General features: G+C 52.3%; 1 protein-coding gene across 3 annotated transcripts; it reads left to right on the top strand.

Moving 5' to 3' along the window:
* Positions 1 to 27086: 27086 nt before the first annotated feature.
* Positions 27087 to 103541, top strand: Chst15 (carbohydrate sulfotransferase 15). 3 transcript variants are annotated; one of them, XM_048338071.1, is made up of 8 exons: positions 27087 to 27108; positions 68230 to 69259; positions 70295 to 70634; positions 73334 to 73480; positions 77671 to 77827; positions 94290 to 94446; positions 101277 to 101424; positions 102844 to 103541. In XM_048338071.1, the coding sequence occupies exons 2-8, from the start codon at positions 68717 to 68719 to the stop codon at positions 103032 to 103034; spliced, it is 1683 nt and encodes a 560-aa protein (XP_048194028.1). In that variant the 5' UTR covers positions 27087 to 27108; positions 68230 to 68716; the 3' UTR covers positions 103035 to 103541. The 3 variants fall into 3 exon arrangements, with proteins under 3 accessions (XP_048194028.1, XP_048194026.1, XP_048194027.1); XM_048338069.1 differs by lacking the exon at positions 27087 to 27108 and adding an exon at positions 57400 to 58003; XM_048338070.1 differs by lacking the exon at positions 27087 to 27108 and adding an exon at positions 58057 to 58316.
* Positions 103542 to 141388: the final 37847 nt, after the last annotated feature.

A 141388-nucleotide genomic window follows, 5' to 3' on the forward strand; every position in this document is an offset into this window, starting at 1 on the left:
TTTTTCTTCTCACTTGTCTGTTGTGCGACTTGAACTCAGGGCCTGGGCGCTGTCCCTGAGCTCTTTTTGCTCAAGGCTAGTGCTTTACCACTTTAAGCCACAGCTTCACTTCTGGTTTTGGAGTGATTAATTGGCGATAAGAGTCTCTTGGACTTTTCTGCCCTGGCTGGCTTCAAACTGTAATCCTTAGATCTCAGTCTCCTGAGTAGCTAGGATTACAGGCGTGAGCCACTGGTGCCAGGCTCTTTGTAAGTTTCTAAGACCTAAGAACCTACTAGTTTCTTCCAGAAATGATCAGAAAGGAGGGACTGTGCAGTCAGGCGTTGTCACTTGATGGCAGGCGTACGTTCTGGTGAGTGCTTTGTCAGGTGACTGAGTCACTGTGGTGCCAACGTCATGCAGTGTGCTTACACATAGTGAGACAGCTACAGTGTCACCAGGCAGTCTTATCTCGCCGGGCTGCTCGTATCTGGGGTTTGCCCTTGAGAGAAGCATCGTTATGCTCCTGACTGTACTGAAAAAGAAATCTGCAGCGTCTACGCTGCTTGCCGCCGATGGCTGGACCGCCCCTCCTCCCCATGCTGGCCCCGGCACAGCGAATGGCAGGCAACCACTTCCTTCCTGCCCAGACTGCTTCTGTTGAGGCTTTTCAGACTGGGACAATGTTTTAGGGTTTTTTTTTTTTTGTTTTGTTGTCCGTGTTTCTCCTGAGATTACATTGACCCACGCTTTGGGAAGGTGTAGATCTATTGGAGCAGGTTGAAATGATGTTTGTTACCTTCCGATCCAAGCCAGGCACTCAGTGGCGGCCTGAAGTGAGCATCCATTAGCGCAGTGAATGAATGAAAACATCAGATCTTTTCTTCGGGGAGCAGGAGAAATGATCACACGGCAGTTGACTTAAAAGCCTCTCCGTTAGCTCCTTTCTCTTTAAGAAAAGTGCGTGTTCATGTTAATTTTTTTTTATATCTAGGAATCTCCAAGTTTCCGCCTGAGGCTAACTAGAAAGATGGGACACCGCTGGAGAGATTTGGCAAAGTGTCAGGAGAGAAGGTGCTGGAACAGCTTTTGCCCGCCTGAGGGTCTGCAGGGAAGTCCCCGGCTGCAGTTGCCAGTGAAAGCTGCTTCTCCCTGCTCTTCAGAAGGCGGGGATGGGTTTGTTCACAGTGATCCAGGGGCTCCTGGGGCCTGGCAAGGAACCCGAGCCCGAGGCCTTACATCCTGACTCGCTCTTCCTGTGGGAGCCGCTGGCACACCTGCTTCTCTCTGCAGCAGGGAGGTCCCGGCTGGGAGCTGCTGGATCCACAGAGCCCTCTGTGCTCGGGCTGGGATCCCTGATGCCAGACCCCCACCCCTGCTCCCAAGATGTCTCATTCCCCTTAGCATCCCCTCGGGAGACCAAGGATAACCTGCTATGGAAACAGTGGACACTGAGACTACACCACAGTCAAGCCCTGTGCCCTCTGCGCTCCACCACTTGGTGGCGGGGGGGGGGGGGGAGGCCTCCTCCTTCCCTTCTCCTCCTCCTCTTCTGCCTTCTTCTCTGCCCACTCTTCTTCTGCCTCCACATCTTTGATCTCCTCCTCCCACTCCTCCTCTTCCTCCTTCTCCTTCTTTTTGGTGGTACTGGAGCTTGAGCAAAGGGTATTGGCCTTGCTTGGCAGGTGCTCTACCACGTGAGTCATACCTCCCGTCCTGTTCAATTTGGATATTTTTCCACATGGGGGGGGGTGTCTCTCTGTTTACCCAGGCCAGCCTTAGACCAGGGTTCTTCTACCTATGGCCTCACACATTGGTGAGATGAGGTGTACCACCAAGCCCAGCTTATTGGTTGAGATGAGGCTCTTGCTAACCTTGAACGATCATCCTTCTGATGTCCACCTCTCGCACAGCTGAGATTATAGTGCTATAGCCCCTGGTCTTCTTTTCCTTCTTGCTCCTGGCCCTCTTTATACGGTGTCTTTTTTTTTTTTTAACTGATAAATAGAACGGATGCATGTAGAGAGGAAAGGTCCCACAGGCCTGTGTGTTTCTGAAAGCCTCCTGGGGTGGGGGTGGGGGGTGCAGGGGAATCTAAGCTGCAGCAGGAATCATAATTGGAAGCCCGTTATTACATTAATTGCCCGGCTTGGAGTGGAGTAACAGCTTCCCAGGAAGCTTTTAGCATCCTGCAGGACGGCCCTGCCATCTCAGGCTCCGTGGAGAGGAATGCGGCTCTTCAATTATACATGCCCTGTGCCTGGCCACAGAGGCAGCACCCAGGGAGAGGGGGAGGGGCGCTCATTGACAGGCTGGAGTCTGGGGTGCCCGATCCCCTGGGACTTCTGGGGCTGCCTCACCTGGCTCTGTCCCTCCTCTCCCCCCATCCCCCAGGTTGCGCCCCTCTTCTGGAGGAACTTGAAAAGTCACCCGAGGGATGAAGTCAAAAGGGTATATAGTTGCAAATCTGTGCACAGGAAGTACTTGTTTCTGAGGGTTTCCGGGGCAGGCCCCAGATCCAGAAAGGGGGGGGGGCTGTTTAGATGACAAGCCTTGCAGAGCAAGAATTCACACCTTCCGTGTGGGGGCTGTGACTGCCCCTCCCGCAGGGTCATTTTGAGGAAGCGCGGAGGGAGGGAGGGAGGATTCGGCTGGGCTGCCTGTAGCCTGTGTTTGACTCACATTTTTTTTTTTTTTGTTTCCACATCTCAAGGGACAGAAAGCAAAATTTGCTATGGAAGGCTCAAATTCTCTAACACGGAAATTTCTAGAAACAAGACCCCCAAATCAGCGGCATTCTGTTCTCTCCTGAATAGGGTACAAGTGAGGGAAGGACCTGAGCTGGGCGGCTTTGGCTTTCCTCCCAGGACCCCGGCGCCACGCACGGTGGTGGGACTGGGTCCCAGCCGTGCCATCTGCAGGCGGCGATGGACAGAATGCGTGCTCCTGGCTCCGCGTCACAGTCTGCAGCCCCAACCCCTTTAGGAGTGATCAGATTTAGCTGTGGGCATGGGGCTGGATCCTTGTAGGGGATTAGTGCCCTTGTAAGAAGGAACACCAGCACTAAGGGTGTAGCTCCATGGTAGAAGAGGCCTTCAACCACGTGGCCTCCTGATCTTGGACTTCTAGACCAAAGAAATGAATGCTCGCTCGGTCTATGGTGACACAACACACCAGCGGTCCTGTCCCCATTGATCTCTGAATTGCAGATGAGACAGTTTAGCAAGAAAAAGGCATTGTGCCTTTGGTTTTACTCAGAACAGTGTCTTGTCTCTTTCTCTTGGGAAATGTGTTCTGAACAGCAATTCCATTCCTAAGAGCATGGATGGTCCCTGTCGATCTCTGACACCCACTGGCTCCTGAGAAGTGCCTCGGAAAGCAAGTACCAACAAAGTTGTTCTCTCTTCCCTGCCCCCTCACTGTCCATCACCCCAAGGGTGCTGTCCCAAAGGCAGAGCACTAGACCATGAACCCAGTGAGCCCAGGAGCACACTTTTCCTGTACTCATCCAGGACCTCAGTGGATCCTCGCTGAGTGGAAAGCTGATGGAGAAGAGAGCTTTGGGGACTAGTCTCAGCTTTGGGTCCAATCTACCCTCACGGCTCTCCCCGAGCCTCCAGTTCCTTGTTCTTCTCCAGAGAGTTGAACAAGGCGATCTGGTCAATTCCTTTCATTTCAACATCCTGATCACAGTGGCATTCAGGCCTGCAAGGGCTAGTATCCCTGTAGATGCGCAGAGGGGGCGTCCTCGGGGGCCAGGTAAGGTTCTCATCCAAAGGCCTAATGAGCCGGGGAAGAGGCTGCGTGGGCCTCCCTCCAGGGCAGCTCCCAGCTCTGTGGACCTGTTCAGTTTCGTGGTGGACACAAGGCGCCAAGCTGCAGCTCAGATCATTCGGCTCAGCCCAGAGTGGGCTTGCTGTCTGACAAGAATGCCATAGGAAGGTGTAATTTTCCTCCTGTTATAAATCCATTAGGAAATTAAAATACTCAACCATGACTAAAATAGGGAATGGAATTTTCTTCAGAGCCCTCAGGTAAATTTTTTTTTTTTACCATGGTAAATGCAGAAATCTAATGAATCTAAACCTTCTTGTGGGTGGTTAAGCTCCCAGAGGTGACTTCCGTGCCCACTCTTTATGGACTTGAGGCTGGGACTGTGTGTCAGAAAAGGTGACATGGCACCTGATCGTGTTTCTGCCCCAGGCTGGAGCTCTGAGCTTTGGCTCACATGTAATACAATAAATACCCACAGGAGCCCTGTGGTGTGCAGGAGGTTGGGGGGGGGTACGGGAGGGGGGTACGGGGAAGAGTGGCCAGCCAACTTACAGATGTCCATCTCTATGACCTCAGCAGCTCACCGTTGCTTCTGGGCTATTCAGAGTGGGGTGGCACTGTGCAGAGATGATTTCAAGGTGTACATAATCTTGACCAGGGCTGGTTGGGGCAACACTAGGGAAAGTTAGAATCCAGCCAGATCATGGTAGTTTATACCCAGGACTATAACCACGGAATTGTGCACAACCAAGAGCATTAGTGTCTAACACATGGACATTCTCATAATTCTCTATCAGGCCAGAAATCAGACTTGGAGGAGGCCTAGCTCTAGTACAACTCAAGATCTGGGCCTGGGGATGCGGAAACAAGCCAAGGAGGGCTCTGGGAAGTCCTGCTGAGCAGCCCTGTGTTCCGCTTCGAAGCTGTGCTATGGGAAGGCAGGGGAGCAGAGCTGATCCATCCCTCGGCCTGCAGAGGCGGAGAGAGAGACCTGCAGAGGGGCCGCAGCCGGGGGCTGGGGGTGCGGGTGCTTATAGGAGATGCTCAGCCTCCGCACTAGAAAATAGGAACATGGGATGACCTCCAGGAGGAGACAAACATTCTCTGGGGACCCCTAAAGTCAGATAATAGTTTTCTCCAAATATTTTTGCATGCCTTGATTCCATCTAAGTCCTATTTACGACAGAGATGGTGACCCATCTGCCTACCACGATAAAGCTGATCCTGAACAAAGAGCTCTGTCTTATTATTAACAAGGTGCTAGGGACCCTGTGTCCTGATTCCACTTTTGACTATAATGAGATATGGGACCTGGTACAATGACCCCCTGGGGTCTCATTTTCTGTAACATCTATAAAAGATTGTGTAGACACAGGAGAGTCATTCATACCCAGAATCTATATAAAAATCACCAAAGATGATTTTTTTTAACATGTGTAAACCCAGACCACATGCTGAATCTACTGAATCAAGACATCCAGTTAGCTTGGGGAATGTAGATGTCCAATGATCTTTGTATATGATTGTAGCAATGACACAGAGTTGGGAAGTGGTTATCAGATAACACGTTTCTTTAGATGAACAGCAACCCAAATTTTACTGGTTCAGTGTAATCCAAGTCTCATCATCATCTTTCCTCTTCCTCCTCTCCTTCCTCCTCCTCTTCCTCCTTCTCCTCTCCTTTCTCCTCCTCTACCACTACCTCCTCCTCCTCCTCCTTCTTCTTCTTCTTCCTCTCCTCTTCTTTTCCCTTTGTCTTTGTCTTCTCTTTTCTTCTTTCTCCTCCTCCTCCTCTTCCTCCTCCCCCCTCCTGTCCCCCCTCTCTCTCTCTGTTAGGATTGAACTCAATGATTATGCTTACTGGGAAAATGCCTTACCAGGTGAACCACATCTCCATCCAGCCTTTGCTCTTACTCTTGTAACAATCCATGCAACTACCTCAGCAGCCATCCTCCAAGGAGCAACAGGGTCACTCTTGGTCCTTCTGTCTTGTGTCTCTGCCATCTTCACAAAGTGTCACCTTTGACACCTCTGTGGTCTCAAGGGGTCATCTCTGTTCTCAGAAGCTGGAAGGGAAGAATGAGAGGATGCCATGTGGGTGGTTCAGGTGAGCCAGGTGGGAAGCAGCTCGTTTCATTTCTGCTCTTCCTCTGAGGAGTCCATGACAGGGCCATGCCTCCTGCAAGGCAGGCTGGGAGATGTAGTCTATGAGAAAATGAGATGGGTTTGGGTGACAGCTGGCAATCTACTCCAGCACTGATATGCATACTGTCTAAGATTGATTTCAGCAGTGATGATCCTGAATGTTCATCTGTTTTGGAGCCATAGTGCTCAGTCAGGATGTCTAGTTCCTTCTGCCTTGCATTTGAGATTCTCTGTATTGCTTCCAGCCCAGATGGTATCTCTATAAGCAAGGACTATGTCTATTCATCGCTCTTCCTGTTCCCCAAAGCACCTGCACCGCACATTATGGACTCAAACGTGAACTGGGTGAATGGCTTAAATGTATGACTCACGTAAAGCCCCTCAGCCCAGTAAGAAGCCTGGTGCCTGCAGACTTGAGTTTCATCATACACCGAGGCCCTCCCTGAGCCTCAGTTTCAGTAATATTGGGCAACAACAGAACGGACCTCATGAGGCTGCTGGAAGGATTAATGAGCTAGTGGCAATGGTGTGCCGAATGCAGCGTCTGGGCGGGCGTTCAGCTCCCCCTGATCTTCGCGTGGGTCCGTGCTGTCTTGACAAAGTCTCAGCAGAGGTCATGTTTACAGCCAGCGGGAACAGGACAGAGCAGACTGTTCTGCATCTGTAACTGGCCCGGAAGTCTGACACCATGGAAAATAATTTCTAGACTGTTCAATCGTTTATCCAGGGGTCCAGCTAAACCCTGTGAAGTCCCAGCAGGATGTGGGGGCAACTTCAATGCCACCATAACTCCATTTCTTGAGTACTTGGTCGCACTGTGGGTCTTTCACATCTGTTGTCATGTGACCCGAGCTGATTAATTGGCTCGGGGTGACAGAATCCAAGACCTTTGGCCAGTCACCAATCTAATGCTTTTCCTAGGGAACTGGAAATACAAAGTAAGCCTGGGAGAATCAACCTGCCCTCCTGTCCGTCCCTCTGTCCCCTTGGCTTCTCTTTTTTTTTTTTTTTTTTTTTTTGGCCAGTCCTGGGCCTTGGACTCAGGGCCTGAGCACTGTCCCTGGCTTCTTCCCGCTCAAGGCTAGCACTCTGCCACTTGAGCCATAGCGCCGCTTCTGGCCGTTTTCTGTATATGTGGTGCTGGGGAATCGAACCTAGGGCCTCGTGTATCCGAGGCAGGCACTCTTGCCACTAGGCTATATCCCCAGCCCTCAATGCTGGGTTTTTGGCAGCACCTTGTAGAAGTTTGTTAAACAAGGGGCTGGAACAGGTGACCTAGAGACCGGGCAGCAGTGGACAGAGGATGTCAGCACTTCAGGACTGTCCTGCAGCAGACCAGAGACAGAGTTGTAGAGGAATGTGTGGTCTAGAGAAGAGAAAGACAGAGACAAAGAGATAGAAGGACAGGAGAGATGGAAGAACAGAAACAGGCTTCCTGTGATAGAGACAAAGGGATATGGGGTTCTAGTGACATCTTACTTCTGCCTGCGTTCTGCTGACCCTTAAAGCAAGACCTCTCCTTGCCTTCCTTTCGGGCAATCGCGCGGCCAGGCTGGGGTTCCGGCCTCTGGCACTCAGTCTCAAGATTGTTGAGTCACTTGGCGGCAGTCCCCAACCCTGACATCGTTTTACTCCATCAGAGCCAGTCCCGTCAGTGGTAAACTGAGCCAGCTTTCCTGGAGCGATCTCAAGCTGGGACATTCCAGGCCTTCAGGTGTTGTAATCCCCTCTCACCCCTGGCTCCTTGGATGCCGTCTTCCTGTGCAATTTCCTGTTGTCCTTTGCTGTCAAGGCGACCCTCTCAGTCTCCTCCTCTTCACGCCACCAGCATGCTAAGCGTGGGCTTCTGAACCATTCAGCAGTATTCAGGCTGTGTTCCCAGCTCCCCCTCATTTCCTCCTATTGTTCTAGGGAATGTGTTTGAAGCTTGTGTGTTTATAAGGAGGAAATGGCAGCAGGATGGCCTGTGTTGGTGGCATTTATAGTGGATGGGGAAGGTGGCTTTACATGCTAATGACTGGGGATGAAACAGGAGGCCAGAGATCCTGGTTCCTCTCCTCTGCCTCCTTTTCCATGGTTTTGGCACATTAGATGCTGACTGCCCAGCCACGTCACTGATAGGAGGACACAAGAGAGAACTAGGAAGTCCCGCCCCAAGTCCAGGAGACAGGCTGGTGAGGCAAGGGAGGGAGCCACTGGCCCACACTTGCTGGCTGCCCTGAGCTATGGGCCTCAGACAGCCATCGCTGAGCTCTTTCCTCTCTGCATCCCACAGGTGCATGCTCCATAAAATGCAGTCAGGCTCCATTCTATTCCACCTTAGATAGGAAGGAAGACAGACTCGGGAGGACTAGGGTGAAAACAAGCCTGATTTGAACCCAGGTCTCCTGGGACTTGGCCGTTAGGCTGGCTGGCTTGGGGCAGTCGGGAAGTAGCAAAAGAAACAGCTACTTCTGTGACCTTAGCTGGGCGCATAGAAGGATTTGGGGAGCAGGGTAGCCAGGGGGTGGGGAGAAGGTTCTTGTGGAGCCTTCCTGAGGAAAGTAGTTCCAGAAGGGAGCACAGGGGCCCAGGTGAGGAGGCCTGCTCCAACCAGGTGGCTCCCAGGGGTTCAGATGGAACAGGCGCAATCACAACACACATCTAGCTGTGGCTGAGAGCTTTGCTTCCCAGCGTGGAGGGGGCCTTGGCCCTTGCCCACCTTCTCTTCCCTTTCGTTTCTCCCCTTCCCTTCCTCCTCCTCCACTATCTCTTCCCCATCTTTGCCCTCCGCTGTGTACCCCTCTCCTTCAGGTAGAGCTCTTGGACAGGTGTGATGAGCATAGACGTGAGTCTGTTTCCTTACAAAATTGCTTATTTCAAGTACAAGAGGATTGCTGTTTTTCTCAAATTTATGGAGCCCAATCTTCCATACAGTCCCCTTGCTCCGTGTCCTCTTTCAGGGAATCAGCCTGACCGAGAAGTCACCACGGACTTCTCTGCTGATGGGAAATTAGAAGGACACATGTGATTGAAATCCCACCCTGGGCCATAGCCAGTTGTTGAGTGGGGTCAAGAGGTGGTTCCTACAATCCTCCCTTACCCCAGACATTGTTTTGCATGTGGTGTCCCATCCCGCCATGTCCCATGGATACCAGCCAGGCCCAGGTGTCTCTGGGAACCATGGCTTTGCAGTGGCTTTGCTGAAACGCTGCTAATTCTTTGATGGAACTCTGGAGAGTCTGACCTGGGCAGGGAGATGGGGTAGACCTTCTGGAACTGTGCTGCCCAGTGCACTAGCCACCTGCCCTGGGTACCTAATGTGAAGTGGCCAAAGATTAACTGGAGTGACAATTCAGTGTTTCTGGGGACAGCTGACACAGGCAGTACAAGTAGAAGTCTCCCCATCATCTCGGAGTGTTCTACTGAACAATGCTGATCTTGACTATGTGATAGTTCACCCATCTTGCTTTATAGGTGGAGAAGCTGAGGCCCAAAGATGCCAGGGGCCTTCTCGTGGTCTCTGAGCTGGGTGAGGCTGACAGTCCAGGCCACAATCATCCACATTGGGGGAATGGGAGGGTCCAGAACTTCCTGACCCACGCTCATCCTCCTTTGAGTCTGTCTCCCTCGCTCCTTGTCCACTCTGTGTCTGGTCACCTCTGTCAGCACTGGGCACATGGTACGTGCTCAGACATAACTGATTGACCTGGATGAGGACCAGGAAGGGGCGGTGCCTTACCAGTGGGCATGAGTGGAGGAGCAGAGCTGGGGCTGCAGGTGGAGGAGAAGGAATGGCTAGCGCCATGTTGTGAAGGAGGGCAGCCACTGGTGACTAGAATTCCTGAGAGGCCAGAGCAGAGACCGAAACTGCACGGGCGTCCTGGTGACAGTCGGCGGCATCCAGGCTGAAGGCTGAGGTGAGTTTGGGTGGCCTGAGTTTGCTTAGGTCCATGTGTGGATGCGTCCGTGTCCTCAGCCTCTCGTGTCAAGCGACTCCCAGGACCCAACCTGGGTCCTCCTTCACAGAGGACGCTGAGCGACACTCAGCCATGCTAGCTCTTAGAAGCACTCGCTTCCCCCTCCGTGCCTGCTGAGCTCAGGGCTTGGTGGAGGAGGGGGACGGAGGGGTCTTCCCTCCTCCCTGCCCTGGGCTGATGTCCTAGGGCTATTCATCAAGGTGTCACCACTGGCAGGGAAGAAAATGGAGCTTCATCTTGGCCCCTAGGTTCTCAGCTGCAGGCCTCTGAAGCCGCCTCACAAAAGGGCTGCTTTTTATCAAGTGTGCATCAGAGCCAAGTCTGTTATCTGCAGAGAGACCTCCATGGTGTGCTCAGTCACCTGGGAAGCAGCATTCCGCATTCTCTCTCCCTGGCTTCCTCCTCCTGCAGGCCCTGGGGCCTTGTCTCTAGACTGCAATAAAATCGCAAATGGAAGGTGTTTTTTTTTTTTTAGGGTGAGATTGAGAGATTTTTTTTTATATACATAAAAGTATGATTTCATTTTCTTTTCGAATTCTCAGTGGAAGAGGACTGTTAGCCTTTTTTTTTTTTTTTTAAAGTATTCAGGGGGCTGATCTAGGGGCAATTAGAGCAGTCACTTAAAAAAAATCCCCAAAGTGCTTTGGAAGTGGTGTGCTAATGGCAATCAAATTATAAATTCAAGCTGGGTTCCCTCTGGAAAGAGGAAAAGCTTGCTGAGCCGTGCTCCGGTCTGTGAATTGGGACCGACGGATCACGGTGGCAGGAAGATGCCTTGAGCCAGCGGCAGTGATGTTACACAGAGATACCCTAGAGGAGGTGGGAAGCAAGTCAGCGCCGCTCATCAGAGAAGCAAGCCCTCTCCATCCTTAGGAAAAGCCCTTGACTGCTGGATGGAGGGACTGAGGGTCGGACCCTCTAGCTCCCTGACAAGCCGTTGGTTTCAACGGCAACAGTGACAGGTCTCTCAGCCAAGAAGGCTGAGCCTGGAAGGGGGCTTGTCAATCGCAGGGAGCCTCCGTCCTTCAGCTGGGTGCAGGCATGGCCATTCAGAAGCCACTCCTTTCCTGTCCGTAAAATGGGTTTGTTCTACAAACGCATTGTTTGTTTACAGAGAACTTGGGGTGTTTTGCAATATGGATCACTGCTTAAAAGAGAGGTGTGGGGGGGGAGTGGTTAAAAGCCTGATCATCTCTTTCTCCCTGATTATAAGAGAGCTAATTCAAGCACAGCACTCCGAACACTGCCCAACAGATGGAAATAGACACAGTCCCAGTAGCAATGTCTCCGATGCTCTCAGAGCTGAGTGGATTTGAAAAGTGCCCAAGGTATCTTCTGAAGGGACTGAGGAAGCTTGGAGAAGGAGACCACCCACTCTGCTTGCTGAGTTATTGTGGAAGGGGGAGTACCTAAGGAATGGCAGCCTCCCAGGAAATCCCAGCAAATGCTTGACTGAAGCTATGCCTGGATCAAAGCACACGTGGCCGCTTCTGCCACAGTCAAAGCCTTTGAGAACTTTGTCAGTCCTGGCTGTCTGTGGTCTCTACTCCCAACCTTTTATTTCCGCCTTCCCTGATGGATTTAGCCTCCTGAACTTGGTATGAACAGGATACACAATTTGCTGGTGTCCCTTGGTATCCATGGAGATGGTTCTAGCAACTCTCTTGGATATGAAGATCCCCAAGTGCTCGAGTCCCTTCTATAACATGGCGTAGTATTCTCACAGAACTTAACACGCACTATCTTATGCACTTGAAATCATCGCTAGATGACACAGTGACCAAGACTGGTAGCTGAAGTATTGGATTGTTTAGGGACAAGAGGCAAGAAAAAAAGGTCTGTACACTTTCAATACAAATGCAATTTTATGTCTTATGGTTTATGTTTTTATTAAATTGTTGTTGTCTTACAGTGAAAGGGAATCAAGCCCAGGGCCTTGAGCTTGCGTAGGCAAGAGCACTACTGGAGAGTTTACCCCATCTCTTAAAAATCTTTTCAGTTCATGGCTGGTTGAGTGTCTGCCTGCAGGACCCGAGGACACAGAGCCCCCTTGTATTTCTGAGGCTTGGCCATCCCCGCTTTCCTCCCGGAGAGTAAGCTCTCTGGGGGCAGGGATTTCATCTGCTGTATTCAGGACTGTAACTTCAGTACCTAAAGTGCTGCTGGTTTGTTGGAAGGGGTTACTTTTCCCCCCAAATAAATAAGCAGGTAAATTTAGAAACTATGAAATGCTTTTGCGTCCATCAAAAACTCTTTTCTTTCATTGGATTTCCTGACTGAGATGGGTCCCATGTGATCCTCTCTGGAAGATAAGCTCCGGAGGCTGGTAAATGACCCCGAGGTGACTGACTCCTAACCCTGGGCTGCAGCCACAGCTCCCTTCAGCAAGCAGTTTGGTTCTATTTTCCTAGGTCACTGGTAGGAGTCGCTTCACATCCACCAACTCTGTTAGTGAGTCAAGAATGAGCAGGAACGGAACAGACAGTCAAGCTGGACGTGACCGGTACTGTGCTCCTCCTCGCTCGTGGGCTGACCTGCAGGGGCCTCCCTAACCGCCATCCTTGTGCAAAACATCGATTGCATGATGCATGGGTTAAGATACTACTACATTTGGGGGTGTAATTAATTCAAAGGCAATTAGGTATTCGATATTTCATATTCTGCCTGCCAGTAGGAATTAATAGAAAACCTTTCAATCACCCCCAGCTGCAAAACAATTTCTGGCCCCAAAGATAATCAATATTACCCAGCAGAGCTTCCTTCTATCTGCAGACAGAAGGCTCCTCATTTCCAGTCTTTTCCATACCAGAGAAACCTGCTTCATTTCCAGCTTCATAGAGGACCCTGCCCCTGTCCTTTACATGAAATCTTTATATGACACAGTAATCTAGGTGGCTTCTCCTGTTTATCTGCCTGTCATGATCTGTGATAGAAGTGCTCCTCAGAAGTCCTGCCCTATGGAAGGAAGGGGAGTGATGATCAAGCCATTAAGAACTTTAGTGTTTGCTTCCTGGAGCCGCCTTCCCAGAGTTGCTGGGGCCCATGATGGCATCTTGAGACTATGAGGACCCTTTGTCTCGCCTCTATAAGCTGAAATCCCCTAAAGCCAATGGACCTGGGATTCTCCCAAAGGTCATCGCTACACATCTTCCCTCCACTCTACCATGCAGGCCCAGTTCGGAGATGGCCTTTGCCTCAGTTTCCGGCTACCACAAGGGCGAGAGCCTTGCTTGCTTGGCAAGGTCCTTGATATCCTGTCTGGCTCTTGCCAGACCTCTCTCCTGGATGGGAGCTTGTGAGAAGGCAGGGATATGGAGCAAGGTTTATTAGTTTTGTTGTTATTGGATATTACTCTCTTTGTTGTCTTTTCTCATCTCCCCTCCTTTTTCTCATGTCTACACCATAGAAACTTGAGGGAGGCTTGAATAATGGAATAAGGGGCATGGGAAGATTTTCTGTGCTAATAGGGACAACTGACCTCAGAATTATTTTCATGCCACAGACAAGGGGACCATAGGTCAATCTAGTTATTGAGGAGACAGAGAGAATGTTCCAGAAGAAAGGCATCGCTTGTACTGGCTTCTTGGATATGAGCCCACTGGAAGCAATGCTAGGCCTTCCTTTCTGCTGTGGAAACTGCACAGGGTGTCTGCTGCTGCCTTGAGTTTATTGTAATGGCAAACAAGCTCCAGTGTTGGAGATGCCATGGGGGTCCTGAGTGCGGAGGGAAGAGGGGCCAGCTAAACACCGCTCAGAGAAGAGGGGGACATGGGGGCCTCCAAGGTCTGAAGTCAGACAGAAGCAGCAGGGGTGTCTGTGTGGCCAGCTGAGCAGGAGGGGACAAGTGGCAGCCGTCGCGTGATGAGTCTGATTCGAGAGGAGGCCGCTTGGCCGGGGCCAATGTGGGAAGTGTCCTATAGGGTTCTCACCACAGATCAATCACAGTGAGTCTTGGCTGAATTCTCAGCCCGAGACAGGAAAACAACCTATTTAAGCAGAACCCAAATTTGTAATAGTTAATCTACGAGAGAATAAATTTTAGGAGGCCAAGGGGGGAAAAAAAATCACAGTGAGAAAACACTCATTCCTAACTACCCACTCATCTAGTCTTCTTTTCCCTCCCTCCCCCATACCTAGATCTGGGCTTCATACCCCTTCCCAGAGCCAGCCCCTCCCAAAGCGAAGCCCCTCATGTCACACTTGGGACAGCTGAGGGGCAGAGATGAGGAGGGACCGCTGTGGTCATCCGCCCGGCGATGACCAGGCTGAGTCGGAAACTCGTCAGTAGGATCCCAAGTGTCCTCCTCAGCAGGACTCCCGGGAGATTTCTGGATGAACTCAGCGCAAGCGTTCCTCAAGTCCTGGCGCATCTGGTCATCCACTTAACAAACATCCGAAGAACACTCAGGGCGCGTTAGGGGGCTGCTTCAGGCAGGGCGACTTAGTGAAACCCCGACTCTGCCACTGGTTCTGGTTTTCCAGTCCCCACACCAACACTTCCTGAGCTTCAGGTCTGAGACGTCCCGCTTTGTTTATTAGTGAATGGAACAAGGATGCCGTGGCTGTGTTTTCAATTAAGCATGCTTTCTAATGAGCGTGTGTTGACACGGGCAGGCACGGTGGCACTGGTCTCTGTAGGCAGAGAGTCGAAGTGTGTGTTGCCTCTGGGGAGTTATTACTTGTGTCAGTGTGACAGCTCAGTGGAAGCCATATTACACCAAGGGTCTGATGTCTCTCTGTAGAGACACAATCTCAGTAGCCGTGTGATCTGTCCTATGAGTGACTTGCTATAGCTACTGATGGCAATTTGCAAAGGCAAGGGTGTTGTGGACTAGTGGATCCAGCTTGTACTTGCTTTCAATCCTGGCCTCCTGTTCCTGGCTTCCAGTGCCTCCCATCCATCCATCCATCCATCCATCCATCCATCCATCCATCCTTCTTCTACCAGTACTCGTGGTCTAACCTCCACACCCTTCAAGGCCCAGACTCCACATGTATCAGTGTAGGATGCTTTTTTTCCCTGAGCAATAGAAGGCCTCGACTCAAACTAACATAAACTATAGGATATTGATTGCCCCACAATCCAGAATCCCAGGCAGCATACCTTCTAGACAAGGTGCCAAGGCCATGACTCCTCTCAAATCCCCTTGGCTCTGCCCAGCCCTATTTGTTGACTTCATCCTTAGTCTGGAGCCATCATAGCCAGGGCTAGACTTGACACTGTTCTGGGGAGGAACACATGGTGAGGTGGGACAGGATGTGTGGGGCAGGGCAGGGTGGGCAGGAGATGAATTCCACTTACGTGTTTTCTAATCTGCCAGCGAGGCCAGGGGCTGATCATGAAGTATGAATTTAAACCCACCGGCTGTCTCAGTGGGTCTTAAATCAGGCCAGGCTAGGAAAAAGATAAACAAACAACCACCCCGTCAGGGAGTTTCTGGAACGGAATGGTCAGTCCACCCGACACCACCATCCCAGCAAGCCCCGGTCCTGCATTCAGCACTGAGTGTCCCTTCTCCCCAGAGCTTGGCAGCAGCGGTCAGTCAGTGAAGGACAAAGTGTAAGCTGTCTGCTCACCTCCCTGCCCTCCTCCCTACCCTCCTCCCACCGTCCCTGCCCGCCCGCTCTGGGATCTGACCTCTTCCTGCAGGCCTCTCAACAGTCTTCTTGCTTTCTACCTTGGGGTCCCTTTTCTTCTGGCCCAGGAAGGAAGACAGTCAGCATAATGGCTCCCTTGTGTTCCCTGTGACACCAGAGGGGAGCCTGCCAGGGCTGTCTGCCGCTTCCTTCTCCTCCCTCACACCAGTGCCTGCGGCCTGGAGCCTCTGTGCCAGCCCAGCAGACCCTCTCCACCCCTGCAGACGTGTGTCCAGGTAGGAGCCGGTGACTGAGACTGTGTCTGTCCATCCTTCCCCAGATGACCTCGCAGCGGGTTAAGGAGGGAGCCCCACCTGGTCGTCGTGTCTGGACCTGGTGGCTCTGGTGGGTGAGGTGTGAGGCCATCTTGCTGGGCGCACCTTGCCCCTGCCCCCCGGCAGCCTGCTCGCCTCTCCCCTGAGGCTCCACTGTGTGAGAGGAAAGGGAGAAATCAGAGCGTCACCTCAGTGTTCACTTAGCAAAGTTGGCCAAGCACTTTCTGGGTGCTTCATCTGTGCTAAGTGTTGGGGATTTGGAAGTGAGCAAGGAAGGATCTAGAGTTAGTTAGAGAGTCCATAGGCCCCGGGCTCGAATGGTGCCCCCTCAGTAGTTGGGTGACAGATGAAGCCACCTGAGCTGTCTGATCCTCACTTTCTGATCTGTAAAATGGGATCCGTAATTAGTTCCCACCCCAGGATGCCGGGCGTGGGATGAGGGGAGGGGAGCGTGTGAGGCAGTCGGTGTTTGGGAATGATAGACAGCTTCCTCGCTGCCGTGGAATGGGGGCTGTGCTCCTGGGCCCCCCTCTCCGTGAAGGTGGCTGTGAGGGTCAGCAGAGCATGTGGGTCTCCATGGCCAGGAGATCTGCTCCATGCAGTGTGGGGGCAGGGGTGAGTGATGGCAGCCAGGATGACACGGGGGTGACACTGGGAGCCCGGTAGGCTACTGAGCTCTCTGATCACAGGGAAATGATGGATAGGACAGCTGAGACTGGGCCAAGAAAACCAGTAGGGAGGCTCTTCTAGGGATCTGGGCAAGGGGGAGGGGAGACCTGACCGGGGGTCATGGCAGGGGGGCAGGGGAGGAGGGTCCTCAAGCTAACAATGGTGCTCAAGCTGGGGACAAGAGCAATGCCTAGGTGGCTGTCATTCCTAAGCATGGGCTCAGGGAGGCTGGGCAGCTTTGGGGACAATGAGGAGCTAGCTTGGTGGCAGGTCTGTCCAGGAGCAAGATGTGGCCTTGGAGGGCTCAGGAGAGAAGCCTGGCTATAGAGCAGTCAGCCAGCTGAACACTCATACCTAGCACCTGCCAGAGCTTTCTTCCCTCCCTCCTGACTCCTTGCTGGACACTATTGGAGGAAGCAGGATCAGCTGTTTCCCACACCACAGAACAGAGGCAACAGATTGAAAGGTCCACACATCCCTGTGGCCAGCCATCAACTCTGAGGCCAGTGGATCAATTCCAGTGTGAACAAACCCAACTGTGGCGTGGCTGGGCCCAGACAGCCAAGTGCTCACTGTGGGCATGCTCAGAACAAGGGCCCATCACACAAACATTGTGCATTACAATCTCAGGACCCACGCACAAGTAGCCCTCTATAGTCTTTTGTCTTTGAGACTTGGGTCTAGTGCATTGAATCCTGCTTGGCCCTACACTTGCCTCTCTGAGTTTCTTCCAAGGGCAGGAAAATGTTCTCGCCATATTATGAAATTCCTAGTGCATTACCGCGTAGCGAAGGTAATTGCGAGCACCTTGCTGGCTCTCATCTTTTCTCTGCCATACTCTGGATGTCCCCAAGGCTTCTTTAAGTCACCTCAGACTCATTGCTGGGCCTCCATGGAGAAGCCCCAGGAGTCCTGACTGGGAGCCTTCGCCTTCACTTCCAGGGAAGAGTCAGGTTATCTGGGGGGCGAATTAGCCTTCTTTATAGATCAGTCAATACTAGCATTTCATTCCAGCCATTGGCAGATGGGTAAAGAGAGGTGCAGAAGGCTAAGTCATTCTCATTAGGGTGAGAAGAAGAGCCGGAAGTCTGTCTCTGCCAGATGTACATTCTGGCTGCATCCCATCCTTCGCAGAGCACAAGATGCTAGATGGATAGAGGGTGAAAGTACTCTGAGGAATCCCACAGGGAAGTGGCAGGCATGGGAATACAGCCATGCCTGTGGAGTGAGAGGCGGAAGGCCTGAGCACCTTTTTATTAAACAGAAGACGATTCAACAATAAATACTTCTCATGCCGGGCCAGAGGAGTTACCACAGTTGGCTCCTTCCCAGCCTGGCTGAGTCAGCAGGAAATAATCCAAGGTGCAGAAAAAAACCTTGTGTTCTGTGGTTCTGGTGTGTTGATGTCTTTTAAATGGCAGGGTTGGAAAGACCGAGGACTGACAAACAGGCACAGACAGGCCACCCTCGTGGGTCCCTGGTCCCTGGGAGCCGGGAGACTTCAGTGGAGAAGGGGAGAAGCTGGATAGAGGGGAAATAGGGTGAGGGGCTTTGAGAAGGAGTCAAAGTAAATCTCTCTGGTTTCTTTAATCATGAGATGGGTCAAAAATGCACTTCTCAGAGCTTCAGTGAGCTTGAGATTTTACATGTGTAAGGGATTTAGTAGGGAGCGTGTTGGATGTAGGTTATTTATTTGTTTCTTGGTGGTGCTGGGTGATAGAATCCAGATCTAGGCAAATGCCCAACCCACTGAGCCTCTCCCTAGTCCTACCTGGGCTTGGGTCAAATCCTCTGCGTGACAGTTATGACTTGCTGTGTGTCCCTGGATTTCCCCCTACTCAACATACTGTTCCCTTTGTGAAACAGGGCATCAGCATTTCCTATATGAATCTTGCCAGGGGTGGGGAACCTTTCTCCTGCAGAGGGACATTTGAATATTTATAACACTCAGGAGCGACACAACATTATCAATATGGGCAGATTCCTGCAACGGGAATCAGGCAAGCATTATCTGGCTCATCACGTACCAAACGATTTTGCAGGCTTTAGATTGCCTACAGGCTCCACGTTCCTCACCCCTGCTAGAGGAAAGTACCCAGCCCAAAGGAGCAGATGAATATGGAAGTGTTTAAACTCTGAAGCTCCGGAGAATGTCAAAGCATGACTGGTTTTGGTGAGGTTGTTACTTGGGCACTTTGCCTGGGGCAGGTCCTGAGCAGCTGGGGGACCTGTTTATTTGTGTTCTGATTTTAGCCAAGACCTGGAGCAGCTCCTTCATCAGAATGCCGCAGAAAAGAGTCTCTTCACCAAATTAATATTCCAAAAAAAAAAAAAAAGAATTACAGGGAGTCTCTATGACTGTTTTATTCATCGACTGTTCCGCTATCTGCTTAGTTCTTTAACGGAATTATAGCCACCTCTGCTGGGTTGGCAGCTCTGGACTCCGATCCCAGCCTGAGAAGTAATGGCTTTGGTTGGCCGAGGATAAGAAGGGTGAGGCATGTGTTGGCTTCTGTGGGATCTGAAGGGAGAAACATCACTCCAGTCATTTGGAGGCAAACAGGGAAGGAATCCACTTGTATGCCCCACCCCCCAAGGCGGGAGGGATGCCCTTGGGTGGAAGCTGGTTTCCGGCTTGCTCCCAACATCCAGCAGGCCCATAGGTCCAAGGTTAGGCCCAGGCCAAGGTCAGTCCTCTCTTAGATCTGGGGAAAGGGAGCACAGGAGAAGAACTTTTGCTGGACATTCAAACCAAATGAGATTGCACATCAAATTTCATATGGCTCCTGTGACAATCTTATGTATCACCTTGGATGAGCTATGAGATACCTATGTATGTGGTCAAACAGCTGACCTAGGAAAGCAGGTTGCCTTTCGAATGTGCTTTCATCCAGCGTGTTCAGAAGAGAGCAAAGAGTATAGTGAGAAAGAAGCCTCTGTGTGTGTGTGTGTGTGTGTGTGTGTGTGTGTGTGTGTGTGTGAAGGACAGGATGTCAGTATGTAGCCCAGAGTGGCCTCAAACACACAATCTCCCTGCCTCCAGCTTCTAAGGATTACCGGCATGGCCACTGTACCTGGTTCCAGCCTTACTGTGCAACAGGGAACAGGGAACCCTGCAGACTTCCGACCAATGAGCTGTGAGCTTAAAGCCAGTGGGTTTGGGGCACACCCTTCCCTAGCCATAGAAGACCAGTAGAGACAGTAAGAAAAATCCAGTTCTGTCCATGCCTCCTGAGGGATACCAGAGATTCTGATGACACACTGGAGAGTCCCAAGGGACTCCAGTCCCACCATTCCTGTCACAAGGAGGGATGGAATACAAGGAGGGATGGGGTCACAGCAAATGAGGTCAGAGCCCCAGCCTGAGGCCTTGTAGCATTTCCTGAGTGCTCAAGTGCATCTAGCAAGACTCTGATAGGCTCCTGGGTGTAGGGTTTGATCTGGCTGCTTCTCCCGCCCCTGTAGCCAGAGTCACACCCATGTTGGGTATTCATTTGGTGGAGGCAGACCACCAAGTCAGCTGTCCTAAGATACCTCAGGAAGTAGGGGGCTGGTGCTGACAGGAGAGATGGAGGGGCGGGTGGGCCCACAGAAGCCGCAGGACTGCAGCTGCGGGGCCTTGGGCTGGATTGTATCTGGGAGAAGATCCCACCTATGTCCTCAGAAAGAACCAGCTGGTAAAGGCTAAAGGCCAAGAGAGAGAGAGAGAGAGAGAGAGAGAGAGAGAGAGAGAGAGAGAGAGAGAGAGAGAGAGAGAGAGAGAGAGAGAGAGAGAGAACGCGCACATGAGTCCTAACTAGAAGTTCTCCAACATCAGAAGGCCATGAGGTTGTGAAATGCACAGATTTCAGGTCCTACCCTAGAGGTCTGAAATAGAATCCCTGGTACTGGGGCCCAAGAGTGCATTTTAACATTTACAAGTCAGGCTTGGGACCCAGATGCTGGCTAACAGGATGGTGGATAAAGGTGTGCCAGGAGCTGAGGAGTAGCACTCCTGTAGGTGCCTGGGTAGATGAGGGGGAGGGGGGGGTTAGGCCCCACAGTAAATCAGGGCTGAAGAGGAATGCACATCACCGTGAGCTACCCTCAGCATCTGCTGTGGGTATTCATTCCTAATACCCAGTTAAGCACCACTTTGCAGCATTCGACTGCCTTCAAGCCTCAGCCGGGAAAGTGGAATTCATTTGGAAGGCACAGGTATTTCACATCTAGGGCAGGCAATGTTGCTGTAAATGTACCACGTCAACAGCTCATTTTGTTGTTGGGTGGGTTGTAGATCTTATGACAGGAGCAAGTAAGTAGATCGCTCCTGGCTGTAAACTTTATCTTATTGGCAAAATGTCTATTATACAGCTAAAAACATCTAGTTAATAGGCTCTGCCCTTCCACAATAGGTAGCCACAGAGTCCTCGGTGGTGATAACAATGACATTGTGTCTCTTTCATCACCCATAGACTCTTTGTATTGCCAATTACCAGTCATGTGCTCCCTCCTGGCTCAGAGTCAGTGTATGAACAGGTGCACCAGCCTGTCATGCGTCATCACTAAAACTGGGAGGTCCTCATTTAATTGTCCTTCAGAGGGCTGTGCCTGTGACTTTAGCATCCTCCATCTTCATTGATGGGGCTCTTGGGGAATAGAGACAATAGTAGAGAGCTTGATGAAAAAGTCCTCAATCCAGACAGGCCATTCCAACCAGGGTAGTTGCCAAACACCTACCAGGCAGGTCTTCATGTCAGGCTGTGTCCGAGTGGCAGGGAATCTAGGCATATAGGTCTGTGACCCTGATGCTTTGAAAGAGGTCTGAAATTTACAGCTGCTGTAGCATTTTTGGAACAAGCAACTCCCCCCCTCCCAACCTTCCCTGGGCACCCCATTGGACAGCTCTCCTGTGACAGGGATGGATGTCACAGGGGTGGATGATTTGGTGCAGTCAAGTCTGCCACTTTAAGGAATTGCTTGCTTATTATCCTAAATCTTGTAGAGGTTTTGGATCGGGTGTAGGAAATTTTCACAAGAACCTAAATTTCACGTCGATTTGTGATGGATTAGCATACCAAAATTGGCTTAAAGTGCACTTAATGGATGCATTACTGTGGAAAGGATCCGCCTAACCAGAGTATTTCTAAATTTATGAAATTGAAATGCACTTCAGGTTACCGAGCAGGCTAAATTTGTCAAAGTCACAGGGTAGGAGGCAGGTCGTGGCTGGTAGCAGAGGAGGCAGGAATCCAAAGCTCGGCCTGCCAAGATGCATCTGGGAGTCTGTGCCATGGCTTCAGAGTTCCCCATGTACCCAGGCGCCCCCTTTACAGTGGCAGAAGACGCCTGGGCCTGCGTGTCTTGTGTTTACTAAGCCCCCGTGTTCGTGGGGCATGGGTGTGTCCCTCTGCACACTCTGGATGTTCGTGGCCATCATTAACTTGAATTCCCAGGCGCCGGGGGCACGCTGATGGCATGGAGTGGCCTTTGGTTGTGTGTTTTTTTTTTTTTTTTTTTTTTAACTCTTGGTGGTTTCTGAGTGTCAGGGTGCTGGTCTGAAGAATGAGGTGTTCAGTGGTAACCTTGAAGGCTTTTTTGAGGGTCAAATGATGTAGTGTGGGTAGGTGATTACCTGTCACTGGGCGGGGCTTTGTAAGACTCTTCACTTAGGAGGGACTGACAATCATTCAAGTGGCTGCAGCAGTCAGCCCCAAGTGTAGGACAGAGAATATCTGCGGAATGAATGGACGATTGGATGTTATTGTAAGGAGGTTGGTGGGGCCACTGCCTTCTGGTCTTCTGAGATCTTCTCACTGTCTCTTACACAGTCTTGGGTATTTATTTGGAGGTTCTGGCAGTGGAAGGCAGCTCATTGGAGCTCCTGAAGCATGGTCTTCTTTCCTAGAAGGTTGTCTCCTTGAGTGAGCATGCAGCTCCAGGAGGGAGGAAGGAGGAAGGGCTCCCTGCTCAGCCAGCCAGATCTGCGGAATCAACCTGGACAATCAGGGGGTAGGAGTTAGAATGTTTTCTGTCAATGTAGTTGCTTGACATGAGCACCGCCATTTTAAAGGTAGCTGCCATCTTACAGGAAGCTATTTTAGCTAAGCCACATGCTGTTATAAGATTGCAAGATTGTGTGGTTCAATAGTTAGTACATATGAACACATAAGATGATGCTAAGCGAAAAGGAACTCCAAGTTATGGAAATAAGTGGTTTACCATTGTTGTTGTTACTTTCAATGTACTGTGTGAAATTATGCCTTTTTCTTTTGTCTTTCTTCCCCATGGTTTTACCCCTGTTGTCACTGAAACCGATTTGGTACCCTGGGTATTACATATACGTCTGTCAGAACTAGGGAAGGGAAGGGAAATATCAAAATGGAGAGACAAAGGGTAAAAGGTGAATCAATACAACAGCAATACTTACAAGAAAATATGCTGTAGACCAACTGTACAACTCATGAGAGGAGGGAATTGGGGAGGGGGGAGGTGAGAGAAAAACGAGGGAGGAGGTAACAAGTTTGATAAGAAACGTAATCACTGCCTTACATATGAAACTGTAGCCCCTCTGAATATCACTTTGACAATAGATACATTTCAAAAAAAAGATTGCAAGATTGTGAACCTAAGTTGTGACCAATCAGAGCAAAGAATGGTAACTTCATTAGGGATTAAAAACTGAGCACATTGCCTACCCCGCATGCTTGCTTGTTTGGCTTCCTATCAAGTATGTCCTTCTGCAGAAATAAACTGCCTTACCCAGTTTCTTTTGAATTGGTATCCTTATTCCTATGCGACACCTTAATAGTGACATTTCCAATAAAGGGGTGATAGACATTGCAGCCAGATGACCCTCGAATTCCTCTCATAAAATCCAGGTCATATTGTTCATGTATCCAGTTAATCCATTGACACTTATGATGTGACTTATTACCTGCAAAATGACTTTTGGTAGTAGTGATTACTAATGATACTGCTAATAGTTTGAGCTCTGACTATGTTCCAAGAATTATACTTAGTATGTTTCAAATATTTGCCATTAATCTGTCCATTGGCCTGATGGGGGTGGGGAGATGTATTAATTGGCTTCTGTCACAATAATGCAGGGTAATGAAATGCAGCAGCATTTTTCCCCCCACGTCTATGTGTCTGTAGGTCAGCTGAAGCACCTTTGAGTACAGGGGTAGGCAGGGACTTGGCTGTAGCTTGGGAGTAGAACTCAGGTCTGTTCCATGGGAGTTCACACTGGAGTCTTGCTGAAAGGGGAAGCTGTTACCTGGAACATCTTTTTTTTTTTTTTTTTTTTTTTTTTTTAATCACAGTGGACCCCTGAAACATAAGAAGCAAGCCCAGCTTTGAACACTCTGGGTCTCTTGCCTTGTGCTACACCCAACTATTTTGGGATTTCTTTTCTTTTTTTTTTTTTTGGCCAGTCCTGGAGCTTGGACTCAGGTCCTGAGCACAGTCCGTGGCTGCTTCTTTTAGCTCAAGGCTAGTATTCTACCTCTTGAGCCACAGCACCACTTCCAGCTTTTTTTTTTTTTTTTCTGTTTATGTGGTGCTGAGGACTAGAACCCAGGGCTTTGTGCATGCTAGGTAAGCACTCTACCACTAAGCCACATTCCCAGCCCCTATTTTGGGATTTTTTTTTTTCCAATAAGAATACCATGATTGGTTCTTGAGCCTCTACAACAGCGGCTTCATGAAACCTCTTTTCTCTAATGTGGATTCAGCCTCAGTTATTTTATTATGGGAACACGAAGCAAACGAATGTGACTATCATGGAAGGAGAGCTGGGATCAGTAATTCAGCCTATCATGGGAGGCTCAGAAAGATGTGCCTTGCCCACGGCTACTGACTTAGTAGGTGGCAGAAGTAGAGTTGGAACTCAAGCACTGTAGACCTATAATTATAGAGGCCCAGGACTTGGGGGACAGTATACTGGTTTTTCTTAAATTATCTGCCTTGTTATCACCCATTGCTCTGGCAGCATGAGTTGAGGCATGATCATACATCCATCTGTCCATCCACTCACATATCCACCATCACACACACTTGACATTTGGGTGTCCTCAGAGCTTTCTAGAATAACAGGCCCAAGTGCAATTCAAGGATTTTTTTTTTAAATTAACAGGGTGGGACGATCATTTTGATCTGACACATGTACAAATGCCTTTGGAAAGTCCCTCGTGGGACTCATATCAAAGCAGCACCATGATTTTACTGAAAACACAATTTGTCCCACATCAGCCGTGATTTCTGACACCTGTATTTGAAAGTCATCCTGGTGGGCCCTGTGCCACCTCAACAGGCATGAGTTCACACGGCCGGAGGAGAGGACAGGCCTATATGTGTCGCCGTGGGGTAATGTTCCTCATGCCCTTATGGAGGGAATTTCCTCCTTACTGTTTCCATCGAACCTTCCCTGTGTTTGCTTAAACCGGCTCCACATTCTGCTCTGACAGCTGCCTGGCCCAGGGCCTTCCTTGCAGACGCCTGGACGACTCACCCTCTTTAACAGCACCCTGCACTGTGTTCCTGGTGCAATTACTCGCATATATAAACCTCACTGAAAGGCAGGCTTTTCTTGGGAGCTAATAAATAAGCCCTAAAGCCACAATGTGTGTAAGACCTTGAAAAATGGCATCATCATCTATTGGGAATTGTGAACCCTGCAAAAAGCAGCTCATTGTATTTTCAGGGGGAAAAAAAAGGGGGGTTTTGTTTAAAAAAAATAATAAGGAACAAAATCACCGAGCAGAGTCTACATGGAAAAAAAGCAATCTAGGCTGCGATTCGAAGGCTGGTCTCATTGCTGCATTAATCTTTCCTCGCAGGTTTTTATGTAAGAGGCATTATTCGTAGGGAAACAAGACGTGGTTTAAAGAATTCCCCTGTCATCCCGGGTCCCCATCTGCAGTTATAATCCTGATTTTGACTTCTGAATTAGTTGCCATGGTTGCAGAATGGAAGCTTAGGATCTCAGGGTGGTTTTAGCTTCTGGGGGGCTAGAAGGAAGCGGAAAAGGCACTGTCAGGAATCTCGACCGTGCCAGGCGCTGTGCAGTTTAGGAAGCACCTTTTTTTTTTCTGGTTCTAGCTATGAGCACGGAGAGGTTAAGTCCTGAGGAATCTTTCCTGTCCCTCGGACTTGGTTTCAGGGGATTAGGCTGGGTGTCACAAGCTCCCTTCCTCCTCCTGACTTTTCAGTTTCAGGTGTCTTTCTATTATCTGATTGGCATCTTCAGCCCAGCAGCCCACGGAGCCTCTTCCTGGTCCCCGATCGGCCCAGGCGGCTCCATGGAGCAGCCCGTGTCCTCCGAGGGGCCCCGGCGGCTGGGGTGGCCCTGGGGTCCGGCGGAGCCTCACTTCCCGAAGAAGCCAGCACGCTGGGCCGAGGAGCCAGGCCAGCCTTCGCTGGACGCGAAAATACCACAGGGGGCGCCGAACCCACCAGCGCCATGGCCTTGAATACCAACAATGTATGGGCTGTTTCCAGACCGCCAAGTTCCTTAAAAAACGTCTCCGGGCGCGTGGTGGCGGGGGTGGGGGTGTCACTGCCAGACGTGGGGGGCCCGGGGTTCGCCGCTGGGGAATCGGGGCGTCGCACCGGCCGTGTTGACTCGCCGGGGGACGGGGCGGGGACCCAGCCCCGCGCTCGGCGCACACGCCCACCCGCCCGCCCGCCGCCGCGCACGTTCCAGACTCGCGCCGCGGGGTGTCAGCGCCGCCCGGGGCGGGGGCGGGCTCCGCGGCGAGGCTGCCTTCGCCATCTGCACGTCACTCCCAAACTTTTCCTCCCGGCGCTCGGGGAGTCAGGTTGACGCGCCCTGGATGCCGGGCGCCGGGCGCGGGGCGCGGGGCGCGGGGCGCGGGGCTGAGCGCGCTCCCGCGGAAGCCGGGGCTGCGGAGGCTTCCGGGCCGGCCGGCCGGCCGGCGTCGGGCTTTTCAGGTAGGAGTTGGGGGGGGGGGGCGGGTGCTGGGAGGGGGTTCTGCGAAGCGGCGGGCGGAGGTGCGGTTCCGGGCTGGGCTGTGCGGGTTCGGGCCGGGGAGTCGGGGTCCGGGCGGCGGAGGCTGCGCGCAGCCTCGCTTCCCGCGGCCGTTCCGGCGGCGGGCGGAGGCGGCGACGGCCCCGGCAGACAATGAACTTGCGAGCGCGCCGAGCCCAGGCAGGTTTGGGCCCCGCGCTCCACACCGCCCCCCCCCCCCCCGCCCCACGCCCGGCCTGCCGTCTCCCGGCGGCGTCTTGCGACCCCCAGTGGGCGGCGTCCCGTGGCCGCCCGTCCCGGCCGCGCTCCGGGCTGGGCTCCGCGTTGGGGAAAGGCCGCCGGCCGCGGCGCGGGGCTCGCACGCCCCCTCCCTGGCCGGGGGGAAGGTGGCCGGAGCTCCGGGACCCGGGCCGGGCGGTGGCGCGGTGGCGGCGCCGTGGGCCGCCTGGAGGCCGGCGGAGCACGCACGCCGCGGGGCGCGCACCCGCCGCTTGTCCCGCAGAATCGCCCCGCGAGTCGGAAGCGGTGGCCCCCGCTCCGCCCGGCTGAGAGCGGCTGGCGGAGGGCGGACGGACGGACGGACGGACGGAGCCGCGGCGGTGGGATCGCGCCCCGGGGACCGTGGAGGAGGACGGGGAGGGGGGGGGTCCCCTTCCCGCGCACTTCGGGGAAGTTCCCAGGCGCTGCCCGGGGAAGGAAGGTGGGTGTCCGCCGCGCTCGGCCGGGGCTGGAGCCGCCGCCAGCCCCCAGCTCCAGACGCTCGCTCTCTCCGGGCGGGAAAGCGGGAGGTGGGGGGGGGGCGACGGGGACCCCCAGGCGCCGACGCCCTGGGGACTCGAATCCTGGGGAGCGGGTCGCGGAGACCGACCTGGGGTGGTGGGAGGGGGGACGAGGGCGCGGCGGAACCCCAGGCGACCTCAACTTTTGCTCCTGGCCTTTGCTTCCCGCCCCCCCCCCCCCCCACCCGCGCGCCGCGTCTCCCCGGGCGCGGGGGCTCCGGGGCGGCCGGCGTTCCTGAGCGGCGCCCCCGCCAGCCTGGGCGCGGCGAGACGAGGCGGCGGGAAGCCCGGCTGCTGGCGGCGAGGCCGTGGGGGAGCCCGGCCGGCGGCGGGGGCGACGCCGGCCACCGCGAAGGGCTGCGAGCCCGCTGCTGGGCTGTGTGTGCGCCGGCGGGGAGGACGCGGTGGCTGGGGGCGGATCGTGGCGCGGGCGGGAGCCCGAGCCTCCCCGCTCCCCCCCCCCCCCGCCCCCGGTCCCCGGATCGCCGGTGGAGGCGCGGGGGCGCCGGGCGCCTGGCCTTGGGGGGAATGAATGAGGAGCGGCGGCCGAGCCTGCCGACTGCTCCGGGGCGGGCGATCGGGGCGGCCGGGCGCGCGCGCCGGTGCCGGCTCGGGATTCCCGGCGGCCTCCGAGGTCTTGGGCACCACGTTGCCTGCACGTCCTGCCCCGCGCCGCGGCGGGAGCAGCCGGTGTCGCCGCCGAAGGGAAGGCTGGCGTTCGGTGGGTTTGTCTGCTGCTGGTGGCTGGACGTGGGCGCCTCCAGTAAGCGGCACCCAGGGCAGCACCGAGGCTCCGTGGTAGCCGGGCTCCTTTTCCATGTCCACGTTGGGTAAGTTTAGTCATCCGGAGTTTTCAGGAATGAAGTTGTGGCTGTTGAAAAGCCTCTGCAATGAATGAGATCGAAGGAAGGGCTGAAGGCAGCCCTTGAGCCCCTCTTGTAATCAGCTGCCATTTCTGACTCTGCAGATTAGGGTAGCCACCAGTGCACCTCTCCCCCACACCCCCCAATTCCTGACTGGTGGGGATGTCTTTCTGAAGTAGGCTGAGGGTTTCTGCAGCCCCTGGGGAAATTGGGGCCTGGAGGAAACTGAGGCCTAGAAATTTGCTCAGTTTCCCTCTCACCTTTCTCCACCTAGAGCTTTCCTGTGACCCCCCTCCCCCCTTGCTGCTTCGCAAAACCAGGATCTTTCTTTCCAGAATTCGCCCCCGTAGGGATTTTAAAATTTGATTGGCTGATTGATAAGTGAAGAGACCCAGATCGTAGGGCTTTGTTCAAAACAGCACGGCAATAAAAATGCCTTAATTAGGTGGTTTGTACAGAACAAGTTTTTCTCCCCTCAAACTGATGAAAGATTGGGAGGAAGATACTTTTCCTTGTGATCTCCAGGATGAATGCAGTTCATCCCTTTTTGGGAAAACCGAGTCAGGAAGTGAGTGGCTCTAACAGGGAACAAACCAGAGGTGGACTGCTTGCCCTTCAGTTTCTGTCTCAGCTCCACTTCCCCCTAAGGGGATTCAACAATATCCTTGTCTTTCCCTGTGGGCATTTCAGGACAGCAGCAGGCACATGTATATAGCATTCCTTCATCTTGGATGTGTGCTGACAGTGAGGCTGGTCTTGCTTTTCTATGACGATTAGAGTGTTGCAATGCCTGGACCACTCTCCTGACCAGGGGGCCTAGTGCCATGGCCGCTCTCCGCCTATCTGTGTCCTTCCATACCTTTCCCTCTCCTTGTTGCTGCTGCTCCTGGACAGCACCTTCCAGGTGTGGGGGGAGGGGTGTCATTTCCGCATGCCTGAGAAAGAGGTTAGTTTTGGCAGCAGGCAGAAGCCAGGCTGGCGGGGAAGGCTGGGCGGATGGCAAGCAGGCTCTGCTCACCTGGTGCCTGTAGAAGGAGAATAACCCTGAGTTAAATAGCGGGCTCCTGGGAGCCCGGTTGGCTTGAACCTTTAGGAGGTGCCTACCAGGGCAGGTTGGGAGGGGTCAGCCTTTGCTGGTTGGGTAAAAGTAAAGTTGACATGGCTTGTTAATTTCAAGTCAGTTCTCGAATTTGAGAAGTACCTGTGGAGGAGTAGAGTGAGTACCTTCCGGGAGTCTGACCCTTGACACTTTGCTCTGCGTTGTGCGTATTGTGTTTATATAGCAGGGAGGATGTCACAGGGAGGGGAGAAAGGGTGATTTGCGTTATGTACTGAGAATTGATGACTGCTGTTTGGCCTGGGGTGGGTCTGGCAACGAGACCTGCTAAGCTCCTGTCTGTGCTCCTGTGTCCTGTGTATTTTGCATTAGAAGCCAATCCATGAACTCTGTAGTATAGACAGTGAGACTGTCTAAAACTTCTCATATAACTTTATATACCAAATAGCTCTCAAACTTGAGCCTCTAGGAGAAGGGGGGGTTAAGACAGAGTCCCAGCGCTCACAGGACAGAGCAAGAACTCCAGTACCACACAAGACAAATGAGGCCTAACCTGCGGTTATACCTAGGAAGGAGGCTAGAGCAAAGCAGGGGGCAGGGACAGATGTGCGAATCTGATGTGTGAGGTGGGAAGGGGTGCAGAGTAGCCTCCCTTTCCCGTAGAGGCTCAGGACATGGAGTGGCATGGTGCCATATGATGACTGTGCTAGCACCTCTTAGAAACGTCCAGATGAGTGGACACTCCCCAGAGCTGGTAGCTGTCACTTGCCCTGTCGTCATATCCTAACCCTGTCCCCTTACCCACCCAGACCTCAGCAAGCCCCTGGTTTCTGAGATGCCGTTCACAGCCCATTTGTACGAGAGAAGAGTTTGTCTTAAATTCGAAAAGCAGACTCTGTTTTTAGAAGCTTGGGAGTGTCATATCTGAGCCATCTCTCAGAGGATGTGTCTTTAGCAGTGTGTGAGTGAGACGTGACTAGCCAATCACTGTTGAGAATAATGCAGCCTGCCTCTCTGGGTCTGTAAACTGGGAGGTTCAGGTATGATACTAAGTTACTTCAAAGAGTAACTGTTCCCAGGCTGGGAATAAAGAAATCTTGTTTGCATTTAGTTGGCTAAATATTCAGAAAGTGTTCCAATGTGTGCAGTGTATTTCTTTATTGTCCTGAATTATCTGAGTTTGCTTTGTTTGTGAGACAGGCTCTCCTTTAAAATAAAACACCAGAACAAAATGCTGCATATATGAAGACTTGTGTCTGCACAGTGGGAAGGGAGTCCTAAAGCTGGTGGAATACTTACTATCTCCAGCCTAAATTTCCAAGAAGAAAAGCAAAGGCTTTGGGGTTGCTCTGAACACCCATAGAATTTTCTGGAAAGAGTTGGGCAAGAAGGCAGTTGACCCTAATAGCAGTCATCAGCGGTGTCTGGCCTTAAGCCAGGCAAGTCCCACAGGTATATCCTTTTGTCTCTCTTAGGGGACCAGGGGGCTGCTAGACGTTTGCCCCTGCTCCCAAGATTTTGCCCACCCAGCGATTCAGGAGGCAGGCTCAAGGGTAGGGGTGGGAGGGAGGGAGCATAACAAGGGTGATTCCAGAAGGAGAAGGCTGGCTGAATCACCAAGTGGGGAAGTAGGGCAGGTGGGAAGTGGGCTCCCGGTTTCCATTTTTACAGCATTCGCTAGGGTGTGGTGGACCGGAGATCCCCGCGTCTGTCTTCCGGAGCAGCCGGCAGCAGCGTCAGCAGCATCCATGCATCCCCTGAAGGTGTGGCCCTGGCCGGGAAAGTCAGCACACACAGCCCAGGTCAGTGGGAGGTAGAGCTTGTGCAAGTCGGAATTACCTAATGCTGCTGACCGGCGTCTTCCAGGGGCCTTGGCAAGGTGCAGTGCAAGCCGCGGAGTGACTTGGGGATTGGAGTACCCTGGGACCACTTCACCCCGCTCACCCTGCATCCTAGAAACCAGCTCAGCCCTGCCAGGTGCTTGGCACGGTGCCTGGTAGACAGTAAACACTCAGTAAACACCAGCTCTCGTGGTGTTCTTTAGTCCTAGAGGTTACAACCAAGGGTGGAGGATCTGTCTGAGTCCTCTGAAGTTGCATGGCAATCTTAATTTACTGTATGCATCTGGATTTCTTGGGGCGGGGGTGATCTCTGTCTTAGAAATCAAGGACAGGAGGAGCCCCTGGTTTCTTTGCATTCGAGCCAAGTTTCCCCCATCTGGTTGCTTTACCTGTCTGGTCTCCGTGTCTTCAACTGCCTGGGAGCAATGGGGTCAGCATCTACCCCTTTCAGCCTGGTGGGTGGGCTGTGGACTCGTTTCTATCGGGTGGGAAGATGCTGCCGTGGCTCCCCATTGGATGTCCTATGCCGAACACCTGCCTTAAGCATAAAAGGGTCCTTGGGGGATGAGCGGGGAGGCCTGTAGCCCAGGACAGGCACTTGGTGTCCCTTGGCATTTCTAGCACTCATCCTGGTCCAGGCCTTTCAGGTTTCTGGGCCTGGCAGATCCTGAAAAGCAGAGGGTATCATTATAATGGAAACTTGGACGCTTTCCAGAATTGTGTTCGTGGTAGAAGTATTGAAGCAGTCAGCCTAGCCACCCAGGTGCCTGGAAAATACCCCTACATGGACAAATAATTAGATACAGGCCAGGCACAATTAGGTATTTCCTACCCTGTGGTGGGGCCTGGTGTTTTTAACATTTTCTCTGGAAATGGAATATCCACTTGCCTGGCGGTTTTGCTCCCTGGGGGGGGGGGGGTCACAGAGAGTGGGGTGGCTTTAAGGAGGAAGACAGACCAGGTTGGGGTTCTTCTCTGAATGTCTGTGGCTCTGAGACCAATCCAGGGTAGCTTTGCCAAGAGGCCCAAGCCTGGCTTTTCTAGTGTGAAAGGTTGGAGAAAGTGTAAGACGTGCTCCTGGTTCTCAGTGTTGGTTGACAGGGCTGGACAGCCTGGCTGCCCTTTCCCATGCTGGTGAGCCTTTTCTGCTGGTGGGGGGAAGAACAGCCAATCTTCATGCTCTGGTCAGTGAATATTGGGAGCCAGGGTGTGATGTTCTTGTATCAAAGGGGTTGGAGTGTGCATAGAACATCGGCCTACGCCACTCACAGAGCCTGGGCTCGACACTCACAACAGTTCAAGTCCTGCTGCGAGTCTCTCCTGGACAAGTGTCCTCATCTTGTGCCTCAGTTTCCTCATCTATGAAGTGGAGTCCATAATCTCTACCTTGTTGAGCGATTGAGTGTTAGAAGGAGAACACTTTAGGGTACACTTGAATCTTGGCTCCGTCCTGAGCATAGCATGCTCATTCTGTGACTTCATCTGCTTTGGGATCATCAGCATCTTCTCCTCCTCCTTCTCCCCCTCAGACCTCCTGTTCCTTCTCCCTCCTCCCATACCCTCCCCCTCCTCTCCTTCCCTTCTCAGCCTCAGCCTTCCTAGTCTTGAGACTACAAGTGGGCACCACCATACCCAATAGTGGGCTGCACTTCCGCGGGGTAGAGATCTCTGGTCTTTACACTGTATTCTCCTGGCGAGCCTGGACATGGCTGTGTTCAGGTCTCCAGTCCTGGATATGGGGAGCTCCAGTGCTAACCTGTGTTGATCCTCCATTATGTACACTCCCACCACCATACTGCTGCCTTGTAGAAACCTGGCTAGTTAACGCTGCTCATCTCTCATGCATGCCTCATGGCCCCGTCCAAGTGTGATCTTCCTTCTGTGAACTTCTGCAGCTCTACTCTGTTGCATTGCTCCTCCTTGATGCTGTCCACATGTTCATGGCACGGGGGGTCCATTTTCCTGGGTGCAGTCTGCTTGCCTAGCCTGGCAGGCCCCTTGGTAGCAAAGGGAATGTCTGAGACTCGTGACACATTTGCGCCACTGGAGCCACTCCTAGTTTCCAGTTGCTGCCATTTGTTGAATTCATGCACAGATTACAATCATCTTTTGCCCTAAAAATGACCCTCCCAGGGGCTGATGTCTCCTAGAGATTCTGTTATGCACTCAGAACACAGCAAGGAATTCTGATTTTGGTAGCCTGCCACTGGAGTGTTGACGTTTGCCATTGAACCTGCAAAGAAGTCCCGAGCCAGGAAGCTTGGCGTCAGGTTTTGGGGCTATTAAAAGGTAGTAACCACAGCTTTTTCTTTTTTCCTTGTTCATCTTGAGAGTTTGGGGGGGAAATGTGATGGAAAGTTGGTTGGCGTTGCAGGAACATAAGCAAGAGTCATCTATCTCCTCGGGCAGGAGGTGGGGCGGTTAGCAGCTCCTATAGCTGGAATAAATAGCTCCTTTGTTTGGAATGTAAATATTTGCATTAAAAATATAAAGTATGTCCTGGTGTGTATTTTTAGCCACCACAATTTTCTAAACCCCAAATCAGACTATTGGCCTACAGAGGATTCTTTTCCTCTGATTTGTGAACCTGTTTATATAAAGAGCCTTCCAAACACACACACACACACACACACACACACACACACACACTCGCCTTTGCTTCATGCACATAGGAATCTCCAGGGTTTCAGGAAAGCGGGGTGGCCTGTGGAATTTGGGCACAGGCGGTGTTTCCCAGCACTTACTTATACTACTCCTTCTTCTGTCTGCTGAGTCACAGATGCTCCGCCCAAGCTGGAGTTTAGCTGGAGCCCTGTGGGATGGTCCAGCCCTGTCGTGTTTGGGCACCCAGGTTGGGGCCGGGCTGCTGCTGGCTGATCTCTGTATCCTGGAACCAGGCCCTTGATTTCAGAGGTGCTGTTGCTATGGGGAGAGGTGGAGGAAAGCGGGTGTTGGGGACTTTTCTGTGGCCGGATGGAGGGAGTAGTAGGATGTTCTCGCTGCTGGGTTGTTATTGAATTGTGAGGGCAATTCTCTCGTGTTCCCCCCATCAGAAACTGAGGAGCAGGGCAGCTTTTTCAGCTGTCCTAAGGAGAACAGCCCAGATCTGTGACACACTCACTTGCTTTTCTGGCCTACTTTGTTCTCAGGGCAGGAGGCCAGGGGCTGCTGGGGACCTGGGCCAGACAAGGGACAGTATTCCTGAAGCTTTCTGTGGGATGGCCATGGGTAGAAAATGTAGCCAGGTGAAAAATGTCTTCCCTCTGCCCTACTGCATTTCCTGGCTGGATTACAAATTAAATGGACACAAGACAGATGACCAAGAGGAAAGCCATATTTAATTACCTGCACACGGGAGTCCCACAAAACCAGAGATGGGAAGAAGGAGTGGGATGGTTGAAGGTCAGTGGAGCGAGAGAAAGGACAAGAGCTCAGAATCCTGAGCACCACAGGCGGGAAAGGGAGCAGGTGCGAGGTGAATATGGATGCTCTGGTTAGCCCGCTAGTGGCTCCCAGGTGATAGTGTTTTGGAGCAGCCCTCTGGAGAGCAGGTGAGCTCTTCTCTTGTTTTGGACCAGCCTTCAGGAGAGCAGGTGGGTCCTTCTCTGCTCCCAGGTGGTCTTCCTTGGTTGATTAGGGCCTGGGAGGGAACTCATGGCATTGAGCTTCTCCTCGGGACCTTCTCTGGGCAGTAGGGGAGCTCCGAGAGTCTCTGCCCGTCTCCTCTTCTTCCTCATGTGGCCTCATTCCGAGTAGTCCTATTTGGGTGGTATTTCTTGACTTTCTCCAGACCTTCTGTGTCAGTGGGGTGTGGTGGCACCTGCCTGTCGTCCCAGTTAGGCAGGAAGCTGAGGTAGGAGGTTGCATGAGCTGGGGGAACTCCTACCATACCGAGCAGTGTAGCAAGGTCCCCCTCTCAAAAAATAGCAAAACAAAACCAACCAATCAAACCAACCAACCTGGCCTAGATGCAGAGGTCAGCTGGCCGCACAAGAGGGCAGCCCGGTCCTCAAGCAGACCCCAGATTGCAGCTGGGCCTCCACCGGGCAGATTCCCTCTTATCACAGGATGGAGGGACTCTCGCCAGCTGGGGTCCTTAGTTGCTGCTGTCCACGAGGCTGGAATGAAGGGGGCCTCAGTGATCCATGCTTCCCAACCAGCCTGTCTGTGGCCCTTCCCCCAGGCAGGGAAGTTCTTCATCCACTGAACACTGTGGGTGGGGACCAGGAGTCCTTGCCATGGCAGGATCCTTCCACCGTTCCTTGTGCGTCTCCATCTCAAAGGGCCCAGGGCCTGACTTTGGGCGCATTTGGCATCCTTGGGAACCTTCTCTTCTTCAGGATGCCAAGCCCCACATGGCAGAGGAAGTGAAGGGAGTGGTGGTCTGGGGCAAGGACAATCAAGGGTCCTGCGTTCAAGACCCACTCTGGGCCATCCACTGTCAAGCACACAACTTCCTATTTGCTCCTTTGACCAACCAGGGAACATTCTGCCCCTGGATCACATTCTATGGGGCTTTAGGAGCAGGGCCTGAGAAGACCCATCTTCTTGAATATTCTAGGTGTTGCTGGATGGTGGAAACACATCATTCCCTTTCCTGTGTTCTTACTTCCTCTGATCCACAATGCTGTGACCTTCCTCGTTCTGTGATGGCACGTGCCCAGTTGTGGAAGTTCATTGCCCTGGAGGGGACGGGACAGGAAGTGGCTGCCTGATGCTGGGGTGTGCCAAACTCACCTGAGAAAGTTATCAGCAAAGCCAAAGGAGGGGCTGGAGGGCCGGCAGAGGAATGAGAACAGTATCAGCCTGACATTTCCTGTCATCTTAACCCTGAGAAGCTATTTATACCCTGCATGGCAGTTCTAGTAGAAGTTAGATAAGGGCGATGTACTGAGTGGAGAGCCGGGGCTGGAGAGTGGAACCTTCTCGAAAGAAATGTCTGAACAAAAACCATTTGTTCCCTGATCGGTATTTGAAAGTCCACATGTCCTTTGCATCATACACAATTTGGCATCGAAAGGCAGATGAGCCTCAGTGCCATCTGAGTGGTCGAAAATAAATTTGCTTTCAGCTGTTACAACTGAAACAGATCGATAGGAAACTGCAGACCTGCCCACTCTGCAGTTAGCAGGGTTTTGGTTTACAGGAGGAAATCCTGCCCACTGAACAGCCCCTTGGATGGTTCAGAAAGCTGCAGAACCAGGCAGCTTCTACACACACACACACACACACACACACACACACTCACATGCATACACAGACACATATACAACACATGTACATACATATGCATGATACATATACAGACCTGTACACATACACATATTTGTCACAGATACACCTATATACATGTACACACTCACAAATATATATGTACACACTCACATCATATGACTGATTTTGGAAATGTTGTAACAGACCTTCCTTAACTAACCATTCAGACCATCCATTTCTTTTTTGGTGGCAGTGGGGTTTGAACCGAAGACCTTATGCTTGCCTGGCAAGTGCTGTCCTACTTGAGCCACGACCTCAGCCTTTTTTTGCCTATTATTTTTATTTTCAGATCAGGTATCAAGGTTTTTACCCGGAACCAGGCTCGTACCACAGTCCTCCTACTTCTGTCCCCTGCATGGCTGATTAGAGGTGTGAATTACCACGCCTGGCTAATGAAACAGCTTTAGTGAGGTTTAATTCACTTGCCCTATAATTAAAGTATTCAATTCAATGATTTTTTAAAAAAAATATTGCAGATATGTGCATACTACCACAATCAATTTTACTGTTTCATCACCTCAGAGAGAAACTCCCTACCCTTCAGCTGTTACACCCCACCTCCCCATTCGTTCCCTTCCACTCCCTAGCGCTAGGCCGGTACAGCTCTCTCAGTCTTGACTCAGTTCCTCTATTTTAGACTTCAATATGTGGTCTTCTGTGACTAGCTTCTTTCACTTTGCCTGGATAAACAGAGGTTATCTCTGGTGTGGGGTGTGTACTCTATTCCTTCTTAAGACCACATAGTGGTCTGTGATACGGGGTAGACCACTGCTTTATTTTTCCATTTGTCCATTGGTCGGTATTTGTTGTCTGCACACTTTGGGTCTTATGAATAATGCCATTTTGAATGCTCATGCACCGATTTTTTTTTTCATGTGGACATATGTTTCCCTCTTTAGGGTAGTATCTACTAGATGTTTTTCTGCCTCTGGCTCTAGAGAACTCCTGAATCTCAAGGGAGGTCCTGCTCCCCATTGCTATGATGGTGGCGGAGATACTGAATGGCGCGAGTTGTTGAGAGGAACTAGTGAATATAGTTCAGATCTCCCTCCCGCCCCTTCTTTCTAGTGCCGAGGTTTGAACTCAGAGCCTCTCACTTACTCAGATTGTTTTCTTGGGTGGTACTCTACCATTTGAGCCACACTACCAGTCTAGCCTTTTCTGGTTATTTTAGGGATGGAGTCTCATGGATTTTTCTGCTCAGGTTGGCTTTGAATCATACTCCTCTGGATCTTAGCCTGCTAAGTAGCTAGAATTACAGGTATGAGCCACTGGTTTCTGGCTTAGACTTTGTATGGATGGGGAAACTGAGGCCCAGAGAAGCCACGAACAGTCAGGATTGAACCTAGGCTTTGGAGTTCCTCCTGCACTCTTAGTAAAATTCTAGGCTGCCTTTTCTTTCTCCCTGCCCCCTCCCCCTTCTCCTCCTCCTCCTCCCTCTTTTTCTTGGTGCGTCTAGGATTTGAACTTAGGGCCTTGTACTTGCTAGGCAGGCACGCTCTACTTGAATCACACCCTCAGCCCAGGCTGCCTTCTTGATTGGCTTGGGTAGTAGGCTCCAGTTGGTGGACAGATGGTGGCCGCCCACTCCAGCCCACTGTTGTGACCCTCCGATCTGACACAGGCCTCAGGGTGTGTCCCGTCCTCCCCCAGCCAGCAACATGAGCCACAACTCGTGGCGCCAGCATCTTTCTAGTTCTCTCCTCCGGCTCCCCTCACCCCCCTGCCCCCCCAACCCCCTCAGCAACCGGAGGCCGCTGCTCATCCGGGGAATAATTAAATTAGGAACCAATTCAGAGAATGAAATTTTATCTGATCTGGCCAAGCCCATCAACAAGGGGCTGTGATTGTGACTCCAGGATGCATTATGAAGTTGTGCTTTAGAGAATCACGCTGGGCTGCAGCCTTGGAAGAGCTCTGTTGGAGCCCCATCCGCAGACCTCCCCAGCTGGGGTTTGCATAGGCTGAAGATGCAGTCCTGGTGGCGGTGGGGCGGGGGGTTGTCTGAGGCCCCAGACCAGAGGTAGATAGATAGACACGCTTTGTGGCTGGAAAGTTCTCTCTGCTTGGGAACCTTCTGTCCAATTCTTATGGAGTAGCTCTTGTTCTGGTTCATTCAGAACACATCCCATGGTCAAATTCAGCAGCCCTGGCATCTCTGTTGGTGATGGATTGAGGAAGGATGGGCTGGGATGTGTGTTGACCCAAGTGATGGTAAAAAGGAGCCGTCCATTACTAAGGCTGGAAGCTGAACAAGTACCGGAAGGATGCTGCTGACTGTGTGTTGAATGGAAAATTTGATGCCTTCCGGGAACCAGGTACAATCATCCAGAGGAGGGTGAGTTAAAACTGTATATCTCTCAAAAAGACCCTAATGGACCTATGTGATAATATGGTTAGTGATTCCCTAACACACCTTCACAAATGTGATAAGGTGTCTATTTGGGTTAGGCATCAGTGGCTCATGCCTGTAATCCTAGCTACTCAGAAGGCTGAGACCTGAGGATCCAGGTTCGAAACCAGCCCAACCAGGGAATTCTGTGAGACCGTTGTCTCCAGTTAACTAGCAAGAAACTAAATTGGAAGTGGCGCTGTGGCTCAAATGGTAGAGTGCCATCCTTAGGTGAAAAAGCTAAGGGACTGGGGCTGGGGATATAGCCTAGTGGCAAGAGTGCCTGCCTCGGATACACGAGGCCCTAGGTTCGATTCCCCAGCACCACATATACAGAAAATGGCCAGAAGCGGCGCTGTGGCTCAAGTGGCAGAGTGCTAGCCTTGAGCGGGTAGAAGCCAGGGACGGTGCTCAGGCCCTGAGTCCAAGGCCCAGGACTGGCCAAAAAAAAAAAAAAAAAAAAGAAAAAGCTAAGGGACAGCTCTCAGCCCCTGGGTTCAAGACCTAGTACTAGCACACAACATACATAGAAGAAGTCAATTTGGCAGGAAATTCAATTTGGGAGGAAACTCATCTGCAATTTGGGTGCCATGTTGGAAACCCCAGAAGCCTTTGGAATTTGCTGCTGGGCCCATGTTGGTCCTGTTGAATTGGATCTTTGGAAGTGGGTGTTGGGTGTGTATCTATATGTGTGAGTATGCATGCGTGTGTGTGTGTGTGTGTGTGTGTGTACGTGTACGTGGACCTACGTGTGTTATGCTCTCTAGCTAAGACGCAGTGCTGGGACTTGGTGTAATTGGTCTTCCAGGAGCATCTCTAGTCCTTCTGGGGTGGGGCTAAGGCTGGAGCCTCACTTGTTCTAGGTCTGGGCTGAGACTGCCACTGTCACTGGTTTGAGGTCCCAGGTCCAGATTCCTCAGAAAACTCAGACATTTTCTTTCATTGCTCCTTTCTGTAACAAGTGCAGGACTTTAGATGGGTTTACCTTCTCTTCATGAAAGACTCAGGTCATGGCCTCACGGCACCTAGGCTGGAAGCACAGGCATCTCCTTTGACACGTGGCAGTCTCGAATTGCCTCCTTCCTGACTCTGCCACTAGAAGGTTCTGTATTCCTTTGAAGTAGGAAGGGCGTGTTACTCAGTGTGGTGTCCTCAGGGCCTAGGCCATGGGAAAGAGACTCGGAGCAGTGGTTAGATGGGTAGACAGGTAGGTAAGAGGAAGGCAGGAATGAGGAGGCATGTCTTGAATCCTCCAGAGCCTTGAACCAGGGTGCACTGATGGCTCGAGGCTGATGGTTCTGTCCCCTGCTTGCATGCATTTTGTGACCTGGGAGATCGAGACCTGCGGGGTCTCACTTGGGAGCCGGACCCTCCTGACTTCCCATCTCTTCTGGATCAGCTCTGCCTATCCTCCTTGGTAGAAAGGCTTTTTGTCCTGGGAATTTACCATGTCCCGTGTTGATGCCAGAGAATTAAATGTCTAGTGTGGCCACAGTGTCTTTTCTCCTGGGGTGAGGCAGTAGTGAACAGGCTACAGGTATTGGGGAACAGGAATTCCTAAGTGCTGGGTGGGGGAAGGAGTGATTGTGGGCTTGGAGACAATCCTACCAAGGAGGTGACACCTCAACTTTACCTTCAGTGACAAGGAAGTACCACTGTGTGAGGCGTGGGCCAAGGTCGGGCAATGCAAGGTCCCAAGAGGAAGGGGAGCCAGACAATGAGACGAGGCAAAACATGGTTGTAGTTCTGTCCAGTTTTCCTCACTGGGCCAAGAACACCTGTCTGAGCCTGTCTGGCTGGTCGCTGTGGCAGGGTTTCAGAAGAACGAGAGACAACCCTCCACTGGGGGGGCCCTTGTCCTGTCTTGGAGGGGGTTGTCTGTGAGCAAAGCTAATTTTACATATGCCCGTGTGTGAGGGGGAAGTCTTGGGGTGAGCAGCTGAAACCACACTCGTAAAAACAAGACCGAAATAGTCTGTGCTGTCCCTGAGGCGAGCACGGGCTGTTAATTTGCCTTCAGCGCCAGTCCCAGACAGCTTGATTCTGGTCCCTGGGTGAGGGACGAGGTGTAGAAAACTACACCAGCCTGGGCCCTTTCTGACCATCATTTTACAGCACTGCCCTCCTCCAGGACGCAAATCCCCTTAAGCCTTCTGAGGCAGAGGTTCTTCCTTTCTTCTGCTGTGGCTTCCGGATGTTTCTTCTCCACCATCAGTAGTAGCCCATCAGTAGTGGCACGGAGGCTCCGGGAGGGTCTTTTACTAAGCCAGCAGACTCCAGGCTGCCTACCTGCATCAGATCCTGCCATCGCCCCAGGAACCGTGGCCTCTGTGGGATAGCACACTGGCCTCCTGGGTCCACCATCAGCACGCTCTGAACCTTGTCCACACGAATGATAGGTCAGTGCCTGACTTTCTGGCCTGAAAACCATCCGATCCTCAACAGAATGTTCCTACCTCATGTCTTTACCCCAAATCCCTCTCTGATTCTCTCTGGACCTTCTTAAAGGTGTGCAACATTGCAAAGTTTTCTTCATAGATGTCCATCAGCAGTTGTAGAAGTATTACACATTTCCATTTTATGTGGTTTATGAGTAATTTTTAAGCTGTAGGTAAACATCCCTATGTGTTTGTAAATGGAAAGATAAAATAAAATGGCTTTTCCCCCCTCTCCCGCATAGAATCTGGAATGATTCTACATCCAACACTGCATCCTTCCGAAGTCCACAGCGCCACCCCAGCTTCCTGGAAGCCAAACATCTGTCCATCTCCCTCCTTCACCTTGGGCACTTCTAGAGGCTGCTTCCTAAGTTTAGCTTTTTATTTTGAAAAATTTTACACTCACAAGAAGTTTCAAAAATAGTACAGATTTCCTGTGTCGCCTTCACCCGGCTTCCCACTGCCACGGTATCTTCACCGACTGGCGACCATGGCCTGGACAGAGCTGCAGGCCACTTCCACGGAATCTAGAGCCCTGCGGCGCTTCGGGAACAGTCCCAACATCGTTGTTTTATCTTTTAATTGGTTTTGGATCCCTTCTACTTGGCAGTGAATTAAAATTAGTTTCCATCTGGTCAGCCAATACTAGAAGAGCCATCTTTAGTGTTTTGCGTGTATCCCAGGGGCCCACATGGTGTTTTGGGGTGCATCATCCCTGGGTGATTCTTAGAGACAGGGAACCTTCGAGAGCTGCTGGGTGGAGAAAGAATGCAGGACAGGGCGTGCGAGCCTGGGTTCTGCTCACAGTGCGCACATGCGTGGCATCGTGAATGTGTACTAGCTATCATCGGCCTGGTTTCATCGAATGCTCTCAGCAACCTTGGAGGTGGATACAAATTAACATCCCAATTTCGTAGAGGGAAATGGTGAATCGAGAGGAGCTTGTCCTGCCCAACTCCCTGTGATTGGTGGAGAGTTGGTGGGACTTGAACCCAGGCATACTGAAGTCAAAGATGGCTTATTTGCCTCATCGGGCTCCCTTCTTGGTTCAAGCCTGCACACTTTGGGTACCAGTGCTCACTGGCTGCTCTGTGTCCTGTGGCTGCTTGCCTGCCTTCTCTGAGCCGGTCCCGTACCCTTTGTAGCTCGGCACTGTGGGTTTTCCTGGTGAGCGAGAAACACTCAAAAGACGCAGGCAAAATTCCTGCCCTGACTCTTCCAGGTACTTTTAAGGATGGGGAAATTTCTGTAGCCTAATTAGGTTTGATGGGAACCTCAATTCTAATTGAATTAGGCTCTGGTGTATTTTAATTAAACCATCTACAAACAGATTTCTTCAAAATACAAAATCCCTGTTTAGTAGGCTGGGCCCTCATTTCTCTCAGTCAGCTTAGCTCTGCACTGGAGTGATTCTTATCCTGACCAGAAGACTTAGAACTGTGTGTGAGTGCATGTACGTGTGTGTGTGTGTGTGTGTGTGTGTGTGTGTGTGTGTCCCTTCGTCTTGGCCTCACAGGCAGTGTTAATTGTGAGATGTCACTAGAATGGCATTTAAGGGCTTTATCTGCATAGGCATAATTGATTTTACATTCTCTTCCAAGGAAGGCTAGGATGAAGCCTGTTTGCAAATGGTATTTAAGCTGTGCAGGCTTGGAGATGAGTTGTAAAAACTAACAGAGCAGGGCACTGGTTGGAGGGCTTAATTTTCTCTTTAGATGGTAGACGGAGCACATCACTCAGACAAGATAAAGATTTTCCCATTTATAGGGGCTGAGTGGGCTTAAACCTCAGCTCGTAAATTTCTCCAATGACCACCAGCCTTGCCTGAGAGCCTGTAGATGGCCGCGGCTCTGGGGATGGATGTGTGATCGCATTAGCGTGATAAATTAAAGGGCTCCGCACTTAAAAAAATGATCAGCCAGCTCTGCATTAGAGAAAATGCTGCTGGTGAGGGGGTTCTCGTAAGCTGGACTCATGGAAGCCACTTCTGCTAGCCTGGGCTAGCCTTCCCAGAAGCTCCTGGACAGGATCATGCACTGAAATGCAAGGTGCAGTGCCATTTTCTAAGCTTTTGTCTGTCACAAGAAGAGCCTCCTGGATGTATTCTCTCTCCTTTTAATCCGAATTATTTAACTCTTTATCTAGCTCCAGCACAGTCATATCATCTTCCAGACCCAATGCGTTAGGATGATGTGAGCCCCTTATTTAGAAAGTATTGAAGGGTTGGGTGTCAGTGGCTCCTACCTGTAATCCTAGTTTGCTCAGGAGGCTGAGACCTGAGGATTGGGGTTCGAAGCCAGTTCAGGTAGGAAAGCTTTTGAGACTCTTACCTCCAGTGGAGGGATGGCTCAAGTGGTAGAGCATCGGCCTTCAGCAGAAACAGCCAAGGGTGAGTGTGGGGTCCTGGCTCCAGCCCCAGTAACTGGCACAAAATAAAAAGCATTAGGAATCTCAACACGGGGACAGCAGTGCATTAAATCAAGCATAGGGAGAATCTGAGTGTGGAGTCCAGTGTGGAACTGGACTACTGATGGACTGTCCAGTCCTGGCTTATGGAGCTGCCTCTGGGATCCTTTATAATGCCAGAGTACTGGATTTAGGGTCCCCTGGGAGAGTGGATGGTAAATGTTCTGAGAGGAGAGGCAGCACTGCCTCTCCTCCCGTGCTGGGTCCACACAGAGCCCTCTAGCAGGCACCTGCCTGAGTACACATGTGGAAAATGCTTGCACAGAGGAGTTAAACACTCCTTTGCTTTGTGCAGGGATTCCACGTGGCTCTCGGGTTCCGTCTGTCAGGAATCTGGAGCAGTTTACCTATGGCATGTTCAGAAGGGACGGGGACAAGGACTAAAGTTCTTTAACGACTCCTGACAGCAGTGAGAGGAGAAAACCTGGACACCAAACTTGCAGGTGTGTGTGTGTGTGTGTGTGTGTGTGTGTGTGTGTGTGTGTGTGTGTGTGTGCAGAGAAAGGAAAGAGAGCACGTACTAAAGTCTGTGTCTTTCCGCTACAGAGTGGAAGGGGCCGCGATGAATAACGTGCTAATAACACCGTGTTTCTGTCTGTGGCTCTGCAGTGCTCTGCAGCTCCCTAGCTCTGTCCCAAGTGTGGAAAGCTCTCTTTCTTCTTGGCTTTCATCTCTCTGTGTTCTGTTCGGCTCTGCCCTTTTTAGTTGGGTGGGAAACCCTTGGAGACAGCTTAGGATTCCAGGGAACATTGGAAGTCATGCCGATCACTTCTGAATCATACCAGCTTACAAAGTCAGCAGGTGGGAGTTGAGGGCCCAGTCTATCTTGAGCAGAAGTGAACATCAGTCAAGCCTTTGCTCCCCCCCTGGAGCAAGTGGGCTAAGGAAACTCTTCTCCTTTGTGTTGAGTCTTTGTGAGCTCAGTGATCCAGTCGTGGAGTGTGTTTGTATGTGTGTTTGGGTTGGGGGCGGAGGTTCCCCTTTCCTCTTGGAAGCCCAAACAGAGAAGAGTAGCATCCAGGGCTGGCTGCCAGCGAGGGGAGCTTCCAGCGAAGGGGAGCCCAGACTTTTCAGGTTTGAAGTTGGAATTGAGGATCTTGAATGGTGACTCAAGTGAGCTTTACATCGGTGAGGGAGTTGACGCTCTGCTCAGAACCCACTGTGGCTGCCCGCCGTGGCCTCAGAGCTGCCTTGCTGGGAATGCGCTGTTTTCCTCCATGGCTTTGCCTTCTGTCCTCAGTTTTTGCAGAGGCCGCCAGGCAGGGGAGCTTGGAGGGAGCTTGGACAGGGCCAGGATGCTGTGCCCTGAGCGTATTGTCACAAGTTAATGGGCCTGAATGGGGCTGTGACACTTAAAGAAAGAAAGAAAGTCTTTTCTGCCTCTAGGCCGTGGGGAGAAAGCAGGGCAGGAAGCCAGCCTTTGTGGGCCGGGCACAGGGAAGTCTGTGTTGTACCTGGAGGTGTGGAATTGGATCCTTCCAATCATTTGAGAATTCAGCCAGGGCCTAACCTGCTCAGCAAAGAACAAATATAGTGCGTGCATGTTCAGGCTGGTTTTATTTATCTTTTTCTGTTAAGGCATCTACTAACCTCACCCGTGTGTGTGTGTGTGTGTGTGTGTGTGTGTGTGTGTGTGTATAAATACACACACATTTTAAAGGAAAACAAAATGCTAAGCCTCACTATACTTTTACTATAATTTTATTGCTTAATGTGGGAATCTGGAAGAACTTCAGTAAGTCTGGTTTAAAAATATTGGTGAAAATATACTGATGCACGAATCACAAAGAGAGAAGGACCAAACAAGCGACACAGGGAAAGACAAATGTGCCCAAACCATTTCACTGTCAACTCTCCAGGGGCAGGGTGCCATCTGCCACATCTACCCTCTGAGCCCCAGGGCTGGCACAGACACACACCGAGGAATCTGTTAATGAATAGGTAAGCCAGATACTAGATTTCCATTAGGGCCTTTGACTTGGTAGTCTTGGGCAATGGCCTCAAACGAAAAGAAATTACAAAGATAGAGAAAAATCATCCTGTCACAAGCTGGGCTCTGGTGGCTCACGCCTGCAATCCTAGCTTCTCAGGAGGGTGAGATCTGAGGATTGTGGTTCGAAGCCAGACCACGCAGGAAAGTCTGGGAGACTCTTATCTCCAATAAACTACTCAGAAAAAAGCCGAAAGTGGTGCCATGGCTCAAGTGGTAGAGCGCTAACCTTGAGCACAAAGAGGCTCAGGGACAGTGCCCAGGCCCTGAGTTCAAGCCCCGAGACTGGCAAAAAGGAACAAGGAAAAAGAAAAAGAAAACCCTACTGCCACATGGCACACATTGTGGCCCGAGTTTTCTATACTGAGTCAGTCTCTCCAGACCCCAGAGGCAGATGGCATGACACCTACTTACAGAGGAGGCAGTTGAAATTTGGTAACTTGTCCAGGATCGCCCAGTTTGCAGTGTCTAGGTGCCTGCCTCTGGTGTCTTCTAGACTATGGGAGCCATAGGGGCGTAGACAGTAACGTCACTCATCAATGGCCAGCTGTTGTTTGGGATGCCTTGGTGTCTCCAGTCTGATCCCTAACCCACTGAGCGCCAGAGACAGATGCTCTGTCAGTCAGGCTGCGGGAGCCAGGGGTGACAGGTTTTGCCTCTTCATGCCTCCTGTGGAATTTAGAGCCTAGGGGTAGACCAGATGGAAGTTCTCCGTTGACAGTCTAATTTTAGTTGGGGTGACCTCCACAGAGGGAAAGCATTCAGAGTATGGTGTGTATGTCCTTGTTAAGTTAATGCAGAGAGGCCGCGGGGGGGGGGGAGGGGTGTCACAGGTCTCTAGGTACAAGGAACTTGGAGGACAGCCTGGGTGCAGAGGAAGCTCTGAGCCCAGTGGCTAGAAGGGGCGGCCCTCCCCCACCCCCTGGGGACAGGACCCGCAAGTGTTCTGCAAGATGGTGCCAGCAATGGGGAAGACTCCCCAGAAAGGCACCTGGACCTGTGATTCTCCTGCAAAGGCCGAGAGACGAAGCTAGCACCATTGTACTGGGAGACTGAGACTGGAGAGTGGAAACGTGGGTGACGGGCAGGGCTGAGGTCTTCCTGTCTTCCTGACCCCCCGGGGGTGCTGGCCCCACCATGCCAGGGGCTGCTGTCCTGGGATGGAATAGCAGGTCGCCATCTCTGAGGGAAGCTGGCGAGCTTGGGCTCACTTTGCCGCATACCCATTTCTGCCCCAAGAAAGTCTCGGTGGAGACTGAGAAGGGTTTATGGGTGGGAAGTCGGCCAGGTGGCTGCCACCCAGAGCAGCGCCCGAGGCCCCCTGGCTGAGTCCGGGGAGGGAGGTGCCCTTTAAGACCCTGGAAGGCCATGGAACCTGGCACAGGGAGGTCATTAGCTAGCTGACTGCAATCTGGGTCATAAAAGGAGCCCCGAGTGGTTCTGAGCTCTGTTACACGTTATGAAAAGGAGGACGCTTTGCTTTGGCACCTCTGAAGGGAAATGGGCAACCATCTGATGGGGGAGGGGAGGAGTCCTTACCTTCAAGGTCAAGGTGCGAGGGCAGACATTTAACTCTACCCCTTTCCCCTTGTTTATTATCGTGACTCTGTTTATTTTTAGTTTGCATTTTATTCTTTTTTTTGGCAGTGCTAGGGGTTGAACTCAGGGCTTCACACTGGATAGGCGAGGAGTTCCACCCAGCCCATATGCACTACGTTTAAATTGGTAACATGAAGAGAATCTACTGTAAGTGGGCAGCTTCATTTATTTTTCTTTGTGCCAACACTGGGGCTTGAACTCAGAGCCTTCTGTTCACATTTAGCTTTTTCTGCTTAAGACCGGTGCTGTACCCCTGGAGCGACACCTCTGCTTCTGGCCATTTTCCTGATTCATTGGAGCTAATAGTCTTTCAAGCTTTTTTCTGTCTAATCTGGCTTCGAGCTCTGATCCTTAGATCTCAGCCTCCTGAGTAGTTAGCATTACAGATGTGAGCCACCAGTGTCCAGCTTGCTGTTTTTTTTTTTTTTTTTTTGCCAGTCCTGGAGCTTGGACTCAGGGCCTGAGCACCGTCCCCGGCTTCTTTTTGCTCAAGGCTAGCACTCTGCCACTTGAGCCACAGTGCTACTTCCAGCTTTTTCTATATATGTGGTGCTGAGGAATTGAACCCAGGGCTTCATGTATACGAGGCGAGCACTTTACCAGTAGGCCATATTCCCAGCCCCTTGCTGGGTTTTTATAAACAGAGGTTACCTGTACAACCACCACCTAGTTCAGGCATCTGAGCAGCACCGCAAAATCACCAGGCTTCTTTCAGGTCACTATCTATCTCCCTGCTCAAACCCAGGGAAACCTCTTTTCTGATCTCCACAACTCGGCTTGCCTTTGGATCTTATGGAAATAGGTTTCAGCAGTTTGTTCTCCTTCATATCTAGTTTCTTTTAGTTCAACACTAGATTTGCAGGATTCTTCCTTGGCCTTGTTGCTCATTGTTATAGCTGAATTACACAGGCCCATTTCTGCTGTGGGCAGACATTGTAAGATGTGGGACTTTACAAATAGAACTGAGGGTTTCAAGCCAGCACCATATACCAATACGTCTTTCTCAAGATATTAGTAAAATAATTACATAACTTTGTCAGAGTTAAATTATAAGTGAAATTCTTCTACATCTTGTATGGCGTATCCACTTCAAGTGGTGCTATCCGTGTTTTGATGAGTCAGCTTAGCTTCAGGAGGTGCCCCCAGCCCTTCAAGCAGTCATACTGCTCTGCAGCCCCTGACAGCAGTACAAAAATCCCCCCGGCAATGGAATAAGAGCCTGGGCAAACGGAAGATGAGGCAGACTCCCCCGGTCCACTGCCCAACTTCCCCAGAAGTTGACAGATGACCACTGGAGGGACTGGAGAGGGAAAGGGTCTGCTCCAGAAAGGTGGGCCTGTCCCTATTGGGTTTCTGCACCCTACAGTCACATTGGACACTGCTGTGGGCCAAATTGGGGGAGGGTTGGTTAGTCTCCCAAAGCCTAGAATCAGTATTTTAAGCCTCTGCGCTTTTCGATATGTGCTGGCATCGAATGAATGCTCCAGATCAAGCTTTGAGATGAAAGTGGTAGGGCTGGCGGCTGGCCTGGGGTTCTCTTTCCTGGGAGGAGGGCCTGGGGCTGCCACTTGCACTCAGTACCTCAGGAAGGAGGGACTTCAGGAAGCCCAAGAGAGGACTTCACACTTGGGGTTTGTCAATCGATCTGGGCAGGCAGTCACCCTTGAGAGGCTTCATTTCATTTGGGAAGATGACTTTTCCAGTACCTTCTGCGAGTAGGCAGACAAGGGAATGAGGCGATGAGCAACAGACGTGGCCCTCCGGGGCTCTTGGCACAGCGTACCCGAGTGGCAGCACTTCCCGGATGCTGGACTTGCTGTGTATTTGCATCGTCCACCTGCACGCCCACCACACGGTCCATCCGGGTAACATCAGCCCTGCAGGACCCGTGAGCACCAGACATGTGATTAGAACCACTGCAGAAGTGAAATTTTATGTTTCATTTAACTAATTGAAATTTAAGAACAGATTCTCACTTCAGTTACAGGAAGACTTTAACGGGGTTAGGAGCAACTTGGGCACTTAACTCCTATAAAATTTAAATCAAGTACTTATGATAAAAGTTTAGCATCCAAATTGAAATGTGCTGTAATTTCCCGTTAAGGCACATTTCAATTTGGGTGCTAAATTAATGGATTTTGAAAATGTAGTGTAAAAAAATGTGAATTTTTCATTAATAGTTTACATGATACTGATTACAGGTAAGATGGAAATACTTAGAATAGATCGAGATGAATAAAACATACAAAAGCCAACTTCTCTTGGGACCTTTAAACATTGGTGTTTCTCTTAGAACTTCTGTGAGGATTTGCTTGTCTTGCCAGAACTTGACTGGAGCCAGGTGCCAGTGGCTTACACCTGTAATCCTAGCTAATCAGAAGGCTGAGATCTGAGGATTGGGGTTCAAAGCCAGCCTGGGCAGAAAAGTCCCTGTGAGACTTTTATCTCCAAGCACTCAAAAACTGGAAGTGGAGCTGTGGCTCAAAGCGGTAGAGTGCCAGCCTTGAGCAAAAAAGAGCTCAGGAACGGCACCCAGGCCCTGAGTTCAAGCCCCACGACTGACAAAGGTTTTTAAAAAAGAATTTGATTGGAGACTTGGAGGGGTCTCCTGGTTGTTTCACTCACCTGGGAGTAGGTGCAGGGTTGTTGCCGGGATGCACGGCCTCCAGGCTGCCTGCGATGGGTTTCTTGGGTTCTGGCTGACCTGTGGTAATCCTGCCCTTTGGGTGGTTCACTTCAAAGTCAGAGCCCTGGCCTTTCCACCATTTCTCTCCAGGTGATATCTTTAGGAATAAGCATCTTCCCTGTGCCCACAGGAAGAAAGAGTCCAAGCCTGGGCTATATTGCAACCTCAAGCAAGCAGGCCTTGACCAGCCGCCACTCAGGATGAGAACTCTGACTTTAAATTCCCGTTTAATTAAATTAATCCAATTCTCTGCCCCAGTGAGATAGAGAGCACTGTTGAGTGCCAAGCCGCAGAAATGTGGCCCAGAAAGCAAATAGGGTTTCCCTTGTGCCTCCTTGTTTGCCTGCCTGTTTCTGGAGGAGCGGTGGGAGTTTTGCGGGGGCTCCTGGAGAGTGTGGCAAGGAGGAGCATACTAGCCTGTCAGCAGATTCTCCCCTTCAGCCCTCTGAATTGTGGATGCTCCCCTGCTAGCCTGTGGTATGGAACGGGCTAATTTGAAGTGTGCTGTCTTAATCTGAAGGCCAGATGTGGCTCTGGAGAGTGAGGAGAGTGACCTCCCTGGCATCTCGCCCCTAGCAGTAGACACAGGAGATTCCCAAATGTGGAGACTTGAGTTGGGTTAGAAGTCTTGGATGTACATTGTACTTTATCCTGAAACTCTTAGTGCATCTCCCGAACTTCCTTCTTTCCTTCTGTCTGAAGTCCCACGAGTACAGGAGTGCAGCTAGGCCTTAGAATCAGGGAAACACTCCGCCTGGAGTGACTTCTTTACTCTGATTACGTTCCACACTTGATGCTCTCTAATGTGTAAATCTGGTCAGTCAGGCTTGGGGGTGGGTGTTGAAGTCAAGTAGAGAGAGAGAACTCTGTGCCCTCTTCCGGCGGGATTAGGATCTGCTGTGGCAGGGACAAGCTGGCCATCTGGGAAGCCCCAGTTCCACCCTGGCCTGTGCCCAGGTGTCCCTCAGTGGGAAGTTGTAGAAAAGCCTTGTCCTGTTTGTGACGCCCCATCTCCCTGTTTAAGGTCAGCCTGAAGCCCTGAACTCAGACTCCTGGGATATATTAGCTTCCCCAGGTCAGACGCTGCACCTCCTCTGCTTGTTCATGTTTCCCTTTGCATTGTCCTTTCATGCTCGCTGACCGTGATGTGACATCACAGAGTCTGAGGCGGGGATGCTCAGACACTTGTCAGAGACTCTGGCCTCCCCAGCTGTCCCTCCCCCAGGGTCTGCCATTGTCACCCATGACTCTCTTTGTCTCCCCAGAGATGGAGCCCCCAAATGAACAGGCTGAACCTGAAGTCTGCAAGAGCCTTGGACTTCCCACCTATGTGACACTGATGGGTACTGGATGGAGCCAGACCTGCGGAATTCAGTTGACCTGGGTTGGGGAATGTGATAGGGCTCAATGGGAGGAGCTTACAACTAGGCCTAGGGAATTCCAAACACAGATTCCGCCTCCCTCCTTGGGAAGAGGCGGAGGGGAGAGATGCTCAGTCCAGCGATGTCTGGGATGTCTGCGCCCTCTGTGCTGCCTCTTGGAGGACAGCGCATCCTCCCCGGTCCTGTCCCCCTGTGTCCGCCTCGGGGACTCCTGTTAGGGCGGGCCCATGCCAACTGCCTGCTAGCGTGGACGAGCTGGCTCCTTGCTATACTTTTCTTGTGTACTCAAGGCCTCAAATACCAGAAGGCTGAACATTCTCATATAAAAATGGTCCAGTTTTTATTGTTTGAATTTCTTCTTAAGATGGAATGTTTTACAGTTATTCACAAGACAAGATCTCTTTTAGAAGTGCTTGCTTCCTGTGTTTCCTGATCTTTATGGTTGTTATTGTGTGTATTGGAGAGTGGAGATATTAAGGCAGGTGATGAAAGGATTTTTTTTTTTAATAAGAGCACAGTGCTGACACAGTGACTGGGCATTAAAATGCATGTGTTTTGATCTCCTTTTGTGGATTAAAAGATGAAGGAAAAGCTATTGTAAGAGACAGTAAAGTCATTATTTCTGATGCGTTTCATCTGGCCAGGCTTCTAGAAGAGACCAGCATGAAATACAGAGCTGCTTGGCACAGACTGGACCAGACCATACACACCCTGCTTGCACATGTCAGTAGACACAAACCAAAGCGCAGGTACCAATAGGGAGGACAGCAGTGGTCATCCTAAGGAAGCTAGCACGGTTACTCTGGCAGTGATCGGGTGCCAGGCTCCTTGTTCTCCACATTCTGGCATATCTCAGCTTCCCCTGGGGTTCTGTTAGGCTAGACATTGTCATTGCCCCCCCCTGGTTTCTTGTGTGTAATGTGCTGGTACTGGGACTTGAGCTCAGGGCCTGGGCACTACCCCTAGCATTTTCCACTTAAGGCTGGTGCTTTGCCACTTGAGCCACACTTCTACTTCTTGCTTTTTGCTGGCTAAATGGAGATAAGAGTCTTACTGACTTTCTGCCTGGGCTGGCTCTGAACAGTCATCTCCAGATCTCAGCCTCCTGAGTGAGGAAGGTTACAGGCACGAGTCACCATTGCCCACCTTGCCATCCCCATTTTTAAGGAGAGGGGCTTGGTGATGAGAACCCCCGAGTGTCTAGATGGCTCGTCTCTGTGACCACCGCTCTGCTCCCCGGTGCTCAACACCTAAGCAGCCTGGGAGTGGAGAATGGCCGCTGCCATCCCTGAAGAGGTAAAGACGCCAGCCAGCTCTGCCCAGAATTAGCCATATACGAATTAGCCATATGCTTATTTTTTGCTTCAGTTATTTCACTAATTGACTCAAAGGTGTTGGGAGTTTTGACATTAAGTATCTGAGTAATTGCTTCAATGTATCATTTTCACATTACATGCTTAGACACAACCTTTAAGGGAATTTGAAAACCCAAACTCTACTTGGGGGAACTGATACTAACTTCAATTTCGAACTTTCTTTCCAAAAGTACTTGATGGCTTACTAAGGCTTTGAGTTATGCCTTAATTTTCCAACACATAAAATTCTCCAGCTGTTTATTGGACTTGAAAACCAGCCTTGACCTTGGGCAGATTGCCTGGCCCTGCTCATTTGGGGAAGGAGGTCTTTAAACAAGGCTGCCTCTCTGGTGGCTCTATTAGAATTTGCACTTCTGCCCCAGATGTCCCTGTGCTCTCCTGGATTGTCCACTTGGGATTCGCGACAGGCGCTTGCTCTTCTTTGCTCTCCTGCTATAGAACTAGAGCTGATTATGGAGCAAATTGGTCTGAATAAGTCCGGGAGATGCCAGGGATTCCAATGAGGGATGTGAATGTAAATTTCTGCTGGGAGAATATCTATAGAAGATAAATATCTAAGAGCTTCTTGCTACCTCTGAAAAACATCCCTCATCTTTCTTTGTGATCCCCCAATGATAATTTCTGGAGGCTTGATGTAAGTTGCTTATGAGGTCCGGGCACATCAATCATGTCCTCTGGCCTCCTTGTAGGATGCCGTGGCTGGGGGTGCTATTGTCTTGTAACCTGAGGCTGGGGGCCACATGTCCATGGATGCTATGAGAGGCCCAGTCAACTACTCTGGGATGTCCAGGCAGCTCCTCAGCTCCAGACACAACATTCCTCCAGGGTGGGCCAGATCATAGTAGGATGGGGGCAAGTGGGACAAAGCTGGGGGCTGAACCTGTGCTGTGTGCTAATATAGCCTTGCCTCCTGTTTCAGAAAGCTGTGGATTGGCTGGTGGGGGACTAGGAGAGACATTGAAAGACCACAGCCTGAATGAGTAGCTTCTTGGCTTGGGTCAACCCCCATGGCAGAGAGATGTTTGGTAGCCCATTAGGGTCCCCCCACCTTCCCAAGGTGAAATGTATCCATCCATCCACCCATCCATTGATCCATTTGCAGTGCTGGGGATTGAAATCAGGTTGGTGATCTACCACTGAGCCACACCTCCAGCCTAGTCTTGTACTGGATCTTTTTGAGATGAGGTCGTGCTTCCTTCTAGGTGCATGTGTCTAGAACAGGATCCCCCTGTTTTTCCTTTCCTCCTCTTGCTGAGATGACAGGCACGTGCCGCTATGCTCAGCTTCTGCTACGTTGGAGTGTCACAGGCTCCTCTGCGTGGGCTGATCTGTTCATCCTTTCCCTGAAATTATGAAGTGAATGCTTTTGGCCATGTCTAGGGAAAAGCATCTGTGGGACTTGTTCATGCTTACTCATTTTTGTTCAAGGTTTTGGGTGTGGAAACCACAGAAAATCATCAATGCCATCAATAGTATCATCATCAGAAGGTAAAGTAACTCCAGCTGAAAAACAGAGAAAAAAGGGTTACTTCAGCTTGCTTTGTGACAAAGTAGATTTATGTCAACCTGGTTCATAACAGGTGGAGCAGGGTGAGGTCAGAAACAGAGGACGAAGTAGCAGTAGCTCTTGTGTCTTGACAGAGGTGGACATGAAGCCCTGGGTTCAAGTCCCAGTCCTACTGGAGAGGAACTTCAGTTGCACTCTCCCACTCACCTCCACCATCTTTCTGTGCCGGAGTGACTGCCACTCTACCAGTTCCCAACATCTAGTGTGATTGTGAAAATTATTGAACCCCCAAATCTGGTCCTCTGTAAAAGCCAGTCAAGGTCCCAAATGGATTCAGTGGGAATAAATCACATCACGAAATGGTGTGGCAGCTTATCTTTTCTGAAATATAGAAGGGGGGGGCATGTAATGGAGGGAGCCAGAATTAGAGAAAGAGAGATGAAAGAAATGAGAGGTAATTGGTTTTTTTTTTTTTTTTGAAACACTTCCAAAGTTTCTTTATAGGAGGATTTTTCCCCCCTTTCTTTTGTCCCAAACTTAGTACTTGGGATTTTGTGGCATGTGGTGGAAAATAGCGGCATCTGAATGCATTCAGAAATTTGCCTGAAAGACCTATGTGTAAGAACTAAAATGGGGCAGAATGTAGCAAAATGGGGGAAACAGAACTTCCGTTCACAGATAAGGAGTTTACAATTTGCAGAGAGGGTTTGGAGGCGTGGCTTGGCGGTAAGAGTGTCTACGTATCAAATAGCAAGCCTTAAGTTCAAACCCCAGTACTGCCAAAAAAAAACCCCAAAACACCAAAAAAAACAACCCAAGCCCACATAATTTTACTAAGACATGTCATATCATTTGGTGTTTTCTTGAGTGTGAAAGCTAATTTAGAAAACGCAGGGAGGTGACCTTGGGTTGGCAGGAGCGAGGCCCCTCCCAGCAGAACTGGGTTAGGTGAGGAAGAGGCGCAGAGGCCTCTGGGTACCAGGAATCCTCAAGCCATCAAAACCAGGACCACAGCAGAGGCCGGTGACGGCTTCCAACCCGTGAGACATCAAGGTACCGGGTTTCCATGACAGACTAATCCCAGACAGGCCGAGTTTTAAAACCTGCAAGACTTTAAATTCTATTTTAAATACCAAAAATACAAACATTTATTGGTTGTCTACTTATGAGGGTGTTGTCTTTTTCTAAAGTGTGTTGCCTGTTTCCCACCTCTCTTTCTAATTTTATTCCTTCAGGGTACTGTTTAATTTGGTGTGTGTGTGTGTGTGTGTGTGTGTGTGTGTGTGTGTGTGTGTGTTCTTAGGGCTTGAATTCAGGTCTGGGGTGCTGTCCCTGAGTTTTTTGCCCAAGGCTAGTGCTTTGCCATTTGAGCCATTGCTCCACTTCTGGATTTTTGGTCATTAATTGGAGATAAGAGTCTCACAGACTTTCGTGCCAGGGCTAGCTCCAAACTGTAACCCACAGATCTCAGCCTCCTGAGTAGCTAGGATTACAGACATGAGCCACCCATGCCAGGCCATTCAAGATCTCTCTCTCTCTCTCTCTCTCTCTCTCTCTCTCTCTCTCTCTCTCTCTCTCTCTCTCCCTTCCCCCTCTCCCTCTCCCCCCTCCCTCTCTGTATATATTTATTTATGATTTTTTTTTTTCCAATCCTGGGGCTTGAACTCAGGGCCTTATTGCTGTCCCTGGCTTCTTTTTGCTCAAGGCTAGCACTCTGCCACTTGAGCCACAGCGCCACTTCTGGCCGTTTTCTATATATGTGGGGCTGGGGAATCGAGCCCAGGGCTTCATGTATAGGAGGCAAGCACTCTTGCCACTAGGCCACATTCCCAGCCTCTGTATATATTTATTTAAACTTATTATTGTTATTAGTACTGTGAAAGTGAATGAGCCAGGCCAGGCTCCAGAGGCTCTGCCCTGGGAGGATGGGGTTGGCACCGCACGGGGACTTGGTGTTGGCAAGAATTCGGTGTTGGGCTGACCTGAGATTGGAACGACTGTGCACTTTGGCCAAATATTTTTCTGAAACAGAGAACAGAGCAGCTCTGGATAGAAAGTCAGCCACAAGAACTTTGTACAGGTCTCTCCTTCCCTTTCTTCCTTCTCATCTTTTTTCTCCTCCATCTCCCCTTCTGTTACCTTATTCTCTCCTTCCTTTCTTCCCTCCTTGCCACTCTTCTCTTTCCTTCTCCCTCCCTTCCTCCCTTTCCCTCCTTATAGCCAGAGGGAAGTGTATTCTGTGAGCGTAGTGCTGACTTTCATGGTGAGACTTGGTGCTCTCTGGGTCTTTGTGAGAGATGTTCCATTCTCCCGTGGTTCATTTGATGAGGTTACAGATTTCTTATGTCAAAGATGGTTTGCTTGGTGGGAGTTGGTTTGCCTGAGCCAAGAACCACTTACTGTTTTTTTGAAGGAATCTTTTTGTTAACTTATTTACATAGAACTGAGGACACAGAGCAGCTTTCATAGCTTGGCTGGTTGATATTATACATTTTGTCCCAACCAGTCTCACCTAGCTGTAAGTGGCAGTTCCCTCTGGGGCCTACACTGTCCTTCACATGGTAAACAGCCATAGTGGACACAGACACAGGTACTGTTGGATGACATACCCTTGCTGTAATACTTAGCCATTGTTTATCTCTCCAGCTTCAAACAATGAAACTTAGGTTTATTTAAAAACAATTCATACCCGATCCAACACTTTTAGGTTGCTTGGACTTACAGAGGAAATAAGAACAAGAATCCCTTTTTCATAGACGAGGCATCTCCAAGCTCAGTGCCTTGGGTGATATGTCTATAAATAAATGCTTGTTTGACCTCATTTACAGAGGTGGGAATCAAGACTCCAGGTTTGAAACTGGGTCTGTTTTTTAAAATCTAGAGGAAGTTGAGAGGAGCATTTCCTCCCCGGCTCTTCTTTGCCTCTCGGAGACAGCAGTGACTCTGCCGGGCCCCTGGCTCATCACCGCTGGGGCCGGGAGGATGAGGTCTCCGCACTGGATGTGCGTGCACTGCGGTCTTCATCCTGCCTCACGTGTTCTGCCATGCTTCAGGTGTGCCACGTCGGGAGAGGAGGGAGGCAGGTGGTGGGCGTGGCATGCATCCCCGTGATGCATTTGTATGGGTGATCTGTTTAATCTCAGCTCTCTGTGCGGTGGGAGCTGTGGTTTTTCTCCGAGATGCAGGGACACAAACAGGCCCAGAAGAGCGAAGCAGCTGGCCTGAGGACACACAGCTCAGAAGGGATGGAGGCAGCCCAGAGGGGCACGGGTGTAGTTATATAGGACTGGGATTTGGCTTCTTTGTTCTCCACCATGTTTCTATTTCTTCCAGGGGTGCATCTATACCCCATACCTCCGAGGCTATGTGCTCTGTCCCAAGCTCTTTGGGCACTGGTGAATGTGCACGGGACTACGTCCTTCACGGCTGCGTGGTCTCTTTTGCTCTCCCACCTGGCACTGCTTGGCCCGTGTCTTTTTATAAAGGTGCATTTGGGGAACTGTGTGGTCAGCTCTGGGTTTTCCATCATTGTCACATTGTCCTTCCTGGGCTCACTTCCGGTGCATCCTTCTGAATCAAATGGGCCTGTCTTATTATTGCTAGGATTGGTGGGAAGATGCTATCAGTTCAAAGGTAACCCGAGAAATGAGGGGCAAAGTCAGTCTCAGTTGTAAGTCTGCGCTCTGCACACAGCCCTGTAGGCTGGTCATCCCTGGCCTCGACCTCCTCATTTTCATCTTTTCTCCCTGGTCTGATCTGGAAGGTAAAATGTGCATGCTTTTTTTTTTTTTAACAGATGGGGAAACTGAGGTTCTGAGTCACAACTCACTGAATATGAGCTTGTGTCCTGGAATTTCTGGCCCAGCTCATTCCTATCTATCATGCCTTCGTTGTTCAGTGTTTTTTCATATGCATGAGTCAACCTGGCAGCCAGATTGGGAGTCTGTAAGTGTCAGCTCGGTCTGAGTCCTGGGAACGATTAGATGTGGGATGTGGGTGTGCATGTCCCTCCCTGGGCGGAGGCCTTGGGCTGTGTCTGAACCCAGCTCGGCCTCTTGCTGGCATCATGACTGGGGGAACACCCTCACTTCCACCTGAGTGGCTGAGCGGTCCCACCTGCCTGTTGTCAGCAGTCAGCAGACGAGACTCGTGGGTTCCCAGCACAGAACCTTCCACTAAGCAGGTGCTCAGCTCATGCCAGTTCTTCCTCCTGGCCCTCTGTCAGGACTTAGGCCGAAAACAACAAAGGCAAAAGGCAGTAAGTTCTCCCGCTTAGTGATGTATCTGGTTGTAACCTGAGTTTAAAACCACGTTTAAATCTTTTCAACATGGAAGCTTCAATTTTGTATCACAGATCCATGCAACCACCTGGCACCTCTGCACACACACGAGGGGACCCCTTGCCACACCCGGTAAGGGTTGGTCTGCCAGGGCGAGCTTGCCAAATCCCACTCAGCTCATTGTAAACCCCTGCAGAGGACTTTGTAGGTTGCTCAGTCTTTCTATCAGAACAAAACAGATTCCAGTGAAGTGATTTTTGAGGCCGTTCCTCTCATTCATGGGTTAACCAGATTCTTATTTTGCTTATCTTGGGAAATAAAACAATGTTGAAAAGTATTCAGATCAGCGAGGCCATCTGTTGGGGAGCACGCAGCTGCTCCCCTTTCAATGGTGCTGCCTCTAATTTATTCGTTCTAGGGTGCTGGTGTACATCTGCAGAATCATTATTCACAGTTGTTTCTGAACATGGAGCTGGGTGTCGACTCCAAGCCTTTGGTCTCTGCCCATCTTGATGGGCATCGCCACTGCTGAGGACCTTTGTCCCTCTGTCTGAAGTCAGTCCCAGGGGGCAGGAGGAGTCTGGGGAGGTGAGGGCGAGCGGAGCTATCCTACTTGGGGCCTAAGATAGATATATATATATATATATATATATATATATATATATATATATATATATATATATATATATATATATGGCCCCTCTCCTTCCTCTTCTCAGTCTTTTCCTCTTTGTGTTAGGGGAAAATGGTTGGAAGGAAACTAGAATACCCCACTGTACTCATCTCTGTGGTCTAGCCAAAATGAACCCTAGTCTGACAATGTGTTTTTCCTGGTAGTTAGGGTTTGGTGCTGCAGATCCTGGAACCCTTGAAAGCATGCAAAAAGAATAAGAGTTCCTCAAACACCCCTAGGTGCAATGCTAAGTCTTTTTCTCTGCTCTGAGGAGACGGTAGGGTCTCAGTGGTGAAGGGTTTGCCTGTGGTCGCCTGGCTGGTTAAGGACGGTGCATCCCCAGGGCCCACCCAGGCCAGGCCTCTCTCCTGTCTCTGTAAGCCATGCTTGGGAGGAGGCAGATGACATTAGTGTTTCTGGGCTACAGTTGTCCAGTCTATAAAATGGGGATGGTAATTCCGTTTTCCTCTTAGTTTACTGTGACATTTAAACAGAATCACTTATGCCAACCCCAGGCTGGCATATGGATCCAAGCCAGCGTTAGCTGGTGTTGCCCTTATTACAGAGCAGCTAGAGCCCTGTTCCCTAAAGTGGCTGGGCATTTGTTTGTGTGTCCTTTAGTTCATTCCCTTACTTGTTAACTTAGAAATGTATTGAGCTCCCACCCTATGTGAGGTGTGCGCTCTCCAGGGCTGAAATGACTGGCTCTGTGCTTCTGCTGACCTTCAGTCTCACCTGTGAGGCAGGTGGCTGGCCGAGTGTGGTTGGTGTCCTGCACTGTGAGCCTCTGCTGGTGGCAGGCTTGTTGCCCGGTAGAGGAGGAATCTCAGACTTTCCAGCCAAGCAGACCTGCAGTTAGATTGTGTGATTCAAGGAGGTGCCATTATGAATTGTCCTAGCATGGTAGTCTACACATGGCCAGTACTGGGCTAGTGTTTACTTCCCTCTCCTTTCTCTGTCATTGAGAACGCTAGATGGAGTCCATATGATCCCTTGAAATGCTTCTCAGATCTGTGGCCCTGGCCACTCTGTTGCCTAGAGCCATTTTGGCAGGCAGCTTCATAGCAACTACAAAGCTGGGCTTCACTGGGCTCCACGTTAGCAGAAAACCATAGTTAGTGGACTGATGTGCTTGAGTGGAAAAAATCTACTAGCTACAATGATTTGAATCACCACTGGAAATAATAAAATGAGTTCTGAAGTAAGTTTTCTCCCCCATTGGGTTCAGAAAAAGAAAATTATCGGTTGTGTCACAAAGACCTTTAGATTCCCTTATGCACATTGAAATTATTGGGTGACAACCGCAGCATGAACATATTTGAAGTCTCTTGTCCACCCTGCCTTTGCAAAGAAAACTCTAGTAGGTCAGGTATTTCAGAGGGACTGGGGCATTGGGCTCAGACACAGTGAGCCTGAGTAGACTATTCTGGAAGCTGATCGAAAGGCCCAGCCCCTTCTTGCCTTGGCTGCCAGCCGCCGTGGCTCTGTGCGTCGCCACTATTGTTTCACAATTTGAAAACTCGCGAACACCTTCAAGACAGTGGTGGGTGCAGTAAGAGCCCGGATGTGCCTGGGTGGGCTTCACAGAGTTATTAACCTGATAGTGTAAGTCCACAAGAACTTTCCAGTTCGGCCCTGTCTTTCACAGGGAGGAAACTGAGGCCCAATGCAATTTTATACTCTCTATGGCGGTAACACAAAAGAGCCAAGTGCCGGCCACTGACAGGTTTCACACCGTGAGTGGCTGTACAGCAGAAGGCCCCTGGGGCCCCTGTGACATCGTCTGCCTTTCCCTCCCAGCTTAGAAGCAGCTGGCTTTCCCCTGTTTTTAAGGTCTGGCATATTCCTAGAGATCTGGTCCTACCTGTTTAGTACCAAAACGAATTCTACTTGGGACAGTCGTGGGTTTTCCCCCGGTGGTGCTCACTTTGAACTGGGTTCTTCAGAGCTAGTGCCCCTGGTCTGGTTGCGGAAGCACCGGGATGGTCCCAGGCAGCGCTTGCTTCAGCTGTCACACTGCGTCACTTCCAGTGTCTGTGTGTCTGCCTCACACTTGCCCCTGTCTCTTCCCGTTCATTACTGCAGAAGTTGACATCTATGCCTGAGCAGGTAGCCCTGGTGGAGGTGCTCAAGGGCTTCTGCAGTAATGCGCAGAAATGCGCAGAACGTGCTTTCCTTACCGAGGCCTACAACGTGTACACATCTCTTTGGTTTCCTGCCGAGAGACCGCCACAGTTTGATTCCGTCTTACAGAGGAAGACTCAGGTCACAGGATGGATGGCTCAGTTTGTTGCCTGAGGTCATAGATCTGGTAACATCTGAGCCAGATGCGGTGGTGGTTCTGCCCAACTCCAGAGCTGTGTGGGAACCATTTCTTGCTGTGTCCCACAGGCAGATGCAAGGGAGGGGTGGCTGCACGTTGTGGGGCTCCCTGGGAAGATGTGTTTCACACAGATACAGCTCATGAAGTGAAATGATAGCTTATGCTGTCGTTATGCTGTAAGGCGTGTAAGGAGGTCATTACTAACATAATGTTGATGACGAACCTAACTACACAGAAAAGTATGCTTGGTGGAAAATAACCACCAAAAAGCCAAAGTACAGCTGTGGCTCAAGTGCAAGTGGTAGAGTACATGTAGGCTTTGAACACAGAGGCTGAGAGACAGCATCCATGTCCTGAGTTTAAAGCTCTAGGGCTGGTGCATGTGTGCGCGCACACACACACACACTTGCACACACAGAGAAGATCTCCTGTGGTTTGCATGGCACACTTTTGGGCTGAGCTAAGATCTTGCTGATCGTAGTCACAACGATCACCTCCATCAGGCTGGCATCAGGAAAGATGAAATTGGGCAAGGGATCATCTATAAGGGTCAGATTACAGGAGGGACTTGCTCTGGGGAAAGGAAGCGAGAGGCCAGGAGAAAGGCCTCTCCATCAGGAAGTGGAGGAGTGGGGTCACTTGTTCAGATAACGAAAGCAGAGCAGCTGTGGTTGCCATAAACACACATTTTCCAGAAGATAATGTGGCATGTGATGTTTGGGGCAGCTCCCATCTGGCGTTCCTGCATTATTTTAGCATGTCTACTTCTGGTGTCAGTGGAAGGGTTCTTTAAGGAAAAAGTACCAGTGTAGTAGACTCACTGTGTCCTTGGTGAGTTGCTTGGGCCTGAATTGCCTGATTCACAACTTTGAAAAACACAGACCAATTGTTCTGCAACACCTATTAACGCTATAGGAGATTGTATCGGTTAGTTTTCATCATGTAACAAACCACTTCCCCCCAAATCTCAGTGACTTAGAGCAGCATCCTTTATTCTCTCTCCCAAACCCAGCATTGGTGTGCCTGCCTGTGCTTTCACCTGCCTCTTTCCATTTGTTACTTAGATTAGCTGCTCACTGGAACTAACTGTGATTGGCTGGATCAGCTGGCTGCTGGCTGCTCCAGGTCAAGGTCTTCCCCATGTCTGCCATCCTCCTCTTGGCCCACCCATGTTTTTCCATGGGGATGCAAAGATGTCTGCGGATGGGGCATATACATGTCCTAGTGCATGGGCTTATGACTGGCACATGGGCAGGGGGAAGTAGCTCAAAGGGTTAAGACATACTCCACTGCTTTAGTTGAAGTAACTAATGACTTGGAGAATACACTGAGAAATAATCAGGCCTAGTAATGTAATCTATCAGTGATGCTTTTTAATCATAATTAATGATACTTCCTGTGGTCCAGGGCTATGCATGTGTAATACCAGCTAATACTGGTTGAGTATTTAATATGGGATAGACCTGGTTTCATGTGCTTTGTAAAATCAGTCTGCTCAGTACTCACAGTAATGCTATGATACAGGTCCTGTGATTCCTCTCAATTTTTATCAGAGAAAACAAGGAGAAGACAGGTTGAATGTATTGCTCAAGGTCAAATCTGGGCAGCTTGCCTCCATCATCCAGACTGTCAACCCCAATGATGTGTGTGGCATGTTGCCAACCCAGGAAACTTAGGTGGCTGGCTGAGGCCTCTATTTAGACAGGAGTTTGCAATCCTGATCTGTGTGACCACTAGCTGTGTCTTTTTCATGATGCTAGAGGCCAGTGAACATCAATTAGAGGTATACTTCTGTTCTGTTAATTGATTATGACACAATCAAACTAGAAAACTCTTGGACACTGCTCATTTATTGTTTGTACAAAATCCTCTCATCTTACTAGCTTTCTTCTTGGTCTTGATGACATCCCTTAGGATGTCTTATGGCTAAATAGAAAAAAAAATTCCTTTCTCTACTTGTTGATTAATATTCCTTGAAAAAATGTATTTCCATATACTTAGCCCAAAGAGAGATGTCAGCATTTAGACATACTAATCAGAAAAAAGGCTTTGTGTTCTGGTAAAGGTTAATTAAGAACCATCGAGTTTTCCCCCTTAAAACATAAAAGTAAAATAATGTAATTAGCTATCTTTCCCCTCTCTCCCCCCAGAGGGCAGATGTAAATGTTTCACCTAAAGGAAGCTATCTATTTAAATCCATCCAGATTTTTTTTGAAGTTTCATCCATCTTTATTCTGCTATATCAGCTTATAGCTGCAATAATTTAATAAGTTTTTCCTAGGGTGAAATTGGATGCCCTTTATCGATCTTACACTGAAGGGGCATTCAATTACTTAATCCAAAGTGATATTTCTGGGTCTCTCAATTACAGTTTTGTTATAAATGGCTTGCTAATGATGCTAGGGGCGCATAGGTTAATAGGGGGCATCCAAGCAAAGGCTGGGTAATTGAACACTTTCTATTTGGGGAGCAGTTATCTGATCTCTTACGGTGGCACTGGGCTCCCACACTTAGGTCTGCAGCCATGGGGCACCAAAGGGAGCCAGCCCGGGCTGGGAAGCAGTCTCACTGAAATGTATACCAAGGACTCTGGTTTAATACATGAATGGTAGTGCCAAGGGTCCTGCTTAATCAGAGTCGACTGGCACCAAATGTGGGCATTCCAGACAGGTGGAGTGCAGGGGTGTGCATTTCTCATTTCTGGGGGAAGAACTATGGGTGTTAAGTTTTCTCAGGGACTGTTCTTGGGATAGCCTGTGGCATATGGAAAAGACCAATTAAGGAACACGATAGCAATCTATTTTTCCTTCCATTGTAGTCACATTAGTTTTAATTTTCTTCCCTGAAATGGGTTATTTAATAGCTACATATCTTATAAAGATATTTTTGAACGAGTACATAGCAAGCCCTCATTTCTACACTTGAGCAAACTCCTACCCCTGACTTTAGCCCTCGGTGCCCTACAATGTATGGATCCTGCTCACCCCCCAGCCCTAGCCCCCAGGGCTGTGTCCCAGGCTTTGGCTCTCCAGGATCTGGTTTCCCAGCCAGTGGGAGCATCTTCCCTCCTGTCATTCAGCCGTCACCCGATCATTCTCTGCATCGCTTTCCTTCCTCTAAGACAGCACTTCTCGTCTGGAGGTCACTGTATGGTGCTCTCCCCTTCCTGCCTAGGGAACTTTGGCTATGTCTAGAGACAATTCTGGTTGTGGCATCTTAGGAGAGAGTTCTACTGGTATCTGGCAAGTAGAGGCCATCCTGCAATGCCAGGAGCAGCCCCATGGAACTCCCCAGCCCCAACACGGCACTACAGTGGTGAAACTCTCTTCCTTGCTTTTGTCTTCTTAGTTTCTTCAGCATCTTAATCAAACCCTGAGTTTATCTGACTCATCATGACTTCCTTATTATATCTTGTTATCCTGAAGCCTCCAACCCTGGTGTGATATAACCCAACTCAGATGGGAACAAGGCCTCTCTCTTGGTCACCTCTACACCATTCCCCTCTCCCTAAAGCTCCAGGAAAGCTTCACCTATGAAGATGCTGGGCAATGTAATCTCACAAGATTGGTGATGATATTTTACATGCCAGCCAGTAGCCACACATTTTGGTAAAACTGGCAAATGTAAGATAGTTTTGTGTAGTTGTGCCAGAGGAGTCCTTTCCCTTCCCTGTGTGTTTCCTATACTAACAAATTCTCAACTCTTCCACTCCAACCCAGGGTTTTACTATCTGACTGACTATGATGCTGTCTGGAGTTCCTGGGCTCTGTTTCAAGGGTCTGCCACACCTCAGATACCACTCACAGTATTGGTTCCCCATGCCACCCACACTCCTGTGGCCACAAATGTGTGGTTCCCACAGCATCTTGTGCAGTTTTGGTTGCTCACTGAAAACCTGTGTGCAGAGAAGCGTTCTGTCAGGATCAGCGGTTTGTCACAGAAGGTGCAGGTCAGGACCAGCCATCAGGGACAGGAAGAAATGAAGCATCCCTATCCTTGGCCTGTATGCCTGCACCTACATGTGCGGTCAGACCCTAAAGCTCTCAGATCCTTGACTTAGGCGTTTTTGTGGAGGTGCCGTTATATAGGCGCGTTGATTACATTGGTGACCACTGATGATTAACGTTGTCTCCATCCCTACTCTTGTACCTGTAGGTTGGGAAAGTTGAGATTTCTAAGCTTCTATCCAACGTTTGGTCTTTCTGGGAGCCAGATTCCATCCTGAAGCTACTTAGTGGCCGACCAAGAGCCACTCATTAGCATAAACTTGGGCGTGGCTAAAAGGGCTTGTATCAATAATGAAAGATGCTTCCGTTAGCCCTAGCATCAGGAAACTCCAAGGATAGAATCTATGTGCAAGAGCTGAGGACGAGTGAGTGAATGAATGCGTGAATAAATGACAAGGTTCAGGAGCATCTGATTTCTCTCCTAGTTCTGGATGTGTAAGAATGGGCCTTCGAGCTTTCGCTGTGGACGGAGGCACCACTGTGCAAGGGAAGAACACGTGGCCTGGCCCCTCGGTGCCCACTGTGGAGACTGTCAGCTCTCCCTCCCTGGGTTTATTTACTTTCTTGAAATAAAATACCTTTGGCTTTGGTTAGGAATGTTTTTCCCATTCTGTTGGATTCAGTTTATGTACATTCTTGTCTTGTGGCTTCAAAGTATGTGTTTGTTTGTCCTTTTTATTTTTTTAAACAATCTAATTAGACCTTCAGCAGCTGAAAGACAGAAGGGTGTGAACTGCCTCCTGCTGAACTCCTGGTTGGAGTCTCATTTTTAACCCCAGCTTGGCCTTGTCTTTGACATGTGAAAAAATGTTTTCTTGGCTTTAGCGATGGAGTTTCCAAGTAGGGGCTCTTGCCCTTTTGTTTCTTTGGTTTGGCAGAGTTGTTTGTACCAAGTGATGGGTCAGGGGTGATTGAGCAAGTTGGAAGCAGAGACTGGAGGTTCCTGACATAGCCCTCCAGCTGTCCTAAGGGATGGAGAGGGCCCCAGAGAGGGCAGCTCCTCCCACACGTCCTTCCTCCGTGCTATTCCAGCGGCCTGGGCCCTGCGTGATGCCCTGCCCAGCATCTACTGGCCAGTCCTCCTCCATATAGGACACGAGACCTTCGTGACTGTGTTTTGCCAATTTTGCTTCTTAGATTCCTGGCTGTGGATTTACAGGACCCATTACCATATGGAAAACCCAGAAAGGCCTGCCGTAAAGAATCTTGTAGACTTCTTGCCACCCCCTCCTACTTTTCTCCAAATCCTTCAAGCACAAATACAGACAGCATGCAGAACATTTTGTGGGTGGAAGATGTTTTGGGAAAAACACTGCTTGGCATGTTTCAAGAAAACATGGGCTTTTTGGTCCAAGGGAAGTGAACATTGCTTCTCTTTGGTTCTGACTGCTTGGTCCCCCAGCCAGTAAGTGGAGCTCTGACGGTTAGTTAGTGCCACCTCTCTGAGTACAGTAAGGAATTTTGGGAGTTGGGGAGGTGGATGGAGTTGGGAGGCCAGTCTTACCCCTGCCGGTGTCAACCAATACCCAAAAATAATGTGGCTTGGGATTTCCCCACCTGGGATTGCATTTCAGATGTTCTTAGAGTTAATTGACAATTAAAATGCTGATAGTTATAATCATGAAGGATTCTATTATTATCAATGTTACATGCCTTGATAGGGTGTTAAATATTTGTCAGGCATTATGCAAACTCTTTATATGTGTTAACTCATTTAGCACTCATTACAAACTTACAAGGAAGATAACTTTTTATTCTAATTTTACAAGGCTCAGACAGGCTGAATAGCTTGCTCAAGGTCACATAGCTGGTAGGTTCAGATCTACCACAGCTAGAAGCCAAGTAGGTCTCCCTTTGCTCATCTAAGGCTCCACTTATTATGTCTCTAAGAAAGTGTGGTATGAACAACCACAGGATCACATTAATGGGATTTTTAAGAATCATGTCTTCCCCTGATGATGAAAATGAAAAATTACTTCAAGGTTTGAAATTTTATGTTGCTCTGAGGAATACTGTGCATTGAATTTAATTGCTTAATAACTTAAAGTCAAATGATTTTTTTTATGATGCACTCTACTGAAGAAGAGAACCATTTCATTGTTTCTAGATTTTCATTAACTTTTGCTTCCTAAACTGATAGTAAAGCTTAAAGATTAGCTGTAACTGAACCACTACTGATCCTGACTGGGGAGGAGGGGAGGGAAGGGTATGTTAACCCTGTTTGTCTCTCCTCATTTCCATCCTAAAAATCCTTCAAACTTCTCATTGATGGAAAGCACTGATGTTTTATGTCATCCTTGAAACTCATGGTCATTATGCACACATCTAAGAATGGCCACAAACTCCTGCCTTCAGGGAGTATTGGGGGGGGGGGAATGGGTTGGTGTATGACATGGGGATGGTACTGGTGGTGCTGGTGTTTGGGGCCACATTTGGTGGCAGAGAATGAGTTCCAAAGCCAAACACAAGAACCTTCAAAGGTTCTTGTGGTGGTTATGCCTGTAATCTCAGCTCTCTGGAGGTGGAGACAGGAAGATTGAGAATTCAAGGTTGGCCTAGATAAAGGACCAAGATCCAATATTAAAAAAAAAAAAACCCACCAAAAACTAAACGACTGAGGTGGTAGCTCAAGTGGTACAGCAGTTGCCTAACATGCTCAACGTCTTTGGGTCATCCCCAGCACTGCACCAAGAGAACCTGAAAGCTCCTTGTCCCACATGATTTTATGAGATTTGCTTGTAACCAGGCAGGCATGGCTGACACTTAAGAAGTAGAAGAGAGAAGCACAAACATCTAACTCCTCCCTGGGAAATGATCCCTAGGTATCATTGTTACCACATAGTAATACAATAGAATAATGTAATAATACTTGCTTTCTTTCTATTCAGGTAATCTGGAATTGTTCAGAGTTTGCTCCAGAGGAACACAGGATGTGAAAGTGGAAACCCTCTGTGGTGACGTGCTGGTCCGTCCATCAACAAGATAACCATGGTCTCTCTTAATCTCTCATGTGTCTCCGTGGTCTTCAGTGACACTGTTCCCGCCTTTTTGGGTACCATGGGTAACACCTGAACCAGGCAGACCTTGTTCTTGAACTCTGTGACCACTTCTGTGTTGCAGTGGCTTGCACATAGACAATTATTGGAGGTTGCTTCCTTTTATCGTCTTGAAGAACTGAACCAAAGAATCTGCTTTCGTACTCCCTAGTGTGTTGGTGTCTGCTCATTGTCACATTAGCCTCTGATGCTTGTGCCTTTCTGACCATCTTATGGAATCCTGGGATGTCCTTATAGTTTGCCATCACAGCTCACACACATAGAGATTCCTTGGGGATTCGCCCTTGGCTCGCTAAGCCAGCTGCCCAAGGGCACTACCATGAGGCACTGCGTGAATCCCTGTATACAGCTGTTACCTGACAATGCACACAAACAGCAAGTTGGCTGCCGAGAAGGCCCCCATCACAGTCACCAGGTGTGCCCCACGTGCAAAGGAGAGAACAAAATTCTGTTCCGTGTAGACAGTAAGCAGATGAACTTGCTTGCTGTTCTCGAAGTGAGGACCGAGGGCAATGAGAACTGGGGTGGGTTTTTGCGTTTTAAGAAGGGGAAGCGATGTAGCCTGGTATTCGGACTGATAATAATGACCTTAGTCATGGCTTCTTACATCCTTTCCGGAGCTCACCAGGAGCTTTTGATCTCATCCCCTTTCCATTATGGAGGCTTTCCCAGTAATCCCAGCTTGATGGACAGTGACCCCAGCGACATGAAAGAATATCATCACCAACCCTTCATAAATAACATTTCCTATGTGAAGGACTATCCAAGCATTAAATTAATTATCAACAGTATCACTGCCAGGATTGAGTTCACCACCAGACAGCTCCCAGACTTACAAGATCTCAAGAGGCAGGAGTTGCACGTGAGTAGCCTTGTGTTCATATTGATTGACTTGAAAAGAACACAAATGAGGCCTTTCTTTCCTGTCACCCATTTTTTGGGAGCACAAAAGGAAAATGGTAGACATTTTTCTCAGATGTAGCCAGGATAATTTTTTTGTTGTTGTACATGACTCGGGTTGAAACTCTGGGCCTTGAGCTTTCTAAGCAGGCACTCCACCCTTTGCACTATATCTCCAGCTCCTTTTGTTTATATTTTGGATAGGATTATGTGGTTTTGCTTGGGCTAGCCGGGAAAGTGATTCTCCTACTTAAGCTTCCACATATCTGGGACCATATGCATGAAACCACTAACTGTATTGGTTGGGATTGGGTTCAAGTTGTTTTTTTTTTTGGCTAGGAACTGAGATCTTACTAATTTCTGACTGTGGAATAGCTGGATTATAGATGTGAGCCATTGTGCCTAGGCTAGCAAGGATAAGTTGACAGCTTCACAGAACAGAGGTAGCTTTGTCTACCTTTGTTTACGCTGATGGAACACTAAGAAGTCCTGAATGGCCCCACTAGAAATACAGGAGGACTATCCCCCCTCTCCTGACTGCACTCATGCTTGGAATGGCGGCACAATGGTTCAAAGCTGCTCTTGCAGAGCATCATCATTTTGAATTTCAGAGTTGGGTTCAGTTTAAAAAAAAATTTTTTTTTCTGTTCTGTCTGAATCATTTTTTTTTTTCCTTGTCCTGAGTGGCTCTGGAAATATATAAGGGGCGAGAAGGTTTCAACTGTTTAGCTAGATGCCGTATGTGTGTGTATTGGGGGGGGGGGGATCTATGATGGTGGTGAGATGGATTTTGATAGAAGTTTCATTTTCTCACATTGATAGAAAGCCTCAGCCATCGGCCCCCTACCCAGGCTGGCATACTTGCCTCGTCGGATCCGGGGCCCCCTGTAGCGGTGCAGCCTGGACTCCCTGCGGTCCACCGTGGGGGCCCGGCCAGGCGCATGGCGGCCACGGGCCTGGCTGACCGTCGTCTCCCCCTTGCCTCTCCTCCCCGCAGATGTTCTCCGTCATCCCCAGCAAATTCCTCCCCGACAGCGAGAGCCCCTGCTGGTACGAGGAGTTCTCGGGGAGGAACACCACCGACCCCTACCTGAGCAACTCGTACGTGCTCTACTCGCGGCGCTTCCGCTCCACCTTCGACGCCCTGCGCAAGGCCTTCTGGGCGCACCTGTCGCACATGCGCGGCAGGCACTTCCGCCTGCGCTGCCTGCCGCGCTTCTACATCATCGGGCAGCCCAAGTGCGGCACCACCGACCTCTACGACCGCCTCCGCCTGCACCCGCAGGTCAAGTTCTCGGCCATCAAGGAGCCGCACTGGTGGACGCGGAAGCGGTTCGGTGAGGGCGGGCTGGGTCCCCGGTGGGCCGGACGGGCGGGAGGTGGTGGTGGTGGGGCGGGGGGGAGGCCCGGAGGCGTCCTGGGGTGCGGGGCTCCGGCCTGCTGTTCCCCCCTGGTCGCTCACTACACGGGTGCCTTAGACTTGTTCTGGGCTGCCGAAACGAAAGGCCAGGCGCGGGGAGTCTGGAAGAGAGGAGGGATTTCTTTGTCTCTTCGATTCTTATGGGACAGCGTGGCACTGGCAGTCTGGCAAGAGTCTCCCCCCCCCCCCCCACCCCACTCCATCCACCCCCTATACCCACCCCCTTCCCCAGGCTGCAAGTAAACCTGGCAGAGAAAGAAAAAGGGAAGAAGAGCCAAGTGCACACGGAGGGCCTCGCTTTGCAGTGACCCACTCTCAAAGGAACCCAGTTACTCCCAAGAAATCAGCACTTAACCCCTTTCCAGGAAGAACTCAAGTGACCCCCTGAACCCCTTCCGCAAGACCTTGCCTCTTACAGGTCCCATCCCCACTCAGCCCCACCCCACTGGAGACCAAGCTTCTATCCTGCGAGCTTCTAGGGGAGACACTCAGACCATTTCCAGACAGTAGCAACAGTTCATGGGCAGGGACCACCAAGCGCTAGAACTCAGTTTCCAGCCACCCGGTGAGCGTTGACTGCGTGCCATCTGTGTGTAGGGCAAGAGAACTGGTACAGAACCGACAGTTCTTCCTGTTTCTGTGTTTATATGTGTGTATGGGGAGGGGAGATGCTAGCGATTGAACCCAAGACCTAGCATGTGCTAGGCAGGTGCTCTTAGTGTGTGACTCGGGCAGTGAGCAATGTATGGCAGAACCAGGGCGGTAAGAAGCAGCCTGCTTGGATGTAGTGGCTTGCATTCAGCTGTGTGCTACTTCATTGGAGCCCCCACACATCCGCTTCTAGTCTTGGCTTATGTGTCTTGTCTTATCTGCCTCATGTGTTGTGGTATGAAGCATAAAGGCAAATCTCTGGAGAATCTTTTCTCCACACTGCTTTGCTATGAGTTGACCATAGATACCGTCTGTCTATCTCTTCCTGTAGGCTGGTTTCTGCTCTAGCCCAGCCCAGGCACCCTGGGGCCCTTTGGTCACTGTTTCCTCTTCATAACCTTTTCCCTTCTGCCAGGAGACGTTTGGTCACTGCAGCTACCGGGTGATACATGGCCTATTTTGTGCCAAAGTTTGGGCGGGCCATCAGGGCGTTTTCCACATAAAGGGACCCAGGTTGCTAGATGAGACTCATAAGTTTTCCTTAGACTTTGACTTCATCCTGTTGTTCATCCTGGACTGAACAAAAAGTGATGTTTTTGTGTGTGTGGGGGGGTAGCAGTGGCTACTCTGGTAGCCAAGGCTTCTGGTCTGTGCACATTAGCCCCAAGTGTGTGAACACACTTGGCTTCTACAGGGTGCTAACTTCCCTCCATGGTCTCTTGTTTTCCCTCAATGAAAACCACTTGCCCTGTGTCAGGGGAGAGAACAGGGTATACCTTGGAAGCTGGTATTCACTGTCACCTTAAATCTCTTGTTGCTTAGACCACAGATACTCTTTTCCTGCTAGATAGTCATTTTAGTTGTATTGGGCTGTGTCTTTGAATGTTTATTAAAACTGGGTGCCGGTGGTTGACACTTATGTCCTAGCTGCTTGGGAGGCTGAGATCAAAGCTAGCCTGGTCAGGGAAGGCCATGAGACTGTATCTCCAATTAGCTACCTCAAATCCAAAAGTGGCGCTATGGCTCAAATGATAGAGTACCATCCTTAAGTGAAAAAGCTAGAACTCTTCCCAGCCCTGAGTTTAAGCTCCCGTACCAATACACACACACACACTTGCGAATGGAATTGGCCCATTTTTAAATACTAAGTTAAGACAGTTGTCATTATAAAGGTGACCGACAGAAGGGTTACAGTTTCGTAAGTCAGGTATTGAATACAGTTCTTTCTGGACAGTGTTACCCTCCTTCCTTGGCTCTTTCCCAGTTTTTCCTTCCTATTCCTACCCACAAGTTTTCATTTTCAACCTAGTGTCTAATGAGTACCACTGCTGCATTTATTCACCCTTGTCCCTCCGTTTCTGTGAGAACTTGCCCAGTTTTAAAGATAAAATTTCAGCCGTGTGTAGTCAATGCCAGAATATGTCCAGCCAAGAGATTGCCAGTTCCTCTTCTAGTGTGAACAAGCAGCAGGCTGCTTAATCGAATAACCCTGGAGAACATGAGCAGTTGCTGCCAGGCTCGTGTAAAAACAGGCACCATGGAGGTGCCAGGATGTGGCCCTCCTGGTTGGCTGTCCTTTCTCCCTTTTCCTGGTTGACACACTGTGTGTGTCCTGGGTGCCATTACTGCCCATTCACTGGAGCCTCACACGGTGCACATGTTAACCAGCCCCAAACTCCAGCCCTCTTCATGGACGCTTTCAGAGCTATTGAACGAGCGTGCCATCCTTTCCGTGGCCCCTGCCCATCATGGTAGCAGGCGTGCATGCGTGTCTGGAAAAAGAGCGGCAGTTCCCAGAGATCCCTGGACTAACCTCTGCTGGCACTTCCCCTGGACCCAGCCTTTTGCTTCTGTGGTTGGGCCCCGTGGGCTTTCCCTTCCCTTTCCTGGTCCTTCTCCAGGAGAGCACCACCCCAGCAGTAGTAGCACCTTTGTCCTTAACAACCTGCTTCTTGGTTCCTGCAGGAATTGTCCGCCTGCGGGATGGGCTGCGGGACCGCTACCCTGTGGAAGATTACCTGGACCTCTTCGACTTGGCTGCACACCAGATCCACCAGGGACTGCAGGCCCGCGCTGCAAAGGAGCAGAGCAAGATGAACAAGATCATTATTGGTATGGCTGGTGGGCAGCTCCAGGGCTTGCGAGAGCACTTCACTGGGCCCAGCTCTGCCTCATGCAGAGTGTTTGCGGATAGCTGTAGGTGACCACTGAGTGTCCCTTCCCTCCCTCCCCAGGCTGTCACTTACACATCTGCATAAATGTTCTCATCACCTCTATGAGTAATATAAAACAGAAAAGTTTAGCTGGCCTGTCCATTCTGTGAAGACTCAAGGTTAGCTGAAATGACTTTTTGAAAAGGTTTTTTCTTTGTTTTTACTTAAATAGGCAAGTGTGACCTCCTTTTAGAGTCCACTGATCCAAGTTAGACTACTGATGAGCCCTTGATTTAATACTTGGGCTTTTGTAACCTGGGCTTCTGCCATTGTATGAGGAATGAGGCAGTGTCTCTTGAACTGGACAGCCCTGGGCACCGTCTGGGCTCTGCCACTGGGTAAAAGCAATCATCAGCCTAATGCCTATGGGAGTCACTTAAAAATCTGTAAGACTGTTTGGAACATATACCTGAACTCTTTTTTGAAGAGTTTATTTTTATTGTGAATATTTAGTTGTACACATAATATTTGGAGTTGTATTTTTGGTAGTGTCAGGGCTTGAACGCAGCTTCACATTTTCAAGGTATTGCTAAGTCACTTCTCCAGCCCTTTCTTGTGCCAGTACTGGGTTTGATCCGTGGGCCTTGCATTCTGGCCTGGCTTTTTTACTCAAAGCCGGCACTCTACCACTTGAGCTGTACCTCTACCTCCTGTACCAGTTATTTTTGAGATAGGATGTTATTTCTGCCAGGTGCGTGCTTGGGCATCAGGCTGCCTATTTTAGACTTCCGTTATAGATAGGAATGCAGACATGCGTCAGCACACCCAGTTTCTTTCATTGAGATGTAGGAGTCTGACTGACTTTTCCACCCAGGCTGGCCTTGAATCACAGTCTTCCCAATCTCAGCCTCCCATGTAGCTTAGGATGACAGGCATGTGTCAACATGTTGCTGTTAATTGCTTGAGAAGGCACGCGGGGGTGGGGGTGAGGTGGGGGGGGGTGGATCTTGGTGAACTTTTCTGCCTGGGCCTCAAACCACGATCCTCCCGTTCTCAGCATCCAAGTAACTATAAGATTACATAGGAGAGCCACCAGCTTCTGGCATGCACGTAACGTGTGTATTACAATATGCATATGTGTTATTATATAATCTCTATGATACATGTATATAACATGCATCATATATGTAATATGTATTATGAGTAATGAAATGATTACTGCAACAAAAAACTGGCACATTTATTTCTTCACATGCTTTACTTTTCTTTTTTTTTTTTTTATGGTAAGAGCACCTGAGATGTGCTCCTGTGGCAACTTACCACACATATTATGATATTATTACCTCTAGCCAGCATGCTGTACCTTTAGACCTCTAGACTTACTCATCAGTCATAACGCTTTGTTACTGGAAATCACCTCAGGACAAGGTATCACTGATGCATCTGAAAGAGAGACATTTCATCACACCTTTTGCTTAAATTGGTTACTGCCAGTACTGATCTAGTTTTGAATTTTCCTGGGTGTATTATATTTTGATTCTGTAAACCCAGCAAATCTCTCCATGAGCAGGGTGAGTTGCAATCAGCTGCTTGTGTAAGAATCTCTCCTTGTGACTATTACATCAAGGAGATATTAGTCTAAGCCAAAACCCAAATTGATTTTTTTTTTTAACTTAGAAGTCAAATCACTGGGAACCAGTGAGTAACCCCTACCTGCAATATGAATTGGCTGTTAGTTAATTTTCCCAAACTTGGAGACCCAAACAAATTATAAGTATAATTAATATTTTGCTGTGACTCCCTTGCTGTGTGCCCCTGGGAAAATCTTAGGTTCTGTGAAAGAGTGAAAATTATTCATCCTGTGTCCATGAAACCGAGGTTTAGATAATGAATGAAAAAGAAAATCATGTTTAGTTCTCTAATTTTAGTTACTGTTAGGCTTTAAAAAGGACAAGAAATCAAAATACCACATTGATATTTAAGCCAGAGTTGATGTGATTTTTATGGTAGCCTCATGAAATGATAGGCAGGGCAGACAATGCTGGCATCTGGCCCTGCTTGTGTCACCAGCTAGCTACGTGACAAGTCAAGCTTTTGTCCTGAGCTCAGTTTTTATGTCTGTACAAGGAGATGGTCGGGTCAGGTCAGTTCTGGGCTTCTTTCCTCCCCATAATGTGACTCAGCTCTGCTTTGCCCATCTTTCCCTCTGGAGCCTTGGCAGGGCGGGAAGGCCTGTTTACCACCTTGGGACAAGATCAGAGGGAGGCTCTCCTTAGCATTCTCTGGCTGTGAGAGGAATGCAGGCGGCTGGAGGTTTAGACTGGTTGAAAGGCCCCTGCTTGTGTTGGTACAGCACTCTGCCTGTCCAGTCTCTGTGCTTCATGTGGTATCTCATGACTCCCTCCCTTCCCTCCTCCCTCCCTCCTTTCCTCCCCTGTACTGTGGGGAGGAGCACGTCTCCTTTAGGGTCTTGCAGCTGCTAGGCAGGTGCTTTATCACTGAGCTGTATACTCCCAGTCCTTCTGACAGATTTTCATTTTTCCTTCCAGTACTGAGGATTGAAATCAGGGCCTCATTCATGTTAAGAGCTTAAGCTCTACCACTTGAGCCCCTTCTCAGTCCTTTTGATTTTGGTTTGTTTTTGAGATAGGTTATCACTAACTATGCTTGGACTATGATCCTCTTACCTGTACCTCCCAAGTAGCTGTGATTACCAGTGTGGACTACCACACCTGGCTCTTGATGACTTCTTTAAATATCTGTCCCTCCCTTTAGGTTGTAAAATCTATGTGTTTGTTTCCCTCATCTGTCCCCAGTGCCAAGACAAAGAGGGGCACAGATTGGACACCAAATGAATGCTTTCTAGGCAGATAGAGGATGGATGATGGATGGATGAACAGACAGGTGGGAAGAAGGACAAATGTTCCTGTGGTTCTAGAATCAGTTCCTTTTGAAAGCTGAAAGAATTTATGCCAATTTCATTTTAGATACTCCTGTCTTATATATTCCCTATTCATTGTGAGGAGAATTCTCAAAGGACTTCTGATTTAGTTGCCTTTTCTTTCGTATCCTAGGGAATTATGTCTTACAAAAAATAATAAAGGAAAGCAGGCCAGAACAGAAATGCTCAGCTGACATGATTACACATCCAATGAGGCCCTAATGTGCTTATCACTGACCAAAGACACTGTCTTTTGATTCAGATTCTCCCTGAATGAAAGGCTTTGAGATGTGTCCTGTAGTTCTGCGCACTGTGTCTGGATATTGATTATAGAACTGACTGATTGAGTTGCCTTCTCTTCTAAGTCTCTGAAGATAGTCCTTATAAAAATTATAGAGAATAAGCTCAATTATCTGAGAGAGGCTGTGTGGCTTAGATCCCTGTACACTGTCCTGACTGCTGTCCTTTTGAAAGTATATTTAACAGTGTCATCCTCCAGTCATGCGGACCATGAGAAGACAGGGTTGGGACCCATTTGACCAGTCAGCACTGAGTGGAGTGCTAGGTGTGGACAGTGGACAGCTAGCCTCGAAGAAGACAGACCACGAGACTGAGGCCTCCTGGGCTTTTGGCAAAGCCTTCCTCCCATTTGGTCCTAGAGTGTGCTCTGCGACTAACTTGTTATGTTTCTCAGGAAAGACAGATGCGAATTGCATCCAACTTTCCAGCGAGGGTCAGCTTCCCCAAACTGCCTTTCTCCCTGGCACTTTTGGAAGGAAACTATCTAATACATTCTCAGTGGGGCTTTAAAATGCTGTGGAGCAATGAGCTGCCAGCAGAGTTAAGCCCTATGCAGTGGAAATGTTATGGATGCAACTAGAGGTTATATTTCTGTTCATCCTGGAGAAAGGAGCTGGGGGAGAAGGGGACAATCAGTGTTGCTGTGGATTGCCTGGATTTCCAGACAGAGGTTGGGGCAGGGTAGGGCGTCCTCAGGGGCCAAGGGGCGCTGAGGTGGAGGTAGGAGGGCCACTGTAATGGGAGTGGGACTTCTTCTCAGAGCCCTGACTGTCAGTGATGGCTGACCAACTTGCCTGTCACAGCTATTTAGGAGGAAAGTGTGAGAGCCAGACTTGGCCTCCAGCTCCAAGTGGAAGTCCTACCCTATACCCCAGCAGCTGCTCATTTGCTGGATCTTTTGTTTTCAGGAGAGGCCAGTGCCTCCACCATGTGGGATAACAATGCTTGGACCTTCTTCTATGACAACAGCACAGATGGTGAGCCGCCATTCCTGACCCAGGACTTCATCCACGCCTTTCAGCCTGACGCCAAGCTCATCGTCATGCTCAGGGACCCTGTGGAGAGGTGAGCCGTGTGTGTGTGTGTGTGTGTGTGTGTGTGTGTGTGTGTGTGTGTGTGTGTGTGTGTGTTGGGGGATGCTTTGCATTTGGGTGGGAAGAAAAGGTGCTTTGGAGCACAATGTTAGTGCTTTGGTGTTTGCTTCTCGTCACAAATAGGACTTTGCCACTTTAAGAAAAAACAAAACAAAAATAAACAAGCTAAACTTGCTATGTTCCTGCTATTTCTTCTGTAAATGTTATTTTAATACAATCCTCCCAGCCTTTAAACAAATTGTAGACTGTTTTCTCAGCACTTCTGATGTCAGGCTGTGGGTCAAGGCCTCTGGAGGATTTGACGTAGGAATGTGGGGTGATCTTAGGATGTGGAGAAACATCTTTAAGATCAAGGGTGTCAGGGTGCTTTGTGTGATCTCACTGCAAGAATTCCGTACCTGCCTTCCGCTCCCCCCCCCCACTTGGTTGATCCTTTTGCCTTGAGCTGTGCTCTCCAGTTTTTCTTGAGATCCAGAGGAAGAAGCAGAGCTGCTTTGCCTTTAAGATTATGGTTGCCTAATCTGTGCTTTTTGAATAGACAATACTGGGGTGACCTGGCCAGTACCGGGGGGACAATTAAGTCATTCACATCAACCCCAGGGCTACCAACACCTGAATTTATTTAGTCCAGTGTTTCCTCTAATTGCTACCACATCAGAAATAAGGGGGCTCCAATCTTTCCAGAGTCCTCTGAGACAAGAGCTCCCCATCCAGAATGTCAACTGTAAGTTGGAACAACTCATTTTTCCTGCTTTGAGACCAAGTCTGTCTTTTTGGTGGCATCACGCATTGGCCTCATTGTCTAGTTTTAAGCCTAGTTTTTCCAAATGGGGAAAGCTTACCAAATACTTGAAAGACTGAGGAGGCCGCAGCTCTTTGTGTCTTCCTTTGGGTGAACTATGTTTTGTTGCAGGTTGAATTAGACCTCCAAAATAATCTGTGCTGAAGTCCTAGGTTCCAGTATTTATGCAAGTGTCTTTATTTGGAAATAGGGTCTTTGCAGATGCACTCAAGTTAAAATGAGGTCATGCTGGACCAGGGAGCCTGTTTTGTGAAGAGATATGGGGTGTATGGCCTCAAGCCAAAGAATGCCAGTGATAGAATCCCTGGCACCTGATCTGCGATGTAGGCTTGGAATAGATTCTCCCTCAAAGCTCCTAGAAGGAGCCAGCTGCGCCAGCACCTGGATTTTAGATTTGTAGCTTCCTGAACAATAAAGGAATGAATTCCTGTTGTTCTGTGCTTCCCCGGTGTGGTGATTTGTCACAGCTTTGCCACAACGATAACAATAGGCATGTTAAAAAATAGAAATGGACCATAATGTAATTAGCTACTCAAGAAACTGAGATTTGGAAGATTAAGGTTCCAGACCAGCCTGGATAGAAAAGTTTGCTAGACTCCATCTCTAAAATATCCAGCCAAAACCAAGACTGGAGGTGTGGATTGAGTGGTAGAGCATCTGCCTAGCAGGTGTGAGGCTTTGAATTCAAACATTCAGTATTAAACAGTGAGAGGCAGGCAGGGAGGAGGAAAGGAAGGAGGGAGAGGGGGTGAATAAAGAAAGAGGAGAGGGAGGAAGGGAGAAAGGAGCAGTATGGTAGAAAATACATTAGAAAACGGAATAGAAAACTTTTCACCTACACCACACCTGTAATCTCCCGCTCAGATAACTGCTGTTTGTACTTTCATGCATTTTCTTGTAGCTTTCTTTTCTGTGCAGATGAGCAGTGTGGGGTGTGTACGCAGTGTACGGTCTAGCCCCTTCTTCCACCTGAGGACTTGCTTGCTGCACTGAGGTCTGCAGAGGCCTGAGAACAGGTGTGGTTCCTCTGAGAGTGGTTGTCTGAGGGATGGGCCCAGGGCGGCCGCTGGACTCGCTCCCTCTTCTCTGTTTGTCTCCTGGCCTCAGGAGCCCACATCAGCCTCAAGCTGCCAAACCCTGCTTGGTGCTGGCCGTGCTTTGGAGGCAGGAGCTTAGCCCTCCAAGTGGCCAGAGCGGCTAGCCTGAGGTGCTCTCCCGGAGACCTGACTGCGGAGGAGTCTGTTGGATGGCCTGTTGCCTGAGAGGACAGGCTTGCCTAAGGAACGGGCCCGGCACCACCCGCCGAGGTGTTTTCACAGCTGCCCTGCCTCCCTCCCCAGCCCAAGTTCGCAGGGTGGAAGGGTGGTGCACTGTCTGTTCACCATGTGGCTTCCCGTCACTCCTCCTGTTTTCCCATTCTGAGGAAGGTCAGGCCGTGCCCAGCTCCAGGGCCTGGAGTGAAAACAGCACCTGCGGGCTGATGGGGACCATTTTTTGTCTGCACTTGCTTCTGTTTATGCCAGCTCTTCTCTGGCTGGTGTAGGGGTGGGGTAGGGGCTCATGGGCTAGTGGGGAGTCAGGCATGGCCTGCAGACTTAGCAAGAACCAGAGGTGGGGAGAGGGCTCTGAGGGGGAAGGGCCACCACACTGGAGGAGCAAAGCCAAGTTGGGCTTAAAGGATGAGAAGTGGTTTGTGTTTGCCACATCAACCAGGGAGTAAGAGGAGCCAATGGGAAGCGGCATCCTTTGCAGAGAGGCCCGCTCTCCACAGAGGCAAAGGTTATGTGTCCTCTGGAGAGTGGACCCAGCTTGCTTTCCTCCCTGGAGTTCTGGCTCAGTTTGTAAGAGCACAAGCATCATGAAGGAGAGCCTTTGAGGTGGGCAGCTGTGCGGGCCAGGCTCAGACACTTGACCAGGTGCAGGACTTGTCCATCTTCCCTCCAAGACCCAGACACAAGCCCACCATCTTGGAAGAGGCTCATGTCGACTGGGTCCTCCTGAGGGAAACGATGTTTTCTGTTGATTTTTGGTATTGGTATTTGGGGCTTGAACTCATTTTTGCTTGGCTTTCTCACTCAAGGCTGTTGCTTTACCACTTGAGCCAAACCTCCATGTCAGGCCTTTTGCTGGTTAATTGGAGATAGTCTCTCAGAATTGTCTACCTGGGCTGGCTTGGAAATGCTCAGATCTCAGGATCCTCGGATCCTCAGATTTCAGCCTCATGAGTAGTTAGAATTAGACAAGCATGAACCATCAGCATGTGGCTATATCTCCCTCCCTCCCTCCCTCCCTCCCTCCCTCCCTCCCTCCCTCCCTCCCTCCCTCCCTCCCTCCCCTCCCTCCCTCCCCTCCCTCCCTCCCCCTCCCTCCCCCTCCCTCCTTCCCTCCCTCCCTCCCTCCCTCCCTCCCTCCCTCCTCCCTCCCTCCCTCCCTCCCTTCCTCCTTCCTTTCCTTCCTTCCCTCTTTTCTTTTCCTTCTTTCATTAACAAAAACTAGGAACCAAAAGTAAAGGCTTCTTGCCTCTCAGACCATGACAAGCGTCAGGATACTCAGATACTCCTGGGTAAACTGCTGTATGAGTTATCTACTGCTATGTAACAAGTTGCTCCAAAACATAGTAGCTTGCAGCAGCGCTCATTTATTATTGTAGGGTTTCTGAAGGTCAAGAACTTGGGCAACTCTTTACTGGATTTCTGCTTTAGGGTCTTTCTCAAGGATGTAGTTGAGGTGCCCCCTTAACTGGGTAGTGACATGCATTGTGCTCATATAGCTTTAGATAGAATTGAGCTCTTCCAGGGCTGTTGGAACAGGGGCTTCTGGCTGCTGGTTGTCAGATGAGATTGTCCTCACTGCCTTGTCATTAGGCCTCTCCAACATGGCTGCTGACTTCCTCAAAGCAGTCGGTGGGGGGAGGGGGTGGGGGGAGTCAGTAGATCAGAAGTCATGATCTTTCGCTGCTTAATCACGACGTTCCGTCGCAGTTGCCATATTCTGTTGGTTAGAAGCAAGTTACTAGCCAGCTCATGTGGAGGAGGGCACAGATGTGAAGAGGAAGAAGCAGGGGCCACCGGGGCTGCCGTGGAAGCCAGCCATCTCTCACCCTCGTGCTCAGGAGCCTCACTTCTATCCTGCCACCCAGAGAAGCCAGCCAGCCTCAGGCGGGCTCCTGCTGCAGTGGGCGGGTGTCCTGTGCATGTTTTTCTCTGAGTTACTGACAGCAGCAGCTGTTTCATTGCTCTGGAAACATTTATAAAACTATGCAACCATAGGAATCTCTCCCGTAGAAACGCAGAGCCTCATGGCCTCTCTGAAGTGGCTGGCTTCCCCATCTTAGCCATAGAGATGATGATAAATATTGTGTGTTTAGGTCACTCTTGAGGAAACGAGCAGTGAGCCCCAGGCCCCACTAGTCTATCTGGCTTCTGGGCCTTTCGCCCACTTGAGTCACTTTATGGCCTTGCATTTCTGCATGTGGGAGCTGCCTGGGGCTGCTCGCTGCCAGTTAGATTGGTCCAAATGGTTCTTTTCCTTCTGCAAATCAGCTTGGCAGGGGAGGGTAAGGGGAGGATTTCTAGTTTTATATTTACATATAGCTTATATTTCTATAATTAACCAAGGAAGAGCATGTAAAAAAATGTTGGGGTCAGAAGCCAAGTCTAATTAAGTTTCCAGAGAAAGATGTAATAGTCCATTTTTTTTTTTCCTGGAAGAGAATAGAGGAATAATGGAAAGAAGTGGGTGAGAGGGTTCAAATGACAGAGGCCAGCCAAGAGTTTGTGTTCCAGGTTTCTCTGCGTACAAGATTGTAATAAGTTTGAACTAAAGTAATGCATACCTCTGCTAAATCCCCTACTTAATTAGGACAGAACTACCAACGACAGGCAGAATGTTTCATTTAATCCACTCCTACATGGTCAGCACTGCTCAAATGCAGCGCACATTAGCCTCCTGCCTGTTGATTTGTGAGGTGGGCCACGGGGTTGGCTTCTTAACTCAGGAGCCACAGCGGCCCCCAATGGATGCGGCCAATGGTGGGAAGGTGCTGGCCCTCTGACCTCATTGCATTCCTCCTCCTTTCTAGGGACCCCTGGAAAGGGGCCAGGCACCATCTGTGGTGGATTTTGCCATGTCTCCATCTTGTCTGTAATTCTGCGTGAAGTCTCGGTTCAGTGTCCCAAACTGACCACCACAGGGATGGTTCTTTTTCACAGTTTCTACAGACTCAGTTATTCAGACTCAATTTTGACCCATATCTCCTGAGCCTTGGAACTTGGGTAGCTATTTCCTTCATCTGCTTATATAAACTGACTTAAAAAAAAATCCCCTGGACTGTGTAAATAATTAATCTACTTACGATGATAAGTGAACGAGGCTTTTAATGAAAGGCGTCTGTTTATATACAGTTGCCCGTGGGGACACGGAGTAATCACTTGGCTAAACATTTGGATAGGAATCAGGGTTCATGATTTCTCTTTGTCTGTAGAATGTGGAGTGGTCACATGGGTGTGTGAGTATGTGCATTCTTTGTGTGTATATGTGTGTGTGCGTGCACGCTCCCATGCAAGGGATATGTGTCTCAGGGTCATGATGATAGAAGTAGCTGCCAGGTGTCCAGACAGTCCACATTAGAACCACAGCTCTGCCACTCACTGGCTTTCCAGCCTGGGGCAAGTAACTTAACTTCTCTGTGTCTCATTTCCTCTTTAGTAAAATGAAGGGGGAATAGGAAGAGAATAGGCCTACCTTTAGGATGGCAAAAGTTAAATGACTCAGACATAGTAGTGTGTTTAAATGGTGCTGGACAAATGGAAAAACATTATCTGATATTATTATTAGGTATCATCAGGCTAATAAGAACCAAGCTGACCACCCCCTCACCATCTTTTGAACTCCTTGATGAGCCAGTGGCATTATATGCATTGGAGAACGAACCATCCTGTGATCCTTATGGAGCCTGTGGCTAGTGCAGGGTCCCCGTGAAACCCCAGCTCTAACAGTACTGCAGCACCTTCCCCAGCCGACCTCTTCTGAGTCCTGCACAGACAAGGCCTCATTTGGGCTTGCCAACAGGCCAGAGGAGGGGGCTGTCAGGACGTGTGCACAGGTGAGGTACGTGGGCGTGAAGTGTGACGTTACCTACCCAAAGTCACCTGGGGAGTCTGTAAGTAGCCACGGTGGGGTTCAGTCCTCCGTGGGTCTGATTCAGAGCCAAGCATTCCACCTCTGTCATGAGTCAGTTCCCATGTGTGAGACTGCCACCTAAGTGAAGTGGGTTTGTGGAGAGACAGGCGACTGGAGTGACAGGAGCCTTAAACTGACCCTCAACCCTTCCACTCCCAGCTCTCACACTTGGGGGATTGAGAGGGGCAGAGGAATCTGGAGACATTAATTAAGATGCCCATTATCTGGGCACTGGTGCCTTCATGCCTGTAATCATTTTTTAAAATTATTTTTACATTTTAGTTTACTGGGGTTTTGAAATCGGGGCCCCTCATTCCTAGGCAAGTGCTCTACCACTTGAACCATTCCACCATCCCAACACCTGTAAATGTAATCCAGGATACTCTGGAGACTGAGATCTAAGGAGTATGGTTAAAAGCCAGCTGGGCAGAAAAGACTCGGTCTCCAAATAGCCAGCACAAAACTGGAAATGTAGGTATGGCTCAAGTGGTAGACTACCAGCCTTGAATGAAAAAGCCAAGCAAGAGTACAGTGTCTCTGACTTCAAGTTTCAGTACCAGTCCATAAACAAAAAAGCCCGTGAGACTCTTAGTTTAGCATGCAAAAAGCCAGAAGTGGAGCTGTGGCTCAGGTCGTAGAGTAAGAGCAGGGTGCCCTCGTTGGGAATAATTAGTGTATGTCTAGGATAGTCCTAGCAGAGGATCACAGTAGCTATGTACATATGATCATATAAGAGGATGCTAAGTGACATGAACTTCAAGATATGGAAACGAGGTTTTTCGTTGTACTTATTTATTTATTTATTTATTTATTTATTTTGGCCAGTCCTGGGGCTTGGACTCAGGGTCTGAGCACTGTCCCTGGCTTCTTTTTTGCTCAAGGCTAGCACTCTGCCACTTGAGCCACAGCGCCACTTCTGGCCATTTTCTGTGTATGTGGTGCTGGGGAATTGAACCCAGGGCCTCATGTATATGAGGCAAGCACTCTTGCCACTAGGCCATATCCCCAGCCCCCATTGTTGTTATTTTTAATGTACTATGTGAAATTATTTCTTTTTTCTTTCGTTTTTCTTCCCTATGGTTTAGCCCCTGTTGTCACTGTATTTGATTTTGGTACCTGGGTATTGTGTATATGTTTATCTGAATTACTAAGGGGAAAGGGAACATCAAAATTGTGAGACAAAAGATAAAAGGTGAACCAATACAACAGCGATACTCACAAGATAATATGTTGGAAATTAACTGTACAATTGGGAGGGGGGCAGGATTGGGGAGGAGGGAAGGTGGGAGAAAAATGAGGGAGGAGGTAACAAGTTTGACAAGAAATGTACTCACTACCTTATGTATGTAACTGTAACCTCTCTGTATATCACCTTGACAATAATAATAACAATAAAAAAAAGAACAGGGTGCCCTGAGTTCAATACCAGCGCACACATAAAAAAGACTGCCTGTTAATTTCCTGGTGGATTCAGGCATTTGGCTTCTGCGAAGCCTCCTGCTTGGGTGTCATGGAAGACCTTTCTGTGGGCCTCAGGAGTAGCCGAAGGCCATTGTAATAGGACTGAGCCATCCAGCCACCCGAGGCTGAGGGGCTTTGGTCCAGGCCTCCGAGCAGGGAGGGGAGGCAGCACAGGGCCACAAGGACAGCCTTTGTATTAATCCTCTCTGAGGGCCATTCAGGGGTGACCACCTGGTGTTAATGAGGGGGGGCGGTGCATCAAGCTGGAAGTACCAGTATGTTCCACACTATTTATTTGTGGGGTAGTGGCGGTGTGTGGGGGGGGGGAGGGTGTCTGTATTCCCACAGGGACTGTTTGCAAAGGGTGGTTCATGGGGAGGGTTTGGGAGACACGTGGAGGCAAAGAGCTTCTGAGGTATTCCACAGGCCAGATAGGGGAATATACCATGGGCAGCCAGGGAGAATTCAGGGCTTTGTTGTATTCAGAGTCCTAGGACTGATCAGTGTTGAAGGGGCCGTTGGCGTGTGCGTCCCGGTTTCATGCCCGGAAGCTGGCCTGGAACGCTCTGCTGTGCCCGGGGTCCAGTTGCTGCTCCGAGGACCTGATTGAGGACGTGCGAATGCAGTTCCTGGAGAGAACCCAGCTGTGCTCAAGAAATGCTGGGCTTTGAGGGGAAGGGATGACCTCTGCTCCCCCAGGGGCCCCAGAGAACAGCGAGTTTTTCACCCTTGGTGTGTGTGTGTACAGTACGAGGGCTTGCACTTGGGGCTGGGTGCTCTCCCTTGTTTTTCCCCTTAAGGATGGCTCTCTACTGCTAAGCCGCAGCACCACACCCAGCTTTTCAGTGGTTAATTAGACTTTTCTTCCCGGGGTAGCTTCAAACCATGCTCCTCAGATCTCAGCCTCCTGAGAAGCTACGATTAGAAGTCTGGCAGTTTCGTACCCTTTACATGTGATCCAAATACGGATGCTCTTACCTGGTAAAGTGGCCACATCAGGATCACCTGTCCAGCCTAACATGACCTTTGGCCTTTCCTCCAAGTCAGCCAGACTGGCCAGGCCCGTCGTGTCTTTGTGGTGACATCGTCACAGTTTGTGAATCGGGGAGACAAAAGGGCTCCTTTCCAGCCACCTGCACTAGCCTTTTGTTTCTTGAAGAGAACGCGTCCATAATCATTATCTGTGGCATGGTATAAGAGGTTGGGAAGTTATTGATCAGCGATTTGAATTTGGATGCTGGTAGTGGAGAATAACGAGGCCAGCTGCACGGGCTTTGATGTCCGTGACTGCGTTTGTTACGGCTCTCGTGGCTGCGGGACTGGGAGGTGGGACCGGTGCATTGGAGGACACAGGTGTGGCCGCCTCTCAGGCTGCTGGGTGAGGAAAGGTGGCTTTTCACATTGGCCCTGTGGAGAAGCTGGGAGGCAGGGGCTGAGGGAGCACAGAAGGGCTGGGGAGCAGTGTCCCTGGGGAGGGGTTGCCCAGGAGGAGTCAGAGCCCATGCCCACCATGTCAGCACCGCCCCCCTCCCCCCCAAGCCCTTTCTCAAGGTCAGATGTGCAGAGAGGTCACTGGGATGGAATTTCCCGGCTGAAGGCCGCCAAGAGCTTGCGCGTGTCTGAGTTTGTGCTTCAGCATGCCTCTGAGCAGTTGAGTGGTTTTGGACGTGGCCCCTCTGGGGTCTGGCCTGCTAAAACCAACAGCTTTTATGGGGGGGGTGATAGATACGTCCTGGTGTTTGTACAACTTGATGCATATCTTAAAAAGCTACTGAGTTTTAGAGGGTTGAATTTTATGGTGCATGGATTATAGCTAAATATAAAAGTGATTTGAGCCAGGTACCAATGGCTATGCCTATAGCCCCAGCTACTCAGAAGCTTGAGATCTAGAGGCCAGTCCAGGCAGAAATGTTCCCTAGACTCCACTTCCAAAAAAACCCCAAAAAGCAAAACCAGTAAAAAAAAAAAAAAAGCAGAGCCTGGTAGCTTGGCTCATGTGCTAGAATGCTGTTGTAGAAAGTTCAAGGATCCAAGTTCAAATCCTAGTACCACACACAGGTAGACACACAGGACAGAGAACAAAAATACTACAAAGGAGATCAACTATAGAGAGGTTTCACCAAACTGGTATCCTTGGAAATAGAACTTTTCATAGTCCTCATGTGGAGGTAAGGCTGATGAAGAAATAATTCACTATTAGGAGCTGAAACTTAAAATCTGCTGAGCCGCTGCAGGACAGGTGAGCCAATCCACCCGGTCCTATCCACATAAGCCTGTCCACTTGAGCCTACCCGCGCGGGCCTGTCTGTGAGCGTCTATCTGATATGGGCCTATCCAAATGGGCCTACCCGTGTGGTCCTGTTCATGCGGTCTTATTCACGTGAGCCCACCAGAGCCTAGGAAGGTGGTAGCATGCTGTGCACTGTGTGCTGGGAACAGTAGCTATTTGAGCACTTGTTTATTGTTTGCTGCTGTCATTTCTCTAGCTATCCAGTGTGATGCTCCATGTGTTCCTCTACCTTTGCTGACCATGGCAGTAGAGTTCCTCAGCTTCCTTGCAAACACCTGATTACTGCTGTTACCTGTTGTAATTGTTCACCAGTTTCATGTGACTTCCCAAGTTGTTCTCTGTCAAAATTGACTTCCTTCCAAATCACTGTGTGCCTAAAGTGATAGAAACATCAAACGAAAGCCCCCAGACCACCCTCTCAAGGGTCTGGCGGTGCACCGTCCACTTCCCCAAGCGATGAGGACAGGGGCCTTGTCCGGTGGGGTCAGTGGGCTTTGGAGCCAGCTAGACCTGGGCTTGTTCCTGGGCTTTGTGATGCTGAATGGGTTCCTGAAGCTCTTTATGCGAGTCTCCTATGTCATCTCCCAGAGTGATGGTGAGGAAGAGTAGAGAAAATGCATGCGGTGCTAGTGGGGCTGGGGGACATTGGACCTTTGGTAGCCACTGTCCACATCAGGCCAGACACAGAGTGAGTTACAGCCAATCACCTAGAGTCGACGTGAACCCACTCACTAGTATCTGTCCTTTGATTTTGTTTTCTCAAAACCAAGCACGGAACCCAGAGCCTCAGGCACAGAGGGCATGCGCTCTCTACCACTGAACCACACCGCAGCCCCCGAGTCCCCCCCCCCTCGCTCCAGCATTCACAGGTATACACTGTCTGCCACTCACATCAGCTCTAAGCAGAGCTCCCTGACAGTCACTGGTGGAAGTCGGGTACACACCCAGGTCATATGTGGAGGGGCCTTGGGGCTCACTGCCAGCCACTCCTTTGTCCCCCTGGGGAGAGAATGTGATTCCTTTCAGAGGGCGCCTACTTCCCTACTTGTCTCTGAAGCACACCCCAGCCTTCCTGCTGCCCCAGGACCTCGCACTGCACAGGGACAGGGCTGAACAGCTCTGGCCCAGCGTGGTTGGGCCTTACCAGCAGGCTTCGAAAATAACCGCAGCACAGAAGGCCTGGAATGCATTTGGGCTTATATTTGGAATTGCCATTGGAAACAGGGCTGGCCAAATGTAACACCCGTCTGTTCAGGATGGTTTGGGCCTGGATCAGCAGGAGGGGGCTGGGCAGCCCCAGAACTGGGCATGTCAGGTTCTGTGGCTCCCTGCTACCCCAGCGCCCTCCTCCCATCCAGCCTGGGGTCACTGCCACTGAGACCACTGCCCTGGTGGGAGGGAGTTCCCCTCTTAGGAAGCCTGTATTTCTCACTGGACCTCAATCTGCTGGCCAGTCGCTCAGGAGTCCAGAAAACCTCTCCTTTCTTCTGAGTTCTAGTGTCCCCAGGAAGCTGCTCCTCCTTGGGCTAGGACCTGCCTATGTCTTTGTTCCCCCCTTCTACTCATCTCTGCACCATTTCTGTTAACTTCAAGTGTCACCAGTGTGACCACCGGTGTGTGATGATGCACAGAACTTTGTGTCAGGGAAACGGACCCATAGTTTTCATGTTGACTTCTTTCTTTGCTTCAGCATTGTGCAGATGATTTCAAAGACTGAAATGTAGACATCTAGGCCTGTCTGTTTACATTATAGCTTGCTGCATGAGAGTGTCTGCTCCAGCCATGCAGGCTCCATTCGGTATAACTCCATATCGGTGTATTTGCTGTCCTTCTCAACTTCTTCTCCTGTGTGGTTTCAATCCATGCAGTTGGCTTTCGCTTGCCTGTGATGGTCAGCTGGCTCTCCCAGAGAGCAGTGTGGTGACATTGTGGCACATTGTACCAAAGCTGCCTCTCCATGCCTCTGCTCGCCCCCAGAGCTCCCCTGAAGGGAGGAGTGGCTTCTGCTTTGCTTTGGTCTCCCTTCATGTTTTCTTGGGGGCAAATCTGGCCATGTGGCCATGGCCTTCTGCATGCTTGTAGCAGATACTGTTGGAGGTCCTCATGGTAGGAGAGTAGCATTGACCAGAACAACCCAGTCTTCTTGGAATTGGGTTTAGTAGCTGGATCTGTTCCCTAGGGCTATTTCGATAAATCACCCCAAACTTAGTGGCTTAAAACAATAGATATTTATTCTTTCATATTCTCGAGGCCAAAGTCATCTAGATGTCTGCAGGTTCCTTCTGGCCCCTCTGAGAGAGAATCTTGTGCTCTGCCTGGCATCCAGCTTTTAGTGGTTTCCGGGAAATCTCGGCCTTGATGGCTCTTTGTTGAGCCATGTCTGTCTCTGCCTTGGTTTTCTTTCCCATGGTGCTCTTCCTGATGCCTGTGTCTTCTCATCCTTTGATCAGGACTCACCTTAAATCTCAAGATCTTCAGTTTAATCACATTTGCATTGTAAAGATTCCCTGCTTCCAAATAAGATGATGCTCACAGGTACTTGGGTGAGGACGTTGGTGGTGGTGGTGTTACTTGAGTGTGTCTGTTCCAGCTCTGCAGGCTCCCCGAGACTCCAGCTGTTGGGGGTGAAGCGGAGAGGGGGGGTGACTGTTAGCTAACTACAGAATCCAAACAGAACATAACTTACTGCCAGGTGAAGCAAGTCCTGGTCCGCTGTTTTCTGGCAGCGTAGTATTTATACCTTGGACTCCAGTGTGGGCTGTAGCTGTGGGGTCAGATCCGGGGAACCTGGAGGCAACCCTACACATCATCTGCTGCAGAAGTAGCCTGGCCCTGGTGGAGTGGGCTGTGACTCACAGAAAGCAGCGCATGACTGCCTCTCAGGTACCCAGAGCAGGTGTAACTCCACAGCCTGGCTTGGGCAGATGTAGCTGCCGGAGCGGTGGGGCGGGGGGAGGGCATTGGCATGTCTCATTTTTTTCCCCCAAAGATTACTTCTTGATCTCCGAAGAATTATATGGAATCAGCGGACTTTGTCAAGACGTTATTTTGTCTTGAAAATGGAAGCAGGCTTAGGCACTCCTGTTTTATTTATGAGCCAAATGTCCACAAGAAATTTTATTACCACCAGGAAAAAATAAAATCTCGGTGTGGAAGGAAACCTTGGACCAATCACTGGATTTTTCTGGGGGAATTTATGCGCTAGAAATCTAGTTCCATCAGACAGCTTGGATGGTTCTGTGGGCATCCTTGGTAAGAACTATTACCTAGAGGTTTGGGCCAGAGTTTGAGAAGCATCTATTAATTTTCACAGACATAGTTCCTTGGGCTGAGCCATAGTCTTGAGAGGCCTGATGGGAAATGGGTAGCTGGGAAGGAGACCCCATCAAAGTACCTCATTGCCAGGCTAGATTTACCTCCCCTGGTGCGGGGATGCTAAGCTTACTCCCTTATCAGTGCTCCCTTTTTCACCCTCTCCCCTGGGCGCCCGATCCGTGGGCGGCCAAGGTGGAGTGAAGGGACACGGGCAAGCCTAAGGTGCATGTGGCCAAACAAGATCCCCTTTCCTCCCTCCTTACCCACCAAGGAAGCCAGGCGCAGACGGATCTCGGAGATGCTTCAGAGAGCAATCTGATTTAATTGGGAGGGGCTCACAGTAATATAGTGATGATGACGAGGATTGAGCATGAGCTGGCGATAGGCTGGCAAGCTTGTCCATCCAAGAGCAGCTCCCAAGGACCTCCTTCATGGGCTAAGGTCACTTCCCATAGTACCGCCCTTTGGGCAAAGCCCATGAAAGGGGAGCACACGTGCTTGCTGGCGCAAGGTGGGGGATGGTCTCAAAGTTACCCCTTCTGGTTCTGGACCCAGAAGGAGATAGGTGTGGCTTACTTCCACACTGCCCCAGGGCTGGGGGAAGGGCGGCATCTCAGGAGTGCTCTCCTCGCCCTTCCCCCTTCAAGGCCAAGCTGAATCCCCAACACCTCATGGAATCCTTCAAGGCACAGCCAGACTGTAAGTCCCAATCGGTGCAAATCTGACCTTGGCGTTTACCAGTCAGCGTTTGCTTCTACCAGCTAGGGCTGGCCTTGCCATGACAGAGGCACCATGGTGGAGTCTTGCTGCTCTTCCAATTTTGAATAAAGAGCGTAGCATACATATAGCTCATGTCAAGGAGCACCAGGACCCGGCTAACGTGATGAGGAAAGTATTCTCCTGAGACCAGATCCTGGGGGCCCTGTGTTCACTGGCTCCTGGGTCTGGCTCTGGGGGACAGCTGCTGTTCACTGGCTTGAGCTAAGTCTTTTGGAGAGGGTGGCTGGCCAGGCAGAGACCGACAAGACTCTTATTCTGGTGTGTGCATGGATTCTGGGCAACCCATGGCACCTTCCAAACGTCTCACGATGCCCAAGAGGTGTCCTCTGTGGCCTTTGGCTAGCAATTCCCAAGGGAGGTCCCCAAGGCAGTGTGCCAGGTGGGAGATGAAGAGACCTGAGAAGTGGCCCATGGATTCATCTGACGTCGCTGGAGATGAGAGAGTACAGGGCTGAGTGCAAAGAGAAGGATATCTCGTCCCCATACAGACTCAGCAGGAGGTGTGTGCAAGAAGGGTCTCACACAAAGCCGGGGGGGGGGGGACATCAGGAGGTCCGTGTAAGAAGTGGGGAAGGGAGAAACATCTGGAAAAACAAAAGCGATTCTTAAAAGCCAAAAGAAAAATAAGAGGAAATTCTTACCTTCTCTATAAACAGAAACAGAGGAGACTCACATCCCAGAAGTTCTGTGAATGAGAAATATCCTGACATCTGCTAAAATGTTAAAACACTTTTTGGGGGCTGTTGCTGGAGGTGTAGGGACTGCTGCGATTGGGTTTTGCAGTAGGGGAAAGACACGGGCTCAGCTCCGTGGAGAAGAAGCAGGACGTTTTATAGCCAAGGAGCAGGGGGCTGGGAAGCTCCGCTGGGGAGGGAACGTTTTAGCTAAATCAGCCTGAACAGGATTCTTGGTGAAAGCAGGCCAGGGAACCAAACATCTCTCGGCCCAGGAGGTCCCTGATTAGACCAGCGGTGATTAGATTTGGAGGGCAGGGGTGGCGTTGTCTGAACCTCACATTTTCATGGGTTCAGTGTAAGGGCCTAGTTGGTGAGCAGGATTTAGGAATGGGCCACGGTGTTATGCTTGTCACTGGTGCATAGAGGTGGACATGATAGGCCGAAGTGTTTAAGAAGTACAAATAGGGAACGAGAAGTAGACCGTTTCAGGGTTGCTTTCCACCTTGGATTATGGCAGTGGGGACTTCTCATCCGGCTGCTGTGTATCTTCCTCTGCTACGGAAAAGACAACCCCTCCCCCTTGTGTTTTGCACTAGAAATTGAACTCAGAGGCATTACATCTCAAGCTAGAGCCTGCCTTTTCCAAGCGTGGTTTGATTATTAGATGCCTCGGGGAAGACTCTGTTCTGTATATCCACCCCTATTTTTATGCCACTGGTGAGGCTTGAATGTGGGGCCTTTTGCTCCTGACTGGCTTTTTCCACTTAAGGCTTATCCTCTACCTCTTGAGCACCACCCCAATTCCAAGACTCCATTCTGGGTTGTTCTTGTCTGCTAGGATTAGAACGGAAGCTCAGCCCAAAGCAGTGGCTTTCCACAAGTGTCTTGTAGCAGTGAAAATCTTGGTAAAATGGGATGATGCCAAGTCAGACCTGGGCTGCCCGCCGCAAGTCCAGTTGGGTTCAAGAAGGCTGTGAGTTCCTGCAGTAGAGCTGGCTTCCTGTGTGGGGTGGTATCGGTGCATGAATAGCACCTGTGACTGTGCCCGTGGGGCTTCGACACTGGGTTAGGAAACAGATGCCTATGAGCCTGGGAATCTAGCAAGGCAGACTTAATATTTTTCCCCCCAAATGTTAGGAACATCTATAGGACAAGCCAGGAATTTCACAAGGCATTGTAGCAAGAGCAACAGATGCTCTGTGTTTGTTCCCCTCAAGAGGGGAGAAATGGGTAGGAAGGTACATAAAATTTTCATGGCTTCTCCTTCCTCTCTATTGTATGATTTTTAAAATTTGGTGTTGTGGAAACAGAGCCTCAGTGTGAGGCAACTAGAAAAAAATTGTGCGTGTGTGTGTGTGTGTGTGTGTTGGTCCTGGGGCTTGAAACTTGGGGCCTGGGTCCGGTCCCTGAGGGTTGTTTTTTTTAATAATTACTTATTTATTGTCAAAGTGATGTACAGAGGGATTACAGTTTCATACGTAAGGCAGTGGGTACATTTCTTCTACAATTTGTTACCTCCTCCCTCATTTCCCCCCCTCTCCCCCTTCCCCCCCTTTTTAAACCCAATCTTAGTACTCTACCACTTGATCCACAGCACCATTTCTGGCTTTTGATAGTTAATGGGAGATAAGGTCTCAGATATCAGCCTCCTCAGTAGCTAGGATTACAGATATGATCCACTGGTGCTCGACTTAGAAATAATTTTTTAAAATACGTTAAACAGAAAACAAAGCTGATGGTAGACAAGTCTGGGGTGGGAGAGCAAGGAGGGAAGCAGGGACGGGTTCCTGCACAGGAAGGAAGAGAAATGATTGCCTTGTAATGAACAAAACTGGCTAGTGTAATTGCACATTGATTCTCATTGTCACCCAGACGGCATGATTTCACATTCTCAGATGGTAAAATTATCCATTTATTTTATTCACAGGTTGTACTCAGATTATCTCTATTTTGCAAGTTCGAATAAATCTGCAGATGACTTCCATGAAAAAGTGACGGAGGCTCTGCAGCTGTTTGAAAATTGCATGCTGGATTATTCCCTGCGCGCCTGTGTCTACAACAACACCCTCAACAACGCCATGCCCGTGCGTATTCACCGAGGGGCCTGTTACAGAACGGGGCCTCTTTACCATGCTGGTGCACGGGGCGCCTCCTGGAGCGGGAGTGGAGCACAGAAACAGAGGGAAGCATTTTAATATGCAAATGCCGCTCTGCTGCCTTTGAGCGGTGGCCAGTGCAGAGACAGATATTCCAGGCCGTAAGAGCTGTGAGAACTGATGGGCCCTTCCAGCCTGTTCCCCGCCCATCACCCGCCGCTCTGCCTCCTCTGCCTCCTCCCTCCTAGAGAGATCCGGGGTGCATTTAGGAAGATTACCATGTAGTGAGGCCCAAAAGCACACCCAGCAATTAGAGATGGTAAACAGGAGGACACCCAGCTCCCAGACTTTCTTATGAGCATTTCTGTAGCGCGGATTGTTCTGCTGTTTAAAAAAATTCCCCACCAGTGACTTTGAATGCTTCTTCAAAAGTCCCTTCAGTGTGTCTCCTGAGAAAGCGTCCTGACCCCTGCGGGGGCTTGCGTTTCCCCTTGAGGCGCACATCTGTAAATGTCCGGCCTTTCTTCGGTAAAAGCAGTCGAGGGGGGGACCCAGGACCTTTAGCCTAAGGTGGGCAGCTGGGCCTTGCTGTCCTAAACACTTCTTCAGGTGGCCTTCCACAGGCCAGCCCTGTCACCCGCCTCGCGTGGAGGGGGTGAAAGAATGCCGCGGAGCCTCAGAGCCCCCCAGCTACCCAAGACCATTGGACCTGAAGACGGAGCGCACGGGTAGCCGTGTCCGTGGTCTGTGTAGTTTGGCAAGGAGGATGTGTCAGGCAGCCAGGCACGGGCTCAGAGGCGGGCAGTGGTGTAGGTTCACCTCCTGGCTCTGGTGGTTACTGGCTGTGCGACACTCAGCAGTTGTCCTAGCCTCTCTGAGACACAGTTGCTTCAAACTACTTTGCCAGGCTGTCACAGGAAACAGGAGACGGATGGTGTGGTACTTGCTCTTGCATTGGACGGGTTCCAGTCTTGGTGTTCCTGCATGGGGCTGGGCCCTGGGCTGCGGTGTGAACACGGTCCCTTGTCTAGAGGGGAGATTGGGCCGAGGCTGGGAGTGGGTCCTTGGCGCCGGCAGAGGCTGCTGAAGACAGAGCACCAGTCAGGCTGTGATGCGGGGGGGGGGGGGGGGGGGAGAGTGCACTGGTGCATTGCCTGGGGTGAGGGGAGCGTTAGGGTCCCCGATGTAGCGCAGCCTGAGAGAGAGGCTTTAAAAATACCTGCCCTGGCTGCGGGGTGGGGGGGGGGTGGGGTAGGGCACAGCAGCAGGGGCTCGGTGTGGGGTGCATGGCTGCCTTGCCAAGAGCCCAGCGAGCCTCAGAAGCCGTCCACACAGAGGTGCGCACACCACACACACACACACACACACACACACACACACACACACACGCACACATGCCCGTATGTAGATATAGATACATAATACTAGTCACACTGATTTGAAGTCAGGAGCTCCGGTTTGCTAGGCAGGTTTTTACCACCTGAGCCACCTCCAGCCCCGCAGGAGGGTTTTAAGCACTGGAGTGCAGAGGAGCAAAGGGGAACTCCCTCTCTGCCCTCTTCAGGTTCTCCGGGGTGAGCTGGACCCAGGCAGATCAGAGAGGAGAAAGGAAAAGAGGAGAAACCACAGTCGGGGGGTAATCTCAAGGGTGATCGATCACCCCCCAACCCGCCGTGACCTCAGGGGACGTGAGACGGTGAGGGGGGCTGTCAGGGGAATAGCGCATGAGCTTTAGAGGAACCCCATTTGTTTGGAGAACATTTAGTGGCCCAGGACTAAGTGTTGTCAGCCACAGAACAGACGGCAGATTTCAGAGCTTCTCTGTGGGGCCAACACAGAAGAGAATGGTGTGTGACCAGGTCTGTGGAGGGGCAGAGCGGTCCCAGCCAGCGCCTTTTCTGTTCCGCCTGAGGGAAGCGATCCTTTTCCTGGGGATCTGGGCTGGTGGCTGAGGGGACCTTGCAGAAAGCCTCTCAGTGTCCTGGCGTTTAGTAGTTGCTACCACACACCACCTTGTGGCAGGACCTGGCGTCAGAGGGAGACGGCAGATGGGCTGTGACTGAGGAGGGGGCGATGTCTGCCAGGACCCGTGTGTCTCCACCGTGGCTTACTGCACACTGGGCCTTCTGAAACTGACTGCGTGGGACTACCCGCTGGCCCGCTGGGCAGGGGGAGACAGGGAAGAAGGGCGGCAGGGCCAGGGCAGCTCTGCTCCCAGGTAAACGTGGAGTGAGGCGCACCTAGCTAGCACAGCTCCCGAAGGGGCAGGAACCCCCCCCCCCGCCCCACTGCAAGCCCTGTTACCACCGAGTTCTCTTCAGATTTCCCGACAGAGACTCCAGAGGAGGGACGGAGTGGGCCCACACCCCATCAGCCCCCATCAGCGCAGGGCTGGCCTGACAGGAAGCAGCCCGAGCTCGGTGGCTGTGATGGGCTGGGGCCCATGCACCGTTGGGTTTAACAGCTGTGAACTGTGCTGCTCTCCACTGAAGGCTGAGTGCCTGGCATCGCCAGGTCTGCATGCCACGGGCACCTCGTGCTACCCAGGGCCGGCCACACTGCCCCCCCCCCCCCAACCTCCTCTTGTGATAGGCAAGCGGCACACATTCATTCTGCCAGTCTCTAAACAGTCTTCCCAAAGGCAGGATCTCTGCAGCTACTTCCTCCCCCAGAGGGGAGGGGGGCATGCCCTTCCCCTCGCTTCCTGCCTGCCCTCAGCCTTGAACCAAGAACACTGCTGAGACTGGGCCACGAGATCCTCTCCACTTCCTTGTATGCTGGAAACAACCTCCTAAAAGGTTTAAAGCTCTGCTGGTGTGCGTGTGGCGGGGGTGGGGTGGGGAGGAATCTAACCCTCCTTTGTCACTACCATGCCTTGTCTTCAGCCACTGACCCCTCCCTCCCAAAGCCCCTTCCTATTTTCCAAGTGGAGATAGTGAAGGCTATCCTCCCCTGGAAACAGGAGACCGGTTCAGGCTCCTTCCCAGGTGTGGTGGCTTTACGCCCCCTCTGCCTCCCTTTGAGCCATTGGAGGCATGCATTCTAGATTCCCTTGGAGTCCCGCTGAGGGAGACTGAGGGGACGCTCTGGTGCCTGGGGCCTCTGGTGGGGGGGCGGGGGGGCAGGGCAGCTGTGACTACAGTAGGCTGCTGGTTAGCCTCTTCAGTCCCTGGAGAGGAAGGGGAATCTGCCTCTTAGCCGTTACTCCATACTTGTGCAAAGAAAGTCTCCCTCCACCTACAAATCCCAGCCCGGTTTCAGCATGAGGGAGGGGCAGCATTTTAGGACAGAGGGCTCTGCGTGTCCTGTCCAGTGTCCATTGCTTCCCGGTGGCTCCCAAGTGCTGCAGGGGGCTCAGCTCCTCCTCGCCTTCCCTCCCTGTCTCTCCGATGGCCACAGACCACACAGGAGCCTACAGCTGGGGTTCTAAGGCTCTGCCCCCTGCCGCCTCTCCCCCCCCACCCCGCCACGTCCCGGCCAGACATTTTGCAGATGCATGTAGGTGGGTGCAGCCAGGGACCTCAGTCTGTCCCCCAGGCCTGCCTGTGGGTGCTGCGTGTCAGGTTTGGGTACTTGCTGTCTCTGGGGCCTTTTCACCAAATCCCCTCCCACCCCCCACCCCCGGCTTCCTGGAGATACCTCCCCTGCTTGTGGGAGGACCTCTCCCCCTTCCGGCTTTTCTTAATCTGACCTGTTCTTCATAGTACACACTACAGGTGTTTCTGTAGCTGTCCACCACTAGGTTGCAGTTGCGCGCTCCAGGGCCATGCCTGTTAAGTAGTGACACGTCCACGTGGCCTAGCAGGGCACCTTTCCTACAGCAGGAGCTCAGAGTCGCTTCTAAAGGAAAGTATGAGTGACTGAATGGAGAACAGTAAGGAGGCTGGGTGGAGAGCCCCAGCTGGTTGGAGGGCACAGATGCATGGTACCCATCTGGTTCTGGGATGGCAGTCTGCTCAGTCTGGCTCCTGTGAGGGGCTCCCGGGGCCCCTCCCCACCAAGATGCTCCCCAGGTCACCACGAAGGGCTCCCTGTTCTCCATGTGCTGTTTTCCGGGATGTTCTGTGGCGCACGCCTTTCCTCAGGGCTCCCCGAGGCGGGACAGGCTCCACGCGCGTGAGGACCTGGCCTTATGACTCGACTGTGGTGTGCAATGCTGATCCTGGCAGAGGCCTTTCCCGGCCCATCTTTCCGCATAAGTCAGCTGGCACTCGTACCCTCAAGGCTTCTCTGGGCCCTGAGATGGTTTAAGTTTAAATATACCGGACCCTAAGTTTCCTCTCCACTTTGGTTATTTTGCTTCCCATCCCACACGCAGGGCAGAAATGGGGGAGAGGGAGGGCGTGGGCCTGGGTTTTTTTTTTTGGCCAGTCCTGGGCCTTGGACTCAGGGCCTGAGCACTGTCCCTGGCTTCTTCCCGCTCAAGGCTAGCACTCTGCCACTTGAGCCACAGCGCCGCTTCTGGCCGTTTTCTGTATATGTGGTGCTGGGGAATCGAACCTAGGGCCTCGTGTATCCGAGGCAGGCACTCTTGCCACTAGGCTATATCCCCAGCCCCGGGCCTGGGTTTTGGTTGCAGCAGTGGAGCTGCACCCTGACACCTTCCCTGAGTGCTCAGAGCTCCCCCTGGCCGCCAGGAGGTGGAGGTGCACCGGGGTGGGCTGAGGGGGAGCTCTTCCCCTGGACCTGGCAGGGTACCCAGGAAACCTCCCCTCCCACCTGGGCCAGCCCTGCCTGGAAAGGAGGTGACCCCGTCCACAGGGCGCTCACGGGGCTCCCTCCCAGGGGGGCACAAACAAGCTGCAGAGAAGGGGCAGGGGCAGGGGCCGCGTCAGCGGCTCTAACCCCCAGCACCCTGCCCCCCCGCACTCAGCTCCTCTCAGGTCACAGGCAGGCTCGCTGGAAGACACGCAACCCAGGAGACCCGACTTCCTTTTTGTTTATTTTTCCTTTCCTAATTAAAAAAATGTTTAAATTGCTACTCTACAGGCGACGTACAGAGGGGTTACACTTAGTCACGTAAGTCAGGACAGTGTCACCACTCCCCTTCTCTCCTGGCTCCGACTTCCGTGTGAGGAGTGGCCTGGGAGCCAGGCTGGGGAGGACGGAGAAGCCCTCACCACGGGAAGTGCCTACGCATTCTCGGTGCTGGGGGTGGCCCGGTATTTGTTTCAGAGACTGGCAGACACTCATTTTCTCTCTGGCTTCTGCCCAGCTTCTTTTATGATGGGTGTATAGGGTCGCAACAAAGTGTGGCTAGAGGCAGCTAATGAATTCTGGAGACAACTTTATCTGTTCCCTCTAAGTGTTTCTCTTCCTCTCCATCCTCCCCTACGTATGTCGTTAGGAAAATAATGAAATGGAGAAAAGAATCCTGAGAGCTGAAGCTAATTAGCTTCTGCCATCTCTTGTCTAATGCTTTATCATCACACTGTCGATACCACGTTCGGCAGCCCCGCCCAGAACCGTCCTCCTCTGTGCGCCATGATTTCATGGCCAAGCAGGGCTCTCTGCTCTCAAGAGAGTTCAAGGTCAGGCTGCACAGGGAGGATGTATGATCGGAGAGTGTCTGTCTTAAGAAATGGGACTTCCAAGAGGAGCACTGAGGACGCTGGGAGGTGCCCCTCGTGGGAGGAGTGGGCGGGAAGTGCAGCCCAAGAGTTGTGCACAGGGTTAGGCCAGGCCAGCTCGCTCCCTGCCCTGCAGGGTGCATGCCAGTGTCGGGCCGAGGAGAGGGACAGTGGGGGTGGGAGGCGGGCAGCCCAGTCAGGAGTGGTGCGCGTCCGGCACGTGAGGTGAGAGCGGGCGAGGGCACGGGGCACACCCAGGAGGTACACATGACCCCCTGCCGCTGCTCCTGCTCCGACACCAACTGAGGGCGGCGGAGGAGAGCTCCCAGACCCCTCTTGAGTTAGGCGGTGCTCTGGAAGGGCTCTCCCCGAAGGGTCGATGACACAGGAAGGAGCTGAATGTCACTCAAGGGGAGATGTACAAAGGATGGGCTCCAAGGTCCCCCCTCCCCCAATCATGCTAACACCTCCCAGCCACGATGGACAGGTCACCACCCCAGAGCTCTGTGCCATGTGCTTCCTGGCCAGCCTTCAGTCTTCAGACTCCCCAGAGGCCAGAGCTGACACCTGCCTTTGCGCCCAGGGTCCCAACACTAAGTGACAGTGTTAGTCCAATCGGGGCCCAAACCCCAGTGACCCCAGGAGCCAAGGGCAAAGGCTGCCCCTCTCTGCGATCAGGGCAGTGCTTCACTGCCTGCTTTACACTGGGGCAGACATCAGAAAGGGGCCTGGGGGATGAGGACCCAGAACTGAGTCGGTGGGAAGGTGGAAGGACTTCCACCGACTGGCTTCCTTGCAGGCTGGTTATATTCACATGTGTGCACACCCTCACTGAACAGTCACAGCCGTCCCTGGAGAGCCTGGGGTGTCTCTGAGGTGTCTGAGTTTGATGTTTCTCAGCCTGCTGCACGTGGGTAGCACCAGGAGCAAGGGGCTAGCCACATGCCATGCGGAGAACATGGACACCCTTGGTCATTACAGCCGCGACCCCTTTGCTGCGCCTCAGCAGGTGTGGTCCTGTGACCGAGGTGTAGAGCTGTCCGGGGGCCGCCATGAGGATTAAATACAACCCTGGGTGTAGAACCTCCTTGCACATGTAGCATGAAGCTGCTCAGGACGATGCAACAATAGATTGTCTTAACATGCAGCGTCCGATGGTGGACCTGCTAGGAGCCTCCCTCAGGGGCTGCAGTGATGATGCACTGGGGAGAGGGGCTCCTGCAGCACCAGCCTCCTTCTCTGTCCTAGGTGAGACTCCAGGTCGGGCTGTACGCCGTGTACCTTCTCGACTGGCTCACCGTCTTCAGCAAGGAGCAGTTCCTCATTCTGCGCCTGGAAGACCACGCCTCCAATGTCAAGTCCACCATGCACAGGGTCTTCCAGTTCCTGAACCTGGGTATGTGTTGTGCCTCTTGACCGAGGGGCCCAGGGCGAGTCCCTGACCGCCTGCCCCTGCTGGCTCTTCCAGAGCTCTCCGGGTCACGTATGGGTGGGGTGATGGGGACAGAGGGGGGAAGGGGAGGCTAGCTCTGCCACAGGAGCGGGTGGGTCCCACTCCTTAGAGGACTGTGGGGAGTCCATAGGAAGAAAGAGATGGTCGTGTGCGCTTTGAGGGAGCCCCAGGTGGCAGTGGGGGGCTGGCAGAGGCCTGGCATGTGGAGGAAGGAGTTGGCCGTTACATCGTCTCTGATGTTGCCGGGAAACCTGGGGACAGAGCACTGGGCGTGCAGAAGGAGGGAAAGGCCCAAGGGGCCCCGTGCCAGGCACTGGGCAGCCACAGGGCAGGGGGCTGCCCAGTGCACGGCCGCCTGGGGCAGTGGGCCTGGCCGCCGCCGCCCCTCCTGCGTGCCTCCTGCCGCCAGCGGAGGGTCTTCCCGGGACTTCCGTGATCGGGAGTGTGGCTGAAATGTGTCTGGCCCCTGTTAGAACGCAGGGTCCTTTCGCCATTTGGTTTTCTTTTGTTGTTTCTTTCTTTCTTTGTTTCTTCCTTTCCTTTTGAGATCTGGTCATTGGTTGGAGTATAGTCCGTTTTTCTCCTTTGAAAAGGTTCCAAGCCATCTTTCTTTGATTTGACCACCTATGGACGCTTGCATTCATAAGCTTGTCCTTTGTCCCTAAGAGGGGCAGCAAGGCCTCTTCTCCATCTTATGTAGCCCCAGGGCACTGGCTCACGCTGAGGACTCTGGGGCTTCAGAGGCCCGCACAGCCGCCGCGGGCCACCGTGGGCCACCGTGGGGTGAGGACTTCAGCAGCGGCCTCTGCCAGCCTGCCTCTCCTCCCCAGTGTGTTTGCTGCAAGTGGAGGTGCGGCCGGGGGGCTCGGGGTACAGGTGGGGTCCTCTCCCCACCGTGGCCACTTTACAACTAGAGGAGAAGCAGGCCAGGTGCAGAGACCTCCCGTCAGGAGCCCATTTCCATGACAGTGGCAGGATTCCCGTGGCTGCTTAGAAGAAAACCCTAAGCCCCAAGCCTCTGCCCGGCAGGCCGCACTTGCCCAGTTGGCAGGACAGGCTGACGGGCTGCCAGGCAGCCCTTCCAGAGTGACCAGGCCACAGGAGGCCCTGGTGGAGACGAGCTCATTCTAGCACACCAGCAGTAGACGCTGTGCCTCAGAGTTGCTTTGCAATTTCATAATATTTCCGTTTTCCTCCCTCCACTCCTCCAAATGGAACAAGCCAAAGAATGTGAATTTCCAAACACATCCTTCTTAAAGGAAAACACGTGTCTGAGCACGCGGCAGAGCTGGCGTTTGGGGGATGCTCCTTTCGCCTCCCGCCGTGCCTCCAGCTTATGAGATGCTTTTGCTTTCGTCCCAGGGCCTCTAAGTGAGAAGCAGGAAGCTTTGATGACCAAGAGCCCAGCCTCCAATGCACGGCGTCCTGAGGATCGCAGCCTGGGGCCCATGTGGCCCGTCACCCAGAAGATTCTGCGGGACTTCTACGGGCCTTTCAATGCCAGGCTGGCACAGGTCCTGGCTGATGAAGCGTTTGCCTGGAAGACGCCATGAGCGCCGAGTCCCGCCACAGTTGCTGGACTCCGTCACCGCCGTGACTTGAAAAGTCTCTCTTGATAGGAAGCCATTCAGTCACAGTGTGGAGGGGACCCCCAGGTTCCTCCCCGGCACCTGTTTGTTATAACCACCCCAGAATTTTCCGTGCAGTGCTCAGAGCCCAGCCCTTGACCCCTCACCGATCTCCTCCACCAGAGGCCGAAACGAAGAACACTTGAGCAGGAATTCACTTCTCCCAGAACACCTGCAGCTCAGGGACGGGAGGCTGGCACTGTGCCAGGCACAGAGGAGAGAGGAGGCCACGGCCCTGCCCTGCCACCGAGTCCCTCCCGGGGGGGCTGGACAGCTGGGGGATCCCACTAGGCCAGCGTGAGGCCGCGCCCCAGGCTGTCCTCAGCTCCAGGTTGGAGAGTGGAGCCGCTTTCCTTGTTACAATCTTATTCTCAAGTCAGCCCTTCAGTGACATCAGAAACAAGCCCTGTTCACTTCACTGTTCCCAAGAAGCCAAACAAACAACAACAACAAAAAACCCTATTTGGCAACACAGAAAGCTCTCCAGCCTCTTCCCCTTTGTTCTGTTTATGTTTTAACACGGAAAAGGAATATACCTTTAGAGCAGACTGCTTCCTGCATTACTAGCCCTAGCTCTCCTTTCTGCCTCTTTTTACTTTTTGTTGTTGTTGTTGCCAGCACTGGGGCTTGAACTTGGGGCCAGTCTTCTGTCCCTGAGCTCTTGTTTGTCCGAGGTTGGCACTCTCCCACTGAGCCACAGCTCCACTTGCACCGTTCCCGCAGTTAACCGGAGTTGACAGTCTCGTGGACTCGCTTGCCCAGGCTGGCTTCCTTACAGCTAGCATTACAGCGTGAGCCCCCAGGGCCCAGCTCCCTTCTGCCTCTTCACATGCTCTCTTAAAAAGTTCAATGTGTGTCTGGAAGGGTAGCTTTGTGGCATTTTTGTTTGTTTTTACCATCAGTGCCAGGACAGAACAACCTCAAGGGACTGAGCACTTCATGGGAAATCTGGGTACCTGAGGCTCTTGTGTGCACAGTGTCACCTGAGAGCTGAAGGATGCTTCAGGTTTTGATCCAGGCAGGCCACCCACATCCTCCATTATGCATGGTCGAAGTTCTTCCTCACCCAGCACCTGTAAGATCCTCCGGTCCTGATTCCAAAGCTCAGTGCCCCAACCCAGCTTTGGGTGGCATGTGGGAGATGTTGGGACTGGGGCCGCGTTCGTTCTTCATGGAACTTTCCAGGCCTGCTTGGCAGCTTGGTTTGCCGATGGAGGTCTTGCCATCTCTCGGCAAGCCCCAGGGAAGAACGGAGACAAGGCCCGTTCGGCAGCCAAGCCCAGGCGGGAGCGGGAGCAAGCCCCGCGCTGGAGCGGCGCCGGCGGACTCTTCCTGTGAACTCCCTCTTGTGTTCAGCCGTGGTCCCGGCCACCTGCATCACACAGGGCGGACGCCACACACCCGAGACCGGCTGGGCTCGCGTGGCGTGCGGCGCTGGAGTCCCGGCTGCCGGAGGCGGGCTGCGCAGCGCTCTGAAGGCGCCCGGGGAGGGGCGCTGCTCCGCTCCCGAGGGAGCTGTGTGTCCCCCGTGCCCCCTCCTGCGGGGACAGCCCCTCCCTTCCTCTCAGAGCAGCCACCGGGGCGGAGCACAAGGCGCCGAGGGACGGTGTCACTTCAGTGTGTGCGCGTGTGTGTGCGCATGTGTGTGCGTGTGTGTATTTATTTGGAAGACAGGGTGTGTGTGCACGCATGGCGGGGGGCTGCATTTCCGGTGTGGGTTCCTTTCCATTTCCGTGGCTTCCTCCCTGGACCCTGTGCGTTCTTAGATTGATTTCTCCTCCAGTTCACGCCTCCTCTGCACTATCTCTTTTCCTGTTCCACACTAACGGTGGTCACGAGGGATTCTCTTCACACACCTCCCATGCATGTGAGAAACATGTAATTCTGCTTCTTACAGAAGTGTTCCTGGGGATATTATTTCCTATATTATTTGGTTCATCACTGACCTGTGCGTCTCCGCGGGCCCACCCTCCCGCGCCGCCCGCCCAGAGCCCACCCAGACCCCCGTGTTCTCCCCGGGGCCGGTGCCCGTGCCCCCCCCAGGCCGTCTGGTGGGCGGCATGGGCAGTGTTCCAGGCAGTGCCGACGGCCCGTCGCCCTGCGCCCCAGTGAGAAGGAGCGTTCCCCACGCCCTGGTGTTGCACCCCACCTCGTGCCCCGCGAGGCCCCCCACCCCCCACCCGACCCCGCCGAGCCGCCCTCCCGCGACCACGCGCGGTCTGCGAGCCCGGAGCACCACCACGCTGTATCCTCCCAGATATGTAACACGATTAAAGAGGGGCCCACGCGGCCGGGCCCACCCACCACTCGCACGCCCGCCCGTTGTTCTTTCTGCGGTGTCCCACGCGTGTGAAAAGGTCACGGGGAAGCGTCACTCGTGTAAGCGGTAGAGCACCGGCCCGCCTTGAGCAAAGACGCTCAAGGACAACACCGAGGCCCTCCCCGACTGGGGTTTACGCCGGGAGAAAGAGCCGAGTTGGGGAGTTGGGAGGTCCTGGGGTGCTCTCTGGGGAGCCCCCGCAGGGGCGTTGGGCCCTCCGGAGGCTTTTAGCTACTGGGATTTGCAAGTGAAGCGAGCGCGGGCCGCACTCCCCGTGTTCCGCCTGGCCCCTGAGGAGTAAAGCGGGGACCCTGGGTCTCTCGGGACGTGTCGTCGATAGGAGGCATTGGGTGCCCTGCTGGGTCTCCGAGTCCGAGGGAGGAGATGGTGCATCGTCAGCTCGGGCCGCCATAACACAGGAGGACGCGCTGGATGGCCTCCGCAGCAGGCGTGAATTCCCTCCATTCCGAGGCTGGAAGTCCAAGGTCAGAGGGCCGGCCGTTGGTTCCTCTCGGGTTGTCTCCGTGGCTCGTTGGTGGCTGCTCCCTTGCAACCTCTTCACTTGGTCCTCAGCTTGTCCCCAGTGCCTCGTCACCTCACAAGGACACCAGTCACGACTGGACAAGGGCCTGCCCCAAGGACCCATCCTTTTAAAGACCCTGTATTCTGAGGTCCTGGGGGCTGGGATGTGGACACGTGGATTTGGGGAGGGGGATATGAGTCTGCCGGTAGACCCCTCAGACTTGGGCTCTGAACCCCTGGATCCACCTAGGATGCAGCCGGGTTGGCACCCCAGCTCTGGGAAGCCCCTCCCAGAGAACCTGTCTCCCCAGTACTGTCCCCGTCGTGGTGTTTTGGGGTCACTGGTGTTGAGGCTGGAAAGGGGGAGAGCTCCAGCCTTTCATTGCAGGCCAGCCAAGTGTGGCTTGCTCAGGAAGAACGAGCCTGTCTGGAGGAGGGAGTCAGTGGGAGTTGGGGTGCAGGGCGGGCCAGCCCTCTCGGACAGCTGGTGCCACCGCTCCTTCCCGAAGTGCTCCTAGAACCCCGCCTGTGGCACCTGCTCCTCACTCAGACCGACAGAGTTTTCACGAGGTCTAGCGTGGTTATCCCCCCCCCCCCACCCGAGGCACAGGGGTGAGGGGCTTGTGTGTGGAGGCCATGGGCTCCGGCTTGCTTCAGAAATCTCTCCCATCAGGCAGCCCTCTGTGGGTGGGGAAAACCCAGAGACTTGCAAGAAAACACCACTTTGGTGAGTCAGATATTCCAAGAGCTGGGGACGTCCTGGCTCTCCTGGGGGGCACCGGAAAGCACATAGGGCGGGGTGGGGTGGGGTGGGGCTGGGGAGGGGCATCTAAGCAGAGAGCGGTAGCCCCAAGAGCTGGCTGCGTTTCCTGCTGCTGCTTCAACAAATCATCCCAACCCAAGTGGCTGAAAATAACACTGGTTTCTCATCGTACACTTCTGGAGCTGGGAAGTCTAGGACCCGCTTCCCCGGGGCTGAAGTCGGGCTGCGGACAGGGCTGCATCCAGTGTTCTAGGGCTTAAGGGAAATCCCCCCGACCTTCCCCAGCTTCTAAAGGTCCCCATATCCCTTGGCTCCTGGCTCCTTCATCTTCCTAGCTTGGCATCTTCAGTCTCTCTGGGCCTCGCAACCACATGGCCACCTGTAGCCCCTGGCCCACCTCTCAGGGGGACACCGACTGCACTGGACTTGCGGGGTACTGGTGGGGTGGGGAGGGGCGTCTCGCCACCTTGAGGTCAGAACCGCAGAGTCTTTTGTCATGGAGCGTACGGGTGGCTTCTGGGGCTACACAGCGGGTCGCAGGAGGGCCTTGTCCTGGGCTGGCCCGGAGGTCGGGAGATGGAGCGGATACCCAGAGGCCAGTTTCCTGTGATGCCCCAGCCAGCGGAGCACTGAAGTGGGGTCCCCCAGTCCTGTGATGGAATCAGAGGGGCGAGACCTCTGCTTTCTGCACTGAGCTGAGGCCCCCGTGTGGCCAAAACGGGAGTTTCTCAGCGCCGCGCGCTGTTTTCTTTGCGGTTTAATTCTCGCAAAGCTACTTTGTCATTCCCCTGCAGACCCATTAGAGCCACATGGGCAGGTTCCGCTCTCTGAAGTGGGGCTGTTGGTGAGTTCATCATGCTTTGAGAACAGCTCGTGAAAGTTGCAAAATGACCATGTTTCCCCATCCCAAGAGAGCTCTGGGCTGTCAGCTCTCCGCCCCGGCCTCTGCGAGGCTGACCTCCATCCGGCCTCCCTGGCGTTCACTCGGGGCTGGCGGGGGCCTCCGTGACCCCGGCTCCTTCCCAGCGGCCTGGCCCCCAGCCCTGGCCTTCCCCGAATGGCCAGGCCCCTGCTGCTCCCCTCGGTCTCCCTTGGCTGTCAGCCGTGTCCGGGGCGGAAGCATGGGAAACGGTGGGTCATCCTGGGGTCCTTGGGCTTCTGGTTGCTGCCCTGCGTAGTAAGGAGTGGGCACAGGGCAAGCAGGTGGCCCTGGCAGGCAGGATGCTGGGCTAGGGGGGAGCGGGAGCGCACTCCGCCACTGTGGAGCTGCCGTGTCCTCCCGCGTGGGGCATGTGGGACCCAGGCCCGCTCCTGCACTTAGGATTGGACAGTTGGCAGAGCCTGGCTCCTCTGTGAGTGGAGAGGCCCCGGCAGCCCGGGGAGGGGCTTCACGGGGGAGGGCACCCCTAACTCTTTGTGCTTTAAAAGACCCTGTGAGTCAGGCTGGGGTCAGATCTAGAAGAGGATGGACCTAGAAAGGCTGCGACATGGGGCTCTGAGAGTCCTGGCTGGCCCCGGGCAGCAGGGAGACGACCCATGAGTGAGAACAGAGCGGGGCTGGGCTAGAAAACAGGGAGAGAGGTGTGACGTTCCCCAAGCCCAACCGCCCGCCGCCCACATGAGCCCCCCGTGTACCCTACACGACAGCCCTGGAGGTGAAGGGGAGAGCCGGAGCCCCGGGTCAGGAGCTGGGGGAGCGGAGTTCCCTGCTCGTGCCCAGCAGAGGGCCTGGAAGCCGTGGGTCCTCTTGGCACCACAGATCTGTCAAATCCATGCGCAGGTGTCACAGTTAACAGACATAAACTGGGTGTCAGAGAGGCGCTACATCTGCCTGGGGCCACGCAGCTCAGGGTCCAGAAAGAGGGAGCAGAGTATGGACTCTTTAACATAAAGCATTTAGTTGTAGTGCCCATCCTCAGCAGTCCAGCGGCATTTTGGGTGTGGGACTCCTACTCCCTCCCCCCCAGCCCCATTTCCAGTGCCCTCGAAGCAGGGCAGTGGTTTCTGGGGTCCTCTGAGCTGGCCAGGGCTTTAGGGGGCCTGCCCAGCCAGGGGTGTCGGTGGTGAGGGTCTTCCTGGGGAAACCAAAGGGCGAGAGACAGGACCTGGGCTGCTCAGGCTCTATCTACTCAGACCCAGCCTGCAGGGATGCCCTCCCTCCCTCCCTCCCTCCCTCCCTCCCTCCCTCCTCCCCACCCATTCTGCCTCCCTGCCTCCCTCCCTGTCTCTCTCCCTCCCTCCCTGACTCTGCCTCCCTCCCACCCTGCCTCCCTCTCTCCCTTCCTCACCGCCTCCTTCCCTCCCTCTTTGCCTCCCTCCCTTCCTGCCCAAGGAAGTGAGCCGGTGGACCGAGTCCCCCCCCCCCTCCCGTGGTTGGGCTTGGGTCCCGCCAGGCCTGAGTCACGGCCCAGAGCACAGCCCTGCCCTCCGGCCTCAGCCCCGTGACCGCCTCGGAGGCTCCGAAGCGCACACCCTAGCTCCCAGTTGTGCGTTTGCATTTCTTCGTGAGCGTTTTCTGGACAGAGGTGCGGGTGGAGGGTGGTCTTTGCTCATTCGCCGTCGCGCTCAGGAGTCTCTCACTGAGTCCTGGGGTTGGAGGGAGAGCACACTGTGGAGCTGGGGTTCGGGGCCCAGGTCAAGTATTGATCAGAAATTGACAGATCGATTGATCAGAGCATTATGCAACACAGAACTGTGACGGCCAGAGGGAGGCACTGGGGACAGTGGTCTGCGACCTCTGAGGCCTCCCCCCTCCCCCCCACCACTGCTCTCTGTCACCTCCCCCTGCGCTGCAGGGACCAGGCCTGAGGGGCTGGGCTGGAACTGCTGACCTGGCTTTCCCCAGGCTAGGCAAGGACCAATCCCAGCATGCTTCAGGCCCTGCTGGAGCCCCCATGGGAGAGGGCACGACCTCTGCCCTGGGCTCCCGCTCTGAACCCCCGAGGGCCTGTGACCCCACAGCCACGCCGGGGCCGCCTTTGCTGTCTCGTTCTGGCTCGAGCGGGCCCAGGTGTTCTTGAGAAGCGCCGGGTGGTGAATGCGTTACTGTGTGGACGCTCCCTGGGCTTGAACCACTGACCTGCAGGGTCATCTCGAAGCTTCTGTGAGAGCCCCTCCCCTTCTTTCTGCCCCTGCAGTGGGGGCTCCGGGGGCCCTGGCCTCTTGCTCACAGATCTATCCAAGAGGCTTAGGCCCCACCCCTCTCCCATGGGGTCCCGGGGAGCAGGTGGGGACCAAATGGCTGAGCTCGGGAAGCCACCATCCCTCATCCTGCATCTGGCCCTCGCTCCTCTCGATTTAACACTTGCCGTGCTGGGAAGAAGTCGCTTGACCTCTCCAGGCCCCAGTGGGAAGGTACGCAGAAGCACGCATGCCCGCTGGCCCTCCACCAAGGCCGGCTGCGCTTTGCCATGGTGGGCGCCACGGTGACTGATGTCCTCTGCCCGAGCACAGTGCCCCTGAGACGCCCCCCCCCAGGTCTGCCCCCACTGCTCCGTGACCATTCCCGGGACCCCACTTCCAGCCCCTTCCCAGCCTCTTCCGCAGATGGGGTGGGAGCCGGGGCCTCGCCCTGCTAGGAAGGGGCTGGGTGGGGTGAGTATTTTTGCACAATCTGTAAATGTCGTTGGGCACGCCGGCTAGAAGGGCAGATCTCACCTATCCACACAGACAGTTCTGAAACATCTCATGTTCTTTACTTGAGATATTGAAAGAACACTTATTTGCCTGTCTTTTGAGAAAGCGCCAGGGTCTTTGCTTGGCGTGGGTCTGCCGCCAGGGTGCTGGATTTTCTTCTTCTCAGAAACCTCGGCGCAATGAATCAGCACTGGTTTCCTGTTCTGGTTTCTCTAAAGGGGCGTGGGAGCCGGAGGACACTTGCAAAGCAGCCGGGAGGCAGAAACCTTACGTGTTTCTGTCGGTTTTCCCTCTTCCTCCAAAATATTCCCCTTCATTTCCGAGGGACATCCTAGCACTTTGAACCCCGTGTTCCGAAGAGGCTCTTCATTAGCGCTGGCGTTTACGTCATCAGTGCTTTGCTAAGGATGGTCCCAAGAAGCCCTGGGATTCTGGTGATCCATTAGAGAAATCGGGCCGCAGAGGAGTCATTTACCCTTCATGCTCTCATTCTTTCAGGATCCTACAATCAAAAGATTTCCTCAGCCATGGCCCGCTCTGACCTCTGATGGGGTGTGTGTGGGGGGGGGGAGATGTGCTTCACACTCTTGTGATGATGATGATAGTGATGACGAAGAGGATGGTGATGTTCACATAGCTGCATGGGGGGGCGGTTCAGTGTCAGATGGCCATCTGGGTGTGCAAGCCATCTTGGTCAGCACCACCCCTCCATATAAATATCACCTCTCACATATAAATATCAGGAGGAGTGGATCTCATAAAGGCTCCTGGAGATCTTAGAAATGCTCAGGATGGTAAGGGAATCTTGGGACTGAGCGACTTGAGAACCGCTGATTTACGTGATGAACTGGATTGTGCATTTACAATGCCAAGAACAAGTGGCAGAAAGGAGGCCGGAGAGCGAACATTACTGACTTGGGAATACGGAATACACCAGAGGGCATTCCAGAGCGCGGCCAAGAGCCAGGAGAGCCGCCCTTGGCCTGGGTACTGCCAGGTGGGGGTGGGGGTGGGGGAGATGTCCGCTGCAGGAAGGTCAGATGGGAGGGAAATGGCCGTGATGACGTCAGATGCCTGACACATGCCCCCCGCCCCCCCCCCCCCCGCGGCCCTGTCCAGGGCACCAGTGCTTCCCATTCCGCCTCACCACCACCCTGGACCCACCATTTTGTTAAGGCCAGAGGACAGATTCCGAGTGGTGGGTCCTCGCTCACCGCCAGCGAGGAGGAGGAGGCGGGAGCTGGGTCAGGGCTGCGGCCTAACGCCAGCTTCTCAAGTCCAAGTCCATGGAGAGAGTTTCCGCGGGGCCGGGCCCTGAGGAGGGCCCCCCCCCCCGGGAATGGGGGTTCCCGCCCCTCCCCCGAGAGGCCACGCCAGCGCGCGGGAGGGGGTGCTGTCCAGAGCCGTCCAGTTCTGTGGTCAGCCCCGCCCGCGGTCCTGGTCACGGCGGAGGAACGGGGGCGGGGGAGGCCCCCGGCAGGGCAGGGGCGGCTGGACGGCACCCCGGTGGCCGTGGGCACCGCCTGTGCACCCCACCTCCACAGGGCAAACCTGCGGGCGCCATGCTGCACACGGCCGTCAACACGGAGGCGGGCCATTCCTGAAGCCAGCGGCGGCCCAGCGCCACGGCAGAGGCCCAGGCTCCGCGGACATGCTGCCAGCCCCACGCTGTCCCCCACCCTGTCCCCCCACTGTCCTCACCCTGCCCCACCTTCTCCCTGTGCCCCTAGCCCTGCCCCCCTCTCCCTGTCCCCCTCTCCCTGTCCCCCTCTCCCTGTCCCCCTCTCCCTGTCCCCCCTCCCTGTCCCCCCTCACCCTGTCCCCCCTCCCTGTCCCCCTCTCCCTGTCCCCCTCTCCCTGTCCCCCCGTCTCCCCTCTCCCTGTCCCCCTCCCTGTCCCCCCCACCCTGTCCCCCCTCCCTGTCTCCCTCTCCCTGTCACCCCCGCCCTGTCCCACTCACCCTGTCCCCCCTCCCTGTCCCCTGTCCCCTCTCCCTGTCCCCCCTCCCCCGCTCCCCCGCGCCCTCACTCCAGGCCCTCGGCCTCTGCTCTCCCCGGGGGGATTCCCCACAGCCTCAGCTCCCCGCACCCCAAGGCCAAGTTCAAGCGCTGCCGCCTCTCCCTCGAGGTCTCCCCAGGTTGTCCCAGCCTCACTCCCAGACACCCCGAGAGAGGAGAGACTTCACGGGGGTGGAGGGAAAGCGGGGCAGCCTTCACCGAGGGAGGCCACCGCTCTGCGCCTGGACCCCGCTCCCGAGCCGGGCGGGAGTCTGGGGTCCCCTAGGTCCGCGCGGCCTGTGCCTTTCGGAGCTGGCCCTGCGACCCTGACGTCCCTGGGGTGTCTCGCAGGGGAAGCGCGTGGAAGGCCGGCCCTCTGCCCAGCAGCCTCGGGGTAGCAGGAGCGCCCTCTGGTGGCCAACGTGGGAACGACACCCAGGAAGCCGGCGGGGGGTGGGGGGTGGGGTGGGGGTGGGGTGGGGTGGGGGTGGGTGGGGGGGTGGTCTGGGCTGGGCAACCTCTGCCAGAGGCCAGAGGATGTCTGGAAGATTCCGCTGTGGGGAGCGGTGGTTGTGAGGCCCCGCAGCCGCGTGCCCCTGTGCACGTTTGTCCACTTTCCCCCACCTGCCCTCTCAAAAAGGGGGCCCCATTTTCCTATAGGAAAAAAAAAAAAGAGAGATTTCAGAAAGAACCAACTTGTAGGTTCTTTGAGTCAGGCGCCGGGGGCTCACACCTGTCATCCTAGCCACCCACGAGGCGCGGGTCTGAGGACCGCAGTTCTAAGCCAGCCAGGGCAGGAACGTCTGTGAGGCTCTTACCTCCAGCTAACCAGCGCCAGCCGCACTAGAAGTGGAGCGATGGCACAGAAGCCCACGGCGCCGAGTTCAAGCCCCAGGACTGGCACCGACAAGGTGTCTCACGGAACCTCAGACCGGGAAGAGCGTCCGCAGTGCCTCCCAGGGAGAAGGAGGTTGGGAGAGGGTCCGCATGGTCACTGGACTGACTCCCAGCCCGGGGCGTCCGTGTTGGAGGCCAGCCGCAGATGGGCTGAGCCCACCTCCCTGCCCAGCCTCTTGGGAACCTCTGTGCACCTTCTCCCATTTCCTTCTCACTCCGCCCTTCCATCCTGGGGCCCTTCTCCCCACTCTCTCCCCAGCTCCCCACCGCTCGCCCTTTGTCCCAAGCCAGCCAAACCTCCCACTCAACCTGCCTGCCACAGGTTTACTGAAAGCCACTTCTGGAAGGCCCAGTTCAGGATTGTGTTCCACTACCCAGTTCTCTCCTAGCTCTTCCCCATCGCAGCAGCTCGGTCCTAGATCACCTGGTGGCTCCCCCCCCCCCCCCCGGCCCGGAGCCCGGCCTTCTGAGAAGCCAGGGTTACAGGCCTGGGCCCCCAGGGTCTGGCTCAAATGATTTTTTTTAAAGTCATTTTCAGTCCAAAAAAAAGTATCTGTAATTCGGTTCGCCTTCCAGTCTCATTTCTTTTCCAATAGAATATTGTTCTTTCAACCTGATGTTTATTCCTGTTAGTGTATTTAATCATCTCAAGCATTCTGTGTATACTTGGATCTGGACTGTTCTGTTAGCACAGGGGGCCTGGAGGACCAGTTACCCTGTGGGTAGTATCTGCTTACTTTTCCTCACGCAGTCTGTTGCCTGAGACTTCCTGGGAGTTTTATTCAGGGCTGTGGCTGCCTTGGCTTGGGGCAGCCACATGCCCTGTGCCAGAGGGGCTCTGTGTAGCCGGAGATTAACTCTGCTCAAATGAAATTTTGCAGCTAGTGTTTGGTTTGGGATGTCCTTCCTCAGCAGAAAGTAAAGATGAAGGCTTTATATCTGATGGGGGTTGGGGTGGGATGAGGTGGGAATTGTAGCTTCTGACTGGAGACTTCCCCTGTACTAGACTTAGCTGCTGTTTCCAATCTACTTTGTATTTAACACAGTGGTAGATATGCTTGGATCATAGCTATCATTACTTTGTGTTGCATCTTTTTAATTTACATGTATTTGTTTAATTGTTTTGGTTCACCCGGGTTTGAACTCAGGGCCTCGTGCTTGCTAAGCAAGTGCTCTACTAACTTGAGCCATGTCCCTAGTTTTTGTTTTAGTTGTTTTTCTAATAGGGTCTCATGTTTATGCTTAGGTAAACCTGGACTGTGAGCCTCCTATTTATGCTTCCCACAGCTGGGCTGATTGGTACATCCATGCCCAATTTTTTATGGGTGGAGAAGAGGTCCCAGGATCCTTTGTTTCGCCCAGGCTGATCTTGAACCAAGATCCGCAGCTCTCAGCCTCCCAAACTGCAAGATCGTAGGCATGAGCCACCCGTGCCCACGTATTCTGCCTTCAGTGGTGTAGTTTGCATCCACCTTGCTGAGCGTCTGCAGCGATTTTTAATCTGTGGATTTAATGTCAATCCTCGGCTTGGGAGAACTGTCAGCTTCAAGTACCTCTTTACTCATCATCTCTTTCCTCTGTCTAGGCTGCATTACGTATGGATTAGGCCTTTACATCTTGTTCTTATGTTCTTTATGCTCATTTCTGTATTTTCTATTTGTTAACTCTGTAGCTCAGTCTGAGGTTTTAATGTTGCTCTGTTTCTAATTCCCTATTCCTCTCTTTTGCTGGTTCTGATCTAATAATAGTTATTAATGCAAATAGACCAGAAATATATCTACTGCATTCTTAATTTTAGTTCTTGTGATATTTAGTTTTCAAGTTTTCCATTTAATTCATTTTATGGCTTTTTACTTTTCTGATGAGATTCACTGTTTTTCCACCCATCTTTTCCTATTATCTTTACTCATAGCTTCCAATTATGGTTGTTTTCTGATTTCTTTATCAGCATGTTTATTATAAAGGTATAAAAAAGCTACTGATTTTTGTATTTTGTCACTTTATTCAGAGTGTTTATCAGAGCAAAGAGATTTCTCTTGGAATACTTAGGGTTTTTAAAGTATAGAAGCATGTCATCCTCAAATAGAGATAATTTGATTTATTCCTTTCCTGTTTGAATCCCCCCTTTTTCTTTCCCTTGTCTTATTTCGCTGAATAAGAATCTAAGCCCTATATAGAATAAGAGTGAAGCAAGTAGACACCCTTCTTGAATTTCTGATTTTAGAGGAAATACTTTTGTTTCTTTTTCTTTTTTGTTGGATTCAGTATAAAGTCGGCTATACATTCGTTGTATATAGTCTTTACTATGTTAAGGTACAATCTTTAATTCCGACTTTCTTCAGTGCTTTTTTAAAGTCATGACTATATGCTGCATTTTGTCAGAGGTTTTTTTATTCCCACCCTCTGTGTTCATTGAAATGAGCATATGATTTTTGTCCGTGAGTATATTTAGGTTTTATGTTTATTGGTTTGTGCATGTTGAACCAGACTTACATCTTGGAATGAAACCAAGTTGATCTTTTTAATGTGTGTTGAATTTGGATTGGCAAACATTTCGCTGAGAATTTCTGCATCTATATTCACAGGGAAATTGTTCTATCGTTTGCCTTTTGAAATTGTGCCATTATCTCAACGTGGGATAAGATGGCGGCTGGCGATGCCGCTCAGAGATACGAGAGAGGATACGATCCTTTTCCACTTGTGCCTGCCACACAAGAGGAGTCACGGTCACACCATTAAATCCCTGCGCTGGGCTTCCAGCTTCTGAGAACTGTGGATTTCACCAGCGAGGAGCCAGGCCCGCTTGTTTGTTCTGACTGTGGGGGACCCGGAGTAAGTGCTTGCTACACTCGGCTCTCCCTCCAGGGGGCGCCGCTGCTTTCATGGCAGAGCTGGAGGGGCCAAAGCGGGCGGAGAAAGGCAGATGCTTTCTAGCATCTGGTGCCATCGGGTTCGCTGACGTCCCGTTGGCCAAAGCAGGTCACCTGGGTAAAGGGATGGAGCCCACACCGGGAGGGCTCCTGCGAGGCTCGCGGACAGGCTTGGGTGCAGGGTGATGAAGAGCCAGGGCATGTGTGCTTTCAGCCTAAGGCTAGAGGCTGCGCCAGGCAGCCGGGCAGCCAGCAAGGCAGGCAGGGCAGAGTCCACGGGGCATCCAGCAGCGCGAGGGGGGCAAATCAGCTCCTGCCAACTCCCCAGATACTTTTCTTCCATTGGGGTTGGTGGCTAAGCTCTTTGTGGGGGGGGGGGGGCCGGGGGGGGCAAATAAAAGGTAAAACCAAATAGAAAGTTTGTAAATTCTTGCCTTTTAACTTCAGGAGCCCGAGTGGAGGATCTGACAATTCAGAAAGACATGCAGAACTTTCCCCTTCGTCAATCCTCACTTCCCTTCCTGACTAAGCTGATGCCAGATGGCCCAGAGCAGGGAGGGAGGGAGGGAGGGAGAGAGGGAGGGAGGGAAGGAGGGAGGGAGGGAAGGAGGGGTAGACAGTAGAACTCGGAGGGTGGGGGCACTCACTCTCACCTAAGTTTCATCAGCAAGGGGGCTGAAAACAAATGCAATAAAAAAAAAAGGGGGGAGAACCCGCGAGAGATGACAGGTCTCAGTGTACTCAGAGGCACAGTTTGGAGCTGGCCAGAAACTCCCGAAGAAGGTGCCAGGCCTCGGGGTCCTTCAAGAGCCGGTGCCCGCAGCGCCTCTGCTCCCAAATCGGGAAAACCTAAGCATCTGTGAGCTTCCAGGACTCCACAGTGTGCTCCTGCCCCAGCACAGCCTGCCCAGCCCCGCGCCCGACGCCCGGGGCTCAAGCACATCCGGTGGAACCTCTGCTTTCAGGAAAGGAGAAAAGAGGAAGGCGATCGTTGCCCAGTCCCAGGGCGGGCAGGCCGTCACTCTCGCCTGCGTGCACGAGAGAGGCACGGGGACGACACAGAGGCAGGTCGGGGCCCCTCCGTGTGGCAGGGAAGTCAGGCTTCATGCGGAACACGCCGCCCTCAGTTGTTACCAACACTCACCAGCAGGGGGCGCCGGCTTCCTGTGTGGCTCAGTCACTGGAAGGCGTGGGGAAGGGGGAGAAGAGCTGGGCCCTGGGAGTGAGTGAGTGAGTGTGTGTGTGTGTGTGTGTGTGTGTGTGTGTGTGACACCGGGCCCTGAATGTGTGTGTGGGGGTGCCAGTGTGGGGGCGTTTGCGTGTGGAAGATGCTCCTGTGTGCGGTTTTGAACTGAGCTCCGGGGTAGCAGGCTCCGCAGAGAGCAGAACTGGCCCGACGCTGGGGGGGGGGGGGGGGGGAGGGAGGGTGGGAAATGAGCACGGGCCACAGTGGGTGGAAGGAGGTGCGACCTCCAAGCTGAGGGGACAGGCCCCCGTGACCGACCTCAGTGCATACCCGGGAGCCGCCCTGTGGGGTCCCCCCTGGGCCCCCGGACCGTCGCGAGCGCCCAGGCTCCAGGCTTCGCGGGCTCGAGCTCACCTTCTCGCCCGCCGCGCCCTGCCCGGGGCCGCCCCGTGGTGCTCATGATTCGGGGTCCAGGCTGGACTCGGCGCTCTCACCCTGTCCGTCCTCCTTTGCCCCTCAATAAACCCCTGCCCCCCCCATCACCCTCCTCCGACCCCTCGCCCTCCCTCTACTTCTCATGCCCTTCATCTTCGGGGAACCTTGAAGTTCACTGACTGGGTTTGTTTCTCTGCCCCCCACCCCCCGGCCCTCCCCACACCGGTCAGCTCTGTAGAGGGGGACCTTGGTCTTGCTCGCTGCCGTTGGCATCACAATCACCTGACAGATTGGGTGATGGCGACCGCGCCCGCGCGGACAGTCCGGCCGGTGGGGAGAAATGCCAGGCCCCCCCGCAGCCGGTCAGCGGAGATGGGGAGTCACCGAGGCGCGCGTCCCGGGACGAGGCTGGCCGCTTGTATTAGTCAGTGTTTCATGGCTGTGACAAAAGGCAGGAGGCTCAGGGTTTCAGAGATTCCAGTCTTTGGTCAGTGGATTCCTTGTCGTGGGCCTGAGCCAAGACTGAAACATCATGGCGGAATGGCATGGGGAAAAGACAGCAGCTACTCATCGCAGCAGAGAGGGGTCTGGACACCAGGTACGCCCTTCAGAGGCACCCCCACCCCCCAAAGACCTACTTCCTCCAGCGAGGCTCCACTTCCTGACTTTCCTCGCCTCCCACCATTCCACAAAGTTGTGAGCCCATCGATGGAGGGAATCACTGATGACGTAAGAGCTCCCATGGCCCAACTGCCTCTCAATGACTGGATCCACCAACCGAGGACCTGGCCTTCCACACCAGAGCCTTGTGGGGGGGTGGGGGGGATTTCACACGTGTAATACCGCGATTAAGTAAATGGGGCCTGACTTCCGGTTAGAGGACATGAATGCCTGTTCTGCCGCTGGATTTGTAGTCAGGGCAATTCTTGCTTCGGCTTCCAGCCCACAGTGGTCATGAATCCAGGGTCCAGGCCAGAGGACAGCAGCTCTGTATTTTCCGTCACTCATATCTGAACCGCTAGCAGTAGACAGAACCAGTGTAGGATGCCGTGGGTATTAAGTATGGCTCATTGAGAAATTCAGATCAGCTGGTCTTGTGCTCCTTTGAATCCTATGGGACTAGAGTGTGCGATTTACAGTTAACTGCAGAAATATTTGAAAAATACCCGGTCTGGCTTAATGACATTAACAGAGGGAGGGAAACATCTCTCAGGCAAACCAGCAAAAGGCTGTTTTCTTAACCGGATCAAAACCCTTTGGCTCCTAATTGTTGAGTCCCGTATCTTAGGCGCCGAAGTCTTGGGGGTCAAATTCCAGATGCCCTGGGATCTGCGGCTGGACCCACGTCACGGAGGCCCTGCTGACCTGGGCTCAAGAGAGAGAGCGTCAACTTCCACAGCAGAGCACAGCCTTGCTCCCGAATGGACTCAGACTCCTGGGGTGGAATCACGAGGAGGTCGGCGCTTTTCCTTGCTTGGATGCTCTCCTCCAAGCCCCGACCTGGGACCACCATGTCCCCCACCCTCATTGTATTCCGTTCATGCTGCCGTTCCATCAGCTGTGAGAGGCACTGACCGTTCTCAGCTCAGGTTCTCATGCATGATAAAACTTCTCCATGCCGCGGGGTGCCAGCGGCTCCCGCCTGTAATCCCAGCTGCTCGGCAGGCTGAGAGCCGAGGGTCGCCATTCAAAGCCAGCCCTGGCAGGAAAGCCTGTGAGACTCATACTTCAATTAACTGAGACTGCTGGAAGTGGAGCTGTGGCTCAAGTGGTAAGATGCTAGGACGCTTGAGCAAAAATGCTCAGGGACGAGCACCCAGACCCCGAGTTCCAGGGGTGGCTCAAAAAAGTCGTTTACACAGCCCCCTATTGCCTTTTTATTTTGAATGGCCACCTCCAGTTATGAACAGGATGTCTGAAAACGCCAGGAAGGTCGACTTGGGCCTGAGAAAATGCCAGGAGGACCACGGTGGCCCTGTTTTCACCTCCCCTGCCGGGCCAGCAGGGGGCAGGCTGGACCTGGGAATCTGCTTTCCACCTGCCGCCCGCACCTCCCCGGGTGCTCGCTCGCTCCCGAGGGTGCCCGAGAGCAGCTTCCTCCAGACCCGGCAGGGCTTCAGCCTCTGCCTGTCGCAGACACGGTCCCTGCCCATCGTGTCTCGGAGGCTTTGGGTATTCGAGGCGGGGTGTGTGTGTGTGTGTGTGTGTGTGTGTGTGTGTGTGTGTGTGTGTGTGTGTGATGTACAGGGTGGGCTCCTTCCTCCCTCCGGCGGCCCGTTTGGGGTGGCTCACTTAGGTTCCTGCAGTGTCCGTGGCTCCTCGCTAGTCCTAGGCCGGCCAGCCCCGGGCCAGCCCTGCTGTCTGCCTTGCAATGGAAACCTCCTCCCACCCATGCAGCCCGGGCTCCGGGCCGGGCTCCGCCATGCAGCGGCACTGCGCCCTTCTCCGCATCCTCATTTTCTCATCGGTTACGTGGGACCAAGCCAGGTGGCTCATGGGAGTGCTTAGAAGGCCCGTGTGTAATTCGCGTGAGGATGACAGGTGCAGTCAGTGTGGTTTTCTTAGACTACAGGACACCTGCCACCCCCCCACCCCCGCCACCCCTAGTTTCCAGCATCCTCAGAGCAGTTGGCTCTGGGCTGAAGCCCACCCCACCAATCAGTCAGAAGCAGCCTGGGCCTAGTGTGCCAGCCAGAGGCCGAGGGCAGCAGCCCCCACCCCCCCCCCCCAGCCCCAGATCCGCCAGTGTCTGCCCCAAGTTGCTGCATTTTCTTTAGAAAGATTCCCAATTGCTAGGCGCGCGCCCCCAAGGGCCGTGAATGGGAAGGGACTCGAGGTTTCCTGTTGCTCTTTTAAATGCCTGCAGGTTGAGTTTCAGCCCCAGCCTCTGGCAAAGGAAGGAATCACTGAAATTCCATACAGGTCCAGATCATTCCAGAAGCCCTCAGAGGTATGCAATGCCACTGAGAGCTCCCAAGAGCCCCCCAACCTCCCCCACTGCCCCCCCCATGCCCTGGCACAGCCAGTGGGTACTCAGCCAGGGCGGCAGAGGGGGCCAGGAGAGGGTAGGGCAGGGGTGGGGCCATGGCAGACACCCTGGTCCCCGGAGGGGGACACAGGAAGTGGACCCCCACCCCCCACTGAACATGGTTCCCGTGCTGGGCTCGTCCCTGACCCTGGGGGTCCCAGAAGCTGCACCCCGCCCACCCCGCCCCACCCCACCCCAGGTGCGGCCATTCTTCCCAGCAAGGACCCCTGGGAGCAGTTCGGGCACCTCGCCTTCAGCAGAGGTTGGCCTGCTCTTTGTTCTGGAGGAATCCTGGGTGTGGACGTTGCACGAATTCCAGTGCAAGCCCTTTTGGCTTCCATCCTCTTCACTGTTCTCTTCTAATGCCATCACAGGACATGTCAATGACCAAAGACGGGGCACGCGGCCGATCTCTTCCCTCACCTCCGGGGGAAATGGCCTGGGGAGAGAGACATTTGTCCCGGCGGGGCGGCTCCTGCCAGACCTCCAGAGCCTGACCCCCGGCTTCCTCCCACGGCCGACTGAGCTCACCCGTGGGTGCTGACTCTCTGCAGAGTGGGAGGAGCCGCTCCAGAAGCTTCTTCCAGGAGAGAGGTGGGAGTGCTGCGAAGATCTTTTGACTCTGGGTGTGGGGCGAGGGGACTGGCAAGGTTCCTCCCTGCCTTGCTTGAGTCATCCAGCGAACGGGGACCCCCAGCGCGGACCTGGGAGGGGATGAGCGACATCATCACTCAGGGACTGACACCAGACTGGGGAGGGAAAGGGGGCTGGGGCTTGGAGACTCCCGTGGCAGGCACTGATGGCCGTGAGCCCTAGGGCAGACAGAAATCCATCCGTTATCCACAGACACAAGGGACAGGATACACGGTGTGTGGGAAGAGGGCATATCCTCACAGCGGGGTAAGGACTGGAAACCAGGGCTAGCGAGGGCAGTGGAAGGGCTGAGGGCTGAGGGCTGGGGAGGAAGGACGTGGTGAGCCCCCTTCAGCCTGGTCCAGGCCGCTGGGGACAGTGGTGTTCACGTGGGACAGGGGCCCCTCGCGCAGGTGTGCGTGAGCAGGTGGCTCTGAGTAACGGGGCAGGCTCGCCCAGCCCCACATTCATGTTTCCATGGAAACCTGCTCTTGCTGATGCTTTGTCCCTCCTCTCAGGGCTGCTGGGTTGAGCAGCCGGGGACCGGTGCTGGGCGCCACGGAGGGCCGGGCGGGGCTGTCTCTTCCTCCCAAACCTGAGAGGACCAGAGCGAGTTTCTTTACCGCCGCTATGCAGGGCTGGACAGGAGCAGGTTTCATGTTTCTGAATGAGGATGTTTCTAGATTCAAGGTCAGCTGCCAGCCTGTTGACTTTAAGAATAGGCCCACCATTATGGTGCGGTCATTTCGCGAGATCCTGAGGATTCAGTGTGAGCAGAAGCTTGTACGTTGCCAGGGCCTTGCTAGAGATCGCTATGAGTCAGCTAGACTCAGGTGTGGGGAGGGGGTCCGGCCTCACCTAGCTACCCGAAACAAGCTGATCTCTCAAAGAGCCCTGGCCTTGATGGATACATCTCCAAGGGCTGCAGAAAGAGCCCTGGGTGTGTGTGGGGGGGGGGGGGAGGCAGAGAGGCCCCATCCTGGACCCCGACGGGCACACTTTCCTGGAGGCCTGTTTCTTAGGCCGTAGCTGGTGAGAGCCGGGCCGGCGCCCAGGTGCCGGTTCGCAGCCCGCTCTCTGCCTGCCGCTCTCTCCCTCCCAGCCCCCTTCCTCGTCTCCCCATCTGCGCCCCCGCCTCTGCGTGGCCATCAGAGCTGGCCGCCAGGGAAGGCATGGCCGTGAGCGGCCATGGCCGAGAGGGCGTTCGATGCCCCGTCGTGGCTGTGGGCCCGGGGCTGAGCGGGGCAGCCCCGGCGCGTGGGCTGCCACATGGCCGGGTCTCTTCGGGAAATTAAGGAAGAAGCATTCTAGTCGGAGCCCTAGAGCCGCCCACGTGAGGGGACAGTCTTCCCTTAGGGCTGTAGCGTTCAGCGGCGCGCATCGTGACAGAAACAGACACCTAAAAGTGTGCTCACACTGTCGTTTCGGCCTAATAACACACTCACTCGACTGACCAGCATGCTTTCAGCTACTCAGGATTTTTTTTTTTTTTGCCAGTCCTGGGCCTTGAACTCAGGGCCTGAGCACTGTCCCTGGCTTCTTTTCGCTCAAGGCTAGCACTCTGCCACTTGAGCTACAGCGCCCCTTCTGGCCGTTTTCTGCATATGTGGTGCTGGGGAAATCGAACCCAGGGCTTCATGCATACGAGGCAAGCACTCTTGCCACTAGGCTATATCCCCAGCCCAGCTACTCAGGTTTTAAAGACAATTTTTCCTTGCTCATTGTCTTATCTCCTCCTCGCGCCTCTCCGTGCCTGTCCACCAGGAATGGTGGGAGCCTGGTCCAGTATCAACACTGCGTGAGAAGGAAAGGCGGTCACGGACAGTCCCCAGGGTGGGCAGGAGCCCACCTCAAGGCTAGGGCTGCTGTGGAAAGGGACAGCATTTCACACTGAATCTCAACCCCCTTCACAAAGAGACTCATAAAATCCTAATAGAGTCCAGGACTGTCTGGCTTCTAGCAGAGCCTCAGGCAGCGTGGCCGAGGCGGGGGCTTGGGGGTGTTCCCGGAGAGTTCCCAGGACAAATGCACCCGGGCGGGCCTTGGGTCAGAATAACAAAGCAGCCTCTCAGCAGGGCAGAGACACGGACATTCTTGCTCCTTCTCCCTCACCGTGCGAACAGGCCAAGCTACCGCGCAGTCTGAAGCTATGGCTGCTCTTGTGTGAGAGCCAGGCCAGGCCCAGCCCTGGGGCCGGGAGTCAGGGCCTGGGCAGCAGAGGCCTCCCGCAGTCCGCGACTCAGCAGGCCTCGGGGCAGGCGTGAGGGGCAGGACTACGGAGGGGAGCGTCGGGCGGGGGCCTCGCGGGGCAGCCGAGGCCCCTGCGGGCCGCCCGGGCTTCCGGACACTCCGGGGCGAGCTCTGCGCACATCTGCGTCTCCGGTCGCCGTCCCAGCCAGCAGGGCCTCCCGGGCCTCCGCTTCACAGAATGCGTTTTAAATTTTTTTTTTCCCTAGGATGTGCTTTTAAAAAGTAATTTCCAAAGGTTGTTCTACGTGTTAAAAATGAGGAAAGATTCACACTTCCTCTGTTCTAAGGCAAAGCATGAAACGTAAAGAAGAAGCCGTAAGGTTCAGCTTGTTCTACTTAAAGCGGCATCCGTTACTCCCAGGTGATGATGGGCTGCAGTGAGTGGAATCACGGTGTCTGAGTTAACGTAAAATGTATAAGATTCTGGAAAATGAAAAATAATCTGTAGTGACAGAAAGAAATGACCATATTCCATGGTTTTCTGGGGACAGAGGTGAGTTCCCATGAAGACTTCTCCCCTCTCCTGGGGCTACAGCAGCTGCCACATCAACGCCACCAATATTGGCTCTGAACTTCTAATAGCCGGGACCCGCCATTTGCATCTCTGTGGGCCTACTGTCGAGAACGTGGCAGTGGAACACGGAATGGTGGCTTCTGGACATGTCTACTCGGGAAGACAGAATAAGGAGATTGGGGCTCAGGTGGACGGTGGCCCAGGTGTGGCTACTGAAAGGCGAGAAGACAAAGCTTCCAAAGCTGCGTCTCTGCCTCCAAGGCTCTAGAGACAGGTATCACTCAAATGGCGGGGGTGGCTCAAGGACGAAGGTGGGTGATATAGGGTTGGAAACGATCACATCTTTGTGAAAGCTTGTTTCTTTGAGCTGGGTGTTTTGATCCTTTGCCCCAGACATGAGTGAAAGCAGAAGCGACCTAAGACACAGATAGCCAGTCACCCTGACATTCTGCACCTGACTATGTCCTTTCCCTAGAGTCAATGACTCCAAACGCCAAGTTGACATTCTGACATACAGTCCATGTCCTTTAGGGATGAGAAGTAATGAACTCTTTACCCTTCCTAGTTTTAAGGCAGGGCAGACATTTGAGACAAAAGACAGATGCATGAGAGTGAAGTAGAGTGGGGGTTTGCTACAATGAAACAGGGTTCCCCCCCAGGGAAGGGATTCCTGGTTCTCCCAAGAGTCCACCACACAGTCTCCAGCTACAAGGTGACAAAAAGACAGTTTTATTGGGGAAGTAAAAAGTGAACAAAAAGTGAACCGACAGGCCTTGGTCGCAGCCCAGACTCGGGAGCCGAAACTGCCAACCACGTGTGGAGCCCAGACTCGGGAGCTGGGCTTGTACACACCTGGGCGGCCCAGACTCGGGAGCTGGGACCGCCCCCGTGTGGCCTTTCAGCCTGGTTATAAGGCAAACATCACAGACAAACTTGTCACACGCAGGTGACCAATGAAGATACAACACTTACAGAGCATGTTAGGCCGCACGCAGGTGGCCAATAGAGTTACAGTCTGTCTCATAATATTCATTTGAACTAACCTATCATTTTAGTTAGAATTGACGCATGGATTTGGCGGGGCACACATGATGCAGGCGGATATGCCTATTCATAGCTGGTTTCCTTGAAGCTCCCAGGCCTCAGGTGGTTAATCTACATAACTTATCATAATAAAGAGGAGGACACAGGTTCCCTAGAAGCTCCCAGGCCTCAGGTAGTCAATCTACATAGTAAAGGGAGCTTCCCTGAATAGGGTGGGGGAGGGCTTAGTGGAGATGGAGTTGGCTTCTGCTCTAATCTGAGCTGGAGTCAACCTGAAGTCCCTCCACAGCTATTAATGGCACTGGGCAGATCTGGTCTCCCCATTACAAGAGAAACCATCAGGCATTAAATAACAAGGGTACCCTATGCACAAGCAGGAGATGTCAGGAAAGATGGAGAAATATCAAAAAAGGGGTCTATAATTCAGACTGAAATTAAGAGAGAAGATCCGGGGCGTGGGCAAAGCACCATAAAGGAGAGCAAGGGTTGAAAGGCAGATTGCTAACATGACTTAGCGCCCCCTTCTGCCCAGGAAGACACCTCACCCAGGGAGATTGCTTTGTGGATGGGAATTTCCCTCCTCATAGGGCAACATCCACTCTGTCTTCAGAGCCTCTCAAAATAATGAGCTCAAAATCGTCCTTAGACCACAGAGGCGTATTTGGGGTGTCATGTTTTCATCTTCACGATGCCGTTCCTGTAGGCAACGCTCCAAGCTCTGTAAGGAATTGGCCCAGGCAGGTGGTTTTGTTTGGGCGGGGGGGATGGGGGAGGAATTGAGAAGTTGCCAAGGTGGAGAACCAAGAGTATGTTTCCAATGTGACCCCAAAGATCTGAGAACCAGGAGAGCTACAGGTGTGTAAGTTCCAGCTCAAGTCTGAAGGCAAAAGAAGACTGAAGTTCCCAGTCAAAGACCAGGAGAGGAGAGTGATCTCTCGCTTACTCAGTCTTCGGTTATGTTAAGGCCTGTGTAGATTAGATGAGGCCTAGTCACATCGGGTAGGCACAATGTCCAAGTGTCCGCACCCTGAAAGTCTGGCATGCATGGAGTCCTGGTGATGTCCAGTCCCAGAAGCAAGGAGAGTTCTTCACATAGGCCTTGAACCTGGGAGGACTCTGAGGAGCACTGAGGGAGGGAAGGACAGGTGGGGGAGACTATTTCTAATGTAGATCTTGAAAACGAGGTGGAAGTGCAGTGCAGTCAAATACGGCAGAGCCGCGGGGGAAATGCACCTCCACTTCCCCCCAAATCCCACCAGAGCCAAACAGAGTGAGGGGATAAGGGAGGGTAGCGTCTGGAGGATGAAGGGCACGAGGAAAAGACAGGGTGCTGGAGAGCTGACAGTGGAAGCAGTCTGCTCAGCTGCTGTAACGAAACGCCGCGGATGGGGTGGTTTGTAAATGGCGTAAACCTGTAATTCTAGAGTCTGGGAAAGTCCAAAGTCAAGGCCACAGGCCCCAACAGACCCGATATCCGGGGAGGATCCTTTTCTCCCCGTGGCATCTTCCTGCCACACCTCACCTGGTGACAGGGGCAGGCCACATCCTGTGGGTCTCTCTTCTAAGGACGCTGATTCTAGGTCTGAGGGTGAGGCCCACATGACCTACCCGCCACCTACAGGTCCCACCTCCCGGTACCACCATATTGGTACTGGGTTTCAGCAGGTGAACTGAGGGGCACATACTCAGGCCACAGCAGTGGCAAGAGAAAGACATGGGGAGCCCCCCCACCTTGTCTGAACACCCGTGTGGTCATTCAGGAAGTCCATCAAGGGAATAGTTAGCTCAAGATGCCCCCCTCCCCTCCGAGGAGTGGACACGTGGCTCCCTGCAGTCCTGTAGATGGGAAGAGGGGCTGTGGACCCCCACACACAGAGGCAGAGCAGAGGGGGGGGCCTGGAGCATGGGGACCCACCCCTCACTTTGACGACAGACAAGCACGGACAGGCAGCAGCTGAGAATTGTCCACTCAGTGCCCTGTCCACAATGCCTGCCCCTTCCTCACTCTCTGTCCTAAGCCTGGGTCTCGCCTCGCTGGTATCCAGCCCCAATGGGCCTGAGGAGGTGAGCAGGAAGACCCAGCGACCAGTACTTGCCGATTTGCTGTCTGTGACATTCAGCAAAGATGTTGGCAGGGACTGGCTGACGTGCGCAGCAAGGAGGTCTCAGGCCTCAGCCCCAAGGGCTTTGAGGAGGGGCCCGGCCCCAGCCCAGCCTGCGCTGGACTTGATTTTCTGTCTTCCACTGCTACCTGCACTACTTTGTCAGTGGAGAGCTGAGCCACTGAAGCGGAGAGATAAATAGAAAAGAACCTGCGTACCTAGGCATTGACACACAGTCAGAGAACAAGAAAACAGACAAAAACCAAGACAGACAGGAACACGGGGAAGTTCAGCTACGTGGCACATGTTCGCAGAATGATTGCTCAAAGGATAAAAAACCCACAATGATCAAATGAACCCCAAATCCACAGACAGAACAGAGAAAATCCAGGCTCCGCAGAGCTTCGTGTAAGTTTCCAGGTGGAGACTTTCTGCCAGCAGAGGGAAAGAGGGGCAGGTTGGCAGCGCTCAGGAGATGTGGAGACAAAAGCACCAGCCTGGAGACAGCCCGCACCCACCCAGCGACCAACGCCGGGAAATCCGCCTGCACCAGAAGACGTCAATGTGGTTGTGGAGAGGAGACTGTAAAAAGGCAAGGCAAAGTGCGGCTGACATTTCTCAAGAAGAGAGAAGGATGGACAGAGTGGGAAAGGCATTGAAGGAGTGAGAGAACCTTCTAGAAGGAAAACTTTTTATCTTCAACTCGAGTACATTGTACCTCAAGGGAAAAGAAAAGAAGAGAAATGCTCACAGAAACATCAGTGCTCAGACATAGCCTTGTGTATTGGACACAAAGGCCGCATCCCATGAGCACCAAAGCTGATGAAACCAGACACAACACCCAAGTCCCCACAAACACGGGGTGCCTGAGGTCCATGCCTTCAGAGGTTTGGTGGGGAAGAAGTGGGACTCACCATCCCCAGAACACAGAGGCAGCAGGTGCCATTATACCGGCAGGTGCTCAGGACCTGGCTCCTCAAAGTCCTTGCTGCTTTGCTCTGTGATTAGGGCTCAACTCTCGGAGTGGAGTTACAGCACCCTGACCCCAAAGCCTGGGCAGGTGGCCTTTTGCTGGGCTTTCCTAGCAGGAAGTCAAGTCTGAGATAGACAGTCGTTTCCAAATGGAATAGCTCAAGTTCTTCTTATTTTACACTGTTCCCTCACTTAACTTTGAAGGGATCTTTTTGTTCTTTTTATATTGGTTGAATTTGTTTTTAATGAGCATGGTGCTTTTTTTTATTGTTAAAAAAAAGCAACAAAAAAGTCATTACCCTGTAAACATTTCTTTGGAGTTTTCTCCTTCCCATCTGGTTTGTTTCATGAAAATTGGGGGTGGGGTGGGGAGGGTTGCTGTGTGTTTGGGGCAGGGGAGGGTTGAAGGCTGGTGTGTGGGGTGGTGGTAGGCCCCTTGCTCTCTGCTGAAGGGCTCTCTGTGGGTGTCCAGCTCCTGGGGAGAGGGGTGGTGGCGGGCTGGTGCTGGAGCCCTGTGCTTGGGGGCGGGGGGGGGGGGTGGCTTCCATGGAGGGGCTGCTTGGGCAGTGTGGACTGATGTAGGACAAGAGGCCTGGGGCTGGAACCCAGGCCAGCAGGGGAGAAAGCGCTTCTCTTCTTCACGGAGCCCAGCTGGCTCAAGCAGAGAACTCTGGAGACAACTATGGCAGAGCATCCAGAAACTTCTAGGAAATTACCATCTCACCTTCCTCTTTCCCGAGTTCTACCTCGGTAGGCCCTCGCTCCGTGTGTGGTGAGGGGGTCAGAATGTCCCAGATCGGCAACCTACTGGATATCCCCCTTTTCCACCGGTAAGCCCCGGGGCTGGGGCCTGGGCAGAGAGAATCGGAGGGCGTGCACCGCACCAGGAGGGCACGGGAGGCACTGTCCACTCCTCCAGACTCCTTTCCTTCCGTGTGACTCCCAGCAGCCTTGTGAGTGCCCGCCTCCAAGCCATGCTGACTGGCCCAGGGATGGGGACGCCTGACTGGCTGGGGCCAATAGGAATGAAACGGTCTCTGAGTGGTTCCCACGCCTAGCCCTTGATTGACAGGTGGTGTGGGCTCGGGATGTTGCTCGCAACGCTCTTCTGACGGACCCAGATGGGGGAAAGGCTTGTGCAAAGGTGGGAAGAGGCCTTCTAGAACCTGCCAGATAGGAACGAAGCCAAGCGTGGGTGGGCTTATGCCATCTACCCGTGTCGTGGCTGGCAGATAGGGGGCAGCATGGAGACCGGGCAAGGGGCCAGATCTGGGACTGTCAACATCGAGGTGTCTAGGGACAGTCAGGGCTGCCATCTCCTTTCTGCCCGGCCCTGCTAAGCCCCACCCTCGTCCCTGGGGCGAGTCACGAGGAGCGGGAGTGTTGAGCTAGATGACCCCTGCTCCTTCCGGCCCAAGAAACAAGCCACAGCCTCTGAGCTTAGTGTCAGGCTTAGCATATAGGAAACCCTCACACGGCTGCTATCTGGGTGTCTCCCAAGCCTTGCCTCGCCATCCTCTAACTCCTATTCTTGCTCCCGGTTTATAGATGGGAAAGTTGAGGCAGACAGGTGCTCTCACCTGCTCAGCCAGAGGTGGTAGAGACATTCGAACCTGCGCATTGCTACCCCCGCACTCCTTGGCTGTAACCCACGGAGTCCTTTCTTGGAACATGCATGAGTAGCAATGTTGCGCCCTCTCACAGGCGAATAATCAAATACCTAAAGGGGAAAAAAGAACCGGCTGCTCTGTAGATCAGGAAGGGCCCAGGGAGGACGGAGCAGGCTACCAGGAAGGGTGGAGCCCCCTTCTTTGAGAGCGCTTGGGGCTCCCCTCCTGCGCCCTGGGAGGCGGGGCCGGCAGCTCCTTTGAAGGGCGTGTGATGAAAGGCAAAGCGCAGAACCCCAGTACCCAGCCTGGGCTCTGCTGCCTTTTCATTTGCTTTCTGTAGTTAATAAACAGGGTGGGATGCCTCCACTGAGGTCTGTTTCTCATTTAAAGCAAAATGAGAACAAGCCCGGGATTTAGAAACCTGGGATAGAACAAAAAGCCTTTTAATCTAGCAATTTCACTTAAAAGGAAAAAAAAGAGTTCGTCTTCCTCCCTGTTCTTAGTGTGTGCAGCCTCTGCCTTTACCCCTAATCCCAGTCGCCCCGAGTTAGTACTGCACCCTCTCCCTGCCGGCCCCCTGGCCCGGCCTCTTGCGTGGGTATTGGCCATGTGACAGGGCTTTCTTTGGAGAGAATCACATTGGAGACTCATCTGGAGGATTATTTTTTGGTAGGGCCTGGGGCTTGAACTCCGGACCTGGGCGCTGTCCTTGATCTGCTGGTTCTTTTTGTTGTTGTTGTTGTTCTTCTTCTTTTTAAAATTGTATTGTAAATGTACAGAGGGGTTACAGTTACCTAAGTAAGGTAAAGGGTACATTTAGTCTTGAACAGTGTTATTACCCCCTCCCTTATTTTTTCTCCCACTTCTCCCCTCCTTTCTCCTCCCCCCCAAGATGTAAAGTTCCTTTCCAACATAGTATTTACTGAGTATCGTTGTTGAACTGGTCTATCCCTGAGCTCATTTTGCTCAAGGTGAGTACTCTACTACTTGAGCCACAACCCCACTTCTGCCTTTTTTTCTTTTTTTTTTTTTTTTTTAGTAGTGTATTGGAGAGAAGAGTCTCATGAAGTTTCTTGCCTGGACTAGCTTTGAACCATGATCCTCAGACCTCAGCCTCTTGAGTAGCTAGCATGACAGGTGTGAGCCACTGGCTCCCAGCCAAGGAGGATTTACAATCATCCCAGCGGCTCCTGCATTCTCCTGGTCCCTGTGGCTGTGCAGGTTTATCTTTTGTAAACAAGGAAGTCCTCTGAGATGCTCAGAGCCAGGACCAGTGGGTCAAATGCCCCATGGACTCCGGAGAGGATCTTGCCTCCAGCTCAGAGGAGGCCCTGTGTCTGGCTTCCAGGGGATTCAATGACAACTTTGCCCTCGGTTCTTTGCATCTCAGAAATATTTCTTTATGTGATGATGATCTGGCAGGATAAGATCTGAGACCTGCTCAGCGTTTGCATTGGATTCAATCATCTTTGCTACCCCAGGGCCCTGCCAAGACGGTTATCCCTAGTGATGTCTGTCCTGTCAGCCCACTGGGAGCAGGATGGTTATCCCTAGTGATGTCTGTCTTGTCAGCCCACTGGGGAGCAGGGCGGTTATCCCTAGTGATGTCTGTCCTGTCAGCCCACTGGGGAGCAGTGGTGGGATGTGGCTCAGGGAAGGCCTGGGTGGAGACGAGAGGGGTGAGGGTGGTAAGGCCAGGGGAGCAGGAATAGCTTCATCAGTGATCCCCATCTTTCCTCTGTTTCTGAATGCCACCCTGACTTCTAGGAATGCGTGCCTCAAGTCCTTAGCCTGGCCTCAGTTTCTCTCTGTCTTCCCTCTGTGTCTTCCTCGTGGATGGAACCTCTGTGCTTTGGCTTCCAATCCACACAGGCAGCCCCACCCCACCCCACCAGGGCCAGTTCACCCCTCGGCTCCCACAGGGGGGTGGGCAGGGCCATTCTGCGGTAGCTCTCAGGACAGTCACAGTCCGGGGCTGTTCCTGCCTTGCTGTGGGTATTTGTGGACTACTCTGCCAGAGGGGTCAGGAGGACTGGCGAGGGGCAGGGCAGCCTCTGGTGGATGTCATGTTGGACTGGAAACAGCAGTCCAGAAGGAGGGGAGGGGGGGTGTCCCGCGGAAGAAGAACCCTGCGAATAGACTGAGCAGAAGTATCTGTCAGAAGTGATGACGGGCGAGGACTGGGATGTGTGTGAGCCAGAGACACCTTGGGGGTTTCTTGGTGTTACGTTGGAGAGACACCAGGGTAGGATGTGTGGGTTCTACATGGCTTCGTTTTGGGAGTGTTAGGCAACACCTAAATCACTGGGCCTGGCCAGGCCTCCTCCTGAGGGCCGTGCCAAGCTCTCCAAGTGGGAGAATGACATGGCTCGAAAGGTGTGCTGTGACGGCCACACTGGCTGTGACCAGAGGGCCTGAGGAGGGAGGAAGGGAGGCAGGAAACGCGGGTGCTGTGGGGAGCTAGGCAGAGCTTGGCCCGGGCTGCTTGGAGACGGAGCTGGGGAGGAGGGGGAGGAAGGCCCGCTGCCGAGGAGTCGGGAGGGTTTTGTGGGATTTGGAGCCTGACAGCGCTAGACCGGTGCCTGGAATAATGGCAGTGCCCACATCACTCTACGCCGTCAGGGAATAACAGCAGAATTTTTGCAAAATTAGCTTCCACGTGTCATTGCCTACGCCACAGAGACTTTCCAGGATTTTTTTTTTCTCCCCCACAATTTCAATGATGCTTGAAAAATGATTTTGTTCATTGCCAATCATGTGCACTCCTGGAAACATTTCTTTCTTGCAGTATCTCTTCCTTTCTAATATTCAGTACATTTCTCTTTAGTGTTCTTGAGTCTTCCCACCCACATGCCCACTTGGTTCTGGAGAAGCAGAACCATGGAGATGGAGAGGTGGAACGAGGGTGTGTGCGTCCAGTGCGCTCAGTCCCGTGAGTGCCGGCACTGTCTTCGGAGCTGTAGCGGGGCTGAGTCCTCTCACCTCTGCCCTGCACCTCCAGTGGAGTTAGTTAGAGCCTGGTCTCTCAGCATCCTTCCCCTGCCTCCATCTCTACCCTTCCTATCCACAGGTTCAAGTTCCTCACCTCCTTCTCCCAAGGTGATCCTGCAACAGTCCCTCCAGCTTGGAGAGATGAGTGTGGAACCCCATAGAGCAGTTCCAGAGGCGAGGCGAGGCTGGGAGAGGAGCAAGGGTGAGGAACAGAAGACCCAGGGAGCCTTGGGCAGCATAGTAGGTAGACCAGTTGTTTTAATGACAGAACCAGATGGAGGAATGGTTAGAACAAGGGGAGTTCATTTCTTGTTCATGGAGCACAGCTGGCTCTCCTCCTCCTCCTCTTGTTCCACCTCCTGAGAGCTAGAACAAGAGTTGTGTGTCACTACACCCGGCATTGTGTGTTGTCTAAAATAACTCGGGTGAGGAAAATTTTTTTCATAGTGTGAAGTCTTCCGTTTTGAGTGCACAATTCATTGGTTTTGGCTAACTTTACCAGGAGGTATGGCCATCACCAGAAACCAGCTTTAGAACTTTGTACTCCCTGGTGAGATCCTTCGTGCTCATTTCTTGTTAATCTTGGATATCCTTTTAAAAATTATTATTATTATTATTAATTTTTGTGTGTCAAAACTCAGGGCCTCACCTTCCTGCTTGGCTTTTTTTCTTTTGCTCAAGACACACCTCAATTTCCAGCTTTTTGCTATTGTTTTGGAGATAAGGGTCTCACAAATGTTTTTTACCCAGGCTAGCTTCAAACCTGATCCTCAGATCTCAGCCTTTTGTAGCTAGGTTTGCAGGTGCAAAGCACCGGCATCAGCTCTGATCCTATTTTCTATTGGCAGCCACTGCTCTACCTTCTGTCTCTATGGATTTGCAAATCCTGGGTGTTCCAGCTAAATGGGATCACATAATATTTGGTCTCTTGTTTCTGATTTTCTTTCACTTGGCATCATTTTGAGGTTTATTCTGATAGCATGCATCACAAGTTTGTTCCTTTTAGTTGGGAAAGAGCATTTCACCATAGAGATAGACTTTGGTACCTTCACATCTGTGTCCCTTCTATTTGCTAGGATGTGGGTCACATGGTCAAACTCAGAACCAAGGGAAGCTGGGAAATGTAGTCTGTGTGCCAAGAGGAATAAAATCTGTCCTGTGAACAGATAGGTTCTCCTTCCCTCCACATGACTCCATAAAAATCATTAAGTACACGAATGCTATACATGAGTGGGATAATGTGTGTGTATTTAAATCACCGAGTCCAGGACTGAGTTGGCCTCTTGAACAATGGAGAGCGTGTATGGGAGGAGACGGGAGAGGGTGCCGACCATCCGCGGACTTGAGGACTTTAATGTGACTCCTTTCCTGCTCTCCCAGAACGATGCAGTCTCTGGAGCACAGCGGGAGGAGCGAGGCAGGTCTGACCCAGGTCCTGGGAGGCGGGGAGACGCCCTTGACATGTGGGCGGCAGCTGGCCGAAGGCTTTACAAGGCATTTGGCACGGCTCTCGGGGAGGTCGTTCCTGGTGTCTGGAGGCATTGGTCTTGTGCCTTCTGCTCTCACGTGGACAGCACATTGTGTATGCTGTTCAGCCACTGGTGCCTAGGCACAATCATGGCTCTGAGTCCAGTTTTAGAGGAAAAAAAAAAATATTGCCTCTCCTTGCATTTTTGGCATAGTCATCAAAGGAGGAAATGGCCTCCAGGAAAAGTGTGGTTTGTATAGGAGAGGGAAAGAATTGCCCTCCTGGGCCTGGCCTGAGCTCGAAGCTCCAGAGGCAGATGCTGCAACTGCAGGTTCGGGGTGAGGAGTTACTTAAGGACACGTGGCACTACCTTTCCTTCCCAGCAGCGTTTTTCACTTAGCATTTTAATTATTTGGCAGAACCATGGAGGTGATCTTTCAAGGCCAGAGAATTCCATGACTTGCAATAATAGTCTGGGCTGCCCACACCGCCTGTGGCTGGCTGGCTCCTCGGGGACACCTGGGGCCCCGGCACCTGCCCTGTGGCGCTCACACTCCCCGCCAGGGCTCTGGAGAACAGCCAAGCATCCCGAGGAGGGCAGGGAGGGCCGGGCTTCTCCCCTCTGGAAGCAGAAGGTTGGGAATGCCAGGCTCCTTCTGTCTGTTGTCTGGAGGGATGTGTGGAATCTGGGAAAATCCCACAAACACCTGTGAGGATCCACCCTCAGATTCACTCTTCCCCATCCAGAGATTCCACCAAGGCTAATGTGTTCATATGAGGAAGGGAAGAGGGGCCAAGGAACAGGGTGAGAGCTTCCTTAGCCATAGCAGCAAGGGAGCCCAAGTCAGCTGCACATGCAAGCCCAGGGCCTTTGCACAATCCCGAGGCCAAGGCTTCTGACATATTAATGTTGCAGGTATGGCACATCCTGTCCTAAGCTGTGGGCATTGCAGGATAGCCCCATGTAGAATTAGCAGTCCCTAACTAGGACTATGGGGTCCTCCTCCTCCATCCCCTCCTTGTCTTCTTCCTCTTCCTCCTCCTTTGTCTTCTGGCAGAACTGGGGATTGAACCCAGCACCTTGTGATTGTTAGGCAAGTGTTCTACCAGTTGATCATGTCCCACGCTGACTAGGAGCTTCTTCAATTGTTGCCCCAAGGACCTGTCCCCACCTCGTCTCTGGAGGCAGAGGCAGCTCTCGGGGTGCTCACTGAACACACACCAGCCTCCCAGGGTGGTTCTGTCTCCTCCGTGTGGACGGAAGATGTGGAGAAGTCCCTCCAGGCCAAGGCAGCTGTGGCTCTAGACGGATCTGTCTGTGAACCGTCCCATCCCAGCCTCCACGCAACAGGGCTGTCAGCAGGCACCCCGACGTGAGCCAGCTGGATGCGAATGGCTCTACCTTACTGCCAGCACCGATTCCATTACGACCTTTGTTCTTGTTATTTTCAGATCTGACCTCATCTCTCCCTACTTAAGGGGCAGAACCTTGCCGGCGCAGGGCCACTGCGGGTGAGAGGTGGCTCTCCCGAAACTGGTGGCCAATGGAACCTTGGCCTTCTGCTGACCACCCACCTCCTGCAGGCTGGCAAATCCCTGCCGAGATTTCGCCAGAGGCTCCAGACCTTCCCTCGAGGTACCGAGTCACAGCGTGGTTGCCATTGTCCCTGTAACTTTGCGCCTTCCACGCATGTGCACGTTCATGTCCACTGTCCCGTTGCCTTTGTTAAAAAGGATAATAAAATTTCAGGTAAAATCATGACTATCAGAAAGTATGAGATGAATACACATTAGGTTTATTTAACACATCATTCAATGGAGAAACCAGTAAGAAGCTACAAGCAGTTCAAAGGGAAATAAATCCAAGCAACACAGAAGTAGGTAAACCGAGAGGCCAGTGACCAACCAAGCAAGGTGGGAGTCTTCTGGCCCAGACTCTGGATTTTTTTTCATTGACTTCATGTGATCTTTACATTTTATTCTTTCCTATGGCCATGTTGGGTTACCATAGAATCCATGCTTTTCAATTCCTCCTTGGTATGGGTTAAACAATGTCCTCTAAAAGGAGAAGTTGAGTCCCTGATCCCAAGGACCTCAGGATGTAATCTTATTAGAAATAGGGTGGTCGCAGATGTAATTAGTCCAATTTAAGGTCAAACTGAATATGGTGGGCCCTGAACCCAACACACTTGATGTGTTAATGAGATAGAGAGGAGAAACGAGGTCATGTGACCACAGAGTAGCAAAGGCTGCAGCTGCCAGCCAAGGGACTCCAGAGCAGCTGGAAACTCCCCCTGCCCCCCAGAGGCTAAGGAGGTAAGGGGGGTGGGGGTGGGAATCCTTTAGGGCTGACAGAGAGATGGAATATGGCCCTGCCAACATCTTGATTTGGGATTTCTTAGCCCTCTAACTGTGAGATCACACCTTTTGGTTGTTTCAAAGAACCTAGTGGTCACATGTGGTCAACGGTGACACTATTGTGGCACTAATGCAGCAGACAGGGGGACCATGGATGCCCCGAGAAGCACCAGGCTGGTCCTGAGGCTCCGAGGACCCCAACAGTGCTATGCATCTCTACTATAGATCTCACTCTAATCCACGGGGGACAGGAGCACATATTGCTTTTAGTCCTAAACCTTGGTCTTAGTGCCAAGTGAGAAGGAAACTCTGTTGGTCAGCGTGGATGCTCATCGGGTGAGCATGGAGGCGTCTGAGGGTGCTGGGGTCCAAGCGATGGCTGACTCTCCTGCTGGGACACACCCTCACTGGGCTGGGACTCTCCCGGACATCAGAGCACGGGCCCCTCCGTCACAGGATGGGTTGAGATGAGGCACAGGAACAGCTGTGGCAGCCCTCCCTCCCCCCCTCCCCGCCCCCCCCCGGGCAGGAAGGGCTTCGCCTGCAGGTGTGAAGCCCTTCTCTGTGCAGAAGGCAGAGCTGGGGCTCTGGGGACTGAGCTGGTGCAGACAGCACTGGGGCTTGTGGTCCCCGAGGAGGGCTGCGGGGGGCCTCGTGACCAGGATGTGTGGCGGATCTGGTGCTGGGTTCTGAGGTACCTTGATGGTGGGACGAGACTAGCAAACATCGGAGTTTCTAGGTCTGTCCTTCTGACAGTCTGCGTGGGCTGCAAGCCACACGACTGTCCAACCACCCCTGCGGAAGGAATGGCTGCGGGTTTCCAGCCCCTTAGTTGGGGGGAGCTAGCCTTGAGCCTCCTGGATGTGGGCAAGCTTCCCAGGTGGTCAGCTCACCTGGTGCACCCCAGGGTCTGGACGGGAGTGCACACGGCAGGCTAGCGCATCGGGCGTGGTGTTTACCTGCATCTTGCCTCTCTGTGAGTTCCCCACACCGGCCTGTCCGGGTGAGGTGGAGACACACTTCGCCTGGCTCTTCTGACACAGAACATCGGTGCCACCTGAGAGCTTGTCCACCCTTCCTCCGAGCCTGGTGCTGTGCCGCACGCCTGCCACACCGAGTCTCCCTTTAATTCCACTAAGCTTGCGTGTGGGGTGATGTGGCCCCCTCTCCCTCTACTCTGAGGATGAGAGACTGCGTAGTGTTGGGCCAGGGCCACTCAGCAGGCCAAGGGTGGATGCAGGATTGGAACATGGGGCCCACCTGACTCCAAAGCTGGGACCCTTTCACTCCCCCCCACACTGAGAGCCACCAGCCTGACCAAGAAGGTCCAAACCCACCAGCACCCAGGCGAGAAAACCTGAGCCCGCCTGCCCTCTGCCCACTGGGCCTCGCCCGTGCTATTTTTTTCTAGTTTGGCTTAAATACTTAAGTCCTGCTTCCAATCTTTCCCAAAGCAGGCCCAGGTAGAAAACATCACCATAGCAACCCTTGCTACCAGGGCCGCACATTGCTTCAGGAAAATAATGATACCTTGGTTCCCAGTACTTAGAGCTCTGTCGGGCTGAGGGACGGGTTTAATTGGCCCCGTTCCCGGAGAGCACAGTGGACACACTTGGCGGCTTTGTGTCCCTGATGTGGTTTCCAGGATACCAGGAAACACGATGCATTTGCTCTTAAAGAAGCAAGGGGTATGTGTGGGGCTGGCTGTGTCCTCTGGAATAGCAGGAGCTTGTTGATAGGATCTGAGGGCTCGACAGACCTGGAGCTCTGGCTGTGCCAGGAAAGCACCTAGGCCCAGGCACACCCAGGTCCCAGGTCACCTGTGTTCTCCAGTGGGGGAAGCCTGGACGGTGTCCCTCCTGGAGCCCCAGAGGGCAGCAAACCCAGGAGTATCCAGCTGTCTCCAGACTTTGTGCTTTGTGACATAAGAGGTCTCCTGTTGCCTGAGCCCTTGCTGCTTCTAGTGTCATTCTGTGAGAAAAGAAGCACTGACCATTAAGAGAGACAGAGAGAGACAGAGAAACCGATGGAGAGACATAGAAATAGAGACAGAGAGAAAGAAAGATAGAGACACAGATTTAGAGGCAGACAGAAAGACACAGAGATAGACACGGGCACAGAGATGGGCACGGGTATAAAAAGAGGCAGAGGGGAGACCGAGAGAGATACACAGACATAGAGAACAGAGACACTGAAAGCTGGAGGCAAACAGAAAGAAACGCAAGTGGAGAAAGACAGAGACAGAAAGATGGAGAGACAGAGACACAGATAAAGAGGGATGTAGGGATAGAGACAAGAGACACAGAGACAGCAAGAGACAGAAACAGGGAGAAAAGTAGAGATAAAGAGTGGCAGAGACAGGTAGAGACAGAAAGGCATAGAGATAGAGAAACACAAGGAGAGAAACAGAGATGCAGAAGTAGAAATAGAAAGCTCTTGAAAGGACAGACTTTTCCTGGAAACCCATTTTCTCTGCGGCACATACATTCATGTTTCTTTGAGGTAGGAAGAGTGAAATCTTAGTTGGAGTCAAAAGTGACAGGAGCTCCCTCCGTCCTGGGCTTTCACCGAGCTGCGTGTGGGGGGGGGGGGTGTTGCTAGCAGGTCTACAGACTGTGGTAGGGGCACCTGGATGTTTGGTCTGTGGCCCTTCGGGGTAGATCTTCTCTAATTTCTGAAGTTTAGGGAAATAAAAAATACGCCCTGAAAAATAAAGCCCATGCCCAAGGCTCTTTCTTTCAAAAAAGCTTGTTTCTTTCTCAGATAAGCAGTCAGGATGCTTAGAAGAGAAAAGGATTGTGAAGTTCGGCTTCTAAGAAGTGTCAGGAGCCGGGTGGAGGAATGAGGAGATTTGGTTCCTGGAAAGGAAGAAAGAGCTCAGCTTTTAGGGAACCTGGAACGGCAGATTGTAATGATTTTTATTTGGCACTTCTTTGCTAACAAAGCTGGACGTCGGCCTGCATGTTTTCTGATAGACATTTGGGGGTGAGATGGGGGAATCTCGGAAGTTGCAGAGTCTCTGAGCAGGCCGTCAATGTTGCTGCCGGTCTGCTAGCCTCCGATCGTCTCTTCCATCCTCTTATTCAGCTGTGCTCCAAGGGAACTCTTGGCCTTTCGGGGGTCCTTTATCTGGTAAGTGCTGGGTTCAGGGCTAGGACCCAAGCGCAGGCTCCTGTCTATACCCAGCTAGTACTGCCTCCCATGGCTAAATTCCATCAGAGAATTTGGGGTGATCTGGACTCCCCCTAACTTTGTCAAGAAGGCTGAAGTCCAGAGGGAGGGGGTTTCAGTGTAGCCAGAATTTGCGAAGGCCCTAGCTTGGCTTGAGTGTAGCAGTCCTTGACTGCTCCGAGCCTCAACTTGCCCATTTGGTGGGGATAACAGAAGCATGCCTTGTAGGGTCTATAGACTCCCCTCCCCTCCCACCATGTTTGAGGGAACAGCCTGGTCTTCAGCCTTGGACGCTGGCTCCTCCCTGGAGAGCGAGGCAAAGGGACCAAGAACGCAGCAAGAAGCCCGAGGAAAGCGGCGGAGGCGGAGGAAAGCTTGGGAAGCGGGACGTGTTTCTAGAGACTGGGGGGAGGACAGTGGAATCGGGGATCAGGGGCGGAAGAAACGGGGCAGAGAGGGGGAAAGAAACGAGCAGAAGAGAGGACGTTGTTGGATCGGAGCTCTGAGACAGAAGAGAGAATGTGTGAGGAGCTCGAATGTGTGTGCCGCACCATTTCCCCTTGAGAGGGGCCGTCTGCGGAGCCCGGCTCTCCTTCCCAGGGCTGACCGTAGTCGCCTTTTCCCCGATTCGGGTGCAGCACGGGGCGCATGTTGGGTTCTCTTTTACTTGAGACACATGCAAAATATGGACAATCTCTTGGGCTGCTGTTGCCCAGACAGAACCTCAGCTCTGGTCTGCACCGCCCTGCCCTCCCCGCCCAGCCCCTGCCTCACCACAGCCCAGAAGAGTGGCAGACATTTCTGGAATCTTCTGAGCTCCTGACTCATTCTGTCGCTTCCGTTCTTAAACAACCGCCCCAAAGTGGTCTGGAAGGCTAACTTCCGCCTCGGAACCTTAGTTTCCTCACCCATTAAATGGGGGAAAACGATGCTGTCCTCATAGCATTGTTTGGGAGATTAAATTAAATAACGGATATAGAACACAGCAACATGACGATGAGGATGTTGGTCACGATGGTGCTGATGGTGATGATGGTCGGGATGGTGATGGAGATGATGACACCTTTGGTGATGATGGTGATGATAGAGATAGTAGTGCTAGAGGGGGTGCTGGTGATGATGGTGATAATAATAGTATGATGATGAGGATGGTGATGGTGGAAATGATGCTGGTGATGATAACGGTACTATTGATGCTTCTCTGGCTGGAACTTTGCTCTCAGTTCCTCCTAACTTCATCCCTTACATTGGCCCTTGTCTATCCCAGAGTTCACTACCCACTCGAACTGACAGTTGCCTGATGCCAAGTGAGACACTTGCCATTATGGGAAGAGCAAGCAGGACTTGGATGGGGGTGAAGAGGTGACTTGGCCCCCTAGGGAGCTGCTGAGACTTCCCGTGGTCTCTTTCTCAGTCTAGGCTCCTCCGGGCAGGGAAAGCTTGTAGCATCAGCTTCCTGCCTTCAGAGATGGAGTCAGAGAGACAGCCTGTGTCCTGGATTGGCCTGGGCTG

This window comes from Perognathus longimembris, chromosome 2 (genome assembly GCF_023159225.1).
Source record: "Perognathus longimembris pacificus isolate PPM17 chromosome 2, ASM2315922v1, whole genome shotgun sequence".
Lineage (NCBI taxonomy): Eukaryota > Metazoa > Chordata > Mammalia > Rodentia > Heteromyidae > Perognathus > Perognathus longimembris.

What these genes read in the sequence shown, in the direction of transcription:
- Chst15 (XM_048338071.1), top strand. Translation starts at nt 68,717, where the DNA reads ATGAGGCACTGCGTGAATCCCTGTATACAGCTGTTACCTGACAATGCA. An exon ending in GATGAACAAGATCATTATTG is followed by an intron (nt 73,481 to 77,670) that starts GTATGGCTGGTG and finishes TTTTGTTTTCAG; the next exon opens with GAGAGGCCAGTGCCTCCACC. An exon ending in CTCAGGGACCCTGTGGAGAG is followed by an intron (nt 77,828 to 94,289) that starts GTGAGCCGTGTG and finishes TTTTATTCACAG; the next exon opens with GTTGTACTCAGATTATCTCT.